The 144,179-nt window shown below is 32.7% G+C and overlaps 2 protein-coding genes and 2 long non-coding RNA genes across 7 annotated transcripts; 3 read left to right on the forward strand and 1 right to left on the reverse strand.

The window, feature by feature from the left end:
• The first annotated feature begins 20,131 nt into the window (after positions 1-20,131).
• LOC127736617 (tyrosinase-like protein) lies at positions 20,132-30,313 on the forward strand. Its single transcript, XM_052247171.1, has 6 exons — positions 20,132-20,219; positions 24,659-24,858; positions 25,734-25,935; positions 26,860-26,972; positions 27,574-28,040; positions 29,288-30,313. Exons 2-6 carry the CDS (start codon positions 24,665-24,667, stop codon positions 30,265-30,267), a joined length of 1,956 nt encoding a protein of 651 aa, XP_052103131.1. The 5' UTR covers positions 20,132-20,219; positions 24,659-24,664; the 3' UTR covers positions 30,268-30,313.
• Positions 30,314-50,256: 19,943 nt separating this feature from the next.
• Positions 50,257-92,865, reverse strand: LOC127736619 (ecdysone-induced protein 75B-like). 4 transcript variants are annotated; one of them, XM_052247175.1, is made up of 8 exons: positions 92,637-92,865; positions 69,912-69,960; positions 60,297-60,937; positions 57,323-57,420; positions 56,610-56,760; positions 55,412-55,608; positions 53,608-53,983; positions 50,257-51,172 (listed from the first exon to the last, which is right to left on the reverse strand). In XM_052247175.1, exons 3-8 carry the CDS (start codon positions 60,832-60,834, stop codon positions 50,955-50,957), a joined length of 1,578 nt encoding a protein of 525 aa, XP_052103135.1. In that variant the 5' UTR covers positions 60,835-60,937; positions 69,912-69,960; positions 92,637-92,865; the 3' UTR covers positions 50,257-50,954. The 4 variants fall into 4 exon arrangements, with proteins under 4 accessions (XP_052103135.1, XP_052103133.1, XP_052103134.1 ...); XM_052247173.1 differs by lacking the exon at positions 69,912-69,960 and adding an exon at positions 90,225-90,245; XM_052247174.1 differs by lacking the exon at positions 69,912-69,960 and adding an exon at positions 92,169-92,205.
• Positions 92,866-110,584: 17,719 nt separating this feature from the next.
• On the forward strand, positions 110,585-115,943 carry LOC127736600 (uncharacterized). Its single transcript, XR_007999067.1, has 5 exons — positions 110,585-110,827; positions 111,990-112,077; positions 113,330-113,397; positions 114,919-115,042; positions 115,796-115,943. It is a non-coding gene; the product is annotated as an uncharacterized LOC127736600 (long non-coding RNA).
• A 7,965-nt stretch (positions 115,944-123,908) lies between these two features.
• Positions 123,909-126,407, forward strand: LOC127736602 (uncharacterized). The gene is made up of 3 exons (XR_007999068.1): positions 123,909-124,146; positions 124,504-124,615; positions 126,339-126,407. It is a non-coding gene; the product is annotated as an uncharacterized LOC127736602 (long non-coding RNA).
• Positions 126,408-144,179: the final 17,772 nt, after the last annotated feature.

A 144,179-nucleotide genomic window follows, 5' to 3' on the forward strand; every position in this document is an offset into this window, starting at 1 on the left:
ATATTAATCATTTATATATCTATTATGTTTTATAGGTTATTCTGAGACACCATTAATTATATTCTTTCATTTGCAGAGTAGTTTACTTAAGTTTACCTTTTTTCTATTGATTGTCTATTGATTATTCATTGATCCATAAAATCTAACTGTTTACCTTGTAGCATTTACCTATTATTGAATTTACTATCAGTACTCACTGTTCACTAGAGTGTATAGGTTTTCTTGTATTCTGATTGGTTTATAAAGCCTTGCCCCCAGTTTGGTGGTAGTTTTGAAAACAGTAATGGAGGCTTGATGTCTTTGTTGTGATCTTGATATATTTGTATGTTTTGGTGCACTTTGTGCTCATAGACTTTATATTGTGTTTGATTAGTAGTTCCATAAGTTCTATGGATTAGTATAGTGATAGAATTCATCCTGGAACAGGACATCATGACTTCATATGGTAAGTTACATTTTGTACTCTTTGAGGTGTCTTGGATGAACTAGATCCTTAACTTTGAAATGTATTTGTATTACATTCATTTGGTAAGATTCCCAGCCCAATGAATGAGTGTGCTTTGAGTGATGATTGAATCTGATTTATTTTAGAGATTTTAGTATAAATGTTGGAAAGGGAGATTTAGTCGATTTTTATGAATGACCTTGACCTTTTGTCATGCAGTCATGAAATGACAGTGGTATATCCAATGTGATGTCATTAACAGTACAATTGTACTTGTACTTAATGTTTTAGTATTGAAATAAGATTAATTATTTATAATTGTAAATTCGAGACGAAAGATAAAGATTAGAAATAGTTTAAATATGAATTGTATAATGTCTTTAAGAATATTAAAGTCAGATTACTTATTATTGTCATATATTGTTTACAGAACCATATTTGATGTGAATCTCTGTTACCATTACTGTAGACGTATGAAGATCGTTACTGTTAATATTATGTAGACTGTCGATGTTAGTTATTAAACTCAGTTCCACAGACTGGTGAGTTTATGTTTACTTAAAATAGCATAATATATATATTGTTCATGTAAGACAGTGAAGAGCATTTGATATTATGTAGAGTTATCTACCGTTGATATGTATATATATGTTATGGTTATTTGTAGAATATGGATTTACATATATCTATTTAGTTGATTCAAATAGTGTTATATGATCTTGACATTATAGTAGTATGTTTAATCGTCAAAGCTGATGATTTTATATGAACGATGAATGAATATTTGCAAGTGTTAAATATCATCATGTCACCTTGTGTATTGATATTATAGAAGAACTATAAACATTCAATGTTCTTATATTTATGTTGATCTGAGTAATGTTATAATAATAGTAACACAGTACGATATAGTAATTATAGATTAATCTGTTTTAAATGTATTTTGTTATATTTTGTAGGGTTTATAATTATATGATTACATCATTGTTGAATAAAGAACCCTAGGAAAAGATGAAATGGACTTGTTGTTATTTGATTGTTCAGAAATTCACCTTTTATTTTGGCGCCCACGTTTTGAAGAACCTGGCATGTACAGCAAATATGAATGAAGTTATTGAAAAGATGATGAGCAGTACTAGATATTGACTATTTGTACTTGGTTCGATGTGTGAAAAAAAAAATATATAACGTTTTTACCTGTATTGATTAATCACATACGATTATAAAGACTAACTGTATTAGTGATTAGTAGTAATACATAGATAAAATAGATTGACAGTGTATAGATATATAATTACCTACACTGTTTAAACTAAATTATTGTCAGTGTATTGTATTGTACTTTGAATACGTTGTGTATTTATTTGGAAAATAGTTTTGCAACTACAACCTTAATTGGTATTAACAGATACAGATAGAGACTGTTTAATGAACATATAGACTACATGTTTTAATTTCTGTGTGTATGATATATTGACAAGTTTCATTTGATTGTTTATTTTTTTGTGAATCAATTTTCTGAAAAGTGTGGACACAGATTGGTGTATATTTTTGTATTATTTTTTTTTTATTCAAAAGAGGAAAAGTTTCTTTAATTTTTTTTCTTTAAATTTCATTTCCATTATTTTTTTTTTATTCAAAATTTGAGCCTATTCATTTCTTTGGAAATTCTGTTATATATTATTTGGAGTAATACTGTACTATTTACTAGGTGAAGCTATATTGTATTTACGTTGTGTCATATTTATATATATCTGAAATTACTTGATGTGTCAATATAGATATAAATTGATATTTCTGTAATTGTGTAATAAAGAATAAACTACATATATGTACAAGTGAGCGAAAGCGAGTCCCACTTAGCATTACATAGTCTTTTTGAGAATACCATCAGGTAAATAGCAGAACACTAGAAGTATACATTAGAAGTATAATAGGCCATATTATTCATGTAGCACATTATGATTTGAGATATTCTTATACAGCAGGTTAGTAATCAGTAAGCCATACCCAGTTGTATTTTCCTTTCGGTTTAGTGTTCATCTGACAGATATTTTAGCCTATAGTGGAAATAGGTATCCACATTAAGTAAGTATAAACTTTAGTTCACATAAACCAGGATTACTTGTGATTAGCAACCAGAAGTTGTAAAAAACAGGTATTTATTGGTTTCGTTTGGTTAACTGTTGTCCTTGGTTATTGTTGACTGGTGTTTGAGACTGAGTTGTATAGTTGTACATCTTTGTAGTTCTAGTTTCTTGCTACTAGGTATAACTTTTGGTTGTTCATATATTGGTGTATTGTGATCACACATAGGTAAGATAGTGAATGTGTGATTGAAGACACAGATGAATTACAAAGGAAGGGTGAGTAATTAGTTTTTGTTTTACTTTGTCAGATTAGTTTTATATTTGAGGATAAGTAGTTCGGTATAGAAGATTTCGTATATAAGCTACATATTACATAGTATTTATTGATATGCATATATAGTTAATCAGGCAATTTTTATTTCAGGTTACTGACATTGCTTTCACCATTCTAATTTTTATTTTACTTTAATTGTAGGTACTTAATAACATATTTTGGTATTCATTGTAGCATTAATTCTCATGAATTTTGAGTATATTACTTTCAGATTATTTTTTCTTACACTGAATTTATATCAGTTGTCTATTATCATGGATACGTCAGTTGATTTAACAGAAGAGGAAGTTCGGAACATCATTGCTGCCTTCAAAGATATGCATATGAGGACAAATGCAGAATCTCCAGATGCATTTAAAGATTGGATAAAGGAGTTTTCAACACAAAAATCATTATACACTGGATATATACCAAGGATTCCTACTTTCTCCGGAGACAATAAAGGAGACAACACATATGAAGTATGGAGATATCAAGTGTTATGTCTTATTATAGAGAACTACGCACACGAAGTTATTGCTCAGGCCATTAGACGTTCACTTAGAGGAGAACCGAGCAAAGTAGTCATGCGATTAGGCCCTAAAGCTACTGTCGACGACATCATCGACAAAATGGATAGCATTTTTGGAATTGTAGATCCAAAGGAAGCGTTATTGGCACAATTTTACACAGCTAGACAAGAACAAGATGAAGATGTTTCCACCTGGGGATGTCGCCTAGAAGACATTTTCAACAAAGCTCGCAGACAAGGAAAGATTTATGAATGTAAAAGGTGAATTTCTGGACAACCAAATAACAAGAAGTCCATTTCATCTTTTTTCAGGGTTCTTTATTCAACAATCAGTGAGTCATTTTACAACAGACATTTGAGATCAACACCGATTAAATCACTTACCCGTATATTGAAGATAGAATGTGCAGACGGACAATCAATGCCTTATCTTGGTTACATCGAAGCAGACCTTCAGCTACATGGAATATCTTCTATAAGATCATTATATCCAGGCATATTTCTAGTAATACCGGACAGCGAATACAACACAACTGTACCATTATTGATAGGAACAAACATCATGTCAGGAATAATGCAGGAGGTAGAACAGAACACTGGACCAAGGTATCTACAAGAAGCTAATCTACATACTCCATGGTATTTGGCATTCCGATGCATGAATCTTAGAAACAAGGAATTCGAAAAATGCCATAACCGATTAGCAGTTGTGAAATCCGCTGAAACACACTCGATTACAATACCAGCTAACTCACAAGTTGTAATCAATGGATATTTAGATAAAAAGCTTCAACAACAACAGATGTGTGCTATACTACAGCCAACTTTTAATTCAGCTTTACCAGAAGATTTAGATATAATGCCAACAGTAATTACTTATGATTATCAACATCGAGGAAGTATACCTATACATATATCAAACGTTACAAAAAGAACCGTTACACTACAACCGCGAGCTCTTATTTGCGAAATTCAACCAGTTGACATTGAAGATATTGTTACACCGGAGGACACAGAATTTAAAGATATCATGAAGGACAATAAATTACCGATTGATAATTTAACTGATGATGACTATGAAAGAGGAAAAGAGCTCATACACAGGTACCAAGATATATTTTCAACTGGAGACGATATTGGACACACTTCAGCAGTACGTCACCGTATCGACTTGATAGACAATGTTCCATTTAAGCAGCGTCACAGACGAATACCACCATCTATGCTGGAAGAAGTCCGTAACCATTTACAACAACTGTTATCAGCAGGAGTGATAAGACGATCCCATTCACCCTGGTCATCGAATGTGGTATTGGTACGGAAAAAGGATGGAAAGCTTAGAATGTGTGTAGACTACCGTCAGCTTAACCTAAAGACCATCAAAGACTCTTATGCGCTTCCCCGCATTGAAGAGATTCTGGATTCCTTAGGAGGCAACACATATTATACAGTGCTAGATATGAAGAGCGGTTACCATCAAGTAGAGATCAAGAAGAACGTAAACAACGCACCGCCTTCACCGTTGGACCATTATGATTTTTCGAGTTCAACAGACTTCCATTTGGACTCTCCAACGCACCAGCTACGTACCAAAGACTCATGGAAGAATGCTTAGGCGATTTACACACACGTATATGTTACATTTACCTGGACGACCTTATTATCTTCTCGAAGTCCATAGATGAACACCTTGTACGCCTAGAAAGAGTTTTCCAGCGACTTCGTGATGTAGGACTTAAGCTATCACCTAAGAAATGTTCATTCTTACAGAGAAGGGTAAAGTATATTGGACACATTGTTGCTGCTGATGGTGTAGAACCAGATCCTGAGAAAGTGGAAAAAGTAGCCAACTGGCCAAGACCAAAGACTCCAGGAGAAGTCCGTCAGTTCCTGGGATTTGTTGGCTATTACAGGAAATTTATCAGGGATTTTTCAAAGATAGCACGACCATTAACAGATTTGATGCCAACGACTAGTAAGAAGAAAACCAGAGGAAAGACGAAACCAATAGAAACAACATCTTGGCACTGGAACAAAGAACAGAATGAAACCTTTGAGACAATGAAATCACACTTGTCATCACCGCCAATTCTTGGTTTTCCTGACTACAAGCAGCCTTTCGAAGTGCACACAGATGCATGTCAGACAGGACTTTTAGCCGTTTTATACCAGCAACAGGGAGAACACAAGAGAGTTATAGCTTATGCCAGCCGAGGTCTCTCAAAGACAGAACGGAATTACCCAGTCCATAAACAGGAATTCCTAGCACTAAAGTGGGCAGTTACAGAGAAGTTTGGAGATTATCTTCAGGGAAACAAGTTCACCGTCTATACAGATAATAATCCATTGAGATACGTATTGACGTCTGCGAAGCTTGATGCGACAGGTCACAAATGGATTGCTGCTTTAGCTGCCTTCGATTTCAACATCATATACAGACCAGGCCGTAACAATGCCGACGCTGATGGGTTATCAAGATTGCCAGCTATTACCAGTCAACAAGATTGCATACCAGATGTACAAGAGCATACTAAAGATCCAACAAACATCTCAACAGAAAGTGTGAAAGCTATTTGTGGTTCGATACAACGACAACCATATGTAGAATGTCTTGCAGTAACTGCAAAGGATCTTACTAGTAAAGTGGATACAGCATCAACCAAAAAGATCGACATCAGAGAAGAGCAACTACGTGATCCAGTGATAAGAACTTGGATAAATTATCTATCGCATGGACAGAGACCACGAAAGGAAGATATGCCGTCTTCACTTGCTCATAACCAGCTCTTCAACAACTTTGACAAATTGGTTATACAGAATGGAATCCTTTACCGTAGAACAACTGTTAATGGAGACATTAAAGATCAGCTTGTCTTACCATACTCACAGATACCATCAATACTCCGTTCTCTTCACAACGACATGGGTCATCAAGGTCGTGATAGGACAACATCATTAGTGAAGGACAGATTTTATTGGCATGGAATGACAAAGGATATAGATGAATGGATTCAAAAATGCCCAAGATGTTTAAAAAGAAAACAGTTACCCAACCAAAGAGCTCCATTGACGAACATCCGAACAACACAACCAATGGAAATAGTTTGTATGGATTTCCTTACACTAGAACTTTCTAAAGGTGGTTTCCAGCACATCTTGGTGATAACCGACCATTTTACAAGATACGCCCAGGCGATACCAACTAAGAACATGAGTGCAAGAACTACAGCAGAAGCGTTCTTTAACAACTACGTGATCCACTATGGTCTACCAGAACGCATACACTCGGACCAAGGAGGAAACTTTGAAAGCCGTCTAATGAAAGAACTTTGTAACATAACTGGTGTCAAGAAGTCAAGAACAACACCATACCATCCCATGGGTAATGGCCAATGCGAGCGAACGTTTTAACCGCACATTATTGAATATGCTTGTCACACTACAGAATCATCAGAAAGCCGATTGGAAATCATACCTTGGTCCAATTGTTCACGCATACAACAGCACGAAACAGGAAACAACTGGATTTTCACCATTTGCTCTGATGTTTGGCAGAGAACCACGCCTGCATATAGATCTTGCACTAGGATTAGAAACATCGAAAGAACAGAAGACAAATACGAAGTATATTGAGAACTTAAAAGAAAGACTGAAGAAATCTTATGAGTTAGCTACGAATTCAGCAAAGATAGCTCAAGGACGTCAGAAGAAACATTATGACAGCAAAGTGCGTGGAGCCATATTACACCCAGGCGACCGAGTACTCGTAAAGATTCTGAGTTTCGATGGGAAGCACAAGCTATCTGATAAATGGGAGAATGACAGCTACGTCATATTAGATCAGCCTAACTCAACTATACCAGTCTTCACAGTAAGGAAGGAAAACGGACATGAAAGAAAGAGAACCTTACATAGGAACCTTCTTTTGCCTATTGGTTCAGTCTCCATCGATGAAGAGGAAGAAAAGGAGAAGCCTAGACCTACTCCTGCACCACGATTAAGACCCAGGAAGAATAGAGAAACAGATCCACAACTAAAGCTTAGTCTTCATGATAGCACTCTGACAAGTTCTGACGAAGAAAGTGATGACGATTATTTGGTTTATGTGGTTAGAGAACCTGATGTTGATGACTTAAGTGCTCCACACAGTGCTATTGATGAGTTAGAAACTCAGGATGATGATGATACCGTTCAGGACGAGACTGATGACGATCAGGAACACGTTGCTGAACAGCAAGATACTGGAATTGAGGGTGACGACCGTCCATCTGAAGAGAGTGATACAGTTGATCCAGTACTTGAGCTTGATGAAGTGTCAGAGGCCGATCATCAAGTAGCTGACACTACATTATCTGATGATACAGAGGAACCTGGGCAAGATACCACTGTTGATGAAACAGTAGATAATGTCCCTCAACCGGACATTGCACCTTGGATAGAACCAAGAAGATCTGTACGTGCCAGAACATCGACGGCTTCCACGAAGTATAAGGACTTTATAGTTTCCAAGAAGATCCAGCCACAGCCTGATTGGAAGAGTAGAGCCGACTATCTGAAGGAGATTGCTTCTACCGGTGCTTTCAAAGGCATGGAGGACCAGATTCTAGCAGGTCTTTTGAAGATTGCCACTGAGAAGTGATGTTATATTTTACAGACGATCATTATTGATTACGAGGACGTCATATTTTTCTCAGGAGGAGGAGAGATATTTGTGATGTCATGGAAGACATTTTCCAACAGAGGGGAGGTTGTGATAGTGTGGATTTTTATCATATTAATCATTTATATATCTATTATGTTTTATAGGTTATTCTGAGACACCATTAATTATATTCTTTCATTTGCAGAGTAGTTTACTTAAGTTTACCTTTATTCTATTGATTGTCTATTGATTATTCATTGATCCATAAAATCTAACTGTTTACCTTGTAGCATTTACCTATTATTGATTTTAATATCAGTACTCACTGTTCACTAGAGTGTATAGGTTTTCTTGTATTCTGATTGGTTTATAAAGCCTTGCCCCCAGTTTGGTGGTAGTTTTGAAAACAGTAATGGAGGCTTGATGTCTTTGTTGTGATCTTGATATATTTGTATGTTTTGATGCACTTTGTGCTCATAGACTTTATATTGTGTTTGATTAGTAGTTCCATAAGTTCTATGGATTAGTATAATGATGGAATTCATCCTGGAACAGGACATCATGACTTCATATGGTAAGTTACATTTTGTACTCTTTGAGGTGTCTTGGATGAACTGGATCCTTAACTTTGAAATGTATTTGTATTACATTCATTTGGTAAGATTCCCAGCCCAATGAATGAGTGTGCTTTGAGTGATGATTGAATCTGATCTATTTTAGAGATTTTAGTATAAATGTTGGAAAGGGAGATTTAGTCGATTTTTATGAATGACCTTGACCTTTTGTCATGCAGTCATGAAATGACAGTGGTATATCCAATGTGATGTCATTAACAGTACAATTGTACTTGTACTTAATGTTTTAGTATTGAAATAAGATTAATTATTTATAATTGTAAATTCGAGATGAAAGATAAAGATTAGAAATAGTTTAAATATGAATTGTATAATGTCTTTAAGAATATTAAAGTCAGATTACTTATTATTGTCATATATTGTTTACAGAACCATATTTGATGTGAACCTCTGTTACCATTACTGTAGACGTATGAAGATCGTTACTGTTAATATTATGTAGACTGTCGATGCTAGTTATTAAACTCAGTTCCACAGACTGGTGAGTTTATGTTTACTTAAAATAGCATAATATATATATTGTTCATGTAAGACAGTGAAGAGCATTTGATATTATGTAGAGTTATCTACCGTTGATATGTATATATATGTTATGGTTATTTGTAGAATATGGATTTACATATATCTATTTAGTTGATTCAAATAGTGTTATATGATCTTGACATTATAGTTGTATGTTTAATCGTCAAAGCTGATGATTTTATATGAACGATGAATGAATATTTGCAAGTGTTAAATATCATCATGTCACCTTGTGTATTGATATTATAGAAGAACTATAAACAGGGGCGGATCTGGGATTTTGGAAAGGGGGGCGTAGTATGTTAAATTCGCTGAGCGGAGCGAGGCGAAATTTTTTTTTTGGACCTTTTTTGGGCTAAAAAACATAAAATAAGTGTAAAATGCACATTTTTAGTGACGGTTTCTAACGTGGGGTATGTATATTTTATAGTTAAAGTGTAAGCTCGGGTTGAACATGTTTGATGCCGCATTCTCCCCATTAATTGTCTATTATAAAATGATTGAATGGATCTAAAGCAATGTACTAATATATTTGATGTGGGATTTGTCAGTAAAAAATGGACATGGAAAATTCTCGTTTGTTGTATGGTTAGTTAGCATAACCTCAGATTACTTGTTGTAAACATGATATACGGCTATTTAATGAAGTTTATAATACGACCGACACGAACAAAGACAAACAAGCAATTTTTATCTAAATGTTTGGTTGAAATGTTTCACTCAACAAGGGAAGTGAGGGGTTCCAAATTTACCAAAGGCTACGAATGAGTCTGAAAATCAAATGACAACGAAGTTGTGAATGACGGTCGACAAATGGAGACATAAAGGCCACACCCAGCAGGCAGGTTGCAGTTGGGCCTTGAAAAAAGTATTCAGTATATCATTTCGGCGAAACAGACATTCCGGTCAAATATGGGATTTACATGCAAACCCCCCCCCCCAAAAAAAAAAATTACGCCCGTTTTTTATTCACCATGTTCATTTAATGCTGAATAATTCTGTTGGATTTTTTTTCTTATAGCAAAAAAGGGGACACGATAATTGTTTTCATTACAGATACGGCCAGACATTTTGTTTAAGGCAAAAATCAGGGTCAGATTTTTTTCTATAAAATATCTCAGACTGCCCTATCAAATCAAATGGTCCGTACCTTAGACTTTAAATATATCTGGCCCAAGACCACAATTAATGATCCCGCTTTTCGTTGTCCACGAATATAGTTCCTTTTAATTAGAGTGTATTTTTTCTTAATTTTTTTTCTTTCCCTTCCTCACTCATTTCTTAGTTTTTTGTGGGTGGAAATAAAAGGAGAGAGGTGAAATAAACTTTTGGATGTTGTATTTTAACTGATTTTGATATGGAAAGAGTGATTAGGCCAGGTGCAAAAAGGTGATATTTACAGTTTTCGGAACATCTCTTGGCTTGTCCATAGGGGTATGGATGTGTATTGGCTAAATTTGTAAGAGTCATTGGTTCAATCTTTCTGAATTTTGGATATATTTTTGGACTAGTACTATACATTACACACACAAAAGATTTGACAAAAATGCAAGGTGCAATTTTTTTTAATGAAACAAAACGTTATAAAGAACTAATAGGGGAATTTAATTGTGGTCTGTGGCCTAAGAGGTGAATTCAGGAAATATTGAATTTGTACTTTGACAACTTCACTGAATGATCTATTGGTATTAATTTGTCAAACTACATGAGAATAAATGATTTCCACTTTTATTTGATAGAAATTTTGTAAAAAAGTGACATTTCAGCCTACATGCCCAAAATTGAACTTTTTCAGTTGTTTCAATATTTTTACAAAAGTAGCATGCTTACTTTCTCTCTGACAGATTTTTCTGGTTTTCTATTTGTGTTTGTGGTATCTAATGTAGATGTTTAACTCATTTTTGTACACTGAACACAAAAAAAAGTAGATAAAATCAGAATAAGAGTGCAAAATGTGCTGCTTTAATGGTCTTAGTCTAACGGTCAATATGAAGCAAGTGAAAAATGAGGTTCTATGCACATACAAGTTGAATTCCTTTTAGCATATTTCACTGAATCTGTATCAAAAGCACTTATTACTGGTTGTTTGACCTTGTCTGTTTCACAGACTACCTTTATTTTATTTTGTTTGATAGCTAGTGGTTAAAATATTGGCCTTTTGAGGCTGAAATTTCATGCCGGTTTTAAAAAGTAAAGTAAATAACTTTGCTTCAAATCATACTGTCTACATATATAGTTGAAAGTGACAGTCATGTTACATCCAGGCTCCATGTTTTATCATATCTAAACAAAGATTTGAGCAAAAAGAAGCATATCTCTATCTACCATATCATTTATATGCTTTTTAATATGCAAATGTGGGGAACGACCTAAATTGACAACCTGTTGTTTAAGCTTGACATTGCTGAAGACAATTTTATTCACATGTGTTATGCTATTTGAAACTTATATTTCCATTAAAAGTACATTTATAACATGTAAAAGTTTTTTTATAACTTAACAACTTCAGAAAATTGTGGTAAGTGAAAAATATTACATTTCATATAAGGCCTCACATCATTTGAAAACCTCTATTTTTTGGCACAGGCTCATATAAAATTTACTTCTGACCATTTTTTATAAGTCTGAAACATGAAGTATGCTATCTGTTGCTTTTAATAGGTGATAACTTATACATAGAAACATTAAAAAATGTAAGTTTTGGTATATTTTGGTTTTTAGAAGCCCAAATTTGATAGTTGAAATTGTTCTAATTCAACGCCACAATTCAGCACCCAAAGTTCAGATATAAAAAATGCCACATTTTTTATAATTCGTATCATATGGCTTTGAAACTTTGTAAACTGTTTTATAATACACTAAGCTTAAATCATGCCAAGTATTATTAGAATTGGTCAAGTTTTAGACCCCTAATAGGCCCAAGACCACAATTAATGATCCCGCTTTTCGTTGTCCACGAATATAGTTCCTTTTAATGAGAGTGTATTTTTTCTTAATTTTTTTTCTTTCCCTTCCTCACTCATTTCTTAGTTTTTTGTGGGTGGAAATAAAAGAAGAGAGGTGAAATAAACTTTTGGATGTTGTATTTTAACTGATTTTGATATGGAAAGAGTGATTAGGCCAGGTGCAAAAAGGTGATATTTACAGTTTTCGGAACATCTCTTGGCTTGTCCATAGGGGTATGGATGTGTATTGGCTAAATTTGTAAGAGTCATTGGTTCAATCTTTCTGAATTTTGGATATATTTTTGGACTAGTACTATACATTACACACACAAAAGATTTGACAAAAATGCAAGGTGCAATTTTTTTAATGAAACAAAACGTTATAAAGAACTAATAGGGGAATTTAATTGTGGTCTGTGGCCATCTAGAGCTTACTGACTGGGGATCATTATTCAGCAATGTTATTAATTGGCTGGGGCGTGTGGGGTTACACATATTTTCGTAGGCAAATAATATTGCCGTGGAACTTTTTTTTTCATGAGAGTGTAATAGAGTATTACTTTCTGTTGAGTGGAAACATAAAATAGAAGTCAATACGTTCTTGCTCAATTCTTTGTCGCTTTGAAGGCGTCATGCTTGTCATCCTCCGCCTAAGCAATGTGTTACTGTAATTTGAATTTCAAAATGACTGAGTGAGGTTTCAAACGTACTGATCAACTCCACCGTAGCGAAACACATGACTGACATAATCAATAATATATTACAGTAAATACGAGCGAAAAATATCTTTATAAGTAAAGAATTGTCGTATAAAAATTAAATACACGGCCGGGAAATGGCAAAGTTCACGAAGTCCAGTCTGATTCATCATTTTACAAAAAAAAAAAAGTTCAAGCAAATACGCCCTCTACTCCCCCCTCTGGATCCGCCACTGATAAACATTCAATGTTCTTATATTTATGTTGATCTGCAGTAATGTTATAATAATAGTAACACAGTACGATATAGTAATTATAGATTAATCTGTTTTAAATGTATTTTGTTATATTTTGTAGGGTTTATAATTATATGATTACATCATTGTTGAATAAAGAACCCTAGGAAAAGATGAAATGGACTTGTTGTTATTTGATTGTTCAGAAATTCACCTTTTACATTATCAGTAAAGAAAAGGGAAATAGAGACACCTTTTTTATGCCTATAGAACGGGGTCATATCAGCAGGTGATGTTATAAGTGAAGAAAGGGTCAATAGAGACACTTTCTATAATGCTTATAGGAAGGGGTCATATCAGCAGGTGATGTTATAAGTAAAGAAAGGGTCAATAGAGACACTTTCTATTGTGCCTATAGGAAGGGGTCATATCAGCAGGTGATGTTATAAGTAAAGAAAGGGTCAATAGAGACACTTTCTATTGTGCCTATAGGACGGGGTCATATCAGCAGGTGATGTTATAAGTAAAGAAAGGGTCAATAGAGACACTTTCTATTATGTCTATAGGAAGGGGTCATACCAGCAGGCGATGTTATAAGTAAAGAAAGGGTCAATAGAGACACTTTCTATGATGCTTATAGGAAGGGGTCATATCAGCAGGTGATGTTATAAGTAAAGAAAGGGCCAATAGAGACACTTTCTATTGTGCCTATAAGACGGGTCATATCAGCAGGTGATGTTATAAGTAAAGAAAGGGTCTATTGAGACACTTTCTATTGTGCCTTTAGGAAGGGGTCATATTAGCAGGTGATGTTTTAAGTAAAGAAAGAGTCAATAGAGACACTTTCTATTGTGCCTATAGGAAGAGTTAATATCAGCAGATGATGTTTTAAGTAAAGAAATGGTCAATAGAGACACTTTCTATTGTGCCTATAAGAAGGGGTTATATCAGCAGTTGATGTCCTAAGTAAAGAAATGGTCAATAGAGACGCTTTCTTTGATGCCTATAAGAAGGGGTCATATCAGCAGGTGATGTTATTAGTTAAAAAAGGGTCAATAGAGACACTTTCTATTCTGCCTATAGGAAGTGGTAATATCAGCTTGTGATGTTATAACTAAAGAGAGGGTCAAAAGAGACACTTTCTATGGTGCCTATAGGAAGGGGTCATATCAGCAGGTGATGTCCAAAGTAAAGAAAGGGGCAATAGAAACACTTTCTTTGATGCCTATGAGAAGGAGTCATTTCAGCATATGATGTCCTAAGTAAAGAAAGGGTCAATAGAGACACTTTCTATGGTGCTTATAGGAAGGGATCATATCAGCATGTGACATTTTAAGTAAAGAGAGGGTCAATAGAGATAATTTCTGTAGTGCCTATAGGAAGTGGTCATATCAGCAGGTGATGTTATAAGTAAAGAGAGTGTCAATAGAGACTCTTTCTATTGACCCTCTCTTTACTTTAAACATCACCTGCTGATATGACCCCTTCCTATAGGAAAAAAGAAAGTGTCTCTATTGGCCCTCTCTTTTCTTAAAACATCACCTACTGATATGAACCCTTCCTATAGGCACCATAGAAAGTGTCTCCATTGACCCTTTCTTTATTTATTACACCACCTGCTGATATGACTCCTTCCTATAGGCATCATAGAAAGTGTCTCTGTTGACCCTTTCTTTACTTAGGACATCACCTGCTGATATGACCTTTCCTATAGGCACCATAGAAAGTGTCTCTTTTGACCCTCTTTTTACTTAGGACATCACCTGCTGATATGACCCTTCTTATAGGCACCATAGAAAGTGTCTCTTTTGACCCTCTCTTTACTTATAACATGACCTGCTGATATGACACCTTCCTATAGGCTTAATAGAAAGTTTCTCTATTGACCCTTTCCTTACTTAAAACATCATCTGCTGAAATGACCCCTTCTTATAGGCACAATAGAAAGTGTCTCTATTAACACTTTCTTTACTTATTACATGACCTGCTGATATGACACCTTCCTATAGGCTTAATAGAAAGTGTCTCTATTGACCCTTTCTTTACTTAAAACATCACCTTCTGAAATGACCTCTTCTTATAGGCACAATAGAAAGTGTCTCTATTGACACTTTCTTTACTTAGGGCATCACCTGCTGATATGACCTCTTCTTATAGGCACCATAGAAAGTGTCTCTTTGACCCTCTCTTTAGTTATAACATCACCTGCTGATATGACCCCTTCCTAAAGGCACAATAGAAAGTGTCTCTATTGACCCTCTCTTTACTTATAACATCACCTGCTGATATGACACCTTCCTATAGGCACAATAGAAAGTGTCTCTATTAACACTTTCTTTACTTATTACATGACCTGCTGATATGACACCTTCCTATAGGCTTAATAGAAAGTGTCTCTATTGACCCTTTCTTTACTTAAAACATCACCTTCTGAAATGACCTCTTCTTATAGGCACAATAGAAAGTGTCTCTATTGACACTTTCTTTACTTAGGGCATCACCTGCTGATATGACCTCTTCTTATAGGCACCATAGAAAGTGTCTCTTTGACCCTCTCTTTAGTTATAACATCACCTGCTGATATGACCCCTTCCTAAAGGCACAATAGAAAGTGTCTCTATTGACCCTCTCTTTACTTATAACATCACCTGCTGATATGACACCTTCCTATAGGCACAATAGAAAGTGTCTGTATTGACCCTTTCTTTACTTAGGACATCACCTGCTGATATGACCCCTTCCTATAGGCACAATAGAAAGTGTCTCTATTGACCCTCTCTTTACTTATAACATCACCTGCTGATATGACCCCTTCCTATAAGAACAATAGAAAGTGTCTCTATTGGCCCTCTCTTTTCTTAAAACATCACCTACTGATATGAACCCTTCCTATAGGCACCATAGAAAGTGTCTCCATTGACCCTTTCTTTATTTATTACATCACCTGCTAATATGACCCCTTCCTATAGGCATCATAGAAAGTGTCTCTATTGACCCTCTCTTTACTTATAACATGACCTGCTGATATGACACCTTCCTATAGGCTTAATAGAAAGTGTCTCTATTGACCCTTTCTTTACTTAAAACATCACCTGCTGAAATGACCCCTTCCTAAAGGCACCATAGAAAGTGTCTCTATTGACCCTCTCTTTACTTATAACATCACCTGCTGATATGACACCTTCCTATAGGCACAATAGAAAGTGTCTGTATTGACCCTTTCTTTACTTAGGACATCACCTGCTGATATGACCCCTTCCTATAGGCACCATAGAAAGTGTCTCTATTGACCCTCTCTTTACTTATAACATCACCTGCTGATATGACCCCTTCCTATAAGAACAATAGAAAGTGTCTCTATTGGCCCTCTTTTTTCTTAAAACATCACCTACTGATATGAACCCTTCCTATAGGCACCATAGAAAGTGTCTCCATTGACCCTTTCTTTATTTATTACATCACCTGCTAATATGACCCCTTCCTATAGGCATCATAGAAAGTGTCTCTATTGACGCTCTCTTTATTTACTACCTCACCTGCTGATATGACCCCTTCCTATAGGCATCATAGAAAGTGTCTCTATTGACCATCTCTTTACTTATAACATGACCTGCTTATATGACACCTTCCTATAGGCTTAATAGAAAGTGTCTCTAGTGACCCTTTCTTTACTTAAAACATCACCTGCTGAAATGACCCCTTGCTAAGGCACCATAGAAAGTGTCTCTTTTGACCCTCTCTTTACTTATAACATCACCTGCTGATATGACTCCTTCCTATAGGCAAAATAGAAATTGTCTTCATTGACCCTTTCTTTACTTAGGACATCACCTGCTGATATGACCCCCTTCCTATAGGTACAATAGAAAGTGTCTCTATTGACCCTTTCTTTATTTATTACATCACCTGCCGATATTACCCCTTCCTATAGGCACAATAGTAAGTGTCTCTATTGACTCTTTCTTTACTTAAAACATCACCTGCTGATATGACCCATTCCTATAGGCACCATGGAAAGTATATCTATAGACCCTTCCTTTACTCATATCACCTGCTGAAATGACCCCTTCTTATAGGCAGAGTAGAAAGTGTCTCTATTGACACTTTCTTTACTTAGGGCATCACCTGCTGATATGACCCCTTCTTATAGGCACCATAGAAAGTGTCTCTTTTGACCCTCTCTTTAGTTATAACATCACCTGCTGATATGACCCCTTCCTATAGGCACAATAGAAAGTGTCTCTATTGACCCTCTCTTTACTTATAACATCACCTGCTGATATGACACCTTCCTATAGACACAATAGAAAGTGTCTGTATTGACCCTTTCTTTACTTAGGACATCACCTGCTGATATGACCCCTTCTTATAGGCACAATAGAAAGTGTCTCTATTGACCCTCTCTTTACTTATAACATCCCCTGCTGATATGACCCCTTCCTATAGGCATCATAGAAAATGTCTCTATTGACCCTTTCTTTACTTAGGACATCACCTGCTGATATGACCTTTCCTATAGGCACCATAGAAAGTGTCTCTTTTGACCCTCTCTTTACTTATAACATCACCTGCTGATATGACCCCTTCCTATAGGCAGAATAGAAATTTTCTCCATTGACCCTTTCTTTTCCTTATAACATCACCTGCTGATATGACCCCTTCCTATAGGCACAATAGAAAGTGTCTCTATTGACCCTCTCTTTACTTATAACATCACCTGCTGATATGACCCCTTCCTATAGGCACAATAGAAAGTGTTTCTATTGACCCTTTCTTTACTGATAACATCACCTGCTGATATGACCCCTTCCTTTAGGCACAATAGAAAGTGTCTCTATTGACGTTCTCTTTACTTTAACATCACCCAACAGACACTTTCTATGGTGCCTATAACAAGGGGTCATATTATTATATATAATTACAATAAGACAATTTGTTGAATGTTCAATCAAGGAAGTAAAATTAAATAGTTCATAGAAATAAGAAGATGTGGTATGAGTGCCAATGAGACAACAGCTGCAATTTTTAACTAATTTAAAGAAACATTGCGGTCAAACTCTGTTAGTTTCGTGGAACATTAATGAATAGAGTTGCTTTTTCAAATGTTGTGGCTACAAACTATACACCAAACAACAGAATTACCACTTTAGAATTGATATTCATTTAATGACAAAACAATCAATCGCCAGAATTGAAACGTTCAGTGGCCACTATTTCATGCATGTTCTGGACGAGAACAAATTACAAATACATACAATACAGGTAGGTCCTGTAATAAGAGTCGGTCCGGGATGTAGGCCGGGGAAATTTGGACTGCTACTGGAAAATGATGGTATATTGGATAGGGACAGAAATTTTGCCATGCAACAGGACACCTACGGATACTGAACAGAGTTGTTAGATGGGTTCTCAACGTACAAAGAGCGTGGCGCTTTCTTTACACGAGGCATCGGATTTAACGTCCCCATTCTGGCCGGATATATCAGATTTGATTGGTGAGTCTTTACTCTTAAAAAAATACATATTTGATTATAATCTTCATTTACAGGAATATATTATAACATTATTTTTTTCGTTTCGAGAAACCCCGCTCGTCACACCCTGTGGTCAAAATCCATTGTTATTCGTAACAATAGATATATTCAATTTACACTTGTTTCAGAAATAGAAACTATGAAGTATAATAATAGAACTGGGTGTAAGTGCATATCGTTCTTAATTCAAACATTTCAAGCTTTCACCCGTCAGCGTTATGGCAACCAAAAAGTTTATATATGTTGAAAGTCGTTTCCCGACGTCATTTGCCTTACAGAGGCGAAATTGTTTTTTATGCGTGAATACAATTTTTGATCATCTGGGTCATAAAATTTAGTGTGTTTTGTTGGAATTATTAATAATAAAGTTAAAGGTTATAAATGCGGAATATTTTATGCGTAAACTCTCATGATTATGGGGGAGAAGCAACTTCCAAGCAAGGACCGAAGCTTATAAACTCGGCAATCAAACGCAGGACTTCGGGGGAAGTTCGGAGAGCCGACAACCTTGCTTCGGAAGTTGGAGGAGAAAGTATGATAATGCACATAAAATGTAGCGGGGTTAAACAGGTTCAAATTAATTCAAAACCTTGTACAAATCTTGAAAAGCTGATAAACCCAAAAGGACATTAATTAAAGCAAAATCCGGACAAGGAACGAGAGCTTTAAATCAATGAAATTGTATGAACGAAATAATTCATGCCAACTATGAAGTTCATTTTTTTTACATATATATGTGGTTATTTTTATTTGTAAAATTCTCTATCCAAAACAGTTATTATATTGGCGCAAAAAATAGTCGCATTTTCACAAATTTTTCATCTTTTATAGAAAAAAAAATATGCTTAAACTTATTTGTGTTAGTTGCAATTTTTTTTTACTTAAATCAAGAGAACGTAGTTTTTAACGTCCTGGAAACATGTAGATGCGATGAAATTTTAAGGTTATTCACATTTTCAAAATTTTCAATAAAGCTGTAGGTGGATCACGCCATAGTTTTGCATTATTTATAGTGCATACAGTTTTATTTTGTTTGCAAACATAATTCTAATCAGTTTTTAAATCAAAATGCAATCAGTAACGTGCAATTTTCGACTAATCAGAATTTGATGTTTGAAATATTCATTTAAATCAAACTTCGATGAGTAAATAAGCAAAAATTGGAAAATTTTACGCATTAAGTTTGAAAATTAACGGTAAATACGTTCATCATATATATACAACCATTTCAATGGCATTTTGATGACATCTTTAATGGCTACTTGAAAGAAAAAAGATTTAATCAATATTTTTATGTCTCATGAAAAGACCATAATTTTGAGAAACTTCTACTTTAAAAATCAAAAACTGTTTTTAGTTGTAGATATAGATTGGAAAGTACACATGACAAAATTATATGCCGATTGCTTAACTGTCACTTACTGACTAAACGATGACGTCACAAAGAACTGACCAATCAGCTGACAGCACAAATTTGTTTCATTGTGCTGTCGTTCACGTACACAAAATCCTTTTTATAAACCTGTAAATCCATTTCATCTTTTATGAACTGTTTTGAATGTTCAATGAAGGAGTATAATACCCAGGGAACAAACATACAGTGAAATTTTTTTCTCTTATCCAAGTTGTAAGTATGTTTCGTAAAATAAAATATTATCACACACCGAACAACCGACCTGTATCATTTTCTTCAAATACGATTGATACAATCATGCACTGCCGTTATCATATAGCACAAGTAAGGGAGTTTTGAAATAGTTTTTTTTTCTTTATTTCTGAAACAAAATAGACAGTCAATTGTTTCATTTTATTTAACATTATCGAAATAACATAAAAAATAATGTTGATAAATGTAAAAATAAGAGGATGAGATATAATTGTCAATGAGACAACTCTCAACCAGAGACTGAATGACGCAGAAATAGCAACTATAGGTCCCCGTTCGGCCTTTAACAATGAGCAAAACCCATACTGCATAGCAAGCCATAAACGGACCCGAAATAACAAATGTAAAACAATTCAAACGAGAAAACTAACGGCCTGATTCGTGTACAAAACAATAAACACAAAACAAATAAGATATACAACAATAAACGACAACCACTGAAGTAAAGGCTCCTGACATGAGACAGGCACATGTAAAGATTTGCGGGGTTAAACAACATGTTTGCAGGCGCCAGATACCAGAATCAATATTTAGACCGATAAAAACAATAGAAAAAGATCTTATTATAGTAACGAATTGGTAACCATTTAAAATAAGTTTATTTAAATGACCGATAAGTTTACACGGATCGTATCTTAGTTCAAGTTACGGGTTTGATAAATAGCATCACCGTAAAAATTAGGATGTGCTATTCCATTTTTGATAAATTCTAAATCTGTGTACCTATGTAAGTAATTTGTGGTAACGAAAACCTTGACTCAATAATTTACCAGTAATACATAGATTAGTACGTTCATTGAAATCCAAAACTTCACCACAGACGCACGGATTAGGATGTATAAACACCGTTGGATGGGACCAAAGGAACATCACCGTCGGAAAAAGAAAATTAACATTAGGAATTAAAAATTGTCCCTTTCGCCGTAAACTTTTGTGTAGACGAAGAGTTTCCCGTGTATAACTGAAATATCTAAACATCTAGGAAAGGACAGTTATTGATGTTTATGTTTGATTTATTCAAAAGTTCCTATGAGTGAATTTATGCAGATCTAGAATATCTAAACAGGCTGATATCCAGTTGAAATTAAACAACAGAAATGGAACTCTTTATTATAGAAGGTAGAAAAGGCTAGTTGGTATATTTGAATTGTCTACAACTGTTTCTATAGACTTTAAAAGTTAAATGTAGGGGCATAATTTATGATTTTGTGCATCTTATATACGTGCTTTTACTTCAATTATAGTATGGAGCTTCGAGATATTTGTTAACTTTTAAATTAAATAGACATTTTCACAAAACAGCCGATTGTGGTAGGTGTATATACATTAGGATTTTTTTTTGTGCATAAGTAAAAATTCCACAGAAAGAAAAAAGATTGATCTTTTTAAAGCATTAACTTGCATCTCTGCCCCCGGTGATAGTTTTTTTTTTTTTTTTTGGGGGGGGGGGGGGGGGGGGTGACCCTAAAAATGGGCAATAATTCCATCGAAAAAGGAAAGTCAAGTAAACCTTTTTATGTTCAGGTGTATTTGGGTTGACTATCTTGTCTTGTAAACGTATAAAGTCAAAACTTTTGAGTCACCATCTTGCTTTAGATTCTATTATTTTTATATGTTTAGGCTAAAAGTTGATATAATAACATTAAAAACAGCACTAAAAAGTGAAATATATGGGTCAGGTGAAGTACCTTTCTAATGAGTCGTAAAAACAGAGTTGGTGTGTTTGAGAACAAATTTTTACTGAAAACCCTTGACGACAGACTTAAAAGTGGATCTTTAAAATGCATGACTTAAAAAAGTATTATCTAGGGTAATTCGTCTTCAACCTCTGAAAATGTTCAGTCTGCCCTTCCACGAAATATTTAATTAGAATATTTTTTTTTGTGTTTTTGAACTTTCTAAAATCCCTCCTGACAACCGACAGACATTAGTTTTAAGTTGACCAAAGACCTAAAAGTATATTAAACGATGCTTAAAATAGCTAGCAAATACATTTTTCATTTAAACTACATGCAACTGGCATATAAGGGTCGCAATGGTGCTATGTGGATAAAATTATCGGTTTTCAAGAGCTAAATTGACAGCGCCGCGTAATGGGGAGATATTTTTGACGAAGTAGAATCCTGACTGTAAAGCACATTTACACACTTTTTAAAATGTTTATTTCATGTTTAAAAAAAAGATTTAGGTTTTACTAATTAACAGTCGGAAGACGGTTAACTATATTTTAAAACCCTGTCGAACCTTAGAGTAACGGGATCAATTTTGTCAGCAATATAACGGAACTATAAACAACTGTCATACAAGTGGGAGAATTAGCTAGCTATAACCCAGATTTAACCCGCCATATTCTTCTGAAAATGCATGTACCAATCATTTCAGTTCAATATCAGGGATATAAGTACATTTTAAATTAAGCTAAAGCGTTTTTCGGCTGAGCGTAGGACATAAGGGTAATTATTTGATCCATTCTTTCTACCACGACCAGTCGTAAATTTTTTCAAAATATGTTTTCTATAACGAAGTTTATGGACGACCATTTGATTTTAAGGGAGACAAAGAGTAGTTTTCGGGCGGAATGTTTATTTTCACCTGCATTATACGGGGAAGAATTTTCAATTTCATCATGTCTTGGGCAAGATTATTTTGGTTCCGTTCTTACCTTTGTAGGATATTCATTTCCGAAGTCTTCCTCCCCACCCCCACCCCACCCTCACCCGAATATCACATGATCGTCTCCTTGGAAATGCCATGTCTTGTGCATTTCACGGTTTCTCATTTTTTAATGTACTTTCTACGTTATATCATTTTTTCTAATATACGATAGAGATAATTTTCCACTTTTCTAAATGCATTTAATCAAAATATAGATATCTGATTTCATTATGCTAATGCTTCGACGAGTAATCGAGTTACGATAGCATTATAATCAGATTGTCAAAAATAGTTTTCTTCCATTATAATAAAATGTAAACTTCCTTTATTTTAAAGTCAACTTTAATTTAAACGAACCCGTCAAACTTTTCATTTCATAGTTTACACGTATTAACCGCTAAATTTGAAAATAAAGAGTTAACTAAAATTTGATAACCTTGTTCATGTAAAATATTTTCCATTGATTAAACAAAATATTCATATTTTATTCTTTTATGTTCTTTATTTGATTTTGGAAAAACAATGAAACTGTGATTTTCGTCTCTATTACTCCTCATCCGTAAGTGATAAATAAGATAGCACGTACTTTCATGTTTTCTTTACTGATTTCAAAGTAATGTTAATTTACATTTTATTGTCATCAAACGAAATTTGAGGCCGATTTTTGTTTCCTAAAATTGGATTACGCTTGCAATAATTTTGATTTTCTATAATTATTTACCTGAATTATATAATGTAAAAAAAAATATTTTCTTCGTAAGATATTGGCGTTAAAAGGAAAGAAAATCAAAAGAAAAAAAACGAAGGAAAAGGAAATGTTTCCTTTCTTGAACACCAACAATTATTAATTTAAAGTAGATGATGGCACCATATGCAGTGGAAAAGGCATTTGAGGTGCAAAATCAAAATTGCTTCGTACAATTATAGTTATTGCGCAAGTGTCAGATTGATGTACGGGTTATTATTATTCAAAGTAGTAAGTAAACAGTTATACCAGTTTAGAAATATATCTACAAGCAAGGTTAATTCTACCATTGTACTGTATGGGTTTTATTTTCTGGATGTTCAAATTATATTGAAAATTTGGTTAATTTAGACGACGAACAGAAATTAGTTGAAATTAAGAATTGTCATGAAATTCAAACTTTTTAAGCAAAAGTATTTTTAATTTTTTTATGAGACGAAAGTTAATTTTAGTTTGAGATACTAATTTTCATAGTTTTCAGTAACCTTTTAACTTTACTTCTTTTAAAGTCATGTGAACTTAAATGAAATAAATAATAATAATAAATGTTTATACATATGATGTAAATGATAAATCTTTTTAAAATTGCTCGAAAAACAAATTTAAGTAAATGTTATGTACATATAAAAAAAAGAATGTGAATCATTTTGTAAATATGTGTCTCAGGCTGGGTATTGATTATTTTAATGTATATCTTTATTATGTCATGTTATAAATGTACAATTAATATGTGACACAATAATAAAATAAAGTTCATGTATCGTCATATTCATTAACTCATCATAACCAACTTTCATGTATTAATGACAGTAAACTAATTTTGAAACTGTCGAATAATTTTACTCTTTTTATTGTGTCATAAAGACTTTTTTGTTTCATTCCACTTTGAAAAAAGACCCTCTTCCTTTACTTTTTTCAAAATGCAAGGAACAAACAAGGCTTCTTATCTGACCAGCTACTTAATTAGATGTGGCTTGAAGAATGTTTTCTTATCTTTCAGTCCACAATGAAATGGATCCTCGAGATCCTCTTCCTTTTGGCTTTGATTACAATATCAAGCGGTAACATTGAGGAACAGCCTATGCCAAGTATACTATGCGACTGTTTCTCTCGAAACAAGTGTGACGTCACTAAGGAAAAGGCAGACACTATTCACTTCAAATGCATCAATTATTACCTTGCACATACGTACAAGGACAGGTAAGTGGAAACACAAAACTGATAAATCTGATAAATCTGATAAATCTGATCGATATAGGCTACCATGTCTGACTAGTTTTTTTTATTTGTTTTTATAGAAATAGTAATTTTAAATTGACTGAGACTTGATTGTATATATCCTTAATAATGAGCAACACGAACCCCAACAAAAAATTGGGGGTAACCATTGGGGCCAAGGATCTGTCAGTTATATATGAGGGTCTGGATTGGGTTAACAGAATAAAGAATAATGGCAAAAGAAAATTAACGAAAAGAGAAAAATGCGCAAAAAAAAAAAAAACAGAATAGAGAATATTGGGGTGCAAAGTATTTAGAATAATCGTTGAAATTAAATAATTAGGTAATTCAAAACTGAATAATAAATAAATGAACGATGTACAGAATAAAGAAATCATATAATTACAAACAAATAACAGTAAAATCATTTCCATTAGAATTTGCAGAATGAGTGTTATTTTTCAAGATAAAGAAAACTGTCCTAAAATTAAAAGAATATAAAAAGTAAGGATCCCCTCATCCAGAATCTCATATATAAAAGTCAACTGCTCATCGTTGAAGGGCGTACGGTGACCTATAGTTGATAATATCTATATCAATTGGTCTATTGTGGAGAGTTGTCTCATTGGCAATCTTACCGCATCTTCTTATTTTATATCCAATGCCACATAGCACTTATAACTTGCATTAATAGAAAACATAGGATTTGGGGTATCCATTCATGGTACAAAATCTGTATATGCACAGAACAAAAAGAAAAAAAGACTAAAAGCAAAAAAACTAGCGCCGTTCTTCATAAACAAATCACAGAAAGTTCTTCAGCACCTCATTTTTTGTTTTCATTTTTTTAATTACAGGTGGTACAGGAATATTTCTGGGGAAGCCTTGAACTATGTATTGTCGCTCGAAAGGGAGGCAAATCAAGTCATTGAGTCCACCAGAAAGAAGCGACAAGCAGATAACAATTTGATCCATGGCATACGTAAGGAGTTGCGCACTCTTAGTCGCGAGGAGAGGACTCGTTTTTACGCTGCAGTAAACAGCCTCAAAAACAACAGAGTGAGTGTTGCATATACATACTACTACATGGGGTGTTTAACGACCTTGACTTCCCATAAGGGTCTCGCACGGTCGGCTAGTCACATACATGTAATTTATTTATCAGCCTCCTTTATGTTATGCATAATTCGCCTTTTCAAAAATGTTAATGACTAGGGGTAATTGCTTGTATCCTACAATGAAAGTAACTTCACGTCATTGATTAAATTTCAATTGTTTTAGACGGTTTTTACCAATCACAATGTTTGTTGTACCGGCGTTTAAAAAAATATTACCCAGAAAGCATTTCGTGCGTTCAAAGCATTTTTCTGGATTTACCTTCTTCAAGAACCATCAAAGCCGAATATTTGAACTAATGAAATGAACACTTATGCTTTTTCAAAGACTTTTTAGATGATATTTGTCATTTGTTTTTGTTCGTCAAAATAAAAAAAAAACTTTATTAAGATTAAGTACGACGAACCAGGCATTGCCAATTGAGATAATATAATAGCGCGCGAAAACAAATAATAAATGCCAAATGTATGCACATAGTGCGACACAATAACACAATCTTTTTCACTGTGGACGTCATCATGTATTCTATATCTTTTTATCTAAGTTGACCTTAAAAGAATTTGGCTATTATTTTTGGGTGTTTATTTTCTGTTCAGCTAATAAAACATAATTCTTACAAGGATGGCGTGTTGTGTCGTTTCCATCAAAATAAAAGATGGAATATTGCAGTCTCATATATAGTTTGACGTTAATTGACCATCCACACATTTTACAACACAACATAAAATACAAAGATTTCAATTTTGACATTTCCCATATAAACCTATTATAAGAAATCTTCAAGTCTAAAAACTAGTATATTACAAACAAAGCGAATACACTTTTGTAATACACAGTCATATATTATTTAATCATTTTTCATTTTAGATTGGTAACACAAATTCATACGAAGCAATTGCAAGTCTTCACAACAACAATGCTTTAAATGCGGCTCATTTTGGTGTCGCGTTTCCATCTTGGCATAGATATTTTCTATACTTGTAAGTTTTTACTATTCTTATTCACTGTAATCATGGTTCACTAAATATTACTTTACCTGTCTGGTTTGAAAGTCAGGTTGTAATACCCTAGAACTCTAGAACTCTCAGGACTCAAAGAATTCCTTACCAGTCCCTAGTTCTCACGGACTATGTGTACATGTCGACCCTATTTAAATCATGATCCTACATATGACTTATAAATTTAATCGTTTTATATTTTTCATGCCGGGACCTTTTATAGCCGACTACACGGTATGGGTTTTTCTCATTGTTGAAGACCGTACGGTTGCCTATACTTGCTTACATCCACTTTATTTGAACTTTGGTGGATAGTTGTCTCATTGGCAATCATACCACATCTCCTTAATTTTAAATTAATGTTCATGTAACAGTTTAAAATTTGTTTTACACGAAGCAGGATTTCCCGAACATATATTTTTTATATATTTTGCTCTCTTTCACAAAGGGCAGCGTTATCGTGATATCATGTTACCAATCTCTCTCTCTCTCTCTCTCTATATATATATATATAAATTTGTAATGAGTATATGTATTATTATATTGACGCCGCTACTCTGAATACTGTTCGTATGTTTTCCAGATTCGAACAAGCACTACAACGATTCGATCGAACGGTTACTCTGCCCTATATCGACACCACAATGGAAAACAGTCTACCGAATCCATGGATGTCCAATTTATGGTCTGCTGAGGGTATTGGTAATATTGATGGGGGCCAGGTTAATGTGGGACCATTTGCGTATTGGCGATATCAAACAGAGGACCAACGGTATGTCCCACTCACAAGAAATGGCGGGTCAGGAAGAGACTACTTCCCGGCAGATTGTTATAGAAACATAATAAGTGAAAGCAGAAACTATAGAATATTGGAACCAATTGCTGCTAGTATTCACAACTTAGAGGCGTGTCATAATTTTGCGCACGCCACTATAGGCGGCACGATGAATGATATTGATGTTTCCCCAAATGATCCGGTATTTTACTTACATCACTGTTACGTAGACAAAGTTTGGCAAGATTTCAGAGACAATGCCAGATCTGTTCTAGGTAAGTTTAATTCAAGTCAATCATAAATAAATATCAACTTCATGTTAACACCCAAATAAAAGCTGAAAAATTAAAGATGTAAACAATGACTCAGAGTTGCTGAACAGATATAATTGGAGGCCCCTGTATTAGTTTCCTTAAAATGATAAAAATTGGGAAAATGGAACAAAATTTGAATATGAATATAAAGTAGTCTAAATGGTACACTTTAAACATATGATTTGTAATTTAATTATAAATTTATGAATTTTCCAGTGGAAGCCATTATTATCTGATAGACTGACGGAATAGATGACCGCTGATATGATTTACTATTCTCGACTACAATCCCGTCCTCTTTACTTTGGTATGACAACATCGAAGGATACTTTTCGAGTTTTACTCACAATCAGCAACATGAATGGTTTCATTTTTGGGGCAGGTATTGTCTGCGCATTGTAAGCACCTGAATGGAATTTGCGTTTGATTGGTTTCGCGTTGCTCAATCTTTAGATTGATTTGAGTTTTTTATGGGCTGTATCATGGTTGAAATGAACCTTGGTTTACGCTCAGTAATTCAAGTATCCCACTTGATTGAACTGTATTTTATGTCTTGTAATTACTAATTATTAGTATCCTTTTATCATGAAGAATGTATGAAATAATTGCCACTGGACTTTAAGCAACCAACAATCAAACAATCATTCTATCATGAAGTCAATTTCATCGAGATGATTGTACTTTCCTGCTTATTAATACATTGTCTGTAGTAAAGGATCTTTTATGTTTCATAAATGAATTGTATTTATCGTTTTTAAACGTTTCTCTATACTAAAGCACATAGCACAGCAAGGCTTCACAAGTTTGAAAAGAAACAACAGAATAACTATGTTAAGCAAATTATGCATATAATATATTTATTTGAAGAAATTGTTTTAGTGAATTGAGATTCAATTACGGACACAAATTACGATGTTCTACTCATTCACAGACACAAATAACTATCTCTTACTCATTAACCGACTTAGAAATACTGAAATGTGTTTTATCCTTTTCAAAAGATGTGTGTTCTATGTTAGTTGTTTTTGTAAACCTAGACTTTTTTAATACATATATTTACTAGTTTCAAGTCTTATTCGAACTACTTAGTAATTCTTAGCTAGCCAAAATAGTTTCTATTTCAACTTGCAAATATATAGTTTGTCGTATTTCTTTAATTATTATAATTCACGCTAAGCCTTAATGTTGTTAGAAAATCCATGTTTCAGGTGATAGTTACGAATTCGATTATCCAGTTACTGCTGACGAATTCCATAAGCCGAATCGGGCAATGGGTAATTTAAATCAAATAACAAATACAATGGGATATCTTAAAGTTTTCGATGAAAGAATAACCCGTTATGCGCCATCTCCGGGAGAAATCACTTGCACAACAAACGCTGACTGCCAAGCTCCTCAATTTTTGAGATGCTCATCTGGACGTTGTATACCAATTTTGCGTGGTTCGTCATCACCCGTTGGTAGAAGAAAAAAGCGTGACGTAGAAAACGAAGACGTCGAGTATAAATCCGTTATGGACAGTTCATATCAGAACAATTTTGTTATCGATGGAGAAGCTGATGTAAATCAATGGGCCTTCATTCCAGTAACTTTGATGTATATCAGACCGATGGGACAACATTTCGGATGCAGCCCTGTCCGAAATGGTAGTATAGATGACAACTATGATATCTATTCAAACGACAAAACTTCAAAGCTATGGGATTATTTTAAACCAGGAGTAGACAAAAGACGGGTTTCCGATTCTCAATCTGGAGCAACCAAGTTTTTCGTACAATCTGATGGTATATCATACAAAGGTAGATACATAGATTATGGGATTATCGACACTAGGCAGATGGTATATGAAACAGTCGCTTATGTCGGTGTAAAAAATCCTCGAGGTGGAGCTGCGACGGCTTATCTGAGCGTTTATGATCTTCACGGCCATGTCTGTCAGCCACGTTGTATAGACAGATCGTCCAAAACACTTTTTTATAAAAAGTGTTCCGGTGTTATCAAAGTGACGAAAGAAGAGCCCCAAATGTATGGTGACGACGTTGCTGAAGCTGTCAGGTACAGATATACGTATAAAACTTTGACGGAAACAAACCTACAAGTAATTACCGAGATATATTTCTTCAATTCGTTTGTGAGTATGGAGCGGAGTACCCATGGAACGACTGTGGTAGCGTTTAAATTCATCTAAATGTAAATTCTGAAAGATCAATATCAATAAATGAAAATAACTGTTACTAATGTTCTTGCGTCCTGATTTTCTGGATCAACCTTCATCGGGAACGCTCTAACCTAGACATCTGAAACTCAAGGATGTATTCATACTTAGAAACGTTAGGAGATATAAGAACAAAAGAAACATTGCCTGAGATAGTATGACTTAAGTTTCTTTATCATTTCCTAATATATCAGCGTTGGTAAATGAAAGTCAAACTGGAAATTTTTCGTTCTATTTGACGTTAGCATTGTCTTAATATCTTGATTTACTTCATATTGATACCTTTTTATTGCTGCTGCATATAACAATTTTGTCTTTCCTTTATGATAATTTTCCTGTTCTAGTACAATATATATAGAAGAGAGGCGAAAGATACTAAAGGGATATTCAAAGTCATAAGTCGAAAACATACTGACAATGCGATGGGAAAGCAATCAGACTAATCATTTGGCTGTTCTGTTTAGACCCTTATAATTTATGTGATAATAGTCATTCAGCTTCCAAGACTTTTTGTCTCAGTCTTACTCGATGACAGTGTTTCGTTGAATCAGTGTTCTGCATGAGGTTATTTTAAAATCAGGTTTCCAACTGAGAGTAACTATATCCTGATCGAATAAACGACGGAAGCCAAATATCAAAGGTCAATAAATCGAATTTCCAACTGTCAAAGAACGTCACGTTTTCGTTAGAAGTTCATGCATAACACTTAAGTCTATTCTCCCGTTTAGTTAATGGTGTATGACGGATATGTTAGAACTATGATAGATTAATGTCTAAAAGTAGTAAGCTATGAACTTGAATAGCAAACAAATTAAAATGATATATCAAGTAGCAGCAATAAACCTTCCTGCACCATCAGACACCATCATCCGCCAAACATCACACTCTGGACAAGTTGTACTAGAACTATGAATGAATTCAAAATTTTTTACTCTCGCCAGTGATACCATTAGCCAGGATCTCACTAAAGATTTTTCTAGGTGAGTTCAGAAACTACCCTTTAAGGCTATAGTGAGTCTAGCATTCTTTTAATTTATTCCCGAAGTTTCAATTACAAAAAGATTCAGGAAATTACATTAAAGTTAGATGTTTACTCACTTTTTTTACACAATCATACATTGGAACTCAGCTGATACATTTTTCTACAATCCTGATGCATTTTAGGACTCGGCAGTTCAGACAATAATGAGTCAAGACATATTTTGATGATTCCAAGATTCATTGACTCGTCGTAGTGAGATTAGAGAAGACTGCATAAGTATATTTTAAATGTATATGTCAAAAAAAGAGCGACTAAAGATACAAAATGGACATTCAAACTCATCAGTCAAAATTAAGCTGACAATGCCATGGTAAAAAATGAAACAAGACTAAAAGACAAACAACAAAGACTGAAAGAAAGGTGCTCCAAAAGGGTAAGTAGATCCTGCTGCACGTGTGGCACCCGTCGTGTTGATCATGCAAGTACAAACCCGGTGATAATTCTAATTCGATAGGTCACACTCGGGGAAAGGAGGACGGGATTGTGGTTACGATGATTGGAACATAATTTTTATGTAACAGTCTTCTAGGAGACGGGAAACAATTTAATATCTAGGAAAGGGAGGATATTTCTTTATAGAAATTATCAGACAGACTTTGACATTAATGTAAAGTTTCGTCAATATCTATTTTGCTGTTTAGGATCACAATCAGAGACTTTAACCAATTACTGCAATATTGAAGTAAGTTCGATTAATTCCCCTTAAAAATGAGAACCGGGATTATTTTCCTTTCTACTCTTATTAAGTAGTGTAAAGTTTCATCAAGATCGATCTAGTCGTATAAAAGGAGATTCACTTACAAGTTTCTAGTTTTTACAACATATTGCTATATTGAATTCATAAGGAAAATTGATTTATCTCCCATTAATATGAAGTACATGAATATTTTTGACAACAAGGGTGACTCAGATACCCGTATGTCAGTGCAAGGGAGCGAACCAGCCTAAGGAATACTGTTCATTTATACACGTTCTACAACTTTGTAAAGTTTCATCAATAGCATTTAAGCTGTTAAGGAGAATTTCCGCTTTCAAGAGACTGTTAATACACCATATATTGCAAACTGAAGGTATTTATTTCGATTATTTCCCTTTATACATTGTAGACCGGGATTACATGCACATTCTTATGTAATGTTTTACAACTGTAAAGTTTCATTAAATATCGATCTTGACGGTGAGAAAGAGTTACAAGACACATGTATTGATAGACAGTCAGATAAACAGATGGAGAGACGGGTGGACAGGCTGATGCCTTCATAAAGCGTTAACGCTATTCGTGGTTAAAAACACAGTAAAAACAATGGAAAGTGCAACTACATATAATCTCTCAACAAACGAGGCATACACATACAAAGAATATAATTGCGACATAGAGAACACAGCCATGTATCAAATCGGACAAAGACAATATAGCAATATAATACAGGCACTCAGTAATTAAATGCAAATATGATGCTTTACGCAAGACAAATAGCGCAAGTAATACGATCGCCCTCTTTGAAAAATGGAGAGTAAATGACCTATCCGGGCACTATCTTTTAAAAGGTAGGACAACGATGGTAGGTTTAAGAAAGAGAGTCGAAAGATACCAAAAGCGACATTCAAGCTCATAAGTCGAAAACAAACTGATAATACTATGCCAAAAAAAGATAAACGACGAAAAGTCAAACAACAGTACACGAAACCCAACATAGAAAACCAAAGATTGAGCAACACGAACCCCACCAAAACCGGGGGTGATCTCAGATGCCCCAGAAGGGTAAACAGAGCATGCTTAACATGTGACACCCGTCGTTTTGTTAATGTAAGTACCAACCCGGTGATTAGTCTACTTCAGTATGTTACATTCGAGGAAGAGAGGACGGGATTGTGGTTACAACAATTTGAAAATATTGTTTGTCTTTTAGATTGGAATCGGAAATACTTGTGTAAAGGGTAAAAAAGTCAAATGTTTTAATGCTATTGCAAAAGGAAGAGACTTAGATTGTATGTGCTCTAACAGTTCTTTCGAATATTTAACTATCCACTATCTATATTTTTTTTATCATTTTATCAAGAGTGACCTTCATAGTAGCATAGTAGGAAGAAACCAATAGTTTATTATTGTAGATGTTCGAGCAAATTTTAGGAAAAAAAATGCTAAAATCAAGGTAACATCTACATGCACGATCAAAAGATTAAACAGAAGTAATCACAAATCTGCAATTAACACATGATTTTTCAAATAACGAAAAATACTAAGATGTGATATACGACTACCGAAGAGGTTCTTGACTTGGGACAGGTACATTTAAACAATTTTTATACAAGTGGGAGGTTTAGCAAGCTATAAAACCAGGTTTAACTAAACATTGTCTTCACAAAATGTCTGTACCAAGTCAGAAATGTGACTATTGCTTTCCATTCGTTCCGTAATTTTTGTTTTCAGCAACGTCATCAAGAGTGCAGAAAGAAACTATCTTGTACAAAATGAGGAACAAACTGTACAGAAAAATGCATTTGCTTAAATTATATTTTAAAAGAATTTTCTGGTATCTAAAGATCTAAGACTCCGGAAAAATGTCGCTATTAAATTGAGAAACATACATATCGAATCAAGTAAACGATTTGTGATGTATCGACACAAAGTATGTAGTGTCAATTTCAATTGTTTTTCCTCGTAGCTCTTTTGAAGCAGTTTTTGTGTAAAGAACGTTTTCCTGCTATTGTATATTGTAAAGTGTAATCCTGCTTGAGCGTAACATATCAATGGAAATGTGTAGATCTCACGCGATGGAAAAGAGGGTATGCTCAGCTGCAATGTGGAGTTGAACATTGGAAAATCACATCATCAAGTTTGTAATATAGCCTAGTATGGAGTCGTCCATCTGAGTCAATATCTAGGAAAAATCAAGATATAAAGCAGGGCTAACAATAGTATCCGTAATTCCAAGTTCACTGGGATATATGAGATGCAAGCACTCACTGGAATGGGGGTTATTGAGTAACAGGACATCTAAGATTTGTATTTTTGTATACCATAAAAAAGCTTTGTTTAATAAGACGATGTATGCAATCTCTCAATTGAACAATGAAACAATAAATTAATCTGTGGAAAGAGCACCATTTGAAGAACGTTATTTTAACATGGTTTAACTCACATTTTATAAAACTAACACTTAAAATAATTGTTGCATCCGAAGCTCTTTTTTGAATTTACATTCACCAGGAACGTTCATACCAAATAAATTGAACTAACAAAACACTTGAAATACAATGTCACGATCAAAAGGGGGCTCAAACAATAACCAAATAAATCTATAAAGCCATCTTTACAAAAATGTGTAACTTATAAACGGACGTTAATTCCCTGGATTACTAAACATGTATATGAATGTTCCTGTGTGCCATTTAGCAATTCGATTCAAATATACTTAAATATTTCTCTGCGCAAATTTTTTTTTTTTTTTACAAATTTCAGTTTACCAGCTCTGCAATGTTAAAATCATGTTAACAAATAGTTATTCCTTTATTGAATTATCCAAGTTGATTGGAATAGATAATTTACAAGCAGTTGATGAATCAGTCATGAGAAACAAACATTGTGGTCAACAATTATTATCTAAGAGAAAGCAGCAGTACAAAAATTTAACAGAAACAATCAAAGATCTGTCACTATAAGCAAATTATCCAAATAACAAAAAACATTGAGATACATGTATTACATCCTCAATATTCCTCCTTATGTAATCTATATTAGTAGTGCCGGCTATAAGAACAAACTTGTAAATGACGTCTAGAAACCATTTCACCCAAAGCAAAAATCACCCCCAAAAGAACAAAAATCTTATTAAATTGTATGCATTGATGTTTTGTGTAAATAATTTACGTAATAGTTTAAAAGCCCTGAAAGGAACATAGTTACTTAAGATAGGTGTACAGATGGAACTTCAACATATATATACTGAATTGTAAAGATCCATACTTTTTTTATAATAATTTATATAACATGTATGCTTTGCACATTTGAATTATGTTGCCTCGTTTCATAGAAATATTGATGCATGATATGATATCTTTAAGGAAATGAAACAATTTTTATCAATATCAGTTTATACTTTCTATCACGCAACATTCCATAACAACTGTATCATAAACAACGTAAAGTATATATTACTTTTAAATCATGCTGTTACTTTCTACATACCGAAAATTGAATCAGTATAACATCTTAAAATGTTTGCCTCGGTAGTTATCTGTCTTATTATTGTGGTAATGGATCGTTCTTTATTGGTTGATGCAAATGGAATCCTAATAAATGGTACGTATTAAAGATATTAGATATACACACAATTATACATGACTATTAAAGCTTATTACTTTTTCATGAAATTCGTTAGTTTTTCGTAAAGAGTAAATTCAGAGTTAGTTGTTTGTGTATAGACTTGATTTGAATATGTAATGTCTAACAATTGAGATAGAAGATGGAGAGTACTGAAATAAAGAAAACAAATGTTAGATAAAGCTAAAAGATTCTAATAAATCTGTAGCTTGCATAAATATTACGTAAATAACAGCTAGAAAAATTGTTTTTAATTCTTTTAATTTTCAAACCCAACATTTGCCATTTTTGATTTACATGTTTTTCTCGTAATTCAAAGTTGACATTTCGTTACTAAGGAGCCGCCATGTTGACTTGCTGAAATCAGTAAATATTCGAAGAATGCAATAGAATAGAAAACAAAACAAAACCTACCTCAAAAATACATTTTAATGCAATATTATACGAATTTCGATGGTTCACGTAACAGAAAAACCTTCAGCTTAAGCGTTTTCATTTGTATGACGTCATGTTTTGAAAGGACTTAAATGCGCCAAAAGCATTAGTGGACTTTCGCGGAATTTTATTTTATTTGGATTTTGTAGATTTCGCCGAGCACTTGTGCATTAATTCTTTTTGTTATGCATCCGAATAAGAATAAAAGTTCTGTAGTCTTTTTTTTAATTGCAATTTAAAAAAAAAATCGGCATAGCGTTTGCAAATAGGTTTCGTTACATGTGGATTTACGTGGGAGGTATATTGTAACATCCATTATTATGTATATCTCTGAGCCTGCGCTAAGTATAGATATATCGAGAATTTTATCACGGTGTTGTTTACAAAGCGAAAGAAGCACGTCATATTAGAATTAAAATTAATCAACATTTTTGGGTAATTCATATGTGATTTTCACATACTTTAATATATTGTTAGCTATATTTTATGAGTGTTTATGTATTACACGCTTAGTATCAAAATAAGGCAATGTGGTATGGTTGCCAATGAGATAACTATCAGGGAGAGACAAAAGGATGCGGATTTAAACAGCTATAAGGCATTGTACGGCCTTCAACAATGAGCAAAAAGCCATACCGTCTTGTAAGCTATAAAAGGCCCTGGCATGATACAATGCTTTTTAGTCTAAATTCTGCAATGTTTTTGTTAAAAAGATATAAGAAAATAAGAATATCTTACACTGTGTAAAGGTTACTTGTATTACAACAAATCTTGATACTTTCAGAAATAATACAAGTAAAAATAAAGGAGACAACAACAACTAAAATCTAAAAAAAAAATAAAAAGTAATAAAAATGATAAGTTATTGAATACATTCAATATTAATCATGTGGTATTTTTTTATATTGGAGATAGAAGCTGTGGATGTCTCAATACAAAGCCAATTGCCTTTTATGTTGTTTTGAAGAAACATACTGCCCTTTCATGGTCTCAGACGATTGTTTACGATAACATTTACACAAATCTTGGCCAAGGCTATGACTAGCAATGGTAAATTCCGTTCACAAATGAAGGGTCTTTACTTCTTTGCATGTACGCAATTATCTGTACATACCGCTCTTACTTTCACATTATTGAAGAACAACAGCAGACTTGGCAATGGATATGGCGATGGTGTCAGTAGTGCAGGATCAGTTATTGGCATTGTAATACTAAACGAAGGCGATGTTGTGTATGTACACTCCAGGTACCCAATCACAAGAGGTTCATCGTTATGATTATAGCACTTTTACTGGGTATTTAATTACACCTCTGTGACTGGACAATTTATAATTAAAAAAATATAAAACCATTTCCTTCCAATTGAGCCTTGTATGATTTATTTATTTTAGTCTCTGAGAACTCGTTTATTCAAACTATTCAACAAGAGGCCAATCATTGACATTGATTTTGCCAATTAATGATTTGACATCAAGTTTGAACATCTAATCATGTGAATTTGATGAAATGAGATGTGGGGCAAATGTTAGTGTGACAGCAATCAAACGAAACACAACCAATAATAATTTAAGAAGTCGAAATACGGTCTTTGTCAATAAACAAGTGTCTGTACAATAAATCGAGCTCATAATCGACACGTCTGCAAAATTACTGAATAGTTTCTTAAATTTTTTATGAAAACTATTTAAAGTGGCCTCCAGCACGATAAGTGTACGTACTGCAAATTACTAGACATTTTAATTTTTATTTTCAAGGTCCGAACGTAAACTGTAAATGCTTACAAAATGATGACAAAAAATATACTAGGGAGACCTCTTGTATTTCATTAGTTAACAAATCAACTTAATAAAGGCAATAGTAGTATACCGCTGTTCAATAGTCATAAATCGATTTAACGTACGAAATTTATAAAGTCTTATTTTCATCTCTAAGTACAATATCGAAATACTAAAGAATACATGCTACTTAGATTTAAAACAACCGTGAATTTTATATCAGTCATCACAGGCATGTGGAGGATTTGAAATTTGTGCAAATGCAGAACAATCACAGAAAACCTAATCGCTAACGTATTTGAAAGTTCTAGTCATTTTCGTTAAAGGTTCTAGAACCAGATTCAACATAGTCTAAATTTACAATTTTTTAAACGTTTATAAAGACTCATCGAATATACAAGGTTCATAACTTATTGGGCCAGACGCATTTCTTAGAGACTTATCATTTTTTACCTGGTAGGGGGCTGGGGGCTGGTCATTAAGAAATCAAACATATTAAATTTTCTTGATCCCCTCATAATATTTTACTATTTTTAAAAAAATGTGATCCCTCCTCTATTAAACATGCCAAACACTTAACATGCAAAGCACTTACCTTTTCCACACATGATATGTAGGATATACTTGAAGATTCAAAAGTCCACAAAAGTTTCATTAGAGATAAAATTGATCCCCTCATTTGAACCCCCTTTTCTACTTACAGAAAAAAAAACTTGACCCCCCTACATTTTTACCATCACCCCCCCCCCCCCCCCCCTTTCCCATCCCTCCTCCCAAGTGAAAAATGATAAGTCCCTTATACAGTAGACTCACCAGTAGCACTCGAATCAAAAAAGTTTCAAGAGAATTGAGTTATCTGCCTTTGATTACAGTTCCTGACCATAACTAAGTTCCTTTTGTTGTTTGTAATTGTAACTGCTCTAAACTTAATGTTTTACAGTCTAAGGTAATCATTGGATTCCTTGTCTTTTTCTTCTATCTTAAATTACAGTTTTTGACCATAATTAAGTCCATTTTGTTGTTTGTAACTGTAACTGCTCCAAACTTAATGTTTTGCAGTCTAAAGTTATCATTGGTTTCCTTGTCTTTTTAATCTGTCTTTAATTACAGTTCCTGACCATAACTAAGTCCATTTTGTTGTTTGTAATTGTAACTACTCCAAACTTAATGTTTTACAGTCTAACGTAATCATTGGTTTCCATGTCTTTTTCTTCTGTCTTTAATTATAGTTCCTGACCATAACTAAGTTCCTTGTGCTGTTTGTAATTGTAACTGCTCCAAACTTAATGTTCTACAGTCTAAAGTAATCATTTTTTTTTGTCTTTTTCTTCTGTCTTTAATTAGAGTTCCTGACCATAACTAAGTCCATTTTGTTGTTTGTAATTGTAACTACTCCAAACTTAATGTTTTACAGTCTAAAGTAATCATTGGTTTCCTTGTCTTTTCTTCTGTCTTTAATTACAGTTCCTGACCATATCTAAGTCCATGTTGTTGTTTGTAATTGTAACTGCTCCAAACCTAATGTTTTACGGTCTAAAGTAATCAATGGTTTCCTTGTCTTTTTCTTCTGTCTTTAATTATAATTCTTGACCATAACTAAGTCCATTTTGTTGTTTGTAATTGTAACTACTCCAAACTTAATGTTTTACAGTCTAAAATAATCATTGGTTTCCTTGTCTTTTTCTTCTGTCTTTAATTACAGTTCCTGACCATAACTAAGTCCATGTTGTTGTTTGTAATTGTAACTACTCACAAGTCTAAAGCAATCATTAGTTTCCTTGTCTTTTTCTTCTGTTTTTAATTAAAGTTCTTGACCATAACTAATAGATATAAGAAGATGTGGTATGAGTGCCAATGAGTCCATTTTGTTGTTTGTAATTGTAACTGCTCTAAACTTAATGTTTTACAGTCTAAAGTAATCATTGGTTTCTTTGTCTTTTTCTTCAACGGGATTTAATTTTTCTTCTTCTTCGTTGTCTTCCCAAGTTCTGGGATATTGAACAAACTACTAGTAAGTAAATGTATATACAAGATGTTTGTTTTGAAGACATATTGTTGAAAATGTTTACAGACAATAAATAAGTACGATGGCGGCTAGTTTACTTGTTGCTTTATGAAATGTTCCATAACTGAGAACCGATCTATTGAGTTCAGCCATTGACAACAGTTTTTTACATTTTGTTCTTTTGTTGTGCTGTTACACCACTGTCCCAAATAAGGGGAGGTTTGAGCGCTCACAGACGTGTTCATCCCATCACATTTTGTTGTGCCTGTCCCGATTCTCCAAAATTAATTAAGAGACACAACTTGGAAATTTTACCAGTATAAATACACATGGATAGCGGACAAATTGAATTATGAGGAAGACCCAAAGTATCCATGTGTATTTATACTGGTAAAATTTCCAAGTTGTGCCTCTATGAGATAAAACATAGAGATCATATCTGGGAACCAGTAGGTAAACAAAACAAAAGATCTATGAATATTATATATCTCCCCAAAAGAGGCGTGGTTTGTGAAATAGCTGTATTTACAAAGTGCAACCTATAGCAAATTCAAAGTACATAATTAAACTGTATTTGATCCTAGATGATTGCGAAAACGGTAAAGTTACACATGTGTGACACGCACCTGATATAACTCAAGAAATTGTCTTTTTATCATATTTCAAAAATGTAAAAACTTGTTTATCTTATTTTAACAGCATTTTTATAAAAAGTTTCACAATTTAACAAATATAGAGGACATTAAATTCAAATAACACTATATATATTTCGTACGTCCAAACCGCTTTTTAAATAAAGGCAACAGTAGTATACCGCTGTTCGAAACTCATAAATCGATAGAGATAAAATCAAATCCGGGTTACAAACTAAAACTGAGGGAAACGCCTCAAATATAAGAGGAGAACAACGACACAACAAAAACACAACATTAAAATGTAACACACACAGATAGAGGAAAACAACGTGTAATGATGGAGGAAAACAACGTTCAATCGAATTGTAGATAGAGAATAATTAACACTACCTCTAACATGAACGACCAGCAATTCATCAGAAACAGCAGCAGCAATAAACTATTCCAAAGCATCGGATTTTAGAATTATTATATACAATGCTAAACATGTTCGTTGTTATTTGTTGACAATCTCATTTAGGGTAAGATAATATGTGTACCCACAATGCGTCAACTTTGGAGAAATAAAATCTTTCGATTAATTAAACTTCTCAAAATAGTGCTTTAAGCAATTGCTGTGTCCCCATACCCCCAAACATGTTTGTCAAGTGGTCTGTTTCTGGTGTGTTCCATATTGCTAAAACAAGTTCATCGTTTTAATCAAACCAAACAGAAGACATTATAAACACAGACATATTTACTAATGGTATGAACCTACGTTTTACGTGGCATCCATACATGACATGTACATCATCCTTTTCATTTATCATAATAATATAGTGGCCGGTTAAGGCCATTTCGCGTTTTCGCGTTTTCGCCCTTCATATTCTATAGGGCGAAAACGCGAAAACGCGAAAACGCGAAATCGCGAAATCGCGAAGTCGAAAACGCGAGGCCGAAAACTCGAAAACACGAAGTCGAAAACGTGAATTCGGAAAAAAAAATATTTCGCGTTTTCGCGTTTTCACCCTATGGAATATGAAGGGCGAAAAGGCGAAAACGCGAAAACGCGAAATGGCCTTAACCGGCCACCATATTATTATAATAAATGAAAAGGATGATGTACATGTCATGTATGGATGCCACTGTGACATAATATATATGTTAATTGAAATGTTGGACACATTTTGGGAATTTTGGAATGTTTTATCCAATTTCTACGGCGTTTTTGGTAAAATTAAATATGCCCAACAGCCTTACCAATAAAACGATTCTTTACTTTTCTTATCTCGATTTTCCTCGATCTCGTCACAACTGCATGACGTTGGATGACCGAAACTTGAAATCTAAGCCAGTATTACACTATGGATATTACTAATGAATAAATGCATTGTGATTATCCGAAAATGGCCACTGTATTTAATAGATTTAAATCATTTTAAATTATCGAATTCAAGGTGGGCTCTGCATAATTTCTCATTCTAAATCATTTAGACGCTTTAAAATTTGATACGACTTCATTTTATAAATTTTTTAATGTATAGTCAAATCGATGTGAATACGTACATTGTATAGTAAAAGAAAAAAATAGGTTTACTTAAAAAAAAATAATAATTACCCTATTAAATTTATTTCAGAAAGTCATCGTCGTTATATTCATCTATCTGCATGCTGTAATGACATGCAGTTTTATCATCTCGTGTGAAAGGTGAACCACTTTGTATTTTCCCACGGAAGAATCTAATATTAGGTGTAATGACCTATAGTGTTATCAAATACAATATATTCAATGAACTCTTATTTTCCTTTCACAAGCGGAAAAGAGTTCACCGTTCAGAAAAGCAAAGAAATTGGTTTTATTCTTTTGAAACATTTCCGAATAGATCCTCACTTTTCCAAATATTTGTACTTTTGGGGGTTTAATTTTGTTGGCTTTTGAGGCGTTTATGAAGACGGTAACTCCAGAAAAGCGCTACGAAAGCAACTTATTCATATTGTGTTATCTTCATTCACTTGCATTGGGTCGATACCTATGTTTGCTGACTGCTATTCCCCGAGGGTATCACCAGCATCATCATTAGTCAGTGCTTCGGTACTGACTTGATTTATAACATACCCCTTTTTCAAAAGAAATAAGCTCAGGCAAAGTTAACTATAGTATATTTTGGAGAGGACGTTACTAAGTTGTAAAACATGTGACTGTGTGATCCATGTGTTATTTTGAATAATAAAATATGTTTTAACTTAAAACCTTTAGTAAATTGATTAGGCTATTCTCTTTGGTCAATTTTTGTCATATATAAAGCTTCTCGAAGTATTCAAGTATTTATACATCCTCACGCTATCACATTTCCAGTTTAAGGGTGTGTCCGATGAAGGTAGATCAAGAGAACACTTCGGCCTCACCACATTTATAATTTGTTTTTTTCATATTCTCCATTTAAGGAATGACTGTAATATTTTTTCTGTCTATGAAGAAATAACATCAAAAATGTGGTGCACACTGAATAACCCGCGTAGCGGTTTATTTTAAAGTGTGCACCACATTTTTTATGTTATTTCGAATAGACAGAAAAAAATATTACAGTCATTCCTTATAATTTAATTCTAAATTCCATTTTAAGCCGGAGTAAATCCTGAAAAAAACGTTGATGACGTCACGGTCACATGACAAAATTGTGTCTATGAGCTGATAGACAAAACACTGTCAGCCAATCAGAAGACGCGTTACATCCAAAATTAAAAAAATATTTTAATTTTTTATTGAGATATTGATTACATTAAATGCGTTTACCAATAAAAATATTACTTCATAAGTTAGTTGCGTCCGAATTGCTTTTCATGAGTAATCTTAATCAAGAACGCTCAAAGCAAAAAAAAACCAATGTAAAAGCCAAGGATGTATAAGTTCTTGAAAACTTAAGGAGCGATATGACAAAAACAGGACCTTGAAAATAGCTAAATTTGTCTAGGGTCTAATTTGCTAATTTCTAAGTTTATTTCTTATATCAACAGAAAATTTAATAAATATGCGATAAATCTTGTCAGTGACGACTCATTTGCAGATTTAAATCAATTTTGAGCTACCTTTGCTATAACATGACGGCATTTTTTGATGTAGTAAGCTGTAGTACTGACAGAGAACCACCGACCTCCGGCTGGAAACATGGCAATCTTTGACAGGCTTTGGTCACTGTAAATGTACTACCTCGACCGCCCGACCACAGAGGCTTCCTCGAAGATATATCAATATACACGAGAAAGCACAATCATACTAAAACAAAACAAAAAAACTTATTTATCATGTTATAAGTGAACATACATGATATATTCGTATATTAAAGATCAGCTCTAAAACTATTAATTTCAAGCTCTGCATAACCAAACGTCTTGCCAAAATGTTACTATATACAACATAATTCTAATGTTTCGATATTTTTCACTGTTCCGTTGTTGTTTGGTTGCTGTAGCATTGATGTTCATCAAAAACTCGTCTTTCATCTCCTTATCATCTGTCGAATTCTAAAAATTCTCTTGCAGGGCGTAAATTATGAAAAAATTCATTTAGCGTTTGAATTTAAATAGAAATGATTAAATGAAGTCGTTATTGAGGGGTTGATAATTTAATCTAAATGCGCATCTGGTGCATACAAATTGGTACCATTAATCTTATTAGTATCTCTTTCCAAATGCACAACTGTGCGCTCTTTAGGCACTCTTATATTTAAAAAGAATAAGGGAGTAATAAAAAATTATACGCTAAACATGAACCTAGCAAATTATCGGAGGTGCATCAAGTTACTACGGAAAGAAAAATAACGTACACATTTTATAACTTTGTTAATTAGAGGCGAAAGATACCAAAGAGACATTCAAACCCATAAGTCGAAAATAAACTGACAACGCCATGGCTAAAAAGAAAAAGACAAACAGACAAACAACAGTACACAAAACACAACATAGAAAACTAAAGACTTTGTTAAGTTCTTCATGTTCTGTTATTGTGAAATAAATGAATATAACGCTTTTTAAATTTCGTGTGTCCGAAGCGATTTTTGTTTATTTATCTTTATCAGGAACACTCACACTCGTGAAGAGTTGTAAGCCCAAAAGAGACATAAAAATAAAAGTCATCTCCATTTTAGGTCAAATGTCTAAATCTAATCATTTAGAATGTAAGAAAAGTATGTTATACAAGAACTTCATTTCGGTACATAATTTTGATTAATTGTGATTTACAAAATTTAATATAAAACATGATTTATGATTTAGAATTGATATATATGTTGTAATAAATCTTAAATTCTATTTTTGTGCCAAAACTGTTTAAACTTTTCACAACATTACAAGATTACCCTTATGTACCGTTTGTTTAGATTTTTAAAATAGAAACATCGCACTAGCAAAAGTGGAATTGTTCTTCTTATATTTAAAAATAAGAAGATTAGGTATAATTGCCAATGAGACAACTCTCCACAAGAGACAAAATGACACAGAAATTAACAACTATATTTCGAAATAACCTAAAAAATGTGGTGCACACTTTTAAATAACCCGCTACGCCGGTTATTCAGTGTGCACCACATTTTTGATGTTATTTCTATATAGACAGAACAAATATTACAGTCATTCCTTAAGTAGGATGAGAATAACACGAAGTCTACTGAATATATCTCTTGGCTACTTGTTCCAAACCAGACTAGACGACGTTTGCCTTACGTAATTTATTTACATATACTATATAGAACCACTTGTGATATCTTTAAACCAATAACAGGCGATAGAAACTCGTTTTATCTCAACATAGGATCGGATTGTAATAAGGAAAGTAACGGAAAACAGAAACTCGATCAATTTCACCATCGAAACGGATGGTGAAGATTGCAATAATAGAAAACAGAAACTTGATCTTGCTCACCGTACAAGTGGTGGTGAAGACAGCAATAACTGATGACAGACACCATAATTTGATTGTAATTCATGATGTTAAGTTCTTTCACAATAGAATAGAATGATGACAAGAGTTTGAACAAGGAGCAGAAACTCGTTCTTTCTCACAATAGTAACAAGCGAATACAAGAGCAATAACAGACAACAAAAACTCGTTCGAACTCATCTAAGAAGAGGGTCTGGTTTGGGGGGGGTCCTTGATTTCTGTATTCTTTAATTTTTCAGGTTATTTTTCTCTATTCTTTATATCTTTGGCCATTATCGTCTATTCCTTATATCTTAGCACCCCATTATTCTCTATTCTTTATTATTTTGCCCTATTTTTCTCTATTCTGTATATTTTTGGCCCTTTCTACTGCAATTTTGTCCATTATTCTCTATTCTGTAAACGCCGTTCACACCCTCTTAGAAGTGGATGTTTAAGACAGCAATTATAAATATCTGACAACCGACATCATAAAAACGAATACTAATAATGTAAAACTCCATAGAAAAAAATGATGACATGAGTTTGAAAATGAATAAAGAGTCAATTTTGTGACCAACATTTCAATATTGACATATCTATGACGTCACATAGACAACCATAAATGAATTGTAAATATGAAAAGCAGCCTAACCCTTAAAAAGATTCTTAACGTCCTCATTTTTGTACAAGAGTTCGACTAGTAAAATATCATATTGGATAAAGCATTATCGCGATTTATTCGTCACCTGCATGACGTTAGATGACCGAAGCTGAAAATTTAAGACACAAATTACATCAAGACTAATAGATTTAACTATTATATATATTGTGATTATCCGAATATGCCTTTAGTATTTGATAGATTTAAATCACTTTTAACAATTCTCGAATTCAATGTGAGCTTTTCATAACGTCACCTTTAAAATCATTTATACGCCTTAAGATATGAAACGATATATTTTCATAAATATATATATGTATGGCGAATCGAGATGTGAATATATGAAATAAAAACAGAATAATTAGCCTATTGAATTTATTTCAGAAAGTTATCGTCGTTTGTATTCATTTCATATACATGTTAAAATGACATACAATTTTATTATTTCGTTTGGGAGGTGAACCACTTTGTAATTTGTCTTCCTTTTGTAAGACGCAGTGGCCTATAAAGTGTTATCACATGAAATACTCAATGAATTCTTATTTTTCTTGTGGAAGTCGTCAAGATCCAACTGTTCAGAAAAGCATAGAAATTACGGTGATTCTCTTAACAACTTACCGTATGACTCCTTACGTTTCCAATTACTTATACATTTCTGAAAACGTTAAATCCAGAAACTAATTTATAAATTGGTATTTTCATTTACTAACACTAGGTTGATACCTATGTTTATGGACTGCTAGTCATAGAGGACACCTTCAGCTTAGTAGTCAGCGCTTCAGTACGGACTGGATTTATAACATACCTTTTTTTAGATTCTCTGTTCATAAATTTTGAAATCATTAAGAAAAAAAAAAATGATCAGCTCCCTCAGCCAAAGTAGACCTTGGATGGCTTTGACTATTTTTTATGCCCTATTTTGGTGATACAGCTCCTCGCGTTTTTGAAGTACTTATACATTTTTGCTAGTGTTTTTTTGTTTTTTTTATTGTTTGTTCCTTTTGCTCTTTATTTCCAGAGAAGCTCTTCGGACGCAACTTATTCATGAACCGACCAAAATCCGGAGTGATCTAAGGTGCTCTGGAAGGGTAAGCATATTATCCTGCTTCACGTGTGACACCCATCTTGTTGCTCATGTATGTAAAAACCCGGTGATAAGTCTAACGTAGTCGGTAACATTCGAAGAAAAGAGAACGGGATTATGGAAACCACAATGGGAACATATTCGTCGTCAGTTGTGAAACAAATTATCCATAACGATCAACCAACTCGTGATATTGTCCGTAAAAAAATTAAAAATATAAAAATAACACTTTATACATTTTGTGCGGCCGAAGCGCTATCTTGATCTACCTTCATCCAGAACGCTTTTGATCTTAAAATTTGAAAGCCTGAGGATGTATAATAACATGATTACGTGAGAAACTATATGACTAAAATGGACCAAATTAGAGAATAGCAAAACAAATTCACTATAAGTAAACTTTGCCTGAGATTTTTCTTAATAATTTCTGAGAATTTAAGAAAGATATGCTATAAATCATGTCAGGAATGACGCATTTGCAGATTTGTGTGATTATGCGTAAAACCATTGTCAGCGACCATAGTAATATCATGGTGGCAATTTTCATTGATGAAAGAAGTCGGTGTACTAAAAGACCCACCGACATCCGGCAGGAAAACTGGCAATCTTTGTCAATAAATATCGGAGTCAATTCCACCTTGCCACGAATCGGTGTTCAAAGTCACGACATCGGAGGTTACAGGCTTTTTAATCAACGAAGATTAACTGCTAGCAATCTGCCACAGAGGCTTCCTGGAAGATATGGTATGAAAATCAACGAGAAAACACAATCATACTCAATTTAGGCGACAATAAATCGATTAAGAAGAATCAAATCAAGACAAGCAAACAAATACTGAATGAAGCTCATGAACTCCAAAAGGGACGAGATCGTATGTGTCGACAGGGTAAGCATCTCCTGCTATGTATACATCACCCGTCATGCGAATTCACAATCAAAATGTCACAATCGAAAATAAAACACAACCGGTAAAAGATGCAGATCAAATGAATCTGATATTTGAAGATCTTACACCACGAAAACATGTCACTAGTGAGTAAAGAAATCGACACAACATATCGGTCAACCAATTCGTGATGGTGACCGTAAAATTATGAAGTGTCGATTTTAGTCGTTCTTCCTCATAACCCAGTTGGAGCAATTTGTATGTTAAGAGCTCTACCTTTTTAACGAAGTTTGTATAGTGTGGACATGCACGAGCGTAAATTATTAACTGAAATATGCAAAAGCCATCTGATAATGGAACAGAGGGTATGTTACTGCTGAGAAATGGATAGTTGACAATTGAAAAGTAGAAATCATCACGTTTGTCATAGATTCTCGTTTCATTGCAGTCGTCGATCTGTGTCAATTTCGAGTAAAAGATCAAGATATAAAGTAGACCTTCTACTTTCGGTAGTATCCTTAATTTCAAGTTCACTAAGATGTATAAGACGTAGGCACTCATTGACATGTGGGTTATTCAGTGACAGGACATCACCAATATATCTGAAAGGGAAATCAAACAACTTTGCAAGATGCTTCTACGTTCACACATTGTTGTCAATATAATGGAATTTTATGCGACTGTCATACAGTGAGAGGTTTAGCTAGCTTTAAAACCAGGTTTAATCCACCATTTTCTACATAAGAAAAATGCCTGTACCAAGTCAGGAGTATGACAGTTGTTTTCCATTCGTTTGATGTGTTTGAGCTTTTAATTTTGCCAATTGCTAACGGACTTTCCGTTTTGAATTTTCCTTGGAGTTCGGTATTTTTGTTGTTTTACTTTTAACATTCGATATATTTGATGTGGGAATCAGTATGGTTCTTCACTAAGCAAAATTTTATCATAACATAAAACAAGGAATTTTTATCTACGTTTTCCCCAAACACAATTTGTTCTGATTTATAAGTAAACATGCGTGTATGATAATTGTACGATACATAAGTTTTAAAACCATTCATTTCAAGCTTTTTTATAACCATACTTCACAATAAAACTATATACAACAGAACGCCGATCTCAAGATTTATTTCATTGAGCAATAGTTGTTTGGTTGCTGTAGCATTGTTGCTTACTAAAATTCGCCTTTTATTTCTTTATTATCTGTCATATCCTGAAAATTATCCAGCAGTGTGCAAATGTTTCATTTGTCGTTTGAATTTAAAAAGCATAGATTAAATAATGTCGTCTGCTGAAGTGTTCTATTTGACAATATTTTATAAAACCCACCGACAATCAATAACAATGATGATATCAAAAAACACAAAAAAACGTTAAAGGCTAAAAAGAATAAAGTTAACATCAATTTACCTGGTTTATTAAACAAGATTCTTAATCGATGTAGACCTAAATTTGTATTTAATTTCGAAGCGAATAAATTACTGCAATCTCCAATTATAAATTGTATAAGTTCTTTTGGAAATATTTAAATAAGGTGAATAGACTGATAAATTGCATCGATAACTAGTTGTTTACCTCAAACGGTTCCTGGTTTACAAAGAGCAAATGCAGTCGTTAGAACAATCCGAAAGGCATAAAAAAAAGGATAAAGAATAATATGTTTCGAGCCAAAGCTTTTACTTAAATTTAATGAGAGAAAAAAAAAACAACAACGAGCACTTACCAACGATATAGTCATGCCGTATGTTCAGTAGTAAGTCTTAAGGGATAGTTACGTGTTAATTAAAAAGGTTCTAAGGGTTCGACACCAAAATGTAAGACATGACTAATTTAACAAAAAAGTATAATCTTACTGAGAAAGATAATGCCCAAATGGTGTAACAGTAAATGAGTGGCGAAAGATACCAACCTCATAAGTGGCGAAAGATACCAACCTCACGATGGCAAAACACACAAAACGATCAAAAGACAAAAAGTATTCAAAACACAACATAGACTGAGCAACACTAACCCACCAACAAAACGAGATGATCTCAGGTGCGGAAAGGTAAGCCGATCATGCTCTACATGTGACACCCATCGTGTTAGTGTAGAAAAGGGAACATATTTATAAAAAAAATAAGGAAATGGGGTATGATTGCCAATGAGACAACTACCCATCAAAGTTCAAACGAAGTGGATGTAAGCAATTATGCCTTTCAAACACAAATCAAATGACACATTTTAATTAATTTATTTATGTCTATAGGTAACAACATTTTGAGGCCCTCGTCATATTGACATATAAATACTATAATAGTTCAAATAAAACATAGCAATATACAGGTTTGTAAAACACCATAAAATAATAATATTTCATATGATCGTGTTGTTCAACTTGACAAGCATTAAGCGTTTATAAAAGCATATAATCTGATATTATGATAATTTCAAAATGAAGCGTTCATACGGGAATTCCATTCCGAGAAAATGGCCGTTCGAATGTTTGGGCTGAAAAAGTCGTAAAGCATTACATTTTCTTGGCATATTCCTAGTCTTTCTCACAGACAAATTAAGCATATCCAAGAATTTTAACAGCTAGATAGTCGATCACTTTTCTATTTGACAAAATAACACTGGTGAAAACCAATTACTCATTAATTGATATTTTACGCAAACGATATGTTGTTTATCCAAACATACCAAACTTTCTGAAGTAATCATCTGACTTTTGTGTATAAAATGAGATCAGACCCGGAGAAACGGACTATCTCGGAACTTCCGTTTTGTCGAAATTGTAGTGTATAGATAAATAAACAAATATGCACAATAACAATGTACCGTGGAGTAATTGGTCAAATATACCACCAGCAATCTGAATTTTTTTTGTGCATCCTGACTGACGGAATTATTTTAATCTGATTCATTCTGGCGCTTTATGACACGTCTACAATGTCTATCTGTGAGTTGAGAATAATTTCTAAATACACCCCAGAAATAGTCCGCAAGTTTATTAAAACTTCAACTATTTTTGTAAAAAGTTGTTCACAGTTATCATGATTTTGAGCAAATTGACTTTTTAACGCAAGACACAAAATATCTTCCATTTGTTCTAATAGGAATGTGTTCTTGTAAATATCCAGTCCTGGTCGATCTACAAAATAAAGAATAAAACAAATTATAGCAAAATATATATAAAAAAAGATACCGAACTCCAAGGTGAATTCCGAAAGGGAAGTCTATAAAACATGACAAAACCAAGCGCTCGACTATATCAACCAACGGAACGAATTGAAAACAACTGTCATATTCCTGACTAGATACATTTAGCAGTTTGGGTACAATCCGCCAAACGGGGAACTATTCCCCATATGAGTAGAAATCCTTCATTTGAGTAATCATTTGATAGTGCTAAAAACGAAATTCTTATAACCGAGTCTTTTTTTCTTAAAATGGCACATATTCATAAAAAATGCAGCAAATTTTCCAAAAGATGAATAGTCCTAACCTGATTTACTGAGAAGTTACAAGTCTATGGAAATTTCGAAAAATTAACTTTTTCAAGGCTTCTAACTTTTTGAAAACCCAAAATAAAAATATGGTTCTTTGGAAGAAGCTGTTCAATTTTCTATACATTTGTGCCATTTTAAGTAAAAATACCCAGTAAAGAAAATTTAATTTTTAGTACTATCAAATGATTACTCAAATGAGGGATTGTTACTCATTTGGGGAATAGTTCCTCATTTGGTGGGTTGTCCCCAACCTGTTTAACACACTGCACTCATTAAAGGTGTGAGTATGGATATGTTGGAACGTATACCTGTACTCGGTGAGTCTTGAAAAAGTCTTCAACTGTTTTATGAGCAGTTCCAAACTGACTTGGCTTTTTTCTGAACTGAAAAGCACTAGACAAGACGATTTGTGTCTGACCAATATGTCATAACAATAGAATATGTTTAAACTAAATAGGACAATTCTTAAAAAAGGAATCGATCAGTTAAACTGATGTCTCAACTGGTTTGTTCGATGATAATGTTACAGTGCGTAAAGTTCCGACTCATTCGGTTCTTGTACGATTCAGACTTGGTTCAGTTAATACTTTTTATAATTGTTTTACTGTTTATATATTGTTCGGCTTCAGTGCAGTTTCAATACCAGTCAGATGATTTAAATAATATTTAGACTGAATGAGACCAGTCGAGTAGAAAAAAGTAGAACAAAACAACATATAGAGTACAAATCAGATGCTTCACCTGATATTTATTAAAGTTAACTCCTCTCGATATCAGACATTGGCAACTACGTGCTATGAGTAAATTGAAATACAAATTTAAAGTGTCTTAAAACGGAAATTGACTGTCCGGAAAATCTGAAATCGTGTACAAGTCGCAATTCAGTATTGTAAAGTTCATGCCCAAATGTGCAAACTTATTTCATAATATAGAAGTTTTCGACAAATTCCATGCTCAGTATATATAATGAAAATTCAAAGTATCGTCAAACAGAAAGTGACAATGTTGAAAATTGCCTACACGGTACAACTCCATCGTCATTAAAACCCAGACCACATATCAAATCAATCTTTAATTCGGAAGTTTGGTAATAGGTGATAAATGTAATGAATGGATAAAATGACGAACAGACGAACGGACGGACGGATGGAAAAAGTGAATACAACTAATCACCTGTACCAACCACATCGTTAGAAGAAGCATTAAAGTTGTTGTATTATGCCTATTTGTAGTGTCAATGAAAACGTAAAATGGAAATTAATAAACATATTGTGTTTATGCACTTGATCATCTGTTTGAAATATTTCAGATAAGTTGTCCTACCTTGAAATTAAAAAAAAAATATGGTTAGAAACTGTATTTTAAAATTACCACAATACGAGGTATTCTAAATTTTATTATCAACTAAAATGAAAGTTGCTGAATATCGTGCAATGCACGCCTAAAGCATGCATGCCTCGTAACATATTGGTGAATGTTATATTGAGCGTCGTTGGAATGCAAGTAGAGGTATTTGTAAGATATAAGCATGGGATTGCAATTGATCTTTTTTATATTCAGAGCTTGTTGACTTTTTATATGTTCTTAAGAATTGAATGCTTCTTTTTGTAAATTCATTGGGGTGTAAAAAAGCGTTGACCGAAGTACATTTTGTATGAAGCGCTGAAGCGCTTCATTCTAAAAATGTACGCACGGTCAACGCTTTTACAACCCTATGAAATTACTAAAAGAAGCATTCAATACTTATAATTACATTTTTTCGCTATGCTCATGAAAACACGATTACTATCATTTTTTTTTCTTTTATTCACCTGTGCACTTTATTGCGGAAACGTGTGCCATCATGTATGTTACAATTCCTGAAATTCATTTTGAAATGAAGAATGACGCGAGATTGCTGTTAGCCAATCAAAATAACGTATAATAATGAAACATACATCTAATGTAATTATTTTCTGTTGAAGGGTTATTTTTCAATTATGTTATAATATTAAGATTTCAGAAGTTACTTTGAGGTTAAATACAGTTCTGAATACTAGTATCTATCTTTAATCAAAGACTGATCTGTATAACTTACCCGGTGAAAACAATACCATGGCAGCCATCACAGACAATTCAACGTCAGTTAATTCCAGTTTTTTTAATTTTTGAACTGAGTAGAACATATCTAATAGAAATTGTCCAAAAATCCCATACTGTTCACAATTCAAAATATCTACGATATATCCAAAACGGTCCAATATTTTACCGAAAGTGGTTTCATCGTTCCAATACAGTGAATGAATGACAGCTATTTCCAATAAACTTTGTTTCACAAGATTTCTCTGACTGTGCACATCTATTTTTTTAAATGGAGTCAAATCTCGCGCGAATATCGTTGTGAAGTGAACAATGGCTGGTAAGTATCTGGAACACAATATTTTTGTATCGTGCTCGCATGTGACCTCCAAAACCTTAATGAGAAAAGATATAAACAATTCAGATATGTCTCCGGTAATACAGAACAGTTAAGGAAATAAGCCAAACACACATGTTATAGTTTTTTTGTATTGATAACACTCTTAATGACTGAAACAAGGTCAAGTCAATATAAAATCTCCACCCCAATAAAGCTCTTTACACAGCACTGGTCATAAATTGTTACACAACACTGGGTCATGAATTGTTACACAGAACTGGGCCATGAATTGTTACACATCACTGGGTCATGAATTGTTACACAGCACTGTGTCATGAATTGTTACACGGCACTGGGTCATGAATTGTTACACAGCTTGGGTCATGAATTGAAAAAAAAAAAAAAAAAAAAAAAATAAGGATCCATTTTTTTCAGGCAAGTTGACCTTAGATGGACTTGGTTATTCGTTTAGACTCATTTTGATGATATATCTCATCGTGTGTTTAGGTAGATATACATCCTTGGCTTTCAACTGTTTGGGGTATGAACGTTCCGGATGAAGGCAAATCCGGATAAGCGCTTAGGATGCAACACATTTATAAAGTGTGATTTTCGTTTTACAATAAATGACAAAATTGAAACAATGTAATAATTCTTTAATTGTGCAATTCGTAAAGACCATTACAAAGGGCGTGTAATACAAAATTTATGTGTTTTCGTAAGGAAACAAGTTCTTATAACTTGAATATGTGTATAAATTCAAGAAACAAATACTAAAAGCACCTTGCAAAGCTCAAAGAATCAAAACATCGAGTGGATTGTGTTTTTCATTTCAATATCATATTGATTTCCTCAACACTAAGCAAAACGACTCACTATTATGTTGTCCTTGTACATTGTAGCGGTGTGAGCTGAATTCAAGTACGTTTTTTTCTTGAGTGTATAATATCAGCTTTAATATTTATGCCTGATATTTCAACTGTTTTACATTTTTCATGTAGCTTGCGGTTTTGGTTTTGCTTATTATTGAAGGCCAAACGGTGGGCAATAGTTGTTAAACCTCTACGTCATTTGGTATTTGGTTGTCAGTTGTCACATCGAAAATCATACTATATTTTCTTATGATTAAATACATGTACCTTTGCATGAATAAAATGAGATTTAAAGCACACATCAAGAATTTCTTAAAAAAACAGAAAAAATACAAAAGAAGGCTTTCACCTTTTTTTAGTGTTTTTGTAGAGTCAGACATACAGTATGTATCATTTTTTTTCAAATGCAACAGTAATGACTATATTACTTAACATACCCGGTAATTTTCGATTATAAAGCCATATAAGTGTCCTTTAATTCTCAACTTTTTGTTTTCTATTCTATATTTATATCAATCTTTGATGAAAAAAAAAAACAACAAAAAAGCTTGTGGTATCAAACTAATTGTTTTTTAAAAAACCTACATTTCACAAAGCATGCACATGCTCACCTTTGACTGCTGGTAACGACACGTCAATGCGTGAAACTCTTTGTTCGCTGCCATAAAACTATCATGAATTTTTAAAATCAATTCTTCTGTCCTTATCTGCTTGTCAATATCAATTTTGTCATGATTCTCATTAGAAATTTTAAATAAGTTAAATCTGGACGGCTTATCTTTCTTTGGACATCTTCCTAATCTTACAGCTAGAAATAAAAAACAGTTATACGAGTTAATTGTGTTACTATACATAAGAAAATAGAATTCTGATGGATTGTTTATATACTCAACGGCTAATAGCATGGACTTATTTGAGATAATTAGGATACTAATCAGAGATATCTAAGACCTTGATAACGGAATCATTATGAAAACCTAAACAATTGCAATAAAAAAAAAACTGTTGAAATAGCTATATCAGTACGATGTTAATTTGGGCGCCAACTGTAACAATAAGAAAAGTGTATTAATTGGTTGTGTAAATTTTTAGGATATTTGATAAACTTACATGATTAATTGATTGTTTGGTGTTTGATTTACGTTCAGTGACAAATATTTTATTGGTGTTCAGGAGGACACATTTCCAATATATCAAATGGTAATTATAGTTCTGTAAAGCTTGTCGTTCATGATAAAGAGCGGGAATTTCTTCTGTCAATAGAAATTAAAGTTTGCAAGAGAATTACAGAAATTTTAACTTTCATCATACAACCAACGGATCCCTGAAAGAACTGTTGCAAATGTTCCTTAACGTATAGAGAGCATCTCATTTTCGAGCTGACGTAGCTACGTAATTATATATCCCGAACAGCACAACCAAAATAGACGCCCCTCTCTGGAGTGAATTTTACTGCTAGATTGGTTAAATCCTGAGATGACCATATGTGAGGGTCTGGGGGGATTTAAAGAAAAGAGAATAATGGCAAAAAAATTATGAACAGAGAATAATGGTGTAATAAGTATAGAAAATAACCGTGGAAAATAAAGAATTAGGTAATAAAATAAACAGATATGAGGGATGTACAAATCAAAGAAAAAATCAACACTTAAATCATGTCTACGAGAATCTTACTTTTAAAGATAAAAATCCATAAAATATAGATAATACTGAAATGAAGGACCCTATCTATACCCTCTTATTTCTAACCCCTGTCTACTTAATTATGGGGTTCGTTAATTAACCAGAGTGTACAAAAAAGTAAAGTACCTTCGTGTGACATCCCTGCATCCAAACATTTCTTCATACGGCAGTATTGACATCTGTTTCGACTAATCCTCATGATCAAACATCCTTTCTTGTCGCCATTAGCACATGGCTTATATGTCAACTTTTGGCGGACTGTTCTTCTAAAGAATCCCTGAAAAAAAAGATATATTTTGCAGCTATGAAATGTAAAACAATACATCATAGAGAGTAAACATATCGCATGTGTAAATACTGGCGAAAACTGTTAATGATAGGTGATGGACACTTATATTTTTGTCGTGGTAATCCATGTGTTTACTTAGATATACATTCATGCCATTCAGAACTTAAGGTGACGACCATTTCATATTCTGGGGAGGGGCAGGATATTTTTATTTGCGGGTTAACTATTCATTTTGATATGTTGATACGCATGCCTATCATTTCCCTCGTGCTTAACGCCTTAACTGTTTCATGCATTTTTTGCTACAGAATATTCATTTTGATCCTGTCTTACGTAAAGTTCTTTATTTTCAGCTCCTCCCAGCTCTGTATTACGCTTTAGACAGTATTAATTGCGTGCTTTTTATTTTTCACTTTTTTAGTAATCTGTATTATAACATGTATATATGATAATCAGGGACAATGATAATCACAGTAACGTACACAATGCCAAGGATCTACAAGTAACTACATTGGCTGCACTAGTGTCTAGAATTATAGTTTTAATTTACCTTACATCCTTCACAAGAAAAGACGCCATAATGGAAACCGGAAGCCTTGTCACCACATATCTTACAGAGGATGTGGCCATCAGGATATATTTTCTTAACTGTAATAGTTCAAATTATTCGATTAAGAAAAAAACTTAAAACAAATAATCTGACAAATCATTGCAGCACGAAGGGTGGTACAAACTGAGCAGGATACCAGGATATTATGATAACCCTTGAACAATACTTTTTTATGCGACTGTCTAAGTTTTCGTGCTCTATTTTGTTTGTTTACATGATAAATTTTATACGGTGTCTATTGTAAAATAAAAATATTGAGACGTGGTATGATTGCCCATGAGACAACTATGCAGCAGAATTCAAAAGCAGAAGTAAGCAATTATAGGTCACCGTACGGCCGTCAACAATGCGAACAACCAAACCGTATAGTCAGCTATGTTTGTTTAGTTTCGAATGGGTTTGTCAGTGCCGCAAACGTATTCATTAAATATGATGTTTGATTTTAGTTTTTCCGTGTGTTAAATCAAATTCACACATCTTGCTTCGTTCAAGTCGTTTAAGATTAATTTGGAATTCGTTAAATTTCCACCACCTACGGCGTGCAATTTAATGTGAAATTCGATATTGGAATTGAAGTTATACACTGTTTTACGAATACCATGATTTGCTTACCAATTTGCATGTGCGACTTGTTCCAAAGTGTGATTGCGTGTTAGGTATAATGATTGATACCATTGTCCATAATTGTCAGGCATATATTTAATCTAATTTGATTTTACGCAGAACATCTGTGTTTATCAGAAACAGATGATCAATCTTGCAGGATAGCCAGGGTTACATAACCAATTTGATTTTAGGCCACACCATTTTAATATCAAATCCTGCTTCTATGTATACATATGTATGCCAACTTCGATGTATTGATTTGGCTTGGCCTTACTGCAATAGCAGTTTTCAATGGTATTTATAAACTCTGTATAGAAGTGGTAATCAACTAAATATTATTTAAACAAATGTGGTTTGTTTGGTGTATAACGTGACGTAGCAAATATGAGATGCATAATTGGACAAGCAATACGAAAACAAACATAGCTTTAAACATGACCGACAAGGTGAGTTGGATTGTTAACATGCGAGTCGTCGTGTCTTTGATCTTTGACCTAAATACCACATGCTTAACAGAGAAGCAAGCAAATGTTTAGGTCGCTATATGGTTTGACAAACGACCTTCAACATTCGAGACGAGCATGCTACCATGAGACCACTTAGTCGCTTTCAAAAGATAGTAAGGTCAAGGTCAGTAAATGGGCTATGTCACAGATGTTTGTAAAATTTTGCCAACAACTTTGGCTGTTGAACTATTACTGAAAAAACGAAATAATGCAGCATGATATTTAGACAATTTAAGATCGTTTTTTACCTATTTTATGTGTTTTCGATATAAATGTTCACTTATATTGAAAGATTGTCCACAAGAGACCATATGACGTAGAAAAAAAGCAACTATAGGTCACTGTTCAGCCTTCGACAATGATCAAAACCAATACCGCATAGCAAGCTATAAAGGGTCCAGAAATGGAAAATGTAAAACAAAATCAAACGAGAGAACTAACGGCCTGATTTATGTACAATACAATAAACGATTAACAACTATGATATACAGCAACACACGAAAAACACTCAGTCTGAATTCCAGTCTCCTGACTTGGGCCAAGCAGATTCCGAATGTGGCGGGATTAGCCATATTAGCGGGCACCCAACCCTTACTATAAAAACCCATTTACTGTACCTTGAACTGAACAAGACAACATAGATGTGGCAACCAGCAAATATTGGTAAACAATTATGTAGTAATGAGTCAGTAATGTGTACGTCTAAAAACTTTTTTGATTTTGGAAACATTGTTCTCTCCTCTGAATGTTCTAATACAATGGTATGGAAATATTGTTTTACAAGTGAACATATTAAATGAGGGTCTCGATGGGGGTCGATCATTTCTGTATTCTTTAATTTTTAGGCCATTTTTCTCTATTCTTTATTTTTTTGGACCTTTATTCATCTGTGCCCATTATTCTCTATTCTGTAAACTCCATCTAGACCCTCTTATAATGACTTATTCATTGACAAATATTCTTTATTATCGTATCTTATTAACATCGCTCTTCAAAACTTATTATCAAACCGTAATTTTATGTTGTTATATTTGAGTAATTGCCATGGGCGACACAACGGTTACTACTTAATAAACAGGATCTGCTTATCCCCCACATGCGCACATGAGAGCATAATACATGTTTTGGTGGTGTTCGAATTGCTGAGTCTTCAGTTGTCTATGTAGTGTAATGTAGAATTTTGTTGGTTTGTTAGCCGTTTTCCGTTGTTTGCCATCATGATGTAGGTTTTTCTTCTTTGGAAGGTTCTGTCGAATATTTTTAACATACGGATGTTGATTAAAAGTGTATTATCGTATTGTTGTCTCATTGTGTTTTCTGACGTGCAGTCTAACAAAAACATTGCAATACATGTATATTAAATAAGAAATATAAAAAGATTTGTTTTAAAGCTGGTGGAATTAATATCATTTAAACCAATCAAAACTGATTATTAATTCTTCGGATTCGCTTGCTTCAAATTTTGAAGACCTTAAAAAAAAAGCTTACAGCCTTCTCCTGAAGACTTTCGGAAGTATCACTCCATTTAAATGAAATCAACAAGTTATTTCCTTAAATGTCATTGATCGTCACAATCGTCCAACAATTTACAGAAAACTATATTTTTTGAGATTAAACAGAAGTTTCGTACAAAATTTAAAATATGCATTCCTCTAACCAAATTATTGGTATCGCTTGATTAAATATTCATTTGGAAAAAACAAATAAAAAAAATAATATTTCGCTTGCTCGCTCCAAATCTAATAAGTAAAAGTCTGAAGAACAAGTGACCTTATTGACATATTATATATAGGCTGCCATACCTCTTTTAGCATTCTTTGAAGGCCGTGAAGGAAATTTATTTGATTCATTATCTTTTCCAGTCAATGAACCTGTCCTGTCTAGAGTGTCGTCTGATGAAATTATTACTATGTCATCCTTTTCTGAATCTGTGAGATTCAAATTACTGCTACCTATGCTTTTTCCGGAAGTGCTTCCGCACAAAGAAGTTGTGTCACTTTCGCATGAATCAGTGTTTTCTATACTTTTTTCGGATCTGTCTTCATCTTGGAAACCTTTCCAATTATTTATGTTGGCGTTGTCTTTCGTCGCTATAGAACAATCAGTAAGGACTTCAGAGTTAAATGTTAATGGTTTAGTACCAGTATCTAAGACTTGCTGCTGAGCATGCATTGAGTCTGTCAATTGCACATCTTTATTGAAATCAGAGGTTTCGTTATTCAGAGGACATGAATGTTTGACATCAGTATTTGCTGCATCGGCTACTGCACCGCCTACATGCGCATTGATATGAGATCCTTCCAGTAATTTCTGTACAACTAGACCCTCGTCTTCAGTCATTCTTATCCTTCATATCAAGAAGTAAAGGTTACTTGTATGTGTTTGAATGAATAATTAAAATTTTCTCTGTGTATATACAGGAAGTAATCAGCATCTAGTCAACCTAAAAAATACAAAGCAATACACGAGGGTGTGGATTGGGATTAACAGAATAGAGAATAATAGGCACAAAAATATAAAGAATAGAGAAAAATGGACCACAAACATAAAGAATAGAGAATAACGAGGTGCTTAAATATAAAGAATAGAGAAAAATGGCCTAAAATAGATTAAAGAATACAGAAATGAAGAACCCCAATCAATACCCTCATACATTAATCTATTCACTCGAGTGTAAAAAGTCAACTACAAATGTAGGAGAGCTTGCCTAATATAGGTACGAGCTTTTAAATGTGCAATAAAACTTTTATATCAGATGTTATTTTCAATTTTATTAGGGGATTGGTTAGCATTAAACATATATAATCAACTTGTCTTTTTAGTCGTTCATATACAAAAATAAGAAGATGTAGTATGATTGCCAATGGTACAATTTTCCACCAGATACCAAATAACATAGACGTTAACAACTGTAGGTCACCCTATCGCTTTCAACAATGAGCAAAACCCATTCCATCCCTGACAATTTGGTCCATTTTTTCTTTTCATAAATATAACCTTCTGGGCTCGGCAACTATTATATATTAATTTCTTTTATCTAATTATACATTTTTCAAAATATATATGATCATAAACCTAGTAAAATAAACCAAACTTGCATTGTGTGTTATGATATTTTGTACTTCTTTAAAAAAGGTTAACTTAAGAATTTAACCTGAAAATATGTTATCACTTGGATTTTATTGTTTTAATCTTGATTATTAATGTTATTGTCATGTTAATTGCTTATGAGGGCATGGATGGGGTCCTTCATTTCTGTATTCTTTATTTTTTTCGCTCATTATTCTTTATCTTTAGAAATAAGGGCTATTCTGTAATTACTTGATAACTGTATTCTGGATATTGTTCTTTTCTGTATTCGATATATTTTTACCCAATTCTTTAACTTTTGCAGTTATTCTTAATATTTTAGCACCCCATTATTCTCTATTCTCTATTCTTTATTTTTTTTTGTCCATTTTTCTCTATTTTTTATTTTTTTCCCCATTATTCTCTATTCTGTAAACCCCATCCACACCCTCGTTTATGCCCTCTGGATACCTTAATTGGAACAAAATATTCTTCTTCTTCGTCTTTTCTTATATAAATAGGAAGATATGGTATGAAACTATCCACAAAGTACCAAAGGATATTAAGGATGTTAACAGTTATCAATCAACGCATGACCTTAAGCAATGAACTAAACCCACACCGTTAGTAAGCTATAAACGGCCCTCGAATGACTGTTTCAAAATTCGTCATTTGGATCAGAACATGTATGTGAGGGTATGGATGGGGGTTTACAGAATAGAGAATAATGGGCAATACATATAAAGAATAGAGAAAAAAATGGACCAAAAAAATAAAGAATAGAGAATAATGAGGTGCTAAAATATAAAGACTAGAGAATAATGTGCAAAAAGTATAAAGAATAGATAAAAATGGCCTAAAATGATTAAAGAATACAGAAATGAAGAACCCCTAACAATAACCTCATACATTAATCAATTCACTCGCGTGTAAAAAGTCAATTTCAAATGCAGGAGAGCTTGCTTAATATAGGTACGAGCTTCTAAATGTGCAATAAAACTTTTATATCAGATGTTATTCTCACTTTTATGAGGGGATTAGTTACCATTAAACATATATAATCAACTTGTCTTTTTAGTCGTACATATACAAAAAAGAAGATGTAGTATGATTGCCAATAGTACAATTCTCCACCAGATACCAAATGACTTAGACGTTAACAACTGTAGAACACCCTATAGCTTTCAACAATGAGCAAAACCCATACCATCCCTGATAATTTGTTCCATTTTTTCTTTTCATAAATATAACTTTCTGGGCTCGGCAACTATTATATATTAATTTCTTTTATCTAATTATACATTTTTCAAAATATATATGATCATAAACCTAAAATAAGCCACACTTGCATTGTGTGTTATGATATTTTGTACTTCTTACATGTTTACTTAAGAATTTAACCTAAAAATATGTTATGATCATTTGAATTTCATTGTTTTAATCTTGATTATTGATGTTATTGTCATGTCAATTGCTTATGAGGGCATGGATGGGGTCCTTCATTCTGTATTCTTTATTTTTTCGCTCATTATTCTTTATCTTTAGAAATAATGGCTATTCTGTAATTACTTGATAACTGTATTCAGGACATTGTTCTTTTCTGTAATCGGTATATTTTTACCCAATTCTTTAACTTTTGCAGTTATTCTTAATATTTTAGCACCCCATTATTCTCTATTCTTTATTTTTTTTTGTCCATTTTTCTCTATTTTTTATTTTTTTCCCCATTATTCTCTATTCTGTAAACCCCATCCACACCCTCGTTTATGCCCTCTGGATACCTTAATTGGAACAAAATATTCTTCTTCTTCGTCTTTTCTTATATAAGTAGGAAGATATGGTATGAAACTATCCACAAAGTACCAAAGGATAAGGATGTTAACAGTTATCAATCAACGCATGACCTTAAGCAATGAACTAAACCCACACCGTTAGTAAGCTATAAACGGCCCTCGAATGACTGTTTCAAAATTCGTCATTTGGATCAGAACATGTATGTGAGGGTATGGATGGGGGTTTACAGACTAGAGAATAATGGGCAATACATATAAAGAATAAAGAAAAATGGACCAAAAAAATAAAGAACAGCGAATAATGAGATGCTAAAAAATAAAGAATAGAGAATAATGAGGTGCTAAAATATAAAGAATAGAGAATAACGGGCAAAAAGAATAAAGAATAGAGAAAAATGGCCCGCCCGCCGTACATCCCCAAATCAATAACCGATTTTTCCTTCGAAAATCCGGTTAAAAGTCAGTTGAAAAAAGCAAAACTCATCCGATCGATACAAAGCAGAACAATCAAACAAAAACACAGACCGGACGTGGCAGGGTATTTATCCATCCCTCATCCCTAACAACAAAAAGGACACTAAGTACAGATCTGAGAGTACTCGCATTATCACAGTTGAGACTGCATTTGAATGTTTGTATTAAATAAAAAAGAATAAATATCGAGAAAAGGTTTAAAAAATTTCACAAAAAATGAAATAAAAATGTAATTATTCGGAGACTTAGCCAAAGCATAAGCGTTGGCTATGATTAATTGGGTAAAACTTATTGTGATCAATTCCTCATTATATTCTATTAATGAAAACAAAAATCAAGGGGCCAAGTCTTTCGGAGGGAAATCAAACGATTTGTGTTCATTCCATGGACACGTTGGTCAAACTCAAACCAATATCCACAGTTTCTATCTCTGATGATATTATTAAGGATAAATCTAGAAAAAAAACACAATACGGGTACAAATTCTATAGTTTTACATTAAAAATTTCTGCACCTTTTTTTAAAACGAAGTGGGTGTTCATTTACACACAGCATTGATGTATCTGCCTATGGTAACGAGCACATAAATAAATATAATATATGTTTGATGCATCTATGTGCATCAGAATGACGTCACTGTCTATTTGTTTTATAGACCTTGGTGTGATTCAGAGCATGCAAACGACAAAAACGTTTACATAGATAAGTTATTCATCAACTGTTAAACATTCTGCGTTTGTACATTTTATATAACTCGTATAATGAGATTTACATGCTTAGCTATTATTATAAATTGAAAGTATAGACCCAAATGCATAATTACTGCTTAATATGGATGATAAAATCAAACAATATATAATAAGTCAAACATAACCATGCAAAAGACAAATGACACAAAGAACAGATCAAAGAGTACCCACAGCTATCACGTTACTCGCAGTTACTGAAATCTAGTTCAAACCAAAGTAAAATAAATAAATAAAGTACAATGTTTTCTCAGACTATAGTATATATGAGAGGGCAATTCCAAGGATGTAATGCAAAGTCGTCATGCGCATCGACAGGAAAGACAGGAAATTTTGTAGATTAAAGAAGTAACACTGTTGTTGCCGTTCTTGTCACTAGTTGTAATTATTATTTAACATTTGAGCTAAACATAAACCTTAAGTTGCATGATCAGGGCAAACCTCGTTTCCAATTAAACTGAGTTATCAATCTTTAATGTTTAGTCATATCAGGTTTCCGGTTTAACCAGGGTTTTGGTATGTCTTATTTCCGGTTTAATCAGGGTGTTGGTATGTCTTATTTCCGGTTTAACCAGGGTGTTGGTATGTCTTATTTTCGGTTTAACCAGAGTGTTGGTAGGTCTTATTTTCGATTAAGCAGCGTGTTGTTAATTTCCCGTCTAATCAAAAGTCCGTTTTCCTGTTTTACTAATGTGTTGGTAAGTCAGGTGTCTGGTTTAAGTATGTGTTGGTAAGGTATTTTTTTTTGGCATAGAAGGGAATAGTTAAATCAGGTTTCCAGTTTAACCAGGGCCGTGTTTATAAATATGGTTTCCTTTTTAAGCAGGGTGTTGGTAGGTCTGGTTTCCGGTTTAAGCAGGTTGTTAGTGAGACTGTTTTCACTGAATATTCAGGCGATATTCTCACCAACCAACATTAATTCAATTAGCTAATTATTTACGCCAACTTATCAGGATTACACATCTTGTTCAAATATATTATTTCTTCCATGATACATTTTATTTTTAATGGTGGCATGGTAGTATTTATTTCCGGGAACCAGGTTGATCTTTTGTGTACCCTACTTAGGTCAATGTATCTGAATACTGTGATTGGACAAAAATACAGCGGCTTCTGGTCATATTTTACCAAGCTTTTGGAAGAACCAGGTATAGAAAAATATGAAATTATTTTACATACAAGTGAAAATTATTTTTTTTTAAATTTTGTATTGACTGAAAAAGCACTACTGGTCTAAGGTTTATAAAGATAGCAGAAAAAGTAAACTGTCGTCATACATGTTCAAATATATTTCTGAATTTTATAATGAAAGTACTTGAGTTTACTGTGTATGTAAGTTCTGGGTCAGTGTTAGAAAGTGGGTGAAATTCTAAAAAGTGCATAATTATTCCTATGGCCCAGGAAATATTACCGTGTCACCTATATACAATGACATGTAAACGTATGAGTAATATGAATAAATAAAAGACGATGTGTGGTATACATTTAGTGACACAGCATACCAAACAAAGAGGGTATTTTGTTTCATCTCATCACCCCGGTCAATGGATTATCAAAAGTACATAAAATATCGTAACATAAATATAGTTTTGAAAAAACATTTAATAAATAACAAAAAAAAAAAAAAAGAAAATACAAGCAAAACAACAGTAATAATTTCATATCAAAGTACGCCTGCAGGTACTTCACCTGCTGATGTGAGGTCATGTCATCGTACACTCTATTCACAGTGTTTGACAGATAAACACCAGCGACACACCATATATGATAGCCCGAACGCAAGCAACACATAACACAATAGCTTACCACTAGCAACATAAGCATGTTTGGGAAACACCATGAGCACATTGCAGTGTAGCTTAAGGATGTAGTCATCTCGGGTTTAAGAGTTTTTGTCAGAAGTTCGGACTCCTTGGTTTTTTCCCCTACGATACAGGCTAAAATATTTGCTCCATATCACACACTTTTCTTTTCAAATAAAACTTCAATAGCTCATAAAAGGTCATTACTAAAATTTAAGCAAATTCTAGATTTCTTTTCTAACAGTTTGAGAACCAAATAATACCAATGCTAACTATAAGGTAAAAGTCCAAGTCAGCCTTTTCCTCGCCATTGTTTTAAAAATCAAATATCTCGAGTAAGGAATTCCATAACCTATCAATATTTTTAGCTTATTTTGTTCCTTAACTAATGCTCTTCTGATTTATAAAACCAATTCTAGATTCCAGATTTTTTTATTTCACCTGACTACATCCTTAAGACCAGCAACAAAAAACCTCACAGTTAAATACAACATGAGACATATCACATAATTGCTAAACACAAGCAGCTAGCAACGTTTCAAGTTAACACAAACAACACAAATCAGTATAGCTATACACAAGCAGCTAGTAACGTTATAAGTAAACACAAGCAACACAAATGATTATAGCTAAACACAAGCGAAAACCAACACTAAATATATAATCCACATCGACTTTTATTCATACGTTTACTTAACTTGCTTTGTATAGATGTCAGTACACATTAAAATAGAATTTAACATGAAGGCCGTACGGTGACATATAGTTTTTTGTACCTACGTCATGTGGTCTCATTAGCAATCACACCACATCTTCTTATTTTTATAAGACATAATACATTTTAATTAAGGCGTAATCCTGCTGAGTTGACATACATGAAAAACATTATATGATATGATAATCATCAGCATTTTACCACTTGTTACTTTCACACCTGCAACCTTCCAAATGACACCTAAACACCCCCAACTAAAATGTACTTTCGTTTGATGTGTTTGAGCTTTTGATTTTGCCATTTGATTAGGGACTTTCCTTTTTGAATTTTCCTCGGAGTTCAGTATTTTTGTGATTTTACTTTTTTTAGACATAATGCTAGGGTGATACCAATAAGGAAGGAGGATAAAAACAGAATTAGAAAGAATGTAAAATGGGGGGGGGGGGACTTAAAATCGGGTTACAGATATAAGACCTGTAAAATAAAAGATAAAACGGAATCAGACATAATGTATTGTACAAGATTGCAACTATCTAACTCTAAGAACCAATCTATTCGTACTCTTTTGTTGCAATCCGTACAACAGATTCAGTAGATTTTTCCGTGATGTAATGTAGGAGGGTGTAGATGGGGGTTTACAGAGAAGAGAATAATGGGCACAAAATATAAAGAATAGAGAAAAATGGACCCAAAAAAATAAAGAATAGAGAATAATGAGGTGCTAAAATATAAATAATAGTGAATAATGGGCAAAAAGTATAAAGAATAGAGAAAAATGGCTTAAAAAAATAAAGAAGACAGAAATGACCCCGATCCAGACCCTCATGTAGAAGACCCACTTATATAATTAAAAATGACTAGTAAGTAGTTATAGTACAAATGTACTATTTAGTTATAGGTTACGTGTATAAATACATTAATTTACTGATATATTGTACATGTACATAATAAGTATAGTACAAATGAACTATATCATAGAAATAAACTTCTGAAGAAAACAAATAACACAATAAAATGTTTCACAAATCTGTTACAGAATATGCAATAGGTTTTGCGTTTCATAAATCAAATTGCTTTTTTAATGTCACGACTGTTTTCACAGTTACCATGGCTATGATTTTGTCTCGGGGGCATTTCAGAGATTTTTAAAAATTTGTCTATCAATTTATGGGTTGTATATGTCTTGACTAAACTCAAAAACAGCAAAAACCTTTGACTATGAACAAATACTATTTTCCAGACATATTTGCCTGGGGAAAATGAACAAATACCTCACTACGATTGGAAGCGCAGATCCAGATTCCTTTTAAGAGGGTCTGGATGGGGTCCTTCATTTCTGTATTTTTAATTTTTTTTGCCATTCTCTCCATTATTTATGCTTTTTGCCCATTATTCACTATTATTTATTTTTTAGCACCGCATTATTCGCTATTCTTTATTCTTTTGGTCCATTTTTCTCTATTCTTTATATTTTTTGCCCATTATTCTTTTCTCTGTAAACCCCCATCAACACCCTCTTTAAAAGGACAGTTGTAAATGCTTTGATTGTAATACTTTATGAGCTTCTAGAAATATTTTCACTATGTATTATTGAATAAGAAATAATGGTGCATTTTGGTGTATAAAATCACTTAAAATGTGTATTATTTTTCGGTTCCGTACAGTATTAACATATGAGCTGCGTCGGATAGAAATCGATCATATGCAAGTGCACGTATACATGTGCATGTATAAGACTTCGATTGATTTTGGAACATTCAAATACGAAACAAAAGATGAACTTTTCATATTTCAGTCATATTCCTATAAAAACCAATCATATCGTGTAACTGTTCAATCCTTATGATTGACCGTAACATTGGTACATTTCTATTCGCCTGGTATCCCGGTCAAACCTTCTCTTTGCGTCAAAGTCAAGTAGTGAGCCAGGATCCCATGATGCATTTATACTGGCAATCAAAATGTTCACCGAAACATTGTATACCGAATAAAAAAGCATCTTAAATCTGTATTATAGAAACTAAATTAATGTCATTCTGTAAAACTTAGCCTGTACAATTAAAAATCATGCATGTTTGATCCAGGCAAACAGTAGATGTAAAGCTTATTTAATTTAAAATTGATACCATTGGTGTTATTACTACCACTGGGTCGATACTTATGCTGGTGGACTGTCCCCCCGAGGGTATCAGTAGTCTGGTAGCCAGTTCTTCGGTACTGGCCTGGAAATACGGATATATTTTTTATCTATATTTGCTGTTAATTTTTTGTCGCAATCATTCTAAATTAAAGAAGTTAACTCCTTCATGCATAACTTTGATTACTTATCCCAATGACGAGACAATTGTATTTGACATTAGAATAACAACAAAATATTGTTTAATTTTGAATTTAAATTGACAAGAAGATGTATGATAAAAAGTTAAATCACAAAAATACTGAACTCCGAGGAAAATCCAAAACGGAAAGTCCCTAATCAAATGGCAAAATCAAAATCACAAACACATCAAACGAATGGACAACAACTGTCATATTCCTGACTTGGTACAGGCATTTTCTTATGTAGAAAATGGTGGATTGAACCTGGTTTTATAGCGCTTAACCTCTCATTTGTATGACAGTCGCATCAAATTCCATTATATTGACAACGATGCGTGAATAAAACAAATAGACATAATAGGTAAAAATGTAAAATAGGGGTACAGCAGTCAACACCGTGTCACAATCTTAATCACAATAAAAACGAACAAATATTTAACAAAGAAGTACAAAAAAGCATACATGTATATTACATTTAACAACCTCGTTCATTGCTTACTTATTTTTGTATTTTATCTATCATGTATGCCAAGTCGTTTTCTTGAAATCTAAAAATATAGTAAAACCCATTAATTTTTTTCAAATTATGTTAATTTCATTCAGTAAATGTAAATTAAATTGATATTACAAGAGTGACACTCTAGTACACAAATGTCAATGGTCTATTTTATAACCGACTATACGGTATGGAATTTTCTCACTGTTGAAGGTCGTACGGTTACATGTACCCATAATTGTTTATATCCACTTCTTTTGAACTTTGCAAGCCATTTCAAGAGTCATATTTTATTAAAATTGAAAACAAGATCCGAAAAATAAAATATTTTCGCAATGTTTGCAGTTTAGCATTAAAACTGTAACTGTTTGAGGCACTGATGCAAATTGAAATATGTAAGACAAATTATAAAACAAAAATCGATATCTGACAAAATAGGCTGAAGATCCGGATATAGAACAATCAAAATAATAAATACAAGAAAAACGGACAAAACCATGACCACAAAGAATAAAGGCAAAAAAGATAAACAAAAGCCTATAAAATACAATATAGAGAATTTTAAACTTTGCAGCAAAAAACAACACCAACAACCTGGGGTAATCTAAATAAAGACAGTTTCTCCGGAAGGACAGACGAATAATTTTCAATTCTTTGGAAGTCTGGGGTGTATTTTGATATAGATAAACCAGAGTCTTGATGGGGAGTCCTTAAATTCTTTATTATTTAACTTGTTATACCATCTTTTATTCGTTAGTTTGTTTGCCCTTTATACTGCTCTCTTTGCCCATTGTTTTCTATTCTGTAAATCCCATCCAGACCCTCAAACAATAGATATAGGAAGATGTGGTATGAGTGCCAATGAGACAACTCTCCATCCAAGTTACAATTTATAAAAGTAATACTTGTTTTTATCAAGAAGGGCAAAAAGGAGCCCGACCAGTCATCTCACTTAGAACATTTATTTACGATTTGAAAATGTAACTCGGACAATTTATTAAGTTAAATTAAAGAAAATAAACAAAATAAACAAAATTACGGAAATGTCAATTTGAAATTGTATTTGTCATTGACGTATATAAAAAACGAACAATGGAGATTGCTATTGTGACAGATGCAGAACAATGTGTAGGTGGTGAAAGATCTGTTATGAATATATTCATCTCCTGGTCGCATCGATTTTTACAGCATAAAAAATATCAATCAGTGTCTGAAACAATTTTATTAAGTTTATATAATCTTATTCTATTTGGCTGGAAAGTTATAGTCTTGAACCATTTGTTCTTCTGTGTAACAAGTCGGCTTTAGTTCTTACTGTTTTGTTTCAACCAGCAGCATGGGTATAACAGCTAGGGTTGCCTCCCTTGAATACTTTTTTTAAAATTTTGTAAATTATTGACAGTGTTCAAATCAGAGACAATGTTTTATGAATAACTATTGTTATACATTTTAATATATGAGGGTCTGGGTGGAGGTTCTTCATTTCTGAGTTCTATAATTTTTAGGTTATTTTTCTCTATTCTATATATATTTTGCCCATTATTCTTTTTCTCGATTATTCTATCATCTTTATTTTTTTACCCTATTTTTCTTTGTTTTTTATTTTTCAGGTCTATCTTTCTGTACATTTGGTATATTATTCTCTATTCTATAAACCCCACCCAGACCCTCGTATGTTCTCTCAAGAATTTGCCACATATTGTATGAAAATAACATTTAAAAAATCCATGTTAAAAAATCTGAAGTGATCACGTGTTTCAAATTTTGAACAATGACAAATGTTTGACCATGACTTCAGGGATGTAAAGTTATCTGCATCATCGTTTGTGGCTTTAACAAAGAAAAAAAAAATGATTAACTTTTAATTCAAAATAAATTCATATACAATATTTTATATTTCGTCCTCGTCCGTGACGGTTGGTTTGTTATTTCGACCCTAGAAAACTACAAGTAAGAATTTTATTTTCAAAGAATGAATTTTCTCTTATTCGGGACAGCCATTTGTCAGGGACTTGAGATTTTTGAAATAAACATTCTTGCCTGGTGAGAATGAAAAAAAAATAATAATAAAAATTAGTACAGTTGGGAAAATGATGTTCTGGCAAATATAATTGTGTATACTGAAATCGAAAAAATTTTTTGCATGCCAAAACAGAATTAGGTGACAGGCGAAATGAAAAGTCTGTACGCAAAAATAGTTCCCCTCCCCACCTTTGACAGAAAATCGAATAGTCGTTACCTCAAAAAATAAATGATATATAGATGTTACAATGGATCGAAGCAATAGATCTTAACCAGATTGAAAATAGGAATCCCCAAAATAAAACATAAAAAATAAAACGTATGACAACGATCTGCATGCGCATGACAAATATTCTCTGTCGGTTACGATCATCACCAAACGAATCAAAAGTCAGTCTAATTAATAAAGCGTTTGTTAGCATCTACGTCAAGTTCAATCGAAACCGTCTAAGAATGAGTTGCAACCTTAGCGTAAAATATGTACAAGTCCATAATTCATATATGAAATTATGAAAATTAAGTCTTAATGCAACATTTGATCATTTGAAAAAGGAAAAGACGTTTACTTATAAATAGTAATAAGATGTGGTATGATTGTCAATGAGACAACTCTCCACCAGAAACAAAATAACATAGACGATAACACTGCATAAAGAAACTTATAAACAAACCTAAACTGAATTCAGGCAAGTGTTCCAATATTTTAGTTTTCCATTCCTTTATAGTTGTATTAAGAAAAGAGAGGAAAAGAAGTAAAATCTATGTTTAAGTAAAAAAGTTGTAGAAGTATAAAATACCTGCACATGTGTAAAGGTATTCACGATATACTCTCTCAATATTGATCTTCATAGTCAATCACAATGATATAGTATTCAAACATTTTCCCGTGCAATAAGATGTTATAGATCAACATACTTGTAATAAACAATTTCAAAACGATGAGTTATTATTGATATTAATCCGACAATATATATGTTTTCACATCAAACAACCGATATTGGAGGGTCTGGATGGGGGTCCTTCATTTCTGTATTCTTTAGATATTTAGGTCTTTTTTCTCTATTCTTTACATTTTTGCCCATTATTTTCTACCCTTTATATTTTAGCACTCCATAATTCTCTATTCCTTAAATTTTTTGCCCATTATTTTCTATCCTTTATATTTTAGAAATCCATAATTCTCTATTCTTGATTTTTTTGGGCCTATTTTTTCCTTATTCTAGATTTTTTTGCACAATTTATGTAGTATTGGCTCATTGTTATCTATTCTGTAAACCACACCCAGACCCTCATCCTGTTGTAACTGATGTAATTCTGTATATCCAATTGAAACTTGATACATATGTTTTACCTGCTGTTATTGTATGTAACATATGCAATGTGGGTGAATGTGTTAATGCAGCAAGCTAATGTGTTAATCAAATGAAAGTTTCTACTTGAATAATAGTAAGGCAAATGTTAGATTAAGTGTTGTTTCTTTTACGTCCAGTGGCAAATACTTGATGTATAATAAAAACGAGAACAAAATAACAGTTGTTATATTCCTATGCAGTGTAAAGGAGGTGGACTGGGGTGAAGACATGAAAGTTCCACTGCCTCTGTAAAATTTTAAACAGGGGAAGACATTTTGTTTTTCAAAAGAACATGTACGGGTCCCAACAAAAAGCAAAGGATCTTTAAATTGAAGAGAAGGTTCATTTTTTTAAAGTCCTATTTTTTACATTATGCTTAAATAGTTGGTAAAAAAAGTAAAATATATGGTAGTTATATTTGATTTGACTCACATAATTTTTCCTTATTTAACTTGTTTTACGTTTGTTTGGTTTTTTTTTTTGGTTTTTTTTTGGCTCTCGAGCTCAGACCATTGTCATATCATTTTATCATAGTAAACATGCATAATCAACAGCTTATATTTTATTTGTTTTATCTTTTTATTGATTTGGAATTAAATGGGTTAATACTATAATCCTTCAACCAGACGATCATGCAGTTATAATAGCAAACATATGTCAAATATATTAAATCTGTTCAATGATATTGAGTAAAAGAATAAAAAAAGGTAGTAAAGGCAAAAGTATCATAAGTCAGAGAATTTGACGGGCTTAAATATTTGTGTGATTATTTGGTCATCCCCTTCTAACATAGAAACCAACTGTCAAATTCAGCTGAAAAGGGCTTTTCTCCTCAGTTTGACACGAAACACAATAAAAAACTAACATATATATAGAGACAAGAAAACACAAAGTATCGACCAAAGGTACCTGCGGTGACTGAACGCTAGTCCAAAGCCAATAACCGCTAAAAAAATAAATCATGTTCTCCCAAACTGGAAAGTTATCCTTGTTCATTAGAAAAGTCAATGTATTCTGTATTCCTTTGATTTGTGTCATATCGATCCATATGTACTACGTTACTATTTTCGTAAAATGTCAGATTTATAGATGTTCATAGCTACAGTCAAACCTGCTTAAGAGACAACCTGTTTTAAGCAAAAAGATGTGTTATAAGACCATTAATTTTAAGTCCCTCTGTAGTGCATTTCATATAGATTGAACTTGTATTAAAAGACCATCTGTCTTATGAGACCACTTTTTTGCTCTCCCTTAACCGGTCTCTTAAAACAGGTTTCACTGTATATGAAATGGGCTTGAGTGTGTCTATTTAATCTTCTGTTATGTTATATTATTTACACTAAAAAAAATATATATATATATAAAGTTACATTCTTAGGCGCTTATACATATATTCTATATATACATTTGACCTTATGATACATATTAAATGTGTTTAAATGTGTAAAAATAATTCTTGAATCTTGAGCCAATGAGACAGCAACCACCCGATGTCACAAATAATCAAAAGACATGCAGAGCGCAACAAAGATGATTAATCGATTTTTACTCGCTTAACGTCCAGTTTCAAATATGTCATGCATATTCAGGACGAGAAAATAATGATACAATAGGTAGAATAAGCAATAATATCCACAGGGATGAAGGGTGATAAATTTGGATTGCCACTGGAAAATGAAGGACTGTTAATTAGTAGCAAAAATTTTGTCTTGCAACAGGTCACCCACGGACCTGTTGTGAGAGTTCATTATTGTGCATAGAGCGTGGCACTCTTCATACGGGTATAGAACCACTAATTCGTGCCCGGTATGAAAGACCAAGTTGTACATATTTAAACAAAATAGTTCCTACGTATAGCTGTAACTTTGTCAATAAGTAAAATATTTGGGTAATTTCGGTATGAAATGAAGACTTAAGGACTTAGGCTCACTGTAGAACCCTTGTTGAAAGTTTTGTAGTTATAATAAAATGATATATGAAATTAGAATAGGAGGGCATATTTCGGGGAACCAGTGCTCTTTTAAATCAATATGCAACTAAAGGTATCTTTAAGTTTTCATCACAAGTCAGAGTAAGGTATAGTTTTGTCATTAAATGACTGCCCTCTATTTGAACTTAAATATAGGTACATGTATGAATGCTTGAAATTGCAGAATTTAATAAACAAAGCAATGGGCTATAAATTAGTGGTTTTATTCCAACACGAGGCATCGCAATTAACGTCCCCATTGAGATCAGACGTGGCTGCGTATATATACATCCCACACAGACAAACGGACGCCCCCACTTTAGCACGGGATTTAAGTCTAAGGTTGACCATATTCAGTTAAATGTTTTGGTTGATCTTCAACACATACAGGTGCTAATACCATAGTTCAAGCTTTAATTCGTTTCGAGTTTCAACAAATTGCTAATAAATGAAACACAAGCTTTCAAAATATATGCAACAAAACCTGATTCTCATAAACAAAAACAAACAAAACAAAACATTGCGATAGGTTTAGACAATCTCTGACGATATTACCGACTTAGGAATATTTGGCGGGATTAAACTTTTTTCCTTGTCGTTTTCATGACATTGACATCAACACCCCTTGTCATGTTGTGTGATGAGAACAAAAAGACATGTTAAGCGGCATACTTTGTAACCACACCAATACCTTGTGCAGAATATTGCAAGTGTATAGAATAAGATCTTTTGGTGATCAATACCTATATCAGGATATCATTGAACATCAATTGAACAATACAGTGCGCAATCATTCTTTCGAATAAAGAAACAGGCTAATGTGCCCTAATTTCAGTGCTTGCGGCAACGTTATTTAAGGATATATAATTCTTTAGACTGGCAATGACCTAAATTGTTGTCTTTTCAGACTTGATCGATATGCATGCCTCGCCATGATTATACAATAACGGATATGTAATGCAGATCCATCAGATCACCTTTAAATTGTATTAAAAACACATTTGCATTTGTTGTGTAATAGTCAACACGGAATGCTACAAGGTCATGCATTTTCCATATCATGAAAAAGTACAAAAAGGTGACAAATTTCTAGAATTCGACTAAATAGAAGTGTATTCCTATCCTATGAATATATATTTATGATATATGAAGCAGATATACAATTTATTTTCTATACTTTAAATAAAATGCTCCGCCGGACGCAGCTTGATACGACCGCAGAGTTCAAACCATGAACAGTTGGGACAAGTATGGACTCTATTTTCAAGCTTGATACAGCTCTGAATTTGGATTGTGATTAAATATTTGACACAGCATAGGTTACTGACACAGAATGAATGTGGTCAAAGACCTACAAAAAAACTGAAATTGGACTTGTACTTATTATGGTCCAATATCCGAAATCTAAATACACGGTTAGATTCAGCAAATCCAAGTACACTAAGAATTTAAAGTTTAATTTTGGACCCTTTGAAACTTAGTATGAACCAAACTGAAAACGGGCCCCGCAATTAAATATCTTAATACACAATTAGATTCGGCATATCAAAGAACCCCCATAATTCAATTTTTGATGAAATCAAACAAAACTAATTTTGAACCCTTTGGACCTCAATGTGGACCAATTCAAAAAGAGGTCCAACTTACAAATCTAGAAACACAAATAGATTTAGCATAGTAAAAAAACCCAAAAATTTAAGACTTTGAATTAATCCACATTGAAATTGGTCAAGAAATATGCAATTTATACGAAGTATTAGAAAAGTATTGTTTTTGAACCCTTTTCCTAGTTAGGGCCATAGTCCCCAAAATCAACCCGAGCTTCCTTTTTTGGTATGGAACCTTGTAGTATAATTTCATTGAGAACCACAGACTTAATATACTCAAGTTATTGTTTGGAAACAGAAAATCCTAATTTTCTGGCCCCTAATTCATAAACGGTTTGGGTCATAACACCCAAAATCAATCTCAACCTTTCGTTTGAGGTATGGGACCTTGTGGTACAATTTCATAGAGATCCATACACTTGTACACAAGTCATTGTCCTGGAACAAGAAAAATCCTTTTTTTTCTGTCCCTTTTTGGTCCCTTATTCCTTAACAGTTAGGACAATAACCCCCAAAATCAATCCCAACTATGGAACCTTGTGGTAAAATTTCATAGAGATCCATACACTTGTTCTCAAGTTATTGTCTGGAAACCAAATTTCTTCGGACAACGACGACGACGCTGACAACACCATAACACTATATGACCGCAAAAAAAAAATTGCATTTAGCAATATATATATATATATATATGTAAGTAAAGAAATATGGTATGATTGCCAATGAGACAACTATCCACCTAAGCTCAAATGAAGTGGATATAAGCAATTATAGACAATCGTACGGCCTTCAACAATGAGAAAAACCTATACCGTATAGTCTGCTATTCACATTAGATTAACTCTACCAAATGACTGTTACATGGCTGATTATTGGGGTTATTGGCTCTAGCCCTTTGAAAACGGTACTAAATTAAACTTGTCCAATTAGCCTTTTCAAAAATCTTTTTCGTATCCCAAAATGAAAATAAAGTAATGTCATTGGTCGAATTTCCAGTGTTTAGAACGCTCTTAGCCAATCACAACGTTTTGGTGAACGCTTTTGAAAATGTTACCTATAATCAGGAACATATATATTGACGGGACTTGACACTACCTGAATGAAGTAGATTTTATCGTCGTGCCATAGTTAATAAAGATACGATACAGAAACGGACATGTGTTAAAAACGGACTCGCTATTATCCTAATAATTTCTGATATTATCAATAAAATGTCATTCAAACTAGTTTTACAGTGATGCTAGTGTATCAAACTTGTATTCTGTCACTTCAAATTTGTTAAAATCGAAAGCATTTCATCACAGAATTGTGCAGAATGGCAACCAGGTAATAAAAAAATGGCGGCCATTGCCGCGATGATTTACAAATTCCCAAACTATTATAAAACACTTCACATCAAATAAATCAAACTTATTTTGGTAATTTTATATGACAAAATATATCTACTAAATGATAAAACTTGTATTTATTTACAAGTAGAGTTATGTGGTTTATTTGTTGAGCAGTTCTGATAGTTTTTCAGTCAGACGCTACCAAAATCCGTAAATCTCGGGAAGTCTCGGGGAGTCCGAGATTTTATCAATTTTATACTGAAAAGCGTATCAGATTCATTTCCCGTTAGATATACTGTTCCCAGCTATAATGCGTTAGATTAAAAAACGGCGATTGGTCTTTATGTCTATCAAGTGTTGTTTTCTCATCAAAACAAATAATTAAGGAAAGCAAACGCGATTTTTTTTATTCGCAATTTAATGGATTTCCATTTATTTTCACAACACATTATACCAAAATATGGAGGAGTTATGATACGAGACGTTATTTCGCTCTTAAAATTGCAGAAATTGGAAACTTGTCTAAGCCTTTCAAAATGATGTCAATTGTATTGATAAATGAATAGGTTAATAAAATATATGGACACTTTAATGCAAAAAGATCTTTTGCGATGTCACTATCATCACAGACATTACAAAATTTACGCATTTGTCTTAAAATTGTCATGGCAATTTCGAGCAATTATTCGGTCATAATAGGAACAACAAAATAACCACAAAAGATATTTCATCTCTGTCAAACGTATCTTGCTGCAAAAACATCTTTTTGAGTAAAACTGTTGTTTCATATCTTAATATTGATGACAAGGTCTCAAAATGAGGCTATTTTGCCAGTTTTCACTGTTTTGCACTGAACGTTAGAAGTTTGAAGTCCTAATGCCAATTGATACTGATGTCCTATAGATATTGTCCTTTGAACATCCGAAGGATTTTATTTTGTAGATTTATAATAGTTTTTATCCCCCGCGTAACGCGTTGCGGGGAGCATGGAAATATAGTCCGTCCGTGTGCCCTTTCGTCTGTGTGTCCGTCCGGTCTTGTTAGCGCTCTCACGGGTACAATTCTTGTCAGAATTTTTTTTAAACTTATACTATAGGTTCATATCAGCAATATCTCGGACAAGTTCTATAATGGTGGACGATCGACTTTTTTTAAAAGAGTTATGCCCATTGGAAATATCAAATTTATGGAAAATGGCCTCGTTAGCTAGCGCTCTCATGGGTATAGTTTTTGTCAGAATTTTTGTAAACTAATACTATAGGTTAATATCAGCAATATCTCGGACAAGTTCTAAAACGGTGGACGATCGACTTTTTTAAAAAGAGTTATGCCCCTTGGAAATATAAAATATGTGCAACGCGGGGGACATTGGAACTCTGTTCTTTTATTTGATTTTCGAATTCAAGGGGCCAAAACAATGTTTTAAACTATAGATTATTTCATGTAAGCGTCAACATTGTTTGTTTGATACAGTTAAAATTCTACGTTTTAAGAGAAGCGAATACGAATTTGAAAAAAATTGCTTCAACCATCATTTTAATTTATTTCATTTGAAACAATCCTGGAATAATTTTTTTTTAAATTGAACAAACAATGTTGATATTCCTTCATTTTTGCAAGAAAGTTTTAAACGATATTGCAATATTTCCCTTCGAAACAATTCATTGAAATTATATGCGCGTGGAGAAAAAAAAACGTGGGTACAGGGAGTGAAATAAAAAAATATTGGTGAAAGAGCTCGAGGGAGTAAATGTGGAAAAAAGACTGTCTGAAACAATCCAGAAAAACGTTTTTCTGAAGAAGTCCAAACTATATATGAATATGTGTTTTCATCTTTGCAAGATAGTTCCAAACGATATTATTTTTCCTTTGGAACATTTAAATACATTTTTTATGGAAATTAGAGGCGCGGAGAAAATACGTAGGTACAGGGATTGAAATTGGAAATAATTGGTGAGAGTGGGAGTAAATATGGAAAAGGTGAAAGTAACAGGAAAGAAATGACCAAAACAACAGAGTGCTAGGGAGAACAAATTGTAAGTAATAGGGAGGGAAGTTGGAACGAAGAGAACAGGGATGATGATCAGAAGGCAAACTGGAAGTGTTGTTCAATCCCTATAACAACACTGAAATCATGATCCTCGATTTGAATAATGAATAAAACGATTTATCCAAAATATAACCTACAATAACCCAATTATTGTACAATAAAAAGGTATACACATGTGTGTGTACTTGTACAAATAAAGCCTCCTTCTATCCAGCTTTTATGTTATGCCAACGGACGGTAATATTAAAATAACTACGCATGCTGAACATGTTAAAGTCACTTGGTAAATACTCAGTGGTGGCTCTACAAAAATATTGCCTACCTTGCTAGTGTGTGATACCCTCTGGGAATTGTAGTTGACCAGTATGGGCGTCGACTAAGTGGTGACTATATAAAATAACTGGATATCAAACATATATTGAACATATTGTTTACATCCCTTTGATAGATAAATATTTATTCTGAAATAATTCTCGTTCAAATATATTTATTCTCAATGTTGAACAACAAGTATGATGTATCAATTACTATCAATAGCGCTAGACTTGAACGAACTAGTTTTACTTCCAGAGGGATAATGTTTGATAAATCTGCTTCCTTAGGCCAAATGAACATGTTTTCTCACCTATTAGTCGCTTAAATGCATGTTGACACTTACAATCCATGTCATTATGTCTGATAGAGAGAATTTTTATCTTAGTAAATGTGTTAAAACACATCGAAAAAGTAACGAAAAAACTCATCAAAGACGACAGGCTTAGAATTTTGTACGCTAGACGCGCGTTTTGTCTATAAATGACTCTCGAATAAAAAGGGACAAACATAAGAGAGACCAATATGAGTAATCAGCTAAACCCGAGTTTATTTGGTGCATTGTGATAAAATAACACCCAAAGGAACAGTCATATATTTATTATACCTCATTATGTATTTTCTTTATTTAAGGAATGACTGTAATATTTTTTCTGTCTATGAAGAAATAACATCAAAAATATTGTGCACACTGAATAACTCGCGTATTTGAGACCAACTTTGCTTTGGGAAGTAGTTGGTATAACTTGTCATTGTCCTGTCCTCATTAACAGTAAATAAGTGTATACTACTCATGTGATGGACTGTTAGTCCCAAGAACATCACCAGCATATTTAAAAAAGTATAGCAACTAGTATCTCAATTGTATGTGAAACACTGGAAATGACTTTTTCTTGAAAAGTGTGATATTAGTAAGGCACTCTTTAAGAATTTTCATTTGATGTGCGATAAGTATACCTTCTTAAATTTGCACTTATCATACTTAATGACACTAAAAACTGCTCAGAGTCTGAAAAGACCATACTTTGTGCTCGACCAGTAAGGACCAGTAAGGTCGAGCACAGATTTTACTTGACAAGACTCGACATAATCTTGACAGTTACTGTACTTAACTGTACTTAACTTTACTCGACTTTACTTAATGATATAAAAATAAGGAGATGTGGTAATTGCCAATGAGACAACTATTCAAATAAGTTTGATTGAGTACTTGATAATCTTGGTATAGTCTGAATATGGTCTCGACAAATGCTCGACCAGTCTCAACCAATCTCGACCAGTCTCGACTCAGTCTAGACCAGTCTCGACTCCGTCTTGACCAGTCTCGACTCACTCTTGACCAGTCTCGACTCCGTCTTGACCAGTCTCGACTCACTCTTGACCAGTCTCCACCAGTCTCGACCTGTCTAGACTCAGTCTCGACCTTTAAATTTTGTTTCGACTGCCTGAATCAGCCCATCTATCTCAACTATATATTGATCTTACAAAATTCCAGTTTATTTGGTAGTTTGGTTCATTGCTGTCAAATTTAAGGATTTAATTATAATATTTAAAAAGAGCTAGATTTTTCATTTCGGACTAAATTCAGATACTTAGGATTCATTTTTATTCGTGGTATACCAATTTTTGTGGGGTTCGTGGGTCACAGCGAACCACGAATTTAAGAATTCAACGAAGAATAATCTCGAAAAATGTGTATGTAGTAGGATGTTTATTTCCGCATATGTTAACTGTTCTAGTATAGTGTTGACTAGCGATAAACTTTGTAACATAACACATGTTTTTATTGAAAGAAGATACAAGTATTTTGATTAAATTAATAATAAATATATCGAATATCAGTGATAATTTACTTTTTAAAATTGAATGAAACTGTTCATGGAAAATAACTGCAAGTTGTTAATTACCGTGTCATAGTTTGGTTTACTGGTGATTAAAAATCAATAGGATTAAGTACGGGGATATTGCCCGTAGGTAATACTGTTGATGACAGAAACATTTATTTTCACACCTTTTACTTATATGGCTGTTTATTATATCGTGATTAGGGAAATGGGCTTTCAATCATAGAGTTTTGAATGCCTTATAAAGTTCCGACAAGAATTTATAAATTGTAAAACAAACAAATGCTTAGTTGTCTCTGTCCATTATTGTAATAGAAGTTTTCAATGAACACTTTAACATAGAATGACCAAGCGAGGATTTTGACAATTCAAAACTTTTTCAATGAATTCCTTCTTTTTTGTTTGTTTTATTATTGATCAAACCAAGGAGGTTATATAATCTCCTAAATCAAAAAGAAATATACGAATTTCGTATCTGATTTTTTTTGTAATCAGCGATTCACGAATTTACGTATAACACGAAACGTCTTTTTTTCTCTATCCACGAAAATTGATACCCACGAAAATAAATGAATCCACAGTAGTCACCTTTAAAAATTTCTATAACTTTTTCAAATCAACTTGGATTTTCATATAATTACAGCTATCTCAATTATATATTGATCTTACAGAATGCCAGGTTATTTGGTAGTTTGGTTTATTGCTGTAAATGTATCTGAATTTAGTCTGAAATGAAATTCTAGCTTTTTTTAGCTATTAATTAAATCCTTACATTTGACAGCAATAAACCAAACAGCGTCATCTGGTAATACTTCATGAAGAGGTCTATCGATGGTCCAAATTTGATCACGATAACTTCAAAAGAACTCAAAGACAAATTCGAAGAGGGGAAGTCCATAAAAAATTACCAAATTAAACGTTATTAATCCATGGAACGAGTGAAAAACAACTGTCATATTTCTGACTTGCAGTTTCCGGGGAAATGGTTGGTTAATAGATATAAGAAGATGTGGTATGAATGCCAATGAGACAACTCTCCATCCAAGTCACAATTTGTAAAAGTAAACCATTATAAGTCAAAGTACGGCCTTCATCACGGAGCCTTGGCTCACAAAGAACAGCAAGCTATAAAGGGCCACAACCTAGTTATAGCTAGATAAACCTTCCAAAAGTAGCTCTGTACCTCAGTCTGACGTGAAAATACTGTTATACAACTTAGGAAATGAAATCAAGGAATGTATCTCTATGTGTCTAAACAATGAATAGCTCTGATTCCTTCTCTATAAAAGTCAGAAGATAAGGGATGATAGAAAACGAGACAACTCTCTAACAAAGATCAAATGAGGTGGATGTAAGTAATTATAGGCAACCTTACAAGCTTCAACAATGAGAAAAAACTATGAAACAATTAAATTGAAAAAAAACTAATGGCCTTTTAATAACAAAACAATTTACGAAAAACAAATATGACAGATATGAACCAAGTGCAACCACTGAACTACATGCTCCTGACTTGGGACACGCACATAAAGAATGTGGCGGGGTTAAACATGTTTGAAGACACCAATCCATCCCTTGATCTGGGACAGTGGTGTAACAGTACAACAAAAGAACAAACAGTAAAAATCTTTTAAAAAATGCATAACTCATTAGATCGATACAAAGCAGAAAAACATCTAACAAAAAACACAGACTATGTCTTGTTATATGTTTAATTTGGTCTTATTTGTTTTTATCAGCTCTTCTACGTTTGCATATGCTTTGGGATTTAAAAGTATTCTGCTTGAAGCATTGAAGACTCATTGATAGCCAAAGTTCGTTTCAATGAAGACAAATTTATATCGTTCAATGTTTTAACTACCACTGCGTCAAAATCTCTGCTGCGGGACTGTTAGTTTTATAGGGCATTACTAGCACAGTTCTTTAAAAGAAATACTGACATGACAATACGAATAATGTTTTATTTGATTAGGTTGTTATAAACCTTAGGAAGTCATGTAAAATAAAAGAATGTATATCCATCAATATTATGCAGAGCTTTGATTCCGTATCTAGACTTAAGTTTTTTTTTTGTCTTTTCGTTTGAAATAAAGGAATGCATCTTCATTTTACATAGCTCTGATTCCTTATCTTGGCATGGCTAATTTTTGGTCTTTTAGTTTGAAATAAATTACTGCATCCCCATTATATATAACTATAAAATCTAGACCTGGCGTATTTCTGATCTTTTCTTTGAATCCATTCCTTCAAGTTTGCATTAGGCTTAGATTTTTAGATATTTTGAACTCGAGCATTGCCCAAGACGTATTACCTGTAGGAATGCACATATGAAGCAGTAACACGTTGATACCGGTCAATGCGATTGCAGCAATGATTATAACGTCAATCATTTATCTCCTAAAATAATGACATAACCTAGGCAACAGAAGTTGATTGTGACGTAATTGAATGACTGTCATATCAGGAACATTTGGGATAAATTATCATAAAGTATTTTCGTTATGCAATTTTTTTTGACAAGTCAATAAATATGCACAAAATACACTAATGCATATAAAAGTAAGGAAATATAGTATGATTCCTAATGAGAAAAACTACCAACAAAAGTTTAAATGACGCTAATACAAAATTTTTAAAATACATTGTATACTCTAACTTAAAGTCAATTTGACTGTATATTGTACAGTTCCTTTCAAAGGTTACAGTATTAAAGCAACATTTCTGTACAAATCTGTGAATATCTTGATTATCTGCTAACATTCTCCTCAAAGTTAAAAATAGAATGGTCATAAAAACCAATGCTTAATCAATAAACAGATAGTCAAAACGAAAGTTAAATTCTATCAGAGTATATGAAGGAGAGGTGTAAGATACAAAAGGGACATCCAAACTCATATGTTGAAAACAATCTGACACTGCCATGGCAAAAAAAAAGAACGACCAATAGGCGAACATCAGTACACAAAACACAACATAGTAAACTAAAGACTTAGCAACACGAACATCACAAAATCCCGAGGTGATATCAGATGCTATAGAAGGGTAAACCAATTTTGCCCCACACGAAGCACCAGTCGTGGTGCTCGTGTAAGTACAAACCCGGTGATCAGTTTAAATCGGTAGGTTACAATCAAGGAAAAGAGGACGTGACTGTGGTTACGACAATAGGAACATATCCGTCATATGTATTGGGAATTCAGGTAAACAATCAATTGAGATGTATGAATCATCAATCATACAGTTGCTCAAGACTATAGTAAAATTCAAACACGACTTCTCCTTTTTAGTACGATTTATCACTGTTGTTTTTGATGAAATAAATGACTGCAGCATACAAGTTCAAGGGTATTCAAAAGCTGAAGATGTATCTAGCTATTAAAGTTTATTCCCATATCAATTGCTTACTTTCATGTTTTTTTTTTTGAAATCAAAAAGCTTGTTTTCTCTTCAGATAATTGTGATCAAAGAGGGTATTTTGTACTTTCTTTTATGTACATTTTGTTATGCTAAAATATTTCTTTGAAGTTGGATGACAATTTAAATACAACTAAGGGATATACAATTAAAAAGATCTGGCAATTGAGTTCATGTTTTTCAATCGGTCAGTCGTCAATAACTGTCATAGAACTATATTCGATCCAATAACAATTGCTTCTGTAGCTTTCGTTATGACATGATTCAAATTGTGCCATCATAAATTGTTACCCCTTAAGTCATGGAATTATTCAGGCAAAGTTGACCTAAGATGTTTTAAATGTAGTGTTTCGGTCTTCTTTATTTTATCCATGTTTGTTTTTTGTATTTTGTATCATAAACATCAGCATACCTTATGTAGGTTATGCAAGAAACAGATGTCATGAGGATTGAAATTGGTATTAAATTTGATAAATGTTTCAGAAAACTCTAAAATGGAATAAATGGTTCAGATATATATGCAGAAAATGGTACTTATTCAATATATCTATCTGCTAAAATAATCACATTGGTGATCGCATAAAGGTTGAAGCAACAGGTTCGTTAAAAAAGATCAACACAAGTTTGTAAAGATATTGAACTATATACCCTTTTTGTATGATTTAAATCGGTTGCAAAAGTCACTGTAGCTCAAAACGGTAGGGATTTTACGAAACTAGAACATAAATGTAGCCCCAATCCGAAACAGTGGTAAAAAAGATGACGAAATATACCAAAGAGACATTCAAACATAAGTCGGAAATAAACTCACAACGCCATGGTTATAAAAGAAAAAGAACAACAAATAAGCAACAGTACACAAAACGCAACATAAAAAACTAAAGACTGAGCAACACGAACCCCTCCAAACAGAACACAATTCCCAACATAGAAAACTAAATACTGAGTAACACGAACCCCATCAAACTGTACACAAAACACAAAATAAACTAACGACTGAGACACACGAACCCCACCATCAACCGGAGGTTAAATACTTGTTCTCAGTAGCTCCTGGAGGGTAAGCAGATCCTCCTCCACGTCGTCTCTGCTAAACAACGTCTGCCTTGTGCACCACTTCAAAACGATTAGACTTAGTGAAACCAAAAGCAATAAATTTCAGAAACAGAGATGACACCATGGCTAAAAGAAAATAGACGAGATTGAAAACAACAACCCAAACAACTTGTAAAAGAAAACAAATAAGTCAATTCAATATTTTTTTTTGATTTTGCATGCTTCGTTTTCTCTACTTTCTCGTCATATATGTTAAACAAATTCAAACAGTAGTTATTTGAGCGCCACTGTCTAGTGAGCCATATTTTCCAAAACGCACGAATGCCTACTTGTTTGAAAGCCTTGTAACGATGATGAGATATCATTGTTTTAATATCTTGTTATCGTTGAAAAATGAGGACATAAATTCATATAATGAATAATACAAACATTTATGATAAAAGAGATGATTTTTCATTTCCTATCGTTAATTATCCATTTTTATATGGTGACGTTCCCTTGTCACCATCTTATGGTGTTTATATATCTCAACTTGTACGATTCGCTCGTGTATGTAACAACGTATTAGATTTTAGCGAGAGAAATTTATGTATTACTGAAAAATTATTACACCAAGGTTTTCAATATCATAAACTAGTCAAAACATTTACTAAATTTTATCATCGGTACAAGGACATCATTCGTAAATATAACTCAACATGCAGACATCTTATACGTTCGGGTATTTCACATCCAATCTTTTATGGTAATATTCTTTACAAAGCACAAAAATGTCAGTATTCACCTCAAAAGCTAACAAAACCTTTAAATAGACTTATTAAGAAGGGATATAGTTACGATACTGTTGTCAGGTCATTAAAGATTGCATATTTTGGCTTTAATATTGATTCACTTATAGGGTCTTTGCATCGGAATTAAACACATTTGTTCTAAAACCAGTTTTACTGTGCGTACTGTTGTGCGTTTGTTTTTACTACATTGGCTAGAGGTATAGGGGGAGGGTTGAGATCTCAAAAAACATGCTTAACCCCGCCGCATTTTTGTGCCTGTCCCAAGTCAGGAGCCTCTGGCCTTTGTTAGTCTTATATCATTTATAATTTTAGTTTCCTGTGTTTAATTTGGAGTTTAGTATGACGTCCATTATCACTGAACTAGTATACATATTTGTTTAGGGGCCAGCTGAAGGACGCCTCCGGGTGCGGGAGTTTCTCGCTGCATTGAAGACCCATTGGTGGCCTTCGGCTGTTGTCTGCTCTATGATCGGGTCGTTGTCTCTTTGACACATTCCCCATTTCCATTCTCAATTTTATATAAATACAAATTGGGAAACTTGATAAATTGTCTATCGCTAACTATAGACTGTTGAATAGCTTAAACTTTCACTTATGTTAACAACAACACAATTGTAACAGGTGGCTGCTTTTACAAGATACATGACATTTATCAGTATAAGTATCCAATGAAATGTTTGTTTTTGATCATATGTAATTATAATGGAAATATATTGATAGGATTAAAATTTGGAAACATAATTTGTTTAAGATTGATCGTGATTCATAGCAGCATATATTTTAGGCAATTCACTTCATGCATTTTTGTCCACTACATAAATATAATATAATGATATATTTGATACTGTGGATTCGTTATTATTCGTGAGATACCACTTTTCGTGGATTTCGTGATTAAAAGTGACCAAGGAATTAAGATATTCAACTAAATTCACATTTTCTATAGTCTTGTTTTCCTCTTATAATTGATGTGTCTCCCTCGGTTTAAGTTTGTAACCCGGATTTGTTTTCTCCTAATCGATTTATGACTTTTGAACAGCGGTATACTACTGTTGTCTTTATTGCAGACTTTGTCAAAATAACGAAAACAACTATCTATGAAATTGCAATTTTTCCTCAATCCATGAAATTCTTTAACCATAAAAATAAAGAATTCTACCGTATAAGGAATTATATATGTATTGTTGTTATTATTTTAGATGCATATAATTCAATAAAACAACAAAATTGATTCAGGTTGTTTCTTAATGTTTTCATCGACACCTGTATACATATTCGAATATTAGTTATATGTGTGAAAAACAACAACAACTGCTGTCTCTTTTGCATGTAATTTGTTGAAAGGAAAGAAACAAAGTTTTGTTTCTCTGTAAATATTAACGTTTAATGTTGTTTTCAATGCAAATGACATATGTATCAGTAGGTACGCTCCAATGCAAATGACATATGCATCAGTAGGTACGCTCCAATGCAACTGATTGTCGTGTTTAACACACTTTTTAGCATTCTTCGCCATATCGTGGCGGTTGGCTTTTTTTTATGGAGAAATCAGGGGAAAACCACAGACCTTCGACAGGTACGCTCAAATCCATGGATAGGAAGTAAAACACACACAAATAAAACAGCATTAAACCCAAATATAGTCAATTGCATAAACGGTACTAGTTTTACTACCCAAACGTCAACGGATTGGTTATATATGTCTAAGGGGTAGACCTTGGGTATGGGAGATAACTCTCACAAATGTATTGGAAGTTATTTGAGTGTTTTAACCTACTTATTAACGAAACAGTGACCAAACTCTCTAAAATCGATTTGATCTAAAATAAGTTACAAATTGTATTACTCCAATTTGTTTATTTGATGCCATACTGTTGATTCATTTGTTTTCTTGTGTACCAATTTTCATTCAGCGACGGAAAGTTATTTTCGTGGATATTTGATTTCGTTGTTTAGCCGAAGTCTGCATACAAGCCTATAGAAAATGTCTATTTTGTTTAACAAATAAATTCGTGGATCACCTTTACTCACGAAATCCACTAAAAGTGGTATCCAACGAATAATAATGAATCCGCAGTATTTGAAATTGCACCTTGTTTATTCATTGATAAGACATTAGTGTGAGACATGCTTTCCTATATGACAGTTCGGTGACTTTTATTAGTTACATTTAACCATTTAGAAATTAGTTGTTTAAGGAAAGATGCAAAACTATGGTCTGGAATCGATGCATAACTGTGAAGTATATAAAACACAGTATTCTAAACAATATGCTTACCTTATTTATGTAAACTAGCATTGATTTTTTACATAAACGCTTTCAGCATATTGAATCAACTGATTATATTCATGATTATAAAACAAATTTGAATTCAGTTGTTTGATATATTTGTCTTTCCAATCTTTTTTCCTACAATCGTACTTGTTGAAAATTATTTCAAGAAAATACCTGGTGCAAACAAAAACCCGTATCATCATTTGTTCCACGTATTCTATTATTATGTTACCAACATATGTACATATCGATTGACACAATATTGAAATATAAATGTATTACTATTAACTTACTGAATGGAGAGGACTTGTTATCTGAAGTAAATATATTTCAATAATGAAAATAGTTTTTTACTACTTATATTATTATATGTCATAGTGAAAGAACAACAATTAAATAAGCAAAAGAGCAGAGAGACTTATAAAGGAATAAATAAAGGCAACAGTAGTTTACCGCTGTTCAAAAGTCACAAATCGATTAAGAGAAAACAAATCCGGGTTACAAACTAAAACCGAGGGAAACACATCAACTATAAGAGGAAAACAACGGAACAACAGAAACACTGAACTGCAACAAAATCAAACGCCAACATACCTAGAAACGGACTATTTGATAACAACTGCCATATTACTGAATAGAATGTGCCACAGTAAAAAGATACCTTAGTTGTGCATTCTCATTATTGTTTATTTCCTTTGTATTAACTGTTTGCATAGTATACAATGTTTTCAACTATAAGGGTCTGGATGTGGGGTTCTTCATTTCTGTATTCGTTATTTTCTTGGGTAAATTTTATGTATTCTTTATACTTTTTGCCCATTATTCTCTTTTCTTTATATGTTAGCACCCCATTATTCTCTGGTTTATTTTTTCTCTATTCTTTAATTTTCGCCTATTATTCTCTATTCTATAAAGCCCCATCCAGATCCTCAAATATGTTATGATTGTATATTGACAAATACAATCAATTAGGTAACTTGTTCGAACTTGATACAAAATGTGTTCTTAAATTGTCGCATTTCATTACATTACAATTCTTTTATATGTCCTTCAATTAATATTATTGATGATATAATTCTTTATTGTTATATATAGGAAAACATGTGACATAATACAAATAATGACAACAACAAAAAATAAACTGATTGAATACATATATATATATATATATATATATATATATATATATACACACAAGCCAAAAAAAAAAAAAACTAAAAGTCCCCTGTCCTCAGCTCTAATTTATTAAGACTGCATATATTTCATGTGCTTTGTTTATTATTTGTAGAAGAAAGAAGTCAGCTTAGATTTTAAAGATAATAATAATGACGTTTTAAAACAACTAATTGCCGACGAATTTGTCATCATTCCAAATCTATAACATAACGTAATGAATATAACAAAAATACCGAACTCCAAGGTAAATTCCAAAAAGGGGGAAGTCCATAGAAACTGACAGAATCAAATGTTATCAATTAACGGAACGAGAAATAATGATGTTTATATCATCATATTTTTTTATCTATTATTTCACGATGATTTACCAAAAAAAGAAAATATATGAAAACAAACAAGACAAATACGTATGTTTGATATAAACTCAAGTGCAACTGTTCTTTAATATCAAATATAAAATTGTAGCGGTCATAGTTTATGATTGTTTCTAATTTAATTATTTTGAATATAATCAAGATACTATAGTGACATAAATTTGTGTTTGCATACACTTGATTTAAGTCTACAGGTCAGGTCACATTTAATAAATTCTTGGTACTAACAAAAACAAAAATTGAATTTATTTTTACACAAATTGAATCAAGGTCAGTCCCGAATGGCACCCTTAGAGCACTTAATTGTATTCATTTGTAATCACCATTTTAATACATGTAGCTTATTTACAAATTCCAACATAATTAGAATTGAAAAACAAAAAAATGCATCTCTTTAAAAAAGATCATTAAATTCGCCACGGATGCCATTACATTTCTAAGAAATATTTTTTTCAGGTAACTAAACCGACACAGAAATAAATAAAAACAAAAATGGCGAATTGCTTTGCTTGTAATTGCATCTTGTCTAATTGTACTTTACTAAAAATATTTAATATATTTTTTTTAATGGCAGCAATTTGCTGGCACTAAAAAAGAATAAATATTTTTCATGTATAAAATTTCCAATTATTATAATGAAAAAATACTGTTTTTGAATACACCTGATATAAGTTCAAGATTACTTACATGTCCACATATATAAGCAGGTCACATGTCTTTATTTCTTAGTAATGAACAAAAGAAATAAATTTGAAAAAAAATTTAAACAATATAAAACTATAAGTGTTAATCCTGTCAATTATATAACTATCTAATTATAATTTTCTTTGCTATTTCACTACAATTTAAACAAAACTAAACTAAATTTATGATTTACAAAAAGAAAAATTATAATGTCTATGATAGTTGAAGTACAGAATAGGAAAAAGATTTTGGAAGCAAATGATTAAATAATGAAACCAGCACAACAAATTTGGGATATATCTGATTTTTTTCTCAAATCAACTATGCATTTAATTATAACACAGTTAATATGGAGTCTTTTCAACTTCTAAAGTTATATTTTATATAATACTCTATATGTATTGTCTATTTCCTATTAATTAGTAATTTAACTTTCTTTAGAATCATATTGCAATATGTAAATAGACCTACCGTCTTCGTAAACGTTCCATCTGTTGACGGTCGTTGCCCTGATCTATAAATATAAATGTCGACTTGACCTGGTTGGCGCGTAATCGGAACATTGATTCTGTACTGAAATCCTATTAATAGATTATGCTGGGTTAGCCTTGATTACAGACAAACTAAAATAGAGAATATTGGCTACTGATGATAAATATTTTTCATTAGCGATGTATGAATGTATTTCGCATAGCTATGTGAGTACAGTAAAGGTATATATGCTTCAAGCTTAACGTCACAAACGTATCAAATCTTTTACATATTGATTATATAAACAGTGTGTATGTATCTTAAAAGAAAATAAAGCGGATAATATAAATGTATGTTGCTTCTGAAATTGCAGTATAAATTCAAAGTCTGATATGGTGTGGACACCACATCGAAGACATAATTGTGTCACGATTAGCTGAAGGATTACAAGTGGTAAAGTAAATGTTTTACGGGCACCATCCCAAGCTGGTTGACCGTTATGAGATATTATTGTCACAGATGACCACGAATATGTTCTAATTGAGTCTTTAGTTTTCTATGTAACGTTCTGTGGATTATTTGTCTTTTTATCGCCCCTCGTTTTGCCATAGTGTTGTCAGTTTATCTCGAGTTTTAAATCTCCACTTTAAATTCTGTTTCTTTTTAACATTATTTGCAAAGGAAGTTATTTTAAAAATTTAGATGACATGACATATGAGAAGCAGCCTTCTCAAAAATTTATATGTAATTCGTAACAATGTCTAGGTTTAAAACATCTTATCTCAAAGTATCTTTGAAGGTAATGGCTATGTCAAAATATAGAAACACCCCAGGTGATGCAAATTGAACAGATCTGGCAGTTTTCTTAAATAAAATCATATTATTTTTTTTTTTTGCAAAATTATATATATATATATATATATATATATATATAACAATTTGAACTTATTTGGCAACTTTCGAAAACAATGTATATTTTCTTTTCAAAACTAATGTAATATGCTTTTTGATGAATTGATATATAAAACAGAGAGCATTTAAAAGAGAATGGGTCAAAAGTCGGCTTTATTTTCCTTTTTCATTTTGATGTATTACACAAGTCCCTCAACAAAAGTTTAAAAGTTACTAAGATCATAGAATAGAAGAATTAAAAAAGGCAAACTAAAAAGTTTTTTTTTTAACATTGCAAATTATCTGAAAAAAATCCATAATAACTGCATAGAGAACTGATATTGAAAGAAGCAGATATAAGAATAATATGTATACATATATAAAATGAAATATCCTTTTTATTTAATTTCAGAAGAAATTTTTTGTTTAGATTTAAAGCAGTTATAAACCATTTCCTTTCTTCTTCTTCGTACTTCCACTTGAATTATTTTAATTTCATCGTGCCCTTATGTGATGACCAACATAATGTTTTATATTTTTATAAATAAGATGTGGTATGATTGCCAATGTGATAACTCTCCACAAGAGACCCAATGACACAGAAATTAACAAGTAGGTCACCGTACGGCCTTCAACAATGAACAAAGCTCATACCACATATACAGCTATGAAAGGCCCCGAAATGACAAATGTAAAACAATTCAAACGAGAAAACAAACGGCCTAATTTATGTACAAAATAATGAACGGAAAACGAATATGTTACACAGCAACAAACGACACCTGATTTACAGGCCCCTGACTTGGCTAGAACTGCTAAAACTTCCATAACTCTTCAGTTCATCTGATATTGTATTGGTGTTGATTTTGTAAGTGACTGTGTAATGTTTTATGTATTGTTTTTTCTCTATTTGGCTATAATTTTGTCTCTTTTTTCTACAACTTATGGGATTTGATAAATCCCTCGTTAGCCCCGCCTTCTTTTTACAAGGACAATTGCATAAAATAATGGAGACTTTAAGTAAATTAGATCTAAACGGAATATACAAATCAACCAAACAACAATAAGTCTGGAGGGGTAGCAACATAACCGTCACTACTTTATTTTGAATACATTATCAAAGCGTTTATCTTGTATATTCGGTACTGCTTTTGCGATTTGTATATTATTTTAAAATTATTTTAATTGATTGGCGTCTACACCATGCTTTACAATACATCACAGAAAAGTCTGCATGGAGGTCCATCAATTCTGTATTCTTTCATTGTTTAAAACTTTTTTCTCTATTCTTTTTTAAATTTTGCCCACCATTCTCTTTCCTTTATAATTTAGCACACATTATTCTCTATTCTTAATTTTGTTTACCTATTTTTCTCCATTCTTTATTTGCTTCGCCAATTTTCTGTAGTATTGACATATTATTGCGTAAACTCCATTCAGACTCTCATACAGACTCCAGAAGTACAGGAAAAATAAGTAGTAATATATCCACGGATATAATATCTTTTAAGAGTATTGTACATACGGAATAACGATATTTGAAAATGTACAAATTTGCACATCAAAGTGTTTAAGGTATATTCAGATTCATTTATAAGCTGTCCAGCATCTATTATATTTATGTGATACTATTAATAAATGCCTAAATGTCAGTTGATATTTACAATGGTTATTGTAACGTGTTTTATCGGTCTGTTTTCAGACTTGAATACAACTCATTTGATCATTAAGAGATGTATAAGTAGAAGATACCTCCCACAATAAATTTCAATAATTAAGGATGGAGTCTTTCAGTAATTTGATCGTATCTTATTGTAAAGCATAAAACATGTAGGATATCAAGTGACATTTAAAACATTTTGGTGTAAATATCTATAGATAAATGATGGTGTGGGTGGTGTTTTCAGAATAAAGAATAGTGGGCAAAAAACAAATAACAAAAGGCAAAAACAAAAAAGGAATAGAGAATAATAGAATAGAGAAAAAAAGGCAAGAAAATAAAGAATAGAGAAAAACAGGCAAAAAATAATAGAGACTAATGAAGTAGTGAAATATAAAGAATGGAGCATAATGGATAAATAAATAAAAGAATAGAGAAAAACAGGCAAAAAATAATGTGAATAATGGAGTGGTGAAATATAAAGAATAAAGAATAATGGATAAATAAATAAAAGAATAGAGAAAATGGTCTAGAAATTTAAAGAATAGAGAAAAGAAGGACCCCACCCAATGCATATAGTTAATTTTTAATTTCATTTTGTTACTGTGTTATCAAATCATACTGCAAGGTCTGTTAGTTGCAAGGAACAATTAATATTTATATTCTTATTTTGATTTTGTTGTTATGCAAAAATACATATATGTTTTTGATGATATATGAAAATAAATTGTGTTATTAATTTTTGATCTCAATGCAGACTATTTATATAAGTTTGCAAACTATTTTTTTTATCTTTTAAAGAAAACGTATATTTACTTAATGTTACAACTAAACATCAGACTTAATTCTCTTGGTTTATCTGTACAAGATACTAGCAATGCATATCCGTATTTACAGGAAATATCGAAAACTCCTAAAATAAACAGGTACTGCAATCTGAAATTTAAAACAAAACAAAGCAATTTTATAACCGACTATACGGTATGGATTTTGTCATTTTTGAAGGCCTTATTGTGACCTATAAGTACTTATACGCCTTTATTTGAACTCTTGTGGATATATTCCCATTAACAATCGTACTTGCATTAAGACTCATATGAAAGGTCTTTGACCTTTTTGTCCTTAAGTTGATTTGCATATTAGGTAGGGCAAAATGATGTGTGTTTTGTCGCTCTGAAGAACTTTTTAATACACAAAATTATTCTCATTATAATACAATACAATGAATGCGACTTCATATATGCTGTGTGCTTTGACCCAAAACTTTATTGTAAATATTTTTTTAACCTTGTAAATGTCCCCGGCTGAACTTCCTTGTTTATTTTTAGATTAACCAATGGGATGTGTTGATTCGTAAAATGTTGTTCAGGGTTACAGACCGTTAAATATATTTCAGATTGTTACATGTCGGTAAAGTAACACGTTGAATTAATGACCGAAATCTGCCATGCTTGACTTACAACAAGTACTTTATGTTAATGATTGGAAAACGAAATTATGCAAGAGTTTTGTACAAAATAAAATATATTAGAATACATAATGATAAAGCAATATAATCTACAGGAAAAAAAGTAGAATTAGTTATATAGTGTATACTTGGAATTAAATCAAACATGCAGTCGTTAAGGGCTGTTATTTGAAGCAATCATTTTATATTGTTTGCAGATATAAACATCGAGATTTTTTTTTGGATGAATACACATAGTCATATTCACGATTGCAATGGGAAAAAGTAAAATAACAAAAATACTGAACTCGATGGAAAATTCAAAACGGGAGGCCTTTATCAAATGGCAAAAACAAAAGCTCAAACACATCAAACGAATGGAAATCAACTGTTATATTTCTGACTTGGTAAAGACATTTCCTTATGTTGAAGACCTGGGTTTATAGCATGCTGAACCTCATACTTGTATGAGAAGTATTGATATAAAAAAGAAGAAGTGGTATGATTGCCAATGAGACAACTCTCCACAAGAGACCAAAAGACACAGAAATTAACAACTATAGGTCACCGTACGATAAGTGTTGATAGTTCCGTTATATTGACACAAAAGAAGTAAAACAAAACAAATACTGAGCTCCAAGGAGAATTCATAAAAGGGGAAGTTATAAACTCTGACAAAATAAAACGCTATCAATCAACAGAACAAGTGAAAAACAACTGCAATATTCCTGACATGGTACAGACATTTTCCGAAGAAAATGGTGGGTTAGACCTGGTTTTGTAGCTCGCTAAATCCTCTTACTTGTACGACAGTCGCATAGAATTTAATTATATTGACAACCATGTGTGAGCAAAATAAACAGACAAAATAAAAATGTCATTATAAAAACATATAACTATTTCAACCAAGAAAAAAAAATGGCATATAGAAACGCTGTAGACAAAACACATAAGCAAAATGAAAGACAAAAATACAAAAAACGACCACAATGGCGGGATGTATAAATACCGAGCAACGCCAAAAGGATATTACCAAAAATGGAATAAACAGTAAAGGTTAGTATTATACAAAGACAAATAAAAAGAACACTATAATACGTACTTAAGATGATAAACAACGTCAGTACCTCGAATCTATTCTTCTAGACCATAATGTTTTATTTTAGAAGTTGAAACGGAATATTTATCAACAAGGTCTTTGTATCTTCCGATGAACATTTTTTGGAAAAAGGACGAGACTTTCTTTGACATAACCCTAGTTCATCAACTTTCATAAAATGTAGTTTATCATTATTTTTTACGATATCAATATTCGATTATATACATTAAGTGGTTACAGAACACCAAAGGCAGTTACCTCTTAATCAGCTGGTCAAAATAAGTGTTTGTCAAACTGCTATATATCCAATGAAATTATTCCTGTAAATTGTGTGGTTCAAATTTCTTTAATCTTTTATATTTTTGTCAACAATTCAAGTCAAGTAAATATTCTTTTTTTTAAATTATATAAATTAAACGAGCCGTATCTTTTTTATTCAAAGTGTTGGGTACCCCCTTAAACGAAAATTATTTACAGCCTGTTTCATCCAAGAAGGAAGGAAGTAATAAAAAGAAAAATACAGAAATAACTTCCTTAACCTAAATAGCAATAGCGGAGCAAGGTCGTTTCCGTCAGGTCTCAAAGACTTCAACGGATTATCATTTTACTTTTTATACTGACTTCAAAAACTGATGTACTTAATTTTGATATTGCTTTTTGTAGCAGTATTGATTTGTTAACGCTTGTTCTATAAACATTGCACTGATTATTAGATTCAAATCAAATTTTAATAACAAAATACTTCATCAATGACAATAAGGATCCGACACAAGTAGAGTACATGTTAATGTTTTTTTGTTTATACATTTTAATCATTATAAAACATCACACTCCCCAGACCGAATGACACGGTCGATAACCTTTATATTTTGACCTGTATTCAAATCAGCCTGTTCTAGAAATGTCACTTGTAACTTTATATATATATATATCATGAGTGATCAATACATTTTTATTTGACTAGAATGTACTTTTAACTACATTTCAAGGCACTGAAGTGTAAAATCTTACCATATTTGTATTCAATATTTATGCTATGATATAAAACCTATGGTTCTGATATACCTGGTATTGCTAAATCATCTTTTATCAGCTCGATTAAAAATTTGAATTAATATAGGTGATTCGTGTAAAGTAGATGCAGTACTTTTTTCGAGAAAAAAAAAATATTTGTCTAGGAAAAAAATAATCAACAAAGACGATTGGCTTTGAACTAGTGTCGGGGATTTAGTTTAGGACACAAGAATCTACCGGGCAGTTCCAAAGACTAGTAGCTAAAGGCTTTATAGATTAACCAATATGAACTACTTCCTTGGCTAGGAAAAATTGGGATTATAATTTCAAAGCTCCGCACAGTACACACGTTTATTTACTCGGTGGTAATAGGCAAACTTTAACTTCCTCTGTCTAACTTTTTTAACATGTTTTTGAAAAGGGAATCAAATAACATAAGTTCTTGATTTCAAAAATGAGTGGAGTATGTCTTTGCAGCAAAAAAATTTGAATGACAATATTCATAATGAATGTGTGACATTGGTTTGTCCTGGGACATAATATATTATATACATGTGAATATACTATATATTTAGTATACAAGTCCCAGGTTTGACCCATCTGCTGCAAAGGAACGAAATTATCGGTCTACGATGATGAGATGCCGTTTTGTTTTTTGGATCAAACTGGACTCTTAGGGTTAAAATGGGTATAGAAATGCCTTCCCTGCACTAAATAAGGAAATCAATTTCACAACACTAAATAAGTTAAAAACTATAATGCTTAAAGCTAACAGTGTGAACTAGAAGGACTTCTTCCAATACAAAAAAGAAGTATATCAGGATAGATCACATATTTTTAAAGTTCTTTCCACAGATTCCTAGATACATCTACATGTGTGGAAGTCACAGTTTTCAACACATTTTTTGTGTCAACAAGTATGCATAAGCTGAAATGTCTCACCTGCTTTACTAATCATGATTGCTTTTGTTGATATTCCTAAAGATCAAGTTTTACTTCAACTATCACAAACACTTGTGTGATAAATGATCCATGAAATTGAGGCCAATGTCAGATAAACCAAGTCTGCCTTATAGTCATTCCATACACCAAATGATGTTGAACTATAACTAACCATGAGAATGAGGTCAAGGACAAACGGTACCTGCAGATAGACCTGTACACCTTACTATCATTTCATACACCAAATATAGTTTACCTATTGCTTTTAGTATTGGAAAAAGACCAAAACACAAAAACTTAACATTGACCAATGACCTACTGTTATGTGAGAAACAGCCCTTCTCAGGTAACTTCAACCTTGATCACTAATCAATGAAATGAGGTTGAGATCAGATTAAACCAGTCTGAAGGACATGTAGACCTTGCAAGGGACCCATATACTTACATGTTATATAGGTATCCTATTATATATGTAGCAGTTACTGAACCATGAAAATGAGGCTAAAGACAGCAAACGTATGGCAGACAGAAATTTTGTAATATTAGGCATCTGAATGCAAGTTATGAAGCTTCCATGTCTTGTACCTTCTGATATATAAAGCTTTATACAAAAAGTTTATGCTGACGCCCGATTGTATTCTCTATATCTCGCATTCTGCCACATTCATCGCAGGCAGGAAAAAACGTTGTTGAGTTGTTGTTTGTTTATGAATACTCCATATTTCTCCTGCAATCTTTATACATGCAGGATTTTTAGGGTAACAAAATTTAGAGTTCAAGTAATGTTAAAGTCCATTGTTGATGAAATTCAGGTGATTGGTCAGATATAATTCAAATGTTGAGATAAAAATGTATACATGTACAATTATTAACTGATCAGATCAATATTTTCAATGTTTTTATATCACTATTTTAAATGACCCAATATTCTGTATTCATCAATGGGACATGTAGGTAACTTGATCCTTTTAATCTTAGATTTTTATGTGGATTTAGACAGCCATTTGGGTTCTCCTGTGGATTCTGACAGTACTTTGAATGATTATACATGTAGTTCCAAGTATTGGTTATCTTGGTTTTTAATGTGGATTTTTAAGTTAATGCACTTTACATATAGTTCCCAATGGCAAGTTCAGTTGATCTTGGCTACTCGTATGAATTCTGTCAGTACTTTGCAAATAGTTCCCAAGTAAAGTTAAACATTCCAGAACAAATCACTTCTTCCTCTTACATGTCTCATATGAACCAGTATTCACTATTTGAAGCCTGAAATTAAATTTCAGAGAAATTCTGTCAGAAAATTAACCATGATTGATATTTAACTGCATAATGTAATTCATCTTTAAAAATAAAGTGTTCACACAGAGGTATGCCTTTTTGTTATTATGATGGTAAAATGCAAACCTTAAAATCAAAATAGCAATTATACTTTAATTTGCAGGGTATGAAAAATGTTGAAATTCAATGAAGCATTACTGAAGGTAAAGGGTCAAACAATCTCCATGAAAATGAGATGTGCCAATGCTTATACATTTTGTGTACATAAGCATACCAAATATCATTAACCTACCACTAATGGTTCCCCATAAACCGACCTAATAACAAACTAACACATGTAAACTAAGCAAAAGTTTCAAAGTCAAAAGACCGTGGATGATTAGGCGGGCCAAACAATCTTCATGGAAATGATTGTGCCAATGCTAATGAAGTAGCATACCAAATATCACTGACCTACGACTAGCCCCATAAACTGGCCTTATCACAAACATTTTTGAGCCGCCCTCGTAAACAGCATACATTTTGTACCTATGTTTCCTTTATGTCTCCATCAAGGCGAGACAAATAAGAAGTAGCTATGGTTTTCATTCAATAATGAGCCAACAAAATAGAATTAAAAATATATCAAAGTGATTTTCTTTTATCAAACACCTCTAAACATGTCCAGAATACGTGGTCCAGAATACATACTTCTGAGGCCAGGCTGTTTGTTATTTGATAATCTAGGACGGTATTTTTGATTATTTGATTATCTTTTAAAAAAAATAATTAATGATTATGTGATTATATTGGCAAAAAATTGTGATTATATGATTACTTGGACACCCCAATAAGGGGCCTCCTGTTTGGCTGTCAGGAACAAATAGTTTCTCTGTCAAATTCTTAATCTATATTTGTAGGGTGTTTCATTTCGGATCCCCCTTATCATTGTAATAATAGCGCTTTTAATTTCAGGTGTCCCTTCTGACTTCATTTCCCGTTTTCATGCAAAATTATTTGACCCTCACGTGTCATCCTTACAAAAAACGGTCGATCCTGGATCACGCTTATACCCCAATGAGACCCACTTTGTACTCCTCATCAACCAATGTTGAGGTTACTTCAATGTTGTAATGTACATTTGAAAAACATTCAACTTCCAATGGCCAATGCACCCTATTTTATTTTGATGTAACAGGAACTACATTTTTTTTTATTTGGCTTGACCATTCAACTTTTAAATGAGGCATTATTTAGTAAAGTTTTTTCTTTTAAACAATCTTTAAAAAAGGTTGTTTTAGAATGGAAACTATAAAAACTATTTGTATTGTTGCGAAGAAGTAAAAAATAAAATAAATTTTTTTTACTTCAACAAAATTCTGAACTTTTAAATTCAGTTGAAACACATTTTGTGTCTCTGAACATAACCAAGCCTCTTGCTAAAGTGCATATCATGCTACTCAAAAAACAAATGAACAATGTTACAACAATGCAAAAATAAGACCTTAAAGTTTAATATTCTATTAAGGTGTACGTATGCATATATATATATATAGATGTTGTTTGTGCTGTATTTAGACCCCTCACCTAAGAAATTTGTTTTGCATGCACACGTATAAAAATTGCGGTTTTTATCCAACGCAATCATAGGGTTGAACGTTGTTTTCAATTTAGACTTCTTTATATATATATATATATATATATAAGTGTATGCTTTTGATAAGTTTTTATTGTTAACAGCACAGGACCAGTCTCCCAAATAGGTATATATATAAACTCATCATAGAAACCAGGATTAAATTTTGTACTTACGTCAGACACGCGTTTCGTCTTCAAAAGACTCATCAGTGACGCTCGAATCCAAAAAAGTACGAAGTTGAAGAGCATTGAGGATAAAAATTCCTAAACGTTTAGCCAAATACAGCTAAGGTAATCTATTAGTTAGAAAAGCCTTAGTATAACACCCTGCATTGCCCTTTTTGGGATATGGGATTCTCAATTTTAGTATTTCATAACTGAGCAAAATAAATATGGAATTGTGAGTTTGGAAATGTGTGTGTTATTTGATAATTTAATTGAGTCCTATGCTTGGACAGGCCTAGGGCCTGATAATGTTTAAATTCCAAGAGAATGGTGAGTGTGTAACTGTTAACAAATTATGATCATGACGTATCGACCAATAAGATATATTGCTTATACTGTAGGGGTTCTAATTTACATTACGCCATTTATATTCTTGCCAACAAATTCAAAACAATCATACTTTTTGGTCCTGATATTTTACTACCAGGTTACATGTTCACAAATTGTCGGTTTAAGGTCAAATAAACACAGAAGGATAGCCAGTCAATACGGAAATACCATGTAAAACTAGGAAAATACAATTGGAATACGTTGGGCAAACATCATTCATGTTTTATCCCCATGGAAGTTTTCAGTCGCAGATATTTTCTGGAGCAGCGATTATTTTGAGACCCGCCCCCCCCCCCCCCCCCCCCCATTTGTTTTTTCGTGATACTGACATTTGACTGCCTTAAATATCAAAATCTATGTTTTTATTTGCAATAACCCTACCTTAAACTTTGTGTAGTCGCCACTATGTCTGTTATGCAGGTACATGGTCGTATTCATCAGAAGTGAATGCTGTACGACAATGGCGATCCTGAAAATTCTGTTGTCCGATTTTGGCGCCATATTAAAGGGAAACAACTCGCGCCTCACAAAATTACCGTATTTCACCAAAATAATTAAACTTTCGCTTTGTCATTATTAACAATCATACGTTAAATAGATTTATATTCAAATATCGTCCATTTATATAATTTCACACATTATTTTATTAAAGCGATCAATAAAGAATTCACAAAAAAGTAATTAATGGAGTGCATTGAAATCAGACCTTATGGGGTAGAGGGGTAAAACAAAAGCCCGTAATTTTTTTAAAAGCCTAGTGACCCCTATTTTATTTTACCTTCAAATGATCGAAAAGTTCATACTTTTGACATATCCGTTTTTTTAAAAAATCTACCGGGGAAATTTTCCGAAAAAATTGATTTAACCAATATTTTTAGCCTTAAACTGAAATTAGAATATGGCAAAATTTGAACATAAATCTATAAATAAAAGGAATTTGAAGCCTAAAACAATCAAGGGAAATATATAAATAAATAAACGTGCAGATATCTTATACATTCAGGTATTTCACGTCCCAACTTTTATGACAATGTTCAATACTAATCACAAAAAATGTCGTCATTCAACTCAAAAGCTAACCAAACCTTTAGATAGACTTAATCAGAAGAGATATGGTTACGATACTACTGTAAGGTTATTAAAGTTGGCATTTTTCGGAATTAATATTGATTCACTCATAGGTTCTTTGCATTGGAATTAAACATATTTATTCTTAAACCGGTTGTTGGCATGATACGGGTTACGTTCCTCTGTATATTTTATGATTTTATGATACTAAACAACTAACAGGAGGGATTGTGCTTTTTTCATATGATAAAGACATAATCTTTGGATCAGTTTAATTGAAGTCTGAAGCTGGCATGTCAGGAACTGCTAGTTGTCCTTTGTTAATTTATGTTGATCATTGTCATTTTGCTTAGTTTCTTCTGTTACCTATTTTAACATAGGAGTCGGACTTTTTTAAACTGATTTTTAGAGGTATAGGGAGAGGGTTGAGATCTCACAAAACATGTTTAACCCCGCTGTATTTTTGCACCTGTCCCAAGTCAGGAACTTTTGTGGCCTTTGTTAGTCTTGTATGTTTTTTAATTTTGGTTTATTTATATCTTTCGGAGTTTAATGTGACATCCATTTTCGCTAAACTAGTATACCTTATTGTTTATGAGCCAGCTGAAGCCCGCCTCCGTGTGCGGGATTTTCTCGCTGTGTTGTAGACCCATTGGTGGCCTTGGAATGTTTTCAGCTCTTTTGTCGGCTTATTGTCTCCATGATACATTCCCCGTTTCCATTCTCAATTTTATAATACATGAGTTTGTTCATTGGGAATCATACTATATTTCTTTATGTTCATATCTATTACAACAGCCATATTTACTATGGTATACCCATAAAATACACAAATAATTTATAGCAGTACGCCTCTTATTCAACGACTGTCGTTGGTGGTTGTCTGGTATATTTTGCTTTGTTTTGTTTAACGTTTTGTCTCGTGCACACATGAAACCGTTTGTTTTCTCTATTGAATTGTTCCATTTTGTCATTTCGGGACATTTGAATTTTAGCTTATTATATATATGTCATGGGTTATGCTCATTGAGGAAGGCCGTTCATGGATATATAGTCTCTTACATCAACGCCACTTCAACTCTGGTGGATATTTGTCTCCTTGGCATTTATGACAAATCTCATTATTTTCATATAGAATAGAAGGTATTGGAGAATTTGGAATATTTTTTAACAAGTTATACCAAAAGGGTAGGAAATATAGATTTACCTCAATAACAATAATCTAAACTCATCGATTTTATATTTTCTGGACCATATGAGTATTTGAACTTTACCATGACTATATTTGTATATACTCGTTTGGTTACAACGGGCCGGACCAAATAAGTATTTAGACCATATAGGTATTTTTACTTCACAGGAATACACAAGTCAGAACTAAATCGCACGAGTTATTTACTGAAATTCTTATATTTGACATACTGTCTGAATCATGGTTTTTCTGTTATCTTGCCTTCGTTAGAGTTAATGAAAAGCCGTTTTATCCTGTCGCTTTCTTTGTCTTCAAGTGAAACAACTGGCGGTAGGGGCAAGGACTTTTCCCCCGGTGTTTAGATAGTTTAAATACGTGCTGCCACTCTATTCTTATTTTCCAAATAGGAATAGAGGGACAGCATGTATAAATCCTTGTCATTGTATGAATAGGAGCATGAACATATTGAATAACTTAAAATGAATTAAAATATTTAAAAATTTTATTTACTGAAACATTTAAAAACCAAAATAAATAGAGAAAAAAAGAAAGTACAATTCCCAAAGTACATGTGAGTTACACAATTGACTTTTTGTTTAACGGTTCATTTAGACATTTCTTGAAGCTATTTTCAAACGTTTGAAGTCGACATATTGCATTGTGTTTCGTGAAGATAATCGATTATGACCAAGTGGAAATGCGTTTACTACCATTTGAACTTGTAGGTAAACTTCATTTTATTTCATTAATCACGTAACAATGATCACCATATGATTAAATAAGTCACCATTCATCGTATTAATCCACAAGGCCATATGCGTATGGTCGGACCATATGAGTATATATGCATAAGGTCCTGACCACAGGCGTATGGTCTAATTACTTACTGTAAACCAACTAATTCGGTACGTTGTGTCGGTGTTTCAACATAGAAACGACAGTTTTTGAAGTCTCAGATCTTTCAATACAAGTACAGTCGTCTGAAGTGTAATTTTACCAATTGTGACAGTCTGACGGAGTGTGGATTCATCTGTTTAGGTTCTTATACATCCTTCGCTCTCAAATATTTGGCTGTGAACGTTCCTGATGGAGGTGAATCCAGACAAGCGATTTCGGACTCATGAAAGTTTTAGCGTGTTCTTTTAATTTTTTCATTCGATTCTCTAAGTGTGTCTTCGTCTTATCTGGAGTTGTATTTTCTCGATTGAGTTATGATGATTCTCTTTTATTTCTTTTTTTAAATAGATATTGTTCAGAGATGAGGAATGACGGCCTTCCTTGATGAGCAAAATTTATACCGTATGTTAAACTAGAAAAGGTCTTGACATGTCATAATGTAAATAAATTCAAACAACAAAACCAACAGTTTGATTAATCATTAAAACAACAAACGAAAAACAATTATGACAAACAGCAACTAACGGCACCCACTAAATATATTGCATAAACACCACGTTGCGGGGTTACACATGTTTCCAGCGTTTAATTCCGTAATCGAAAGTATATACTAGGGTTATCGGGGTTCTCAACCTAAAAAGGATATTGGATTCAATATCCAAATCCGATGGGATGCATCTGTCAGATCAGATAAGACGGACAGTAGATTAGTTTTATTCTTAACATTATGTTTTACTGTAAATTAAGAAATTAGTGCGTGTATTTATTATTGCGATTTTTGAAGAATGGACAAAAATGCGAGATTAGTTATTGCGATTTCAGGAAATTTGCATTAAGATATATGTATAAGGCACCAGAATGCGAGTTCTTGTTAATGCGATACTCGCCCAGTCGCATCATTCGCATTAATAAAAAACCTCGCAATGATTTCTGAATTTATCAAAAAAAAAAGAAAAAAAAAAGAGATACCTTTGGGAATCTCATTAGGCTCGAATGCCAGCTTCTTCCAATAGAATTAACATATTTGACTTTTCTACCCTTTACACAAGTATTCCCTATTCCAAACTAAAAGACAAATTTAACGAATTGGTTTGGTTTGTTTCAATGAAAATAAAAAAAGAATAAAAAAACTTAGATACAAGTATCTTTTCTTAAAGTGAGATAAGTTATACTTTGTAAAAGCTGTCTCTGATTCAAACAAAACATTTTCTGAAACTGATTATTTAGATGCCCGATACCTTGACTGACAACATATTTGTTACGTTAGAAGGCGTGTTTTTTTTAAAACTAACTATCGGCATTCTGTTCTCCTGTTCTTGCCGACTCCTTCCTTTATTCAGCTTTATCCTTTAACTTCGCGTTCCGCTATATAGATAATGTCCTCTCACTACATATGTCAAAGTTAAGTGACTATGTTGAACGTTTCTATCCCATAAAACTTGAAATAAAGAATACAACAGATGCATATAAGTCTGCTCATATCTTGGCTTACATCTAAAAATTGACAATGTGGGTCGATTGAGAACAAAAATTTACAACAAAAGAGATGATTTCAGTTTTCCTATTGCGAACTTGCTATTTTCTATGTAGCAACATTCCAACAGTGCCTGCATGTGGGCTATATATCTCGCAGTTGATACGATATTCAAGAGCTTGTATTTCTTATCATGATTTCCTTGATAGAGGGTTGCTGCTAACAAGGAAGCTTTAAAACCACGAGCTCCACGAAATGAATCATCTCATAAGAAATTGTATGTACGTTATCACGAGTTGGTTGTTTCTGTTTCACAGATTACGATGGATGACGATGACGATGGATGACGATGACGATGGATATGCTCAAATGTTGGTTACCACAATCACGTCCTCATTTCCTCGATTGTGATCTGTTCAGTAAGACTTATCACCGGGTTTTAGATTACAAGAGCAACCCGACAGGTCCTACACGTGGACCAGGATCTGTTCACCTTTCAGGAGCACATGAATTCACTGTTTTGGTTAGGTTCGTATTGCACACAACTTGGAGTGTTTTGTATACTGTTTATTTTGCTATGTTATTGTAAGTTTGTTTTTCGGCTATTGAGTTTAAATGACCCTTTGGTATATTTTGGCTACCTTTAAGTGATGTACCCTTACACAACAACTGCTACAACAAAGAAATGAGGAGGAACAACTCTCCCAAAAAAATAGAGAATCATTCTTCGGGAAATACTTGTCCCAAGTCAGGAAAATGGCGATTGTCATCCAGTCTTTCCGTTGATGGATAGTGTCGAGCGATTGGTTTTGTAAATTCTTTTTATGAACTTTACCATTTGAATTTACTGGGAGTTCGACATTTTTTTAAATACATTTTTTTCTAATCGACACTACATAGATTTTACTGTCACCATCCCGATTCAATTGACCGATACAATATGTATCTTTCTTTACTCACTCACTGGCGACATCTTTTCCCCGTCGTAAATATTAAGATACCAGAATATTTGTCTAATCTGTAGTGTTACCGATTGTGTCTCATTCCCGGTTGGAATATTTTCACTGATTGTGGATACATTGTACGTATGACAGTTGATAAAATTGAGAATGAAAATGAGGAATGTGTCAAAGAGACAACAACACGACCGAAGAGCAGAAAACAGCCCAAGTCCACCAATTGGTCTTCAACACAGCGAGAAAATCCCGCACCCGGAGGCGCGCTTCAGCTGGTCCCTAAACAAAAATGTGTACTAGTTCAGTGAAAATGGACGTCATACTAAACTCCATAACATTTAAATGAACTAAAATTAAAAAACATACAAGACTAACAAAGGCCAGAGGTTCCTGATTAGGACAGGCGCAAAAATTGCGGCGGGGTTAAACATGTTTTGTGAGATCTCAACTCTCCCCTATACATCTAGCCAATGACAATGTAGAATAAACAAACACGCAGCAATACGCACAGAAAAATTCAATTTAAAAGAAGTCCATGAATGACCGGATATCTTTAACCTGTCAACAAACCCGGTGATGCTACTCCTGAAGTTCATGCGATTTCTTATTTGATTCATGAGATTGAACATCGATTAACTACTATTGCCTAAACAATTTAATACTTATGAAAAGAAAGACAACTCTGACAAAAAACTGATGACGATTATTACGTGTCAAGTGCATTGTCTGTTCTAGCCTCTACATATTTATTTCGACGATTTATTAGATGCGTGATAACGACACTAGTAATGAATTTTAGTTTAAACGGTCATTTTGATATTAACATCATTTGAAAATAGCTGCCCAATGAATTATTCAGTCTTTGTCAGTCTTTCGTTCAACTTTTGTGCTTAAATCCCCTGCGATAAATTCGGTTTTCAGATAATTCGCTTGTAGTCCTTTCAGTAATGTTCAGTATCTTTTCAGACAATTCAGTATGATGTTGATGTGGACAGGTAAATCACAATTACTGAAGAGTCTGAACATAGACTGCACATGTACAGATCTTAATTGACCTGACGCGAATTATTTAAACAATACTGAATTTACCGCAGTCGATAAGTCTGAAAATTGACTGAAAGACTGATCATGACATAATAATTTATTTTTGAGTCATTTTATAGCTATTACATTCGAAATGAGCGTTTCAAATCAAACTTGTTTTACTTTATGTTTATGTTTGGTTTGTTTATACGTGTTAATCATTAAAAAACATGACACTCCAGGCAGGATAACATGGTCAGCAACCTTTATACGTTGATCTGTATTCAATTCAGCTTGTTTTAGAAATTTTATTTGTATCATTAAATATATTACAAGTGCATAAAGGTAGAAAATTTAAACGACAAACATTTTGATTTTATGGGAATGTACCTTCTACATTACTAAGCACTGAAGTGTAAATTCTTACGAAAATCTTGCTGAATCATCTATCATCAACACATTTGCAAATACAAATTAAAAGTACATTCATTACATATAAAGAGAAAGCAAAATATTTGTCTTGGAAAATCAATAACGATACTTGGCATTTAATTTCTTTGATTTTCAGACTGGAAACTTTGTATAGCCTCAGTCTATGACCTATTACATGTATAATGCGAAAATAAATTTAAATTGAAATGTTATTTCTGAAAAATTAGTTGCAACATGCAGATTTAATCCCATTATTCTAAACAATTAGATAAAACATGGATATTCAAGGGAATGATTCATAAGATATGGATTGAGTCTGTACGGCATTGCACATCGTAATGCAGTTTTAAACATTCTATATTGTTTTGTTAATCTTAAATAACAGTTCCAGGTAAGATTTTTCGGCCCTTTTTATCATTGCTATTTTTCAAATTGATATTTACAGAAAATTGATGATTTTTGACGCAGATCATATACATGACTATTTCTGTGTTACATTAAAAAAGGAAGAAATATTGTTTTAAAACACAACATCTGCGGCAAAGAATGCAGTATTCACAGTTCGTTTATAGGAGGAAGGTGCGTTCAAAGATGTCAACATATTTTATATTCTGTTTAGTTTTATCATTTTTCGTTAGAACGGAAGGTATGTTAATAAGTGTATACTTTAGAATGTGTTTACTTGCATGTTTTTAGAGACTAGAGATTTAGATTGCAATCTAGAACTTTGAAATTTAACCTGCATTTTATCCGATTCGAATTTAAATACATTATAAATTTTATGGTTGTAAGGTTCTGATAGCAATCTTTAAATCGGACGTTGAAAAAATGAATTAGATGTTCCATACTGAACTAATGAGGTCCTCGTCAATTAAGGCTTTTCGAAAGGAAATTGCATGTTTACGTTAAAAGCGTTGTAAAATATGCATTGTTTGCACTTTAAATTATGAAATATTGCATAATTGTTACTCGAACATGAAAATTAAAACTGATTATGACTACCGACAAATTATATACTATTTAATATTTATACTTTCTGAAATAGGCCAAATTGAATATCTAGCAATTCAAGATACAAATGTACAAATGTACTGAATTCACTTAAATATTGATTAAGCTATTGAACAGTTCGACTTCAAATTATACGAATTCACACTTGCTTTTAACCTTTCGGCGTTTTTAACGCAGTTAGGACAATACTCCTTCTTCTACTAAAAATAAATTGTAAAATCATGCAAAATGTACAACAATTTTTAAATGCATATATAAGCATTCACCAATGATCTAGTTGCAATTCAAAATTGTACGAATGTTCACGAAATTGTCCATTTACGTACCTCAATACATTTAAAAAGATACCGAGGTTAAGGGTTGGGGTTTTTTTTTGGAGGGGGGTGGTTGGGGGGTAATCCAATACTATAAATCGTAGAAAAACAAACACAATACCATAAACCGTAGAAAAACAGGCACACAAACTGCTATTGCCATAATTCAATAGACAAAAAGACACATCATAACAGTCAACGGATGGCTGACCAGTTCCTGCTTCGATAGTTGCAACGTTCGAGTTTGCAAATGTAAAATACATATGCGGCATTTTTTTAATAAACGAAAAAACTAAAACGCGATGCCGGCATGAAAGTGAATATGAGACAATTCTATATTCATATTCGTACTCGATAAGGCCTTTTTTACTTTTGTGAGTATTTTTTAGACGAGAAGCCTGTCTGGCGTACATAATTTTAATCCTGGTATCTATACTGAGTTTATTTGCCTGTTTAATCACTACTTATTATGATTTTTACAAGGTTGCAGCGTTTGTCCAGATGGAATTCGAAAATTCGCATGCTTTGTAAATCCATGTAGGCAAATCAGTTGTGATGGTGCAACGTGCAGGTTAGCAACGATTCAAATTAAATTTTAGTGTTTTGGAGTTTCTTGAACTTATTTTGACCAATGGGCATTGCATAGAAATAATTTGTTTTCCGTCATAAAAACCAAGGCGTCTAACATTTGCAGATGGTTTTATTTAAAGAAATAGAAAAACATTCATGATGAGTGGAAGAGCATGACCCAATATTTCCGACGAAGAAAATTAAAGGGTTTTATCATAAAAGACCTGGTGTTTACCTAAGGTTTTCAACAATTTGTGTTTGGATGTCGAACTCATACAGCAATATTTAATCTACACTGAGTTGTTACAAATATGGACTACTCTAGCACGAACATTTAAATTAAATTTTAGTATATTATAGACCAATAAACATGTTCGAATCACAGTGTCTGTAACCCAATATATAGATATAACCTTTTTGGAACAAATGTACACAGTCCATGTTCAACATCTCTAAATATGCTCCTGTTCGATTATCAGTGTCCGTGATATGTGGTCATGTGCAGGAAGTATACATGCGCAAATAGGTCCACATATCAAGAATGGAATAACCAATAAAGGATTAATTGTTTTCTCAATATCTTTTATCATCTATAATGTTTGATTATTGTACCTTGTTTCAGCAGCTGATTTGACTTTTTTACTACTCACAAATTTTAACATTGTTTTACTGATTGTATATAATGTAAAAAAAAACAACACTTTATATATTTAATCCGTCCAGAGCACTTTTCTAGTGTACCTTCTTCAGGAACACTCAAATCCGTATAGTTAAAAGCAAAGGATTATAACAACCGTTGAAGAGCCATATGACCATAAAGAACCTGGTAATCATAGCTAAATCCATCTCAGGTCAACTCTGCCTGAGTGTTGAAACTTGAGTTTCTTAATAATTCATAAATGTATAAACGGACGATTTTAGAAAAGGTTGTTATAATCATATCAATAACTAAGTACTGACAACTAAACTAATAATACCCTCGGTAGTCAACCAGCAGCAGTATGGACCCACCGGGAACGATCCATTAGAGCCGAGTATATTTAAACCGTCATTATTAGGTCAAAAGTGTACTCTTTTGTCCAGGCTGATATCCTTTGCAGGAAAGGAATTGACAACTTTAACAACAGGCAATTTTTAAAGACATTTAGACTTATTCATTATCTTATTTGTGACCCTAGACCGATGGCCGTTTGAGCAAATACGTAGCTGTAACATATACATTTATACTACGATTTGATTTTTCATCTTATTAGGCCAAACTATTGTGGAGGTTGTAATAGGCTATGGTATCAGAATGGTATGGATGTAACAAAACTGTGTGGTATGTATTTTTATTTAAGTATTAAAGTAGATTAATTTATACCGCAATCTTGGATTGTAAAATAGTAGTTCTAAATAGATCTAGTTCTTTGCTTAAATCCGCAAATTTTGAGACAGATTGGCAATTAATGGGTAAGACGAGGTCGGTGACACCGTTTTTTCTTTTTATTTTCTTAAAGCATATTTTAAAACCAATGTTCTCATATTTCATTTTCAAATTATTTCATAGATTTCTTTTCATTCACATAAAGGCGTTTTTTTGTGAACATATATGCAAATTTGGGCAATTATGAACGACTTGAAGCTTGAAAAATAACACGGTGACCCATACGTTTTATTATATTTTTGATAAAAAGCATGGGAAAATCTACATTCTGGCAAAGTATAAGAAAATTCTATCTGAGGAAATATATACCAATGATCCAACTTATAAGAAGATTACTTATTATATCAAATACAGAAATATGGATGTTGAATAAAGTAAATTATGCAGGATTTTAGTTGAAAAAAGTAAGCATGCAAGATTATGTTTATCATTTATTTCAAAGGTTAAGCATACTTAAGTTAATTTGACATTACAGTTAACTTTTTGATGAATTATCAATCAAGTAATGGGATAAAATTATTTCATCACATATGATCTCTTTTCCACAATTAAATTTGGTAGAAATCTGCAGGTTATTGTTGACCGATTAAATGTATATGTGTCTCAACTAACAAACGACATGTTACATTTTGACTTAGTGTAGATTTGCATGACGAGTAATGCATCATAGCACAAGACGTGTACTCTGTCGACGCATCTTGTTCCTCTCTTATTTCATTTCATGCTATTCCGGTTTTCATTTTTATCGTTGATTTGTATATTCTGAACTGATTTATGAAAACCCCTTATTGAGACACTGCACTCATCCGGGTGCTTGGCTGAATGAACTTGTGTAAGCAAAATGAAATGCAAGATCTGTAATACATGTTTTAGCCAAACAGAAATATATTTTAAAGTTCCTGTTAAAAAGCCAAATGTGTTTTCCAAAATTAGCAACTTTTGTTATTAATGAAGTTCGCTTCTCTTGTTTTTGATATTCGAATCCTCCATTTTTCTGCATGCATTGGCATTAAAAATTTGGCCCGCAAACTCCTTCTTTTCTTTGCATAATGTTAAAACATATAGTTTAAAAAGCTATTTTTGAAAATCCTATAAATTCCATGTTTTTCTCATTGTCTTTTAAAGAAAAAAAAGGTGCCAATGTTAAACGAATAAAAAATCTAGAGAAAATCGTTACCCGCCAAATTTTCAATTGCTTGTATCTCAAAAACAATTATTACATGGACTTTTCCTTTTTTTTTGTGCTTTTTAAGATGTGTTATTCATATACTTTCAGTCGATACCAGTCTTTTAAAACTTATTATTTTATAACAGAGGAGCAAACATTCTTAATTGAAAACAATAAATAAAAGTTCATGGTTTCAAGTTAACGATTTGTGAAATTTTACTGCATTTTGTAGTGCTTATTTTTTGTAGAATTTCAGTGTCCAAGTGTAGCAAACTGTTTACCGGGAGTTGAAGTAGTGACTTGTTTTGTGGATCCGTGCAAACCCCTAGGTATACCGATCACATGTCCGGGTTTTCCTAGCGCACAATGTTGGTAAGCTATATGAATCTCATCCATACATAAATATATAACGTTTAAAGAATTGCGCAACACAATTTGTAAAATATATTTACATGTATGAGAAAGATGAATTTTAAAAGAAAAACAAATATTTTGACACAATGAATGACTTTCATCTATGTCTTTCGGACAAAAGTCATTAGCTTAATCTTAAAAATAGATTTTTCATCAGAAAAAACTTAAGTGCTTTAGAGACATATGCATCGTGTTCTCATAATTTTCAATCTAATAGTCAGGCTATGACCAAATACGTTGATGGCAGTAGTTAAAACCATTTGTAAACCGTAGGACGTGTGAACAAGAACATATATACTTCTAAAAAAAACATGGTAATTTTTTTTACATGATTAGTTTGAACCTTCAAACTTAGTTCATCGCCTTTCGATCATCGCTAAATAAACTAATCATGTTACAGTTCTTGTTCGATTTAACTAGGATTTTTGGAAATATACATTCCTTAAAAATTTTCAAATTTGATATGAATAAAAGGTGATATTCGGTATTCATAAATCTTTTGGCTGCTAAGCAAGTAAAGCCACTGGCGATGTATTGTTTTAATAGTTTTGTAGCTTCACTATAGTATTCTAATAAATATTAAGGATATATGATTTTATAAAACTTCAAACTGTATATGTATATTGTCCCCATATTCTATTGACATTTATATAATCAATTTCAAATCGATAATAATGCAATTCACAAAAAACGTTTTATTTTAAATTGCAGTGCATCATATTGTGGAGGCTGTCATGCAGTTTGGTACTTGAGTGGAGTGCAAGTCATGTGTCAGGAGGGGAAATAATATGTTTATCAATTGTAACAAAAGTTCATTTCATTCAAGATAAAATAAATTTAACGTATAAAATATTTTCAGTATCATATTTTCCCCAGTACCACAATTCCTCCGTGATGCTTAATGAAAATGTATTAAAAATGAAAACAACACGTTATTAATTTCATGCGTCCGAAGTAAAAGGATTAACATTATTTGTTTACTTACTCTTATGAAATGGTGAATCAGTTTATCAACTCCTTATTTGATTTGTAGTTAGTTGAAAAATCCTGCAACTGCTTACCTTTTAGGATCTTGATACACCCCGACTTTTTGTTTAAAGGGAGGGACTACTGTTGCTTAATCTGGTATTTTCTGTTTAGACGACTTTCGAATTCGTGCATTTTCCCGTACTATTCTTACGTCTCAGTAAAAACCTATTGTTCGATGACACCGTTTATGCCGATTGACCTCCTATGAAGTTAAAGGTCAACTACATTTCAGGAAAACTCGTGGTTCAAACTGAAAGAGGTATAGTTTAGATTGTACAAGTTGTTTTCGCATTAACATATCCACTCTTACAGCCATGAACTGAATTTGAATTATATTACGTATGTACTTTTGAATACAACATTTTTTAAATTCTTTGAGATTATACATATATACATACGAGGTACTTAGATATAGATACATATCCAGTTGTGTATGACCCTCATATTTTTATACTTTTATTTCACATTGTATTTCGTGTGGTCAATACTTACTGACAATTAAAACATTTCGTCATCTTTATTTTACACTTCTATTGTTATTATAGTTGCTCCCCTTGAATTGACCAACTTTACAAATTAGACTGGTGGTCTAAGGAGAGAATATATGCAAATTGCAATACAAACAAACTTTCTGTGCTGTTAGATATATAAAGAAACAAGTAGAAAGAGAAAAGGGGTTTTACCAAAAAGTTGTATAATGTGATTGGGTAGTTGTCCTATTGGCGAATACCCCACAGGTTTCACCAAAACATGTATGATCTGATTGGGAAGCTGTCCTTTTGATGTATACCCCACAGGTTTCACCAAAAGTTGTATAATGTGATTGGGTAGCTGTCCTGTTTACGTATACCCCACAGGTTTCACCAGAAAGCTGTATAAGGTGACTGTGTAGCTGTCTTGTTTACGTATACCCCACAGGATTCACAAAAAAGTTGTATAATTTGATTGGGTAGCTGTCCTTTTGACGTATACTCCACAGTATTTATCCCATTATTCTCTATTCTGTAAACTCCCATCTACACCTTCATACATCAATGTACATATCTGTGTACAGTGCTCGTCAAATATGCGTTTGCGTTGGCCTATACCTTGTAATTACCTAAATAGGAAACTTAATAGTCTAACTTAATTTAGATACGATCCGGGTAAACATATCAATCCTTTAAATGAACTTATTCTAAAAGGTTACAAATTCAACACTGTAATTAGATCTTTGAATATTATTTTCTTGGTATAAATATTGATTTTGAGTGTTATCAGTTAATTACAATCATACTAAATATTACTGGTATACACATATACCCTTCCGGAGCAACTGAGATTACCCTCAGTTTTTGGTGGGGTTCGTGTTGTTCAGTCTTTAGTTTTCAATGTTGTGTTTTGTGTACTATTGCTTGTCTGTTGGTCTTTTTCGTTTTTAGCCATGGCGTTGTCAGTTTTTTTTTTCGACTTTTGAGTTTGGTATCTTCCTCGCCTCTCTTTTTCAAGGTACTGCAATCTGTCGATATCTATTGTTTGGCATTGCACAAGGTCATGTTTTTCTCTGACTGTTAACGACGTCTTTACACTAAATCCTTTGGATGTTTGATGTTTAAGTAATTGATATTTTAGTCTTAAATACATGATTGTTTTATTAGCTGTAATTTGCTTTGAATTGACTCTCAGAATCTGTACTCTGAGTGTTTTTTGTTGTGAGGAATGTATAAATACCCTGCCACGTCCGGTATACATTTTTGTTAAATGTTTTTTCTGCTTTGTATCGATCTGATGATTTAAGACCTTTTCAACTGACTTATATAGTTTGTTCATATGTTGTGTTGTGATACCGCTGTTACGGGTTGGGGTTGGTGTTGGGGGGGGGGGGGGGGGGGGTTGAGCGCAAACAAACATGTTTACCCCCGCCCCTTTATTTGTGTGCCTGTCCCAAGTTAGGAGCCTGTAGTTAAGTAGTTGTCGTTTGCTCATGTCCGTCATACATATTTTTCGTAAATTGTTTTCTTTATAAATTAGGCCATTAGTATGTTTCTCAATTGAATGGTTTCATATTTTTTCATGTCGAGGTCTTTTATAGCTGACTATACGGTTTGGGTTTTCTAATTGTTGACGGCAGTATGGATGCCTTTAATTGCTTGCATTCACTTCATTTGAACTTTGGTGGATAGTTGTCTTATTGGTAATTATATCACATCTCCTTATTTTTATATCAGTTGTAGTAAATAAATACTTGCTACAAAATTCCGTGGGCATGAAACTTCTGAAACAAGGTTCGCTCGACCTTTCAGCTTGAAACATACATTACTACTTATTATCTGACAATCCTTTTCAAATATAATGCTAACATATAATGCATTTTGGGTAAAATTTTCAAAAATGTTGACTAAAACGTCGTGATTGGATAACAACGTTTAAATAATAGACATCAAACCAATGACATGGGGTTATTTTTAATTTGGAGTACGATCAGTGAAATTAGATTCTGGCACGGCAAATTAAGATAAAATAGATCAATGCTATTGTAATAACTTTCATTAGAAACACTTTGTGCACCAAATATTAGAATTAGATATAGTTGGGGTCATTTCTTACCTTTCTTTTAATCTATCACGAACTATAAGGGCAGTTCTCCTGGCACCTTTTTAGCAGAAGCGTTTTATTCTACAACAATTTTGCAACTTCTATTATAGAACATTTTGGAAGTTTTTACCTAGAACAGTTTTTGAAAAAAAACTTATCCTGACATTTCTACACTATTTTTGAACTTGGCAGTTCAATATTTAGAATGACATTAACAGTACTTATTTCAGGGCATGCATCTCGATAATTAAGGTCTCTTAAGTGATAATGGAGGACAAAAGTCCAAACCTTAATACAATCGAACGTCGAAGAACAGATAACACCAAATAGAACAGTTCCGAACAGCTCTGTTTCTTTTTATATATTTATCTATTTAAATCGTTGTTTAATTTATTTGATTTATTTAATTCGTTAATTAATCATTTGAATTATTCAATTTGTTTTTTGATTTATTTGATTAATTTTATAGATTTTATAAATTTATTCGCCTATTTTATTTATTGATTTATAAATTTATTATTTTTGAAATTTTATCTAATAGTATATTATATTTTCAAACAAAATAATCTGATATATCGTTGATACTTTAATGATTAAGAATTTTGTTCATTTTTTTAATAAACTGTAAACATATTTTTTTTTCTCTATGGACTGTATAAAAGTGTGCCAAAACTTACATACTTACACTAAATCAATTTATACTGCAACTAGAACACGTCCTGTTTTTTTTATCTAAAACATATAGTAATAAGGTAATGCCGTACTTCGTGCAATGTCGATTTCATATCACGTCACTTTTCTTCACAATGTAGGGTTCGTTTAGGGATGGAAAGTATTTTTTATTCTTATGTTAGCATTTTCATAACTACAGGTAATTGTAGTTGTTTTAAGCTTCAGTATAAAGCCGATATCAGGTCAATGTTAGGCAAATATCAACTTGTTTGTATTCAGTGCGAAACAGTTGAAGAGCTTGGTAAACCTCGCCCTTCCATAGTCATGATAGTGACTAAGCCTTATACAAAAAAGGTTGATATTTTCTGACATTGACATAATACTGTATATATGTATCATAACATAAGATTAAAGTGTCATGTTCCTCGACCTGTGTAATTGTCTTTTCAAAGAGAACATATTACAAAACACAATGTATTGATATTTTTGATAATAACTACGGAAATATTGGAAGTATTTGTCCTCACGGATGAAGCATTATTATAAACATACAAAAATAAGTTTCATTCAAAATTAATTTTAAATATGGAGAAATAACAGAAATAAACATAAATCCAGTTATTTTTATAAAATATCTCGTTAATCCTAATTTTGGCTAACAGCTAACTGTCGCTGTTTTAACTTACGTTAAAGTCAATAAGAATTGTTCTACCTTAGAAAATATTTTGACAGTTCTACCTTCGAACTGATTGTGCCATTTCTAGGATTGTTCAGAACAGTTGAATGACAGATTATGCTAAAAGTATTAAACAGAGGTTAGAACTGATTTTAAGTGTAACTTGATCATACAAAGGGATTTTGTTTTGCGAATACATAAATATATATAAAGCTTTACATCCTTCTCAACTTTTCAGATGGAAACAAAAAACTACTTGTTTAACCGTATAATTCAATGGAATTAGGTGAAACCTGTAGAAATAAAATCGCATTGGGTTGGCCATTAACATAATATTATAATGCTATTTGATATTTCAAAATGTTTGAATAAAACATAACCCATTCATGCTTTGACATATCACTAGTTTTTACATATCTTTTGGTCTTTTTGAATGGACATAATAAAAGTAAAAGGAAGTTGAAGAATCCGGTAATTCTGCATATTTTATTTCTAATTCATATCGAGTTATTAGTTTTTCTGTGAGAAAATACATTACAGTTTTAAGCAATACATATACAATCAGCATTGCTTTAAAACACAGCATATGTTGCCTGAAATTTTGTATCAACAGAATCCGTAGTGGAAAGAGACGTGTTTTAAGATGTTGAAAAATGTAATATTTTTTTCACTTTTGCTTTTTGTTGTTGTAAGAGAAGGTATGTTTATCGTGTTTATTATCATAACTTTATTTTATATTTTGAATAATGTTGTAAATCATTAATAGCTGTCTACAGATTTCTGTGAAAATGTAATTCGATGACTGTAATATCGAAGTATAATATTTGTTTGTTCAATGCAAGTTTAATATGTCAAATCTAACTGGCTGTGATTAGACGGCAGCTTTCCAAAAGGATTTTGCGCGTTATAAATATATTGTTTTACTTTATAAAAAGTACTTGGTGTTTTATCTATTTTCAAATTTCGTTGGGAGTTTATAATTTATTACGTATCGTATTCAGAAATAAATTTCTATGAATAAAAGTAAATGTAGGGTATACTTTAATGTAACAACATACATATATTAAGTTATACGCTATATAGTTGTATATATGATGGATTGGTTACCGATAAGAATAATTATACAACGGAATCATAAGTTTACATTGATCGTATCTTAATTGACGGACTCAATAAACAACATAACAAAAAATACTTTGAAATAATATCCCGCCCCCTGTAAAGGTTTCTAAAGGAACAGACATATTTCCAATCCAAATATCACAGGTTCTGCGTTCAGCCCCAGATTGATGGTTGCGTTCGTGTTTCTAAGTCTTAATGATTTTTATGTATTGTTTTGTGTACTTATCTATCTTCGCGTTGTCTTTCATTTTTTATATTGCGTTGTCAGTTTTTATTGTCCCTTTGGTATCTTCTGAATCATTTTTCTTAACCATGAGACTCCCGCAACAACCGATGTTGAACTCCGGAATGTTCAATAGTACTTATGGTACTAGTGACACACGGTACTTTCTGTGATATAGATGAAGAACAAAAAAAAAAACGCCATCATTTTATTTTTTTCATTATCTTTCGATTGCAAGTCATTAAAGTTATGACTTTGAAGTTAAATTTGAATTATAATTATAGCAATATCCAGAACGCTTTGACCGAAATACAATTAAAAGAATTGTCAAAGAAGGATAAAGTTGCAGGCGTGTCATAAACTGCCAAAGATTTTTGGAGTGTAATCTTGAATTAAAATTTGTCAGCTTAGGCTAAATTAAGAGAAAGCGTTTACATTTGATAAGCACAATCAGATACTTGCAAAAATAAACTTTGATTTAATATTTTGAGTGTGCGTATTCATAATTCATAAATTACAACTAAATTCTTCTTTCATACAAAATATTTGATTTGACTTAGTGCAAGGTTGCAGGAAATGCCCAAAAGGAATTAAAAAAGTTAAGTGCTTTGTAAATCCATGCCGAGGACAGAAGTGCAAGGATGCTAGATGCAGGTAATATTGCTTATAGTAAAACAGATTCAAAATTTAAGAGAACAAGATGTCAATGAGATCAAGTATTATCAACCGAAAACGCTGAAGACGCATACATTTTATAAGTGTTATTTTCATTTTTGTTAATGCAAAATATATATTACATAAAAGTGTACCGAAATGAACTTTAGACAGGTGTATTCTCATAGCATGCTATCGCTAGTTAATTTTGAAAGTATAAATTTAACATGATTAGCATATACAAAATGAAAAATAATATCTGAATTTGGACAACAAACTTAAAGATTCATCGATGACCAATTAATATTATTGTTCAGTAGTTTGTTTCGTGATATATACATCATCGTTTTTTTTAAATGTGCAAACAAATTTTAATGAATCAATTTAATATTTACATGTACATTTTAGGTTTTCATTCATTAAAAACTTGATAAAAATTGTTCTGTCTGATGCCTTTATTTGAAATATAAAACACAAAAATATTGCTTTTGATCGATGCCATTGCTTACTTAAGCTAGCAAACAGATTTGCAGAAATGAAACTTTTGGTGAAAGAAAAAATACTTAGACCATTTTGAGCCAAAATATATACTTGTCTATGAGTTTGCATTAAAAATTTACGAATTAATGCGCTCCACAGTATACATAAAATAAATTGAAAATGGAAATGGGGAATGTATTTATTCGAGATTTCCAGAAATTCAGGGGTTATTTTTAGTAGTAGCTAGCTCCCAAACGGTAGTGTTTCACTACAAGACTTTAAACATTGGTTTAAAATTGGCATTAGAAAGGTGATACATGTACAATTCAGAATATACATGGTTCACATATTTAGAAAGCTGAGAAAAGTGCAAAATTCGGTTGATAAGATTGGGTTTTGAGTTGGCGGTCTGACACCTTCAGGCGAAACTGGATGTACGTAAATGAGACCTTTATCTTGCAATTGACATGATACGGGTTATGGCCGTCTCTCATAATTTATGATTGCATGATACTAAACCCTTTACGGGAATGGTTGATTTTCATATGTTGAAGATGAGTTTAATTGGGATCTGGAGCTGGCATGTAAGTAACTGCTAGTAGTCCTTTGTTAATTCATGTTGATCATTGTCATTTTGCTTAGTTTCTTGTGTTACCTATTCTTAAATCGGACACGAACTTCTTTTAAACTGAGTTTTTCAGTGCGTTTTGCTATGCGTTTGTTTATTCCATATTAGCTAATTGTATAGGGAATGGTTGAGATATCACAAAACATGTAAAACCCCGTCGCATTTCGTCGCCTGTTCCAAGTCAGGAATGTCTAGCCTATGTTAGTTTTGTGTGTTTTTAAATTTTGATTGGCTGATTTTTTTTTTTAATGACCTATTGGTGGTTTTGTGCTATTTTCCTGCACTTTGTTTCTTTGACACATTCCCCGTTTCCATTCTCTATTCTACATAACAAACAGGCAAAATATCTAGGGATCAAATCAGATCTTTGAAAATTGACAAATGATTATATTCTCGTATATCTGTTTTGATCTCTTTTAAAACGGTAATTCTGAGAGAACATGAGTTATTAATAAGTTGTTATTAGCTTTGAATTATCTCTTAGTAACTACAATTTTACTCACTTGATGTATCCAACATTAAGCCATGTCCTCATGCCGACATTAACCACGAGAAATACATTTGTGTAAACTTATAAAAAATATCTTAAATTGTTATCAAGAAAGTTGATGGATATTAGGCTAAAAACACAGCTATGCACACAAAGATGTTGAAATGACATATATGATGTGGAAGCGGCAATATATGATTTTCGCTTGTCATTATAAGATGTGCGCTTGACATTATATGATGTTCATACTTTTACCATTATATAATGTTACAATTTATGTGCTTTTGTTTTTATCAGATGTTATATCGAGATTATCTGAGGTTCACTAGACAATATTGATAACAACTTGATATTTAAGGGTTCAGATATTTGGTGGACATTTCAAAATGTCTATCTCTTAATCAGTATCTGTTTATATATACATGTATATGTCTATTTTCAAGGCCAAATTACTGCGGCGGTTGTAATAGGATATGGTATACAAAAGGTGGTAGCGATGTAACAAAAAGATGTGGTATGTATTTGATGAAATAGTAAATCGTGAGAAAAAAATTAAGTAATACGCATAGTGAGTCGCCAGGTAATACCAATTTCAATTCAATAAGTATATAGGACAGGGAAAAGTAACTGTACAATGATTTCTACTTAATAGAAAAGCAAAGAATATGGGATATCAAATACAGAAGTTTCTGTGTTAAACGTTCAGATAAACAACAATAGAAAAAATATTTAGTTCATGGACGCCTAGATAAAACCTATAGATGTTTATTTGATCAAATATATCATAACTTGGAGATTAATTATGCTTATTATAATATTTATGGATTTTTATCAATAATTGAAAAATAATTTGCTAATGTCTTTTCTGTAGCATTCGAATGTCCAAATAGCAGTGATTGTCTACCAGGAGTACCTCATACGCCATGTTTCATAAATCCATGTGATGGGAAAAGCTGTAATGGCCATCCAAATGCTGTATGTTGGTAAGGGTAAAACTTGTTCTTACATAATAATTCAACTTTTACGTTTAAAACGAATTTACAAATACCAAAAAAAAAAAACCGCATTGTACACTTACAATTTATACTATATTAGTGAATAGGGCACACTTGTTAATAATGCTGATAGAGAATAAATCTTCTATCAAATTTTGTTATTTGCAACATGTAACAAATTATACTAGTTTTTCCTCTTTTTTAATAGTACAATACTAAAACGTAAAAAAAATTAGGTTTTTGGAATAGTATACTTTATAGCTTTACAATTCATTTTCGATATAAAGGAGTAGGTTCGATAAGGCCCTTAATAAAGGCAACAGTAGTATACCGCTATTCGAAATTCATAAATCGATTGAGAAAAAAACAAATCCGGGTTACAAACTAAAACTGAGGGAAACACTTCAAATATAAGAGGAGAACAACGACACAACAGTAACACAACAATAAAATGCAACACACACAGAAACGAACTATAATATAACAATGGCCATTTTCCTGACTTGGTACAGGACATTTTAAGACAAAATGGTGGGTTGAACCTGGTTTTATGGCTAGCCAAACCTCCCGCTTTTATGGCAATGTTAAATATAACATTAAAATGACAAGATTACATTACAGGACTACAATACAAATAAATGGGAGAACATACAGGACAGAGACACACACAAATAATAGCTATCAAAAGGTACCAGGTTTATAATTTAATACGCCAGACGCGCGTTTCGTCTACATAAGACCCATCAGTGACTCTCAGATCAAAAAAGTTCAGAAGCAAAAACAAGAATAAAGTTGAAGAGCATTGAGGACCAAAAGTTCCGAAAAGTTGTGCCAAATACGGCTAAGAAAATCCTTAGTATTTAGAATAATTTATACATTTGCAAACAGTAAATGGTCCCTAATTCTAGCTGAAATTTGAAATTAGGATTTATTGACCAATGTCACAAGGAATCATAGGTAATATAATGTCTAGTTTGAAAAAACTTTTTTTGTTGAAAATTTATGTTTTTGCGTTCTATTCATGACGTCACAAATAGCACTCATTTTAATTTTCCGCGAAAATTCGATGAAAACGGGTAAATTTACGTTGATTTTTTGTAGAAGAAACATAGAGGGCATGCGTCGACAACAAAGATAATTAATCCTAATGTTTGTTATGACATTTTACATATCTAAATTGAATATTTTGTTTGTCGACGCCTGCGCTCTATGTTACCTAGGTCTTACTATGGTTGAAATCCGGACGATTTTGTCCAATTTCGCAAAAATCTCTATTTTTAACCTATTTGCTATGTCAAAATCAATGCTTATAAATAAAACTCAGGCAGGAATAGTTCTATATAACTTTCTCGCATGTCTTTTCATCAACTTAAAACACATTTTATCCTGAAACATTAAACTTAATAATCGGGGCCAAATTTGGCCCTTACCGAACTTACTGCTTTAACTTTAAGCAACAGTGGCAAAAAGACGCGAAGGATACCAAGGATACATTCAAACTGAGAAGTAGGAAAATAAACTAACAACGCAATGACAAAAAAGAAAAAAAAATAAGACAAAGGGCACCACACAAAAACAACATGGAAAACTAAAGACTGAGCAACAGGAACGCCACAAAAAATCGTGGGTGATCTCATGTGCTCCATAAAGCTAAGCAGATCTTGTCCACATGTGACATTTATATAACAAGTACGTAATTGTCTTTTTTCAGTCCAGTATATTGTGGAGGATGTCATGATTTATGGTTTGTTAACGGTTTGAGAGTCACTTGCCAATAATAAAGAAGAAAGTGTATTGTCTTTCAATAAAATTAAGTAAGATTTCACAACTTTGTTTCTTACTTTAAAAAATCTTGTGCTGTGGACGCTGATAGATGTGTGTTTAATATTTAATAATATATAATGCTAAACTAAATCGGCACGGATGCATATAAAACAGACAACAAATACAGCCCTTGGATGGTGTAAACTTCCCAAAAAACGTGAATAGCGTAATGGTGTATGGCATATGGTGCAATGGTAGAAGGTGTATGGTGTAAGGGGAATGGTGTAATGGTGTAACGTGCGATCGGGAATGGTGTGAATGAATGTTGTACGACATTTAAAACTATGCAAAATACAATAAATATTGATAAGAACTGATTTTTAATTTTATACATTAATTAACAATATTGTGATCAAAATTCGTTTTTTAAAATAAATAAATAATTTTGTAGTCGCACGCTTTCTTTGAAATTAAATTGCATTATGATGTAATGTGTAAGGTGTATGGTGAAAGGTATCACGTGTATGGTGTAATGGCACAGGGTGTATGGTGTAAAGGCACAGGGTGTATGGTGTAATGGTGTATGGTGAATGGTGTAATGGTGTATGGTGTTAGTGGGAAGTTTACACCATCCAAGGACTGTAGCTAATACCAATTTGGAGATATCCGTCCTTATAGGTTATTGGTATAATCGCTTACCGGTCTGTCTTTGCTAATACTATAAACAACATCATTTTCCCTGTCGTATGTCTGATCTTTTTAACCTTATTATCACACCATGTTTAATTTATCAAAAGAATATATACCCCTTCCACTAACACTATTTCTAAAAGTTTGTAAAAAGGGAACATAGCAATCATACATCAGTGTAAAAAGGATTTATGCCAATAGGAGAATGTGGAATAAACAAAGTTATTTCACGACGGAAAGAAAATGATTTCAAGACTGAACGGTGCATACCCTTTCAGCTTAATATGTTAAGCTTCATAGTTCTTTCTTGTCTTTACTTTTAAGTGGATGTGATTATTTTGGGGTACTTTTGTTGCTGTTAAGTTTTCTTATTTGGAGGATGATACTTCATATGACGACAAATTGTGTTAATCACCAAAACAAGTGAAATAGAGACTTGCAAACACATAATATCGTTCACAAAAATAACCGTTTACTTTTTCAAAAGCCTACTCACTTTTGCTTTTCAATCTTTCAAAATGAAAGAAGTGTGTGTATGTGGGTTGGTGGTGGTGGGGATGGTAGTTTTTTTTGGGGGGGGGGGGGTATACAAAAGACAGCCATCCACATAGCCAAAGAAAATACTACAAGGCTACAAGACAAATAAATAAAACAAGTGGTATGGGAGTTTAAATTTTCGTGCCTTCTGCACAGTTTGTTGCGCAGTGATATCGTAAGTCATTCTGATTGCCGAAATTAGCCACTTCAATTAATTTGGATTTTTACAATTAATCAATTTGAATTAAATACATTGAAGATGGTGAATAATTGTAAACTTTATAAAGTTTATTATTGCAATTTTCATTTTTGCAAATGCACTTCCGTTTTGGAAAAAGGAAAATGTTATTGTTGTCGGAAAAGAGACATAGACACGATAATTCATAATAATCGAACAACTGGACTGTTTTTCAGGAATACTGTAATGCAGATCTAAATTTTAGATAACGATCACAATTTTGGTAGCTTATGAAGCAGTTTCACACTTGTTTTACGCTCGAAAAGAACCAGCAAATATGCGAAAAATGTATGTTAACAAAAGTTGATGTGTCTGTAAAATAAGTATTGCACAGTGTCTGTCATTAATTTATCAGTGTAGATCCTTTCAGAAAAATGACCAAAATAACGTCCGCCGTCGAAAATAAATTGGGAAGAGTGTTGTCAGGTCATTAAAGATGCTCTTTCATCCTATTGTATAAATTGGTGTAAACGGGGGAAATCTGACAAAAAAGTCGTTTGATTCCTATTTTAATAAATGTCTGAATATTGTTGATATTCGCCTATCACATTTCAAAAAAAATTAAGAAAAAAATAAAAGAATAAGTAATACGCCCATTTTAAGGATTAAAAACTAAATTCGAGTACTCTTAAAAAGCGTTTTGTGTTCGTACCAGCCGGTATATTGTGGAGGATGTTATGATTTATGGTGTGTGAATGGTGTGAAAGTCACTTGCAAATAATAAAGAAGAAAGTGTATTGTCTTTCAATGAAATTCGTACATGTATTCATGTTCGTTTCTGTGTGTGTTACATTTTAATGTTGTGTTTCTGTTGTGTCGTAGTTCTCCTCTTATATTTGATGTGTTTCCCTCAGTTTTAGTTTGTAACCCGGATTTGTTTTTTTCTCAATCGATATATGAATTTCGAACAGCGGTATACTACTGTTACCTTTATTTACAACATTTGTTTGTATCTGTTTGTGTTTGTGTTTGTTCTAATCAAATTGTCAACTAAGTCATTAAGAGGGAGATAACTCAGAGTATAATTTTTATAAAGGAATGATAGAGAAATTTTTACTTGTAGCAAGAAAACAAGGTCGGTCACACCATTTTGTCTTTTTTTTTTCTTAAATCATATTTAAAAATCTATTTTCTCTACTTTATTTCAAAATTCCATCCATAGATTTCTTTTTATTCACACAAAAACCTTTTTTTTTTGACAAAATATGCAAATTTGGGCAATTTTTCACAACTTGTAGCTTGAAAAATAGCAGGGTGACCCATGCTTTAAATTATATTTCTGAAAAAAAAGCATGGAAAATCTACATTCCGGCAGAGTATAAGAATTATGGATGTTAAAAAGGTAAATTATGCAGGATCATTGTTGAAAAAAGTAATCATGCAGGATTATAGTTGAAAAAAGTGAACATGCAAGATTATGTTTATTATTTATTTTAAATGTAAAACATAAATTGATAATTTGAAAACACATTGATCATTTTGGTGAATAATCAATGAAGTAATGGGACAACACTATTTCATCACATCTAATCTCTTTATCAAATTTAAATCTGGATGAAATCTGCAGGTTATGGTTGACCGATAGGATGTATATGTGTCTCAACTGACAAGCAACATGTTTCCGTGGTCTAAGTTATTTGGGTACCAGAATATGCGTCTTATCTGTTAATTTTCCTATTGTGCACTATTCCTTATTGTCAGATTTTGACTGAGTTTGGATTTGCATGACCAGTAATGCATCATAGCAGGAGACGTGTACTCTGATAACACACCTGGTTCCTCTCTGTTTTGATTTCATGCGATTCCGGTTTTTAATTTGTATCGTTGATTTGTATATTCTGAACTGATTTATGAAACTACAGCATCGTTGCTCCTTATTGAGAAATTGCACTCGTCCGGGATCGTGGCTGAATAAACTTGTGTAAAGTTGGAACAACACTGAAATGCAAGATTTGTAATACATGTTTTAGCCAAACAAAAATACATTATCATGTTCCTGTAAATATATTTTCCAAAATTGGCAACTTTTTTATTAAGGATGTTTGCTTCTCTTGTTTTTGACTGTTTGTCATACATTGGAATCCTCTAGTTTTATCCATGTAGTGTCATTCAACATTCAGCCAGCACACCCCTACTTTTCTTTTCATAATGTTATTACATTTAGTTTAAAAAGCTATTTTTGAAAGAAAAGAGGATGCCAATTATAAATGAATAAAAAATCTAGAGAAAATCTTTACCCGCCGAATTTTCAATTGCTTATATCTCAAAAACAATAACACGGACTTTTTTTTCTGCGCTTAAGATGAGTTATCTATATACTATCAATTTATGATAGTCTTTTGAACCATATTATTTTATAACAGAGGAGGAAACATTCATAATTGAAAACAATAAATAAAAATTCATGGTTTCAAGTTAACGATTTGTGAATTTTTACTGCATTTTGTAGAGCTTATTTTTTGTAGAATTTCAGTGTCCAAGAATAACTGTTTACCATGAGTTGTTGAAGTAGTGACTAGGTTTGTGGATCCGTGCAACCCCCGGGCACACCGATCACATTTCCGGGTTTTCCTAGCGCACAATGTTGGTAAGCTTTATGAATATCATTCATACATTAATATATTTTACGTTTAAAGAATTGCGCAACAAAATTTTTGAAATATATTAATGAGAAAGATGAATTTTAATAGAAAAACAAATATTTTGACATAATAAATGACTTTTGTCTTTGTCTTTCAAAAAAAGGAAATAGCTACATCTTGAAAATAGATTTTTCTCCAGAAAAAAAATTAAGTGCATAAGAGACATATGCATAGTGTTCTCTCATAATTTAGTAGTCAGGCGATGACCAATGATATAAAATGATTTTAATCGATCACTATGCAGTTCACGAAAAAGTTTTATTTAACATTGCAGTGCATCTTATCGTGGAGGCTGTCATGAATTTTGGTACTCTGGCGGAGAGTCAGTCACGTGTCAGCCGGGGAAATAATATGTTTATCAATTGTAACAATAATTCTTTTTATTCCAGATAAAATAAATTTAACGTATAAAATATTTTCAGTATCATATTTCCCTAGCCCCACAATCCATCCGTGATGCTTAATGAAAATGTATTAAAAAATGAAAACGACACGTTATTAATTGCATGCGTCCGAAGTAAAAGGATTAACATTATTTGTTTACTTACTCTTAAGAAATGGTAAATCAGTTGATCAACTCCCTATTCGATTTGTTGTTGAATGGAAAATCCTGCAACTGCTTACTCTTTAGAATCTTGATTCACCTTGACTTTTTTGTTTAAAAAGTCGGTGCTACTGTTGCTGAATCTGGTATTTTCTGTTTAGACGACTTTCGAATTCATGCAATTTCCGGTACTCGTCCTACGTCACAGTGCTTATGTTATTACGTCACAGTAAGAACCGATTGTTTGATGACGGCGTATACGACAAACAACCTCGTTTCAACTGGTGTAACTTATTCATAAAAACAAATCGAGATTGGTGTATAGTGTTTTGTAGACTTGTCTTTGTTTTTTGTCGTTTTTCCTTTTGTTATGTTTTCCTTTTATCTCCAATTTTATATTTAACTCGGGAAAATATAAGAGGGGTGCTTATTAGAATTCAAATATCGGTATTTTCCCAGACCAAAAATGGTGAATAATCCCTCAAACCACAGTTTATTTTCTTATTTTCTATAACATATTCAAGTAAAGTTCAACAAGCTCGTTCTTATGTTTGCATGCTTACGCATCAATTTGAAACCCTTTTGCTTTTAATCTTGAATGAATTAAAATATTGAACCTATACCGAACATAGAACTTAAAGTGCTCTTACCTCATCTTCTTTTAAATTAAAAACTATAACAGGTCTGTAAATATTTAAATGATAAAGTATTTTGCTGGTTTTTTTTTTGTTATTTTTCCTTTTTTTGGAATGGCGTTGTCTGGTATCTTTCGCCTCTCTTTTATCACCATTTGTTATTTTAAAAAAAGAGCAAGGACGCGGGCCTGATATCATCAATGATTCTAAGCGGTAAGTTTATCTTTAACTGAGCATTTACTGTCAATTGATGATGAATTAAATACATAAAAAGATAACAGGAATTACTAAAAATATTTTTCTGTCCACCCCAACCACCAACAACCGATTCGTCTGTTAAACAAAGATGTAAAAACTAACACAATTGACAACGAACAACACATGATTAAGACACTCCGACTTTGTACAGTTTCAGTATATGACTAGGTTAAACCAGTTAGCATCTGTTGGTCGAATACTGACGCTCAAAAAACCAAAATACTCATAACAGATATCCAATGAGAAAGGTAAAATATATTTTGTAAATAAAATCGTTTCTGTCTAAAAAGGGTAACCCGACCATGACCTTATTTTTATGGTAAGTTTTTCCTGATTAAATGTACTAGGTCCGTTTCTAAGTTTTCTGAGTTTAAGGTCAACTTCATTCGTTGAATATGATAGGTTTAAGAAGTTAAGAATGTCAAAACTATAAAATGTGTGAGGGCAGATTTAAGAATAAAAAAACGAATGCGTCGAATTTCCAGGAAAACACGTTGTTCAAACTGAAAGAGGTATAGTTTACACTGTACGCGTTCTTCACGTATTAACATATCTACTCTTACAGCCATGAACTTAATTCAAATTGCATTGCGTATGATCTTTTGAATACAACATTCTTCGATTCTTTGACGTTCCACATATACATACAAGATATTAGATATAAATACGTATCCAGTTGTATATGATCGTCAAATTTCATATTTTGATATCATTTTGTATTCCGTGTGGTCAATACTTAAAACATTTAGTCATCTTTGTTTTACACTTCTATTGTTATAAGTATTGCCCCCTTATATTGACCAACTTTAGAAAATAGACTGGTGGTTCAAGGAGAGACTATATGCAAAGGCAATACAAACAAACTTCGTGTGCTGTTAGATATATAAATAAACAAGTAAAAAGAAAAAGGTTCCTACAAAATATTGCATAGTGTGAAAGGATAGCTTTCCTATTCACGTATACCCCACTGGTTTCACTACACAATTGTATTGTGTGAAAGAGTAACTGTCCTATTGACCTATACTCCACAGGTTTTACCAAAAGTCGTATAGTGTGATAGGGTAGCTGGCCTATTGACATTTACCCCACAGGCTTCACCACAAAGTTGTATCGTGTGATAGGGTAGCTTGCCAATTGACGTATACCCCACAGGTTTAACCAAAACGTTGTACAGTGTGATAAGATAGCTGTCTTATTGGCTTATACCCCACAGGTTTCACCAAAAAGTTGTATAGTGTGATTGGGTAGCTGTCTTAGTAACGTTTACCCTTCACCTATTCTTTTTTATGGTGGTTTGATTCTTACGAATATTTTATATACGATTGTTAAATTGATTTTAACTGAAATTGAGAGAAAACAAAGAATAACTCTGCTGCATTCGTACATATCTGTATACAGTGTTCTTCACATATACGTTTGCGTTGTTTTATTTCTAGTAATCATCTGAACAGGAAACCTTCACCGTCTCATTTAATTTTGAATGATTGAGTCAATGTTTTTATTTTATCATTACATCATTCATGAACTGGAAATGATGATTTGAATCCATAAAAACTTAAGCTGAATGGCGGATTGGTATCGATATGTAGCAATACTGACTCATTAAATAATCATGAATTATCTAAATATACTGCCGAAATAACTCAAATATTAACAGCAGTAACTGTTTTCTCCCTGATTTGAATATTTCAGTGTTACACGAAAAGCTCTACACAAAGCTTTTCAACAAAATGGTCGATATTTCTTTCCCCATTGGAAATTTCCTTTTGTGGACGGCGATGTTCCTTTGGCATCGTGTTAAGGTGTTTATATATCGCAACTCGTTTGCGATGTCCGTGACTGTAGTAACGTTTTGAATTTCAATGAGCGGTATCTGTGTATTACTGGTGAATTTTAAGCCAGAGATTTCTTTACCACGAATGACTTAAAACCTTTACTTGATTCTGCCATAGATACAAAGATTTGGTTTGGAAGTTAGGCTGTATGTGTAGATAACTTATTTCAATCGGACTAGCACATCCTTATTTTTACGGTGATGTTTTTTACCGAGCCCGGAAATTTATATATGATCCGGATAAACTTATCAATCCTTTAAATAAAGCTATTCAAAACACTGTTATATTGGTTCATGTCCGTCATAACTTGTTTTTCGTAAATTATTTTGTTATAAATTAGGCCGTTAATTTTCTAAAATTAATTGTTTCATATTTTTTTATGTCGGGGCCGTTTATAGCCGACTATACGGTATGGGTTTTCTCATTGTTGAAGGCAGTACGGTGGCCTATCGTTGCCTACATTCACTTCATTTGAACTTTGATGGATAGTTGTCTCATTGGTAATCATACCACATCTCTTTATTTTTATATCATAGATACAAAGATTTGGTTTGGAAGTTAGGCTGTATGTGTAGATAACTTATTTCAATCGGACTAGCACATCCTTATTTTTACGGTGATGTTTTTCACCGAGCCCGGAAATTTATATATGATCCGGATAAACTTATCAATCCTTTAAATAAAGCTATTCAAAACACTGTTATATTGGTTCATGTCCGTCATAATTTGTTTTTCGTAAATTATTTTGTTATAAATTAGGCCATTAATTTTCTAAAATTAATTGTTTCATATTTTTTTTATGTCGGGGCCTTTTATAGCCGACTATACGGTATGGGTTTTCTCATTGTTGAAGGCAGTACGGTGCCCTATCGTTGCCTACATTCACTTCATTTGAACTTTGATGGATAGGTGTATCATTGGTAATCATACCACATCTCTTTATTTTTATATCAGTTGTAGTAAATAAATACTTGCTACAGACTTCCGTGCGCATGAAACATGTGAAACCTCTGAAACAAGGTTCACTCGGCTTTTTCAGCTTGTACATTCGTTGCTACTTATTATCGGACAATGCTTTCAACTATACTGCTAATATACAATGCATTTTGAGTAAAACTTTCAAAAATGTTGACGAAAACGTCGTGATTGGGTAACAACGTCCTAAATGATAGAAACTAGACCAATGACGTAGCCTTATTTTTTTAATTTGGAGTACAATCAGTGAAATAACCAGTAGCCCCTAAAATTCTGACACGGAAAATTAAGATAGAATATATCAATCTTCTTGTAATAACTTCATTAGAAATGCTTGGTGCACCAAATATTAGAATAAGATATAGTTGGGATCATTGCTGACCTTTCTTGTAATCTATCACGAAGTATAAGGACAGTTCTCCTGGCATCTTTCTAACAGAAACCGTTTTATTCTTTTATACCTTTGCAAGTTCTATTCTAGAACATTTTTAGAATTTCTTACTTAAAACAGTTTTTGAAAAGATCCACCAAAGAACTCATTCTGACATTTCTACACTAGAGTTGAACCTGACAATTCTATATCTAGAGTGACATTAACGGTACTAATTTCAGGATATGGATCTCGACAATTAAGGTCTCTGTAGTGATGCTCGAGGACAAAAGTCCAAAACCTAAAAACAAATGTCGAAGAACTGATAACACCAAATAAAATAGTTCTGAACAGCTCTGTTTCTTTTTACACATCTATTTATTTAATTCATTTGATTCGTTATCTAATTTGAATTATTCAATTCGTTACTTAATCTATTTGATTTATTTGAATAATTGAAACAATTTATTCTCTTATTTTATATATTAATTTATAAATTTATTCATATTTTGTTTATTTTAGAATTTTATCTTTATAATATTTTCAAACAAAATAATCTGAGATATCGTTGATACTTTTATGATTAAGTATTTTCTTCATTTTTTAAACAACTAGAAATAAGAAGATGTGGTATGAGTGCCAATGAGACAACTCTCCATCCAATTCACAATGTGTAAAATGTAAACAATAATAGGTCAAAGTACGACCTTCAACACGTAGCCTTGGCTCACACCGAACATTAAGCTATAAAAGGCCCCACAATGACTAGTGCAAAACAATTCAAACAGGAAAACCAGCGGTCTAATCTATATTAAAAACAAGAAACGAGAAACACTAATGAACCATATCAACAAACGAAAACCACTAAATGAGAGGCTCCTGACTTAGGACAGGTGCATACAAATGCAGCGGGTTTAAACGATTTTAAACGATTTAACAGGCGCCAACCTTCATCCTAACAGTAGTGTAACATCAAAACATAAAAAGACACACTATAAAATATCAATTGAAATGACTTAACTCGATCAAAAAAACATATAATCAAAAACAGGTAAACATACACTGAACGAATAAGTTTGATCTATAACACAATATGAATACAATATTATTAAAAAAAAGTTGTAGAACAATGTCAACTCTAGCCTGGGACAAAATGGCGTTAAAAAAAATAAAGTACATAGGTAAATTTAAATATAATAATTTTGTTGTAAGGAGTACGGAAATATTTTTTTTCAAAATAAATAAATTTGTTGTTCACAGTACGAGTACAGAAGTGAAAATTTATCGTCATACTAAATACTTTTCAAAGGTGGTACATATTAAAAAAAGTGAGACGAGATATAAAACCAAATAATTAAACATTGAATACGAAAAATGCATTACAAATAATTGTGTCAACAGGTCAAATTAACACGAAAGTACGATTTGAGAGTACTCGCAGTTACTGAACGCTAGCCAGATACCAAAAATAATTAATAATAAAAAATCATGCATCAGAGAATATAATCAATTAAAAAACATCCCAGGGATATAGACAGTGGACAGTCAAAAAAGACATAATTTGTGCAATGCCAAAATAAAAGTATCGAAAGGCAGTAGGATCGTTAGGATTAAACCTTATAATAGATATGTATTATGTTATATATAGATAAAGCAACCTCTAAATAGAAAAAAATAACGTGGATGGGTATTTCAACATTAATAAGATACCTTTATTAATAAGTTTTTTAAAGGTTCGATGAGTTTACAAGGATCACATAGTGATTTCCAAACTGTATACATTTTTTTTTTTTTTTTTTTTTTTTTTTTTTGGCTCTATGGACTATTGTCAATATAAGAGTGTGCCAAAACGTACATACTTACACTAAATCAATTTATACTGCAGCTATAACACGTCCTGTTGTCTTTGTCTAAAAAATATAGTAACAAGGAGATGCCGTATTTCGTGCAATGTCGATTTCATATCACGTCACTTTTCTTCACAATGTTAGGTTCGTTTAAGAATGGAAAATACATTTGATTCTTATGTTAGCATTTTCCTAACTACAGGTAATTACAGCTTATGTAAGCCTCAGTATAAAGCCGATATCAGGTCAATGTCAATGGCAGACAAATAACAACTTGTTTGTTTTCAGCACGAAATAGTTGAAGAAATTATTGTCATTACAGATACCTGATAAGGGTTAATTCCCTTTGTTTATAAAAATAGTTTGAGGTACTGTGCAGGATATTCTGTACACTTGAATTCACATGATTTAATAAAAATTTTAATGCAATAGTAAGAGTTAACTACTTTCCTTTAATTTTTAAAGAAAAATATATTATTATAATTGAATTCAAACAAAATATGCAATACAAGCGACGTTAATTTTTTCTATTTTAAAAATTAGAATGGTCCAGGTTTTGTAAAAATGTTGAAAAAAATAAACTATACCCCCCTTTCAAAAAACAAAAACAAAAACAAAAAAATAAAACAAGAAGAAAAAGAAAAGTCAAAATGACTTAACGAAAAATTAAAATGAAAATATGCAAAACAAGCAAAAAAGAATTTTAAACAACATTATGTTTTATCTTAAAATAATATGGAAACAAACAAAAACAAAAATAAGGAGATGTGGTATGATTGCCAAAGAGACAACTATCTATCAAAGTTCAAATGAAGTGGATGTAAAGCAATTATAGGCAATCGTACGGCCTTCAACAATGAGAAAAAAAAACATACCCTATGGTCGGCTATAAAAGCTTGTTATTGATTGTCCTCAGTTATTACCATTCAGTATTGATTAAATTTGAAGGAAACAAGTATAATATTTATAATAAGCATTTGATACAACATTGAATTTGTGTCACGGAACACATACTACATGACACACGTCTTCGTTAAAATATTAGACCCCGTTTACACTTGTACGAAATTGAACCGATCTTTATTTGAATCGATCTTAAAAAGACGACATCGCGTTTACATACAATTCGATCTTATTTAATCTAGTGGGTTCGAGATCGATCTTATTTAATCTAGTGGATTTACACTGCAACATAAACAGAACCGGTCTGACCTGATTACTTTACGTTTCGTAAACAAATAATCGTAAAAATAGAATTGCATAATAACGAGTGTATTTCGCGCGGACTATCACACACTGCAAAATTATGGAGAAAATAGTTCGTATGCAGTTATCAATTATATTTTTGGTTCACACGTCACATGTCATTAAACAAAGAAATGCGAGAAGCGAGAAGACTATCACTTAAAAATAAACTGTCAATGCCTTTGAAGTTGAGGATTTGCAGCAAAGAACTAGAATTTATGGATTCAGAAGAATGATCCAAAAAAACGGCGGAATCTTTGTTTACTTTTCTTATCCCATCCATCGTTTTTAAACACGTGTGTTTTTGCCGTCGAACATGCGCAGATTTATTTTCATATCTAAATATAACATTCACTTGAAGAAAGATCGATCGCGATCGATCTTAGCGTTTACACTTGAAGAAATATCGATCTTTTTAAAACCACCTCTGGAGGTGGACTTTTTAAGTCCGATTAAAGATCGATCTTTCCCGTTTACATGAGACTAAAGATCGATCTCAGGAAAGATCGATCTCTTTTACAAGTGCAAACGGGGTCTTAGAAAGTTACATATTAAATGCTTCCAATAAAAAAACACTAAACAACTCACTAAATTCATTTCGAAATTGCAAAATTGCTGCACTTATTTGAACCAAGCGTATGTCAAAGTGTTGCATGTATATGTTTAAAATCTGACAACATTTATCAAGTTGAATTAAGATTTTTTACCACGATACAGTTTATATTAATGTGATTTAGATTTACATGTAACAGCGATCATTCATAATAATATCATTTTAAAACTATATATCCCTGAAAATCCTATAGTTCCTTTCAAATTATATATAGTATGTATAAATTAAAGAAAGTTGTATTGAATCTAGCTGTTTTTAACCCAGATGTAATATTTCTAAGCTTGAACATTTTGTAACTTGAATTAAAAATATACATGGCTTTACTATCCCTTTTTTAAACCAAATTGTTGGCCCAGGTTTTGAAATAATATTTATGGTCATCTGTGCTTTTCCATTTCAGATGTAAGACCCTTTTTGAGGTGGCTGTACTTTAGCTGTTTGGTATATCGGATGCATAAATACGAAGCAACAGTAGGTCAACTTTAAATTTGAAGCCTTGTTTGCGGAAAGCATTTATCTTTCTGCAAGGCAAATCCACACACATACTTAACAATCCCGTTATAACATTTGAAGTCTTAATTTCCCGCCCTTCATTCCGCGATCGTCTATTTTTGAAGACCATAATTAAATGATTAATTTGATTTGCTAACTTATTGAGCATATATGAAATGTTTGCCACTGAACATCAAGTCAATTATAATTATAAACAACATATCGTGTCATGTATAGAGATCAATCTACAGATGAATTAAAGTTTCTCAGCTGGTTTGACTCCCTCGTGTGAAATTGTTGTCGTATTCATCCACCACCACACGGATTTATTCAAATACATGCATTGTAATATTTCGATTAAATATTTATAAAAAAAAAATAACATCTTATTATTCAACAAGTTTCTTTTACTTGGAGGTTACAAATCCGAAGCATTCTAGAGTCTAAATTAATACATATTGAAGATTTAACAAAAAAAATTACACATATCTATCTATTAATAAATTCAAAAGGTTATTCCGTGCTATATATTTTTGTAGGGGACAGTTATAAAACAGTATGTATAAACAAAATATGATATTCAAAATTTTGCATTGAAAGACATCCTAAAAATAACAAAAATGATTTGTATCTGAAATACAAGAAGGAGCGTTACTTTGGAGTTTACTGTGGCGTCCATTTCGATGAACTAGTATACATTATTATTGAGGGGCCAGCTGAAGCCCGCCTCCGGGTGCGAGATTTACTAACTGTGTTGAAGACCCATTGGTAGTCTTCGGCTTTTTTTCTGCTCTTTGGTCGGGTTGTTGTCTCTTTGGCCATCCCCATTTCCATTCTCAGTTTTATTGGTTTTGGTAAAGTATGCTATTCTTCTTCATTGTTGTGGTACAAATGTACATGTGCATACTTGTAACAATCTACCTAAGTTGCAGCTATGATCCATAATTAGGTGATATGTTTTTAAAGAAATGTCATTATGTTGTGGTTAGACCTTCAACGTATACACAAGAAGATACCATACTCTAAATTTTGATAATGATGAAGACTCTTTGGAAATTGTCCAGATGTCTAATATATTCAGGGAAATTTAGCTCTATTTTTTCAGAAGATACCAACATAATAATATCTGAACATGGCCATATTTAATTAGAATAATTCATAACATATAATGAAATTGTTCATATTTGAAGTCCATATTTTGAATTGAATGTATGCAAGAGGGTCTGTACATATATATGTTACGTATATACAGGCTTGTGTTATTCTCATTTTCTCTACATACAAGACATGTACAGTAGCATGTCTTCATCGTTGAACCCCAAAGGTGACTGGTGGTTTAGAAATATGGTTTCCTCCGACCACAAGTAAAACCCTTCGCAAAGTGGAGCATCTGTTTGGCTGTGCGGGATGTATGAATACGCAACCACGTCCGGTTAGAATAGGGATGAATTGAGGCCTCGTGAAGAGAGAGTAACACGGTCCCTGCACGTTAAGATCTTTTGCAGTAACTATTTTATGGGTCCGTGGGTAGCCTGATGCAAGGGAGAAAATTCTTGCCCTATCCATTATACCCACATTTTCAGCTGGTGACTGTTCAAATTCCCCTCCTTTTCCCCGCTCGATCCGTATTACAGAACCAAGCTATTACATCTATTTATATTTTGCTCTCATCCTGAATGTGTTTGAAATATTTGCCACTGAAACAAACTTTCAACATTTTTTTTTATCTTGGCTCATGAACAAAAGAAGATGTATAAAGCAACAAGACAGCAACGTAATCACAAAAATAATTAGAAATAAAAATTGAAAACACAAATCCAGGCACGTATCATATGTATTATGCACATACTTTTATGATTTTTTATGCTTAATTTATTATTATTTCTGTCTGAAATCTGGAAATCTTTAAGGATGATGTAGAGATTTTCACATGGAAAGGTGGATTGAAACTAATTTTCTTTGATTTTATCATATTAAAAATTGTAGAAATAGGGGGGGGTGGGGGGGGGGGGGGGGGGGGGGGTCAGTTCTTACCCTGGACCTTAGACAAACCGACTTGTGCATCCAACAATGGTAGCCTTATTAAGCACTTGCTACACTCCTAAAACAAGAAACTGCTATTTGTGTAAATCATATGGTCAAATAGTAAGTACATGGAAATTAAAAATTCAAAACATTTGCAAATTTCGTTTTTTAATGTTTTCTGCTAACTAGTACAGTTTCCCGTATTTTCCTGTGCGAAATAAGATTTACACGAACAATGGTCATACGCTATGAAATATAGATAGTTTTTGCATCCTTTCTGCTTATTTTGTGTATGATGTGTGCTGCGGTAGTTATATTACTAAGTTTTTAAGTGTGTTTTTATTGTAAATTGGAATGTTGGCAGACAAAAGGTATATATTCATGAATATCAGGCAGATGCTTGGGGTCAAAGGTCAAACATGAATATGAAAACGTTTGTCCTAGTATATTTCTACCACATATATATTTCAAATAATAAAGGCTTTTTGTGTATTTATTTCATTAAAAAAAATCCCACAGAGTCCCTACTTTGAGACTGATTTTGTGCTATCACAATTCGACTTAAGCAAATTCCTTGAACATGAACAGAAAAGAGGAAATCCTCCGTACAGTTCGATTTAGTCTATTTTAGACGATTTAAAAGATTTCAACATAACTGTTAAGCAAACTCACGAGAGGATTGTACATGGAAATGTTTTACGGTTGCAGTTACTCTTGCAGTCAAAACCTTCGTAGACACTTTATTTAATTTCAGCATTTTGGGACATAGTTAGCTTTTTTATAAATATAATTTTTATGAACATTTTTCATATAAATTTTATTTATAAATCAAGGTAATTAGGTCACAAGGTGTACCATAAAGATAAAGAGCCTATGAACTCACTGAATGCACGAGTGACTCTATTCATAAAAAGTGTCCGTGTATCTTCATAAAAAGTGTTTGTGTAACACCCGTTATTGTACTGTTTTTCTATAGCGATCCTGGGGGAAAAGTCGTACAAGTTTAATTAAAAATCAAATCCAAACATTGAAAAATATCAGAACTTATACATAGATCTAGATATTTTTATAAAATATCTGTTTGATCTTAATTTTCACTTACAGGGAAAATCCAGCTAACTGTTGCTGTTCTAACTCACGTTAAAGTCATTACGAAAATTTCTTTTAAATCGACAGTTCTACCATAGAACGGATTATGCAAGTTCTAGGACTGTTCAAATCAGTTGAGTGACAGATTATGCTAAAAGTATTGAAGAGAGGTTAGAACTTTTTTGAACTGTAGCTTAATCATATTACAAAGGGATTTTTGTTGGAGAACATATTAACATATGAAGCTTTTCATCCTTCTCAATTTTTCAGATGGAAACAACAAACAATTTGTTTAACCGTATATTCAATAGAATTAGGTGAAACATGTAGAAATAAAGTCGCATTGTTGAAAAGAATTTGGTTGGCCATTAACATAATAATATAATGCTATTTAATATTACAAGATTTTTAAATAAAACATAAACCATTCGTGCTTTGATATGTCACTGGTTTTACATATTTATTAAGTCTTTTGAATGGTCATAATAAAAGCAAAAAATAGTTGGAGAATTTCTAATTCGGTAATTCTGCATATTTTATTGTTATTTCATTTCGAGAAATTAGTTTTTCTGTGAGAGAATATAAATACATAATAGTTTTAAGTAATAAATATGCCATCAGAATTGTTTTCAAACACAGCATATGTTGCATAAAATAGTGTATGAAAAAAATTCCGTAGTGGAGTAAGACGTGTTAAAGATGTTAAAACATGTGATATTTTTTTTACTTTTGCTATTTTTTGTAGTAACAGAAGGTATGTTTATTATCAAAACTTTTATCATGATAGATGTAAAAACATGTTTGTAAACATTAATACATGTAATAACTATCTACTGATTTCTATGAAAATGTAGTTCAATTACGGAAATTTCGTTATGAGGTACTGTATCGTTTACCAATTAGCTCTTATGATGTAATGTATTGTTTAGTGATTAACCGTTAACAGTTGTTGTGTTGGTATGTAGGGCAGCTGTTATCAGTTGTTGTTTTGTATTTAGGGTAGCCGTTATAAAATATCATAGTGTATGTTGATCATCAAGAATTTTAAGATGTATTTTTTGCTGATTTAGAAATTATTTCTAACAGTTTTATCATATATTCATCGTTGGAAAGATTATTTTATTTTGTTATATATGTAACACGCAGAAACGCGTTCATCCCCCAAAACGTGTCCGATTCCCCCAAACGTGTCTATATAACGTCACTTAACTCAAAAACATATTTAGTTGTAAAAGGGCGCTAAAACATGTCATTTTTATTAACGCCCAATCGTTTCCATTTTTATAAAAAGCCCAACTTTTTCCTTTCTATGAAAGCTCAACCGTGTCCTTATTATAAAAATGTCCAAACGTGTCCCCCGTTATTTGGTTATTGCTCTGTCACTGACGTATACTCCTTTTATTATTTCATTGCAAATTGAAATATAGTCCTTTAGGTCTTTATCAAACGAACAGTATAACCCGTGTCTAAGTGGGGCCTCCGTTCGGTTGTGCGGGTTGTAAAAGTACGCAGCAATGTCTATAGGTTATAATGTGGATATTGAATCAGATACCTTCTGTATAGGGAGAATGCCAACTATCTGTACATTAAACTCATTGTAACAACTCTTTTAGGATGCCGTCGATGGTATGCAGCAAGGCAACAATTTTGGTCCCTATACATATACCCATATTATCTAGTAGCAGTTAGAATTTCCCCAACTTTAATTTCAAACGGCCTCTATTATATAAAGGGGAATAAAAGATTGTTATAC

The sequence above is a fragment of the Mytilus californianus genome, unplaced genomic scaffold (genome assembly GCF_021869535.1).
Source record: "Mytilus californianus isolate M0D057914Y unplaced genomic scaffold, xbMytCali1.0.p SCAF_34, whole genome shotgun sequence".
Taxonomy (NCBI): Eukaryota; Metazoa; Mollusca; class Bivalvia; order Mytilida; family Mytilidae; genus Mytilus; species Mytilus californianus.

Coding starts and splice junctions, on each gene's coding strand:
- LOC127736619 (XM_052247172.1), bottom strand. CDS start 60,834: ATGACTGAAGACGAGGGTCTAGTTGTACAGAAATTACTGGAAGGATCT. Junction 57,421..60,296: donor TTCAAAGAATGCTAAAAGAG/GTATGGCAGCCT, acceptor GAACTATTACAG/TTAAGAAAATATATCCTGAT. Junction 56,761..57,322: donor TTTCTTGTGAAGGATGTAAG/GTAAATTAAAAC, acceptor CTTTTTTTTCAG/GGATTCTTTAGAAGAACAGT.
- LOC127736617 (XM_052247171.1), top strand. CDS start 24,665: ATGAAATGGATCCTCGAGATCCTCTTCCTTTTGGCTTTGATTACAATA. Junction 25,936..26,859: donor ACAGCCTCAAAAACAACAGA/GTGAGTGTTGCA, acceptor TTTTCATTTTAG/ATTGGTAACACAAATTCATA. Junction 26,973..27,573: donor CATAGATATTTTCTATACTT/GTAAGTTTTTAC, acceptor TATGTTTTCCAG/ATTCGAACAAGCACTACAAC.